The sequence below is a fragment of the Ctenopharyngodon idella genome, chromosome 15 (genome assembly GCF_019924925.1).
Source record: "Ctenopharyngodon idella isolate HZGC_01 chromosome 15, HZGC01, whole genome shotgun sequence".
NCBI lineage: Eukaryota > Metazoa > Chordata > Actinopteri > Cypriniformes > Xenocyprididae > Ctenopharyngodon > Ctenopharyngodon idella.
Genome location: NC_067234.1, coordinates 1,276,094 through 1,420,272, shown reverse-complemented (window position 1 = coordinate 1,420,272; position 144,179 = coordinate 1,276,094). Strand labels below are relative to the sequence as shown.

The 144,179-nt window shown below is 36.8% G+C and overlaps 2 protein-coding genes and 1 long non-coding RNA gene across 8 annotated transcripts; 1 reads left to right on the top strand and 2 right to left on the bottom strand.

The window, feature by feature from the left end:
• The first annotated feature begins 33,159 nt into the window (after positions 1-33,159).
• On the top strand, positions 33,160-98,183 carry LOC127495817 (thymocyte selection-associated high mobility group box protein TOX-like). 6 transcript variants are annotated; one of them, XM_051863146.1, is made up of 11 exons: positions 33,160-33,611; positions 65,742-65,807; positions 68,885-68,917; positions 69,473-69,580; positions 79,017-79,262; positions 86,566-86,817; positions 88,582-88,812; positions 90,852-90,932; positions 92,059-92,403; positions 96,398-96,546; positions 96,642-98,183. In XM_051863146.1, exons 1-11 carry the CDS (start codon positions 33,513-33,515, stop codon positions 96,676-96,678), a joined length of 1,647 nt encoding a protein of 548 aa, XP_051719106.1. In that variant the 5' UTR covers positions 33,160-33,512; the 3' UTR covers positions 96,679-98,183. The 6 variants fall into 6 exon arrangements, with proteins under 6 accessions (XP_051719106.1, XP_051719108.1, XP_051719111.1 ...); XM_051863145.1 differs by having other exon boundaries at positions 33,161-33,611; positions 79,014-79,262; XM_051863148.1 differs by lacking the exon at positions 68,885-68,917.
• Positions 98,184-109,985: 11,802 nt separating this feature from the next.
• On the bottom strand, positions 109,986-113,337 carry LOC127495815 (uncharacterized). Its single transcript, XR_007925188.1, has 2 exons — positions 113,236-113,337; positions 109,986-111,280 (listed from the first exon to the last, which is right to left on the bottom strand). It is a non-coding gene; the product is annotated as an uncharacterized LOC127495815 (long non-coding RNA).
• Positions 113,338-116,633: 3,296 nt separating this feature from the next.
• On the bottom strand, positions 116,634-121,356 carry LOC127496167 (cytochrome P450 7A1-like). The gene is made up of 6 exons (XM_051863852.1): positions 121,211-121,356; positions 120,663-120,903; positions 119,627-120,231; positions 119,250-119,380; positions 118,970-119,148; positions 116,634-118,832 (listed from the first exon to the last, which is right to left on the bottom strand). The coding sequence occupies exons 1-6, from the start codon at positions 121,291-121,293 to the stop codon at positions 118,533-118,535; spliced, it is 1,539 nt and encodes a 512-aa protein (XP_051719812.1). The 5' UTR covers positions 121,294-121,356; the 3' UTR covers positions 116,634-118,532.
• Positions 121,357-144,179: the final 22,823 nt, after the last annotated feature.

The window sequence follows — 144,179 nt, the reverse complement described above, 5'->3', positions numbered from 1 at the left end:
TAGTTGGAATCACAGTCTGAATCCATTAATGTTTTACTGAACAACAAACAGAAGACTGAGTCATAGTCTGAGAACACTAACCATGTGCTGTTAAATAAAACTACTTTTGGTTCTGTGCAGTCAGTAAAGAGAGAGCTCAAGAATAATAGAAAATTAGATTGGCTTATCGTAACAAAGAAATGCACCAGTTTTATTTATTAATTTGCGTTTCATCATTCTAGATAATGCCCTAAATGATCAGTTAATAGGACCATATAAGAGTTGGCAAATAAAACTAGACATTTTGAAATGAATCAGTGACATATGCACATGACCTTTCAGTCTCCTCATTCAGAAACTGCTTAACTATACATTCTACTCATTCTAAGCTGAGCATGCATTATGAATTAAGATACAGAGGGCCTTTTTTCTTGTCCTGTGAAGCTAATTTTACCCTAAATGAAACGATGACACACAATTCCAGTTTTTTGTTTTGAGATGTTTGATCAGAATGAGTCTTGGGGTGGTTTTTCTGATGTTCATGAACTATTGGTGAAATAAAACCATAATGAAACCTGCAAATCTGCAGATTGATGTCTTATGCCACACAATTACACAAAGTACAAACAGCCATTTCAAGGGAATTACCATTGTAACAATATTCTATACAGCGTTTTGCTCCAGAGGGTTTCAAACCATCTAGGGAAAGGTCCAACTTCACAAAAAATAAAGCTTTACATTTTTCAAGTATAAAACCCATACTGTGTGAGAAACAACAGAATATCATAAAGACAACATGTTGTTTGCACAATTAAATAATTGTTTTTAATATTTTATATTATTGTACTGAAGCTAATGCAAAATTATTAAAATAATATCTGGAAAATACTTGTATGAAGTTTGTCTTTTTCCTACCTACACTATCCACTAAGATACATATTTTCAGTTCAATTCAAATTTATTTGTATACTGTTTTTCACAACAGATATTGCTACATAGCAGTTTTCAGTTACTTTTGACAACCCTAAAATATTAATTAAAAAAAATTATTTTAAACTTCAATGTGCAGTTTGAAAAATGGAAGGAGATCCCAATATCTATTCATTATGGTTTTACAGTAGAAAAATAATTGTAGCAATTATGGTAGGCCTATTTTGATAAAAACTGATTTTTCATGTATTATTCGCTTTTTATTGCCAATGTGTAAACAGCTTGTAATGAAACTTAAAAAACCGAGACCTTCCCCAATTTCCTAGTCTGTCTATGTACGCCTGTAGACTGATTTTTATGGGAAGGACACGGAATGTTTTTGCCGGTGTTCTGAAATATTCGGTGTCTGAGATTTTCGGTGACACTGGGCGGAGCTTACATGAATATTCGCAAGTTTCCTGTTTTGTGTTAAAGCGCCACTGAAAATTTTAGTGCACTGTCTTTGGATCACAGAACTGTTTTCGGTAACGTGATTGTGTTTCCGCGTCGAATGAAGTTAAGATTCTTTTTTATTAATAACTGTTTATGTATGCTCAATAGTTTGTAGGTTACATTGTGTCGTTTAGTAGTGATTACAGCCACCGGTGGTCTATCGTTAGGAAATGAGCCAACAGCCATCGAGTTTGTTTGTTTCAGTACAACTGTTTTGATTTGATTTTCTTTTAGTTCATTTGATAAGATAACTTGTATAAATGTATATGTGGTGGCATAATAAAAGTTTCAGTTGTGATTATTTTGTCATTCCCTATTGCTTTCTCAGTTGATAGCCTGCATAACTTTAACCAGACATTATTATTTTTAAAACACATTGAGAGTTAGGTTTATGTTCCGTTTATGTTTTTGACATGCATGAATTAATGCATTTAAACCTTCTTTATCTTTTTCTGCAAAACACACAATGCTCTATATGAATAGAAACATGATGAGACAGTGATATTAGCTTCCCTGCAGCACATTCACAAGGTTTTAGTTTAATTCTACAAGCTTTCCACAACAATTAAAATGTTAAAATTGAATTACAAGTGGTTAAATTGATCAGCTACAAAACTAAAGTTACTAATGCGGGTTTTATTTACAAATATTTATATGAAGAAGACATAATTGTCAAAAGTATGAGGAATATTATTGTTATGTGGATAATCAGACATATATGCACACTGCTGTGATTGTTCTGTCATTTCTTAATTGCTTTGCTCAGTTGGTAAATCATTTCAGAGACTTTATTAAATCCTAAAGTGAAGTGTTATTTTTTTCATATTATTAGGAAACATTCTCAATATTTTTTGCCCACAAAATGATGCATTTCATTGACAAAACATTTTAATATGGAAAAAACATGATGCACTGCGAATCAGGATTCAGTTTAACACAGCGTTGACATGGAACTATATGGAACTAAGTTGTGAAATGAGCAAACCTGCAGTATATTCACAATAAAATGTTTTAGTTCTATTCTACAAGCTTTCCATAACAATTAAAATGTTTAAATTTTAATTATTTTTATTTAGCAGCTAAAATAATAGACCATGTAGTAATTTGCATATCTGTAATATCAAAGATGAAAGTAAATAATGAGAGTAGTTTCATTTTGAATAAAAAAGAGCAACTGATTCTGTGTTGAAATTTTATTCACAACCGAGGAGAAGTCATGACATATATGACATATATAATTAGCAAAACAACTTGTATTTAAACGCACACATTAACACACTTTACACAGGGTCTTGGGATCCCAGACAAATGAAAGTTTGGTCTGCTCATGTGATCCCAGTGATACCAGCCTTTGCTGACACATTCAATCTAAAATATATAATAAAATGACATTACAACAATAATTTTTAATACACTGTGAAAAAGTGAAAAAATGTCTGCTTTGTCTGGTGTACAGGGATATTTACTGGCAAAAGTCATCATCTTTGGGAACGAATCAAAGTTATATTAGCTATAGACATTATACTAGTTATTACATGCATAATTCATCATGGCCTATTTGGATAATCATTCAACTATATTTAAAGTACATTAACATGTTTTCATGCATGTGTGCAATTTTGGAAACATAACATATATAACACTAGAAATTCAAGTCTACCCAGATTAGAAGTGCTTCTGCAAATTAGGAAAGCTTACTGCTGCCTTCACCACAGGAGTTTACAATTAATATTATTATGCTACCATACATTTCGGCAAACTTTTAAAACTGTATGCTTTAAAGACTTAAGGTAAAACAGAAACAACAAAAATAGGCTACTTAAAACGCTATTGGCTCATTTAGCGAATCCTAACGACACCTCTGGCAAATCACTGGCTGTGTTCAAGGGTTAGTTCAGCCAAAAATGAAAATTCTGTCATTTATTACTTACCCTCATGCTGTTCCACACCCGTAAGACCTTCGTTGATCTTCGGAACACAAATTAAGATATTTTAGTTGAAATCCGATAGCTCCGTGAGGCCTTCATAGGGAGCAATGACATTTCCTCTCTCAAGATCCATAAAGGTACTAAAAACATTTAAATCGGTTCATGTGAGTACAGTGGCTCAATATTAATATTATAAAGCGACGAGAATATTTTTGGAGCGCCAAAAAAAAAAAAAAAAAAAAAAAAAAAAAGGGACTTATTTAGTGATGGCCGATTTCAAAACACTGCTTCAGGAAGCATCGGAGCACAATGAATCAGTGTATCGAATCTGCTGTTCGGAGCGCCAAAGTCACGTGATTTCAGCCGTTGGCAGTTTGACACGCGATCTGAATCATGATTCGATACACTGATTCATTATGCTCCGAAGCTTCCTGAAGCAGTGTTTTGAAATCAGCCATCACTAAATAAGTCGTTATTTTGTTTTGTTTTTTGGCGCACCAAAAATATTCTCGTCGCTTTATAATATTAATATTGAACCACTGTATTCACATGAACCGATTTAAATATGTTTTTAGTACCTTTATGGATCTTGAGAGAGGAAATGTCATTGCTCCCTATGAAGGCCTCACGGAGCCATCGGATTTCAACTAAAATATCTTAATTTGTGTTCCGAAGATTCCGAAGGTCTTATGGGTGTGGAACGGCATGAGGGTAAGTAATAAATGACAGAATTTTCATTTTTGGGTGAACTAACCCTTTCATATCAAACATAGCTAACACATGACACAACATAATACAATATAGCTTATATATAAAATATTGTGCATCAATAACAGTTAAAATATAAGCTTGACTTCGTTTAACGCTGAAACATAGGCTAATTACCTTTAATGAAAGCCGAAGAGCATGCACTAACATTTTCAGAGTCACTTTAACACAAAACAGGAAACTCGTGAATATTCATGTAAGCTCCGCCCAGTGTCACCGAAAATCTCAGACACCGAATATTTCAGAACACCGGTAAAATCAAAAGGATGTGAAGTTTACGCGCGCTCCTGAGAGCCTCAGTCCGTTCAATGACACATATGCTTTAATGTTCATAATTCCGAAAGAGCTATTCTGTACTGTAATGTCAACGTGTCATTCACAGAAAGGGATTAATTCAAATTATAGTCTCACATAGCCAGGTCTATAGTCTCAAATTTATAATCAAACTATCATAACAGTGTAATTTTATTACCTCATCTGTCGACATGATGCCGGTGAATTGCAGAGCTCATCCAAATATATCCACATCGCGATCAGATGCTTTCTTACCTGCTGTTTTCTCACCGCTCAGCCGCTTTTGTTGTGTTGTTGAGCAGAAAGCACGCTGCATATTCTACAAACCACTCCGAATGGCGTCTGGATGTTCGTTAGCAGTATATCGCTACAAATATATTTCCAACTTCCTCTTACTTCTAAGCAAAGAACGAAAAAGAACTTTGCCGGGGCCTTGAATCACGTTCAGTCTAATTGTACGTTAAATGTGCACGAGAGCGAGCACTTGGAGAAATAAGTTGCTGTCTGCAGTTCACATAACGGCCACCGGTGTCGCTAATAACAAGGGTTTGTAAATGAAGGCTACATAATGTAATACCTTTAATAATGTAGATGCTGGCATCACTTTGTCTTGCACTTTTGGATATTTGTCAGTGTTCTCTCTCTCTCTCTCTCTCTCTCTCTCTCTCTCTCTCTCTCTCTCTATATATATATATATATATATATTTAGGGATGTTATTGATATAGGATTTCTGCAAAAAAAATCTTTTCACATTCACCCAATTATTGTCTAAAAATGTACTGGATTCAGTAATCAGTGACAGTTTCTGTCTCACTGGTTGCAAACAAGTCACCTTTAGCTGTCTGCTTTGATTCCAGCTAATGCAAAGTAAGCTTGTGCTACAAACACACCCTGCCGTATACAATTACAGGTCTCCATGGCCATAATGTTTCTGTCTACTGTAATAATATCATACGTGTGGCTACTGAAAATGACCATGAGACAAAGCCCTCAAAGCACAACAGCGAATTGAGGACAATTTCACCTGCCTACAAAGTTTCCTCCAAGTCATTTTGAATGACCTTGAGATCAACTGTGAATTATTTCTGTATTTATCTTCATAAAAATTCCTTCACAAATGCGATTACATTCAAATGATAGATAGAGGCAATTTTCTATTAATTATGTTAGAGAGCAGGAAAAAATGCAGAGAGAGATGGTTGCTTTGAGAAGGTTTTTTTCCCTTATAAAACAAGTGTAAACAGAGACTGAATGATGTCTTTGAGTCAAAAGGAAACTGTGCTGCTGGCTCTGGTCCCAGAATTACTGAGAAAGAAAAGAGGAAAATGAAGTCATATATTAATCTTTGGTAATTGCAGGATACAGTGAGGTATATAGGACAGCCTTTGGACATCATTTGAGTTGAACCCAATGGCATGTAAGTAAAGCACCAATTTTGGTTTTGGCAGTGCACTGTGCTATTAAAAATCCTGGAGGAATGTGAAACCACACAGTTTTTCTTTCCCTCTGTTTTAAAAAGAGAAAGAATTAGGATTACAACTCTCTGATTGGAAAGGTACAAGGTACTTGGAAAAACTATGAAGGCCTTTCAACATAAATACAGACCTCAGATATTTCATAATGGTCTGCAGGATGTTTAGGATGTGTTTGGACAGTATATTTCCTCTCCTTCTGTGCTAGAACTTTAGTACTTTGACTATTTGTAAAAAGACAAACTGGGTTATAACTCTTAAAGAAAAAAGGGCTGTTTTTAAATTGTCAACTCAGTCGGAAAAGACTCATTTCTTGGATGACAATAAAAAAAATACATAATAAAAAATATAAATATAACAATTTTCAAAACTTTGACAATAAAAAATATAAATATTTAAGGTGCAATGAAATTTATGTACTCATTCATTCATTCATATACTATATAGTTTATATCATTTATATACTTTATTTCTTCAACAATAGTATAATTTCAGAGCACAGTGAAATGGGGGATATGTTATAAAACAAAAATAAATATTAAAGTGCCCCAATTTTGCTATTTTAAAGGTTCCTAATTTTGTTTTGGAGGTCTCCTACAACAGGTTTACATGCATCAAAGGTCAAAAAACACTTTTGTTTTCCCATAAATATACATTGCACATCACCACAAGATTCTCAAACGATTCGTCCGAAGATTCAGTCTCTCTAAATCCCTCCTTTCCGAGAGCTACTCTGCTCTGATTGGCCAGACGGCCCAGTCTGTTGTGATTGGTCTACCGCTTACAGCGTGTGTCGGAAACGAAACGGCAATTACCATAACTGAATTTCAGCTCAGAAGGCTTCCTAAAACTCAGCAATTGTACACCATAAAGACAGAAATGATGGTATCTATTTTATCATATCAATCCAATATGTCAGTCGAGGACTAACGTGAATTACTGATGTAACATTAAAGTTTGTCAAACAAATCTTGTTCCATCCTTTATCATTACTCAAAGTAGTAATAACAACAGACACAATTTTAGGTAATAATGGCCCACAGTTGATTAGCAGAACTATTTCTGTAAGACAGTAACAACGTGCGTTAGCCGGTTAGCCGGAGACCTACACAATATAAAATACAACTACGTATTTTGAACACCCGGTAAAAAATATATACATCAATAATTAATCACTTACAGGTTGCGATTCTGAGAAACAAGTTGGTCCAAATGTCCTATCTTTAATGGAAAAGCGCTTTGTAAATCCCATTTAGACCTCAGAGATTTGAGAAGCATTCGTCAAAAGGTTGTACTGCTGTGGTAATTTTAACCACTGACTCTTTACATCCTCATCCTTTGGAAGTGTTTACAAAGAGAATTTGCTTTTGCAGAGCAGAAAACAGCGTTTTCGCGACGTACACAACAAGAACCAGCTATACAGTGTTTGAGGGTGGGTCAAAGTAGACGTTGTTCGCGGTCAGCCAATGCAGGCCATAGGCAGGTATTATGCAAATGTATTTCCGTGTTACGTATGCAGGTAACAGAAGTGAGAATAAAATTCCTGATGACTCGTTTAGATGGTTCAGAGTCGATTCTTTCTTTTTGGAGACAATAACCAGTGCTGGGTAGATTACTTACAAATTGTAGTCAGTCACTGATACCATATTACATGACAAAAATTGTAGTTAGTAATGTAATCTAGATTACTCATTTTATGTAATGTATTCTGCCTAACAACCCCTTCAGACGTGACTTATTCACAATACAGCACTAGCCTCGAGTACCTTATTGCTTTTATAAAACGGTTACCACACAATACAAATATTAAAGCCAAAAATATGTATCAATGCAACTTTCATGAAGTAAACTTTCACTAAAGCCTTCCCTCCGCTGGAAAAAATAGTCCCTGACCGTGAACAGCAACAGAAATTGCATTATTACGCCATTAGATGGTGGCAAAGACTGTCTTTATAAGAGTGTCAGTCAGTAGTGAAGACTTTTACATTGAAAAGACTAAACTGTTGTGAACACGGAACAAGACGCAACTGACAAATGCTTTGACTAGCGCTGTCAGTCACGGGAAGATCCTTTAACTGTTAAAAGGACAGGATAATACATCGGACATTTAAACAGATTTTGTATTATGAACATAGGACTGACCTGAAGGAAAATGCTAGCCTAAATCTGAATGCAGGTAATAAACTCGCTCACTCGATCTTTTTCTCACAATACTCTTCTACATAATACAGTAAGCTTCAATGAACAATATAATTTGAGAACATACAGTTTACGTTGCTAAGAGTGGTTGCTAAGGGTGTTGTGTAGTGATACACAGAACTGTTGGGTGAAGCGGTCATAGCCGTGTTTTATCGTGAATAAGACACAGCTATTGACCAATCAGAATCAAGGACAGGAACTAACGGTTTTATAAAGAATAATATTATAAGAATACCAAAAATATGATAAAAATTAAAATTACTATTTATCTAAAACTTGTTAAGTATCTTTTTTTATTGGAGAGGTGCAAAGAAAATGCTTGTACTTATAAAACAATAACATGGCATTATACCATGTCCTATATGATGCGTTTCAAAACATTGCTGTATTAAACAGCTTTACAGACATCGCAGTTGCATTCTTCATCATTGGCATCGCCAACAGATGTTGCTAAAAACTGCTTTGACAACATTAATGTTAAGCTGTGTTTGTATGGGCTTAAAGAGCTAATCTGCACGATGATTGGCAGTAGCATGTGCAGGTTCAATGTGCTGGTGGTTTAACCCTTTGAATGAGGAGTCACAGTACAGGAAGAGGAAAAGCAGAAGTGAGCATGCATCCTCATTACTTCTAAATGCAATTAATTATTTATCAATGCAAATTCTAGCTTCACATGGCCCTTCCTTTTCGAGAGAAAAAAAGCGGAATTTTTATCATATTGAGAGGGCCGTATTAATAAAACATCAACTCTTTGCAATGTAGTCATCTTTATTCCTTACATCTTCCACCAGACTCAGAATATTCTCTTTTAGTGCCACAATGCACTCTAATGAAAAAGAGTGACAGGGAGGATTGCTTTTTTATTCAGAGAACCGGGGTGGAATGCACCTCATTTGAACACACCTGGAGGCTGCACAGGGAGGTTAGCGTCATTGATCAAAGAACAAACCGATTCGTGAATGTGAAATCTCTGACACGTACAGCCAGTGTATCCTATTTCAGGGACAAGGACTGCATTACAGCCGTTCCTCTCCAAAAAACACGACACAACAAACTGAGGAGCCCAAGACTCAGCAAACAATATATATGCACTGATGAAGGTGGATCGTTCAAATAACATCGCCGTCTGGGGTTCAAGCGAACCGACACCCCGCACAGGAAACATCTATCTCAATTTTTTTACCTAAATGTGTTGTCTGAGAGGAAAGAACGAGAAAAAAAAGAGAAAGAATGAGAAACCGAAATTAGCCTGTCGACAACAGGTCGTCTAGATGCGCAGATCCATTCCGCTCCTTCTCTTTTTATTGTTCTCCTTCTCTCTGAATCAAAGTAACAATCACTCAGCGTTGGAATATCACTCTTAATTCTTTGAAGATTTACTGTAGTGAAATGTGTAAGTTGAAAGTGGTGACTTCAGTAAATGAGGGTTAATACGCAGACTAGTTTTAACAGCCATGAAATTTCGCCCAGGGCGTTCAACAATTCAGAGCTCTCTGTAATGACATGACTGCTGCCAACATGAAAATTCAAACCAATTCATTGGTACTGACAGATGGAATAGATTGAGAGGAGGATGAGTTTCACAGTTCATCCTAGCTTCTCTTTTTCGCTTTTTAACGTTTTTTCAACGGATGATCCAGAATAAGGCTAAAAGATAACAGTAGGGTACAGTGGAATAACATTTTTTAAGCTACTGTGAGTGTTTCATAAACATTATTCCTGCATGTTAAACCACAATCAATAAGGCTTCTCAAAGCACAAAACTGTTGCATTATATCTGAATTGTAGATGGTTAATAGCAAATCTGGCCCTTTTTGGATATAGATGGCTGTGGTAGTTGCCAGTTTTGGTCTAAATTGAGAACAGCATTAAGTAGCCAAAAATATGACAGATACTATCAAGGCCACGTCCCTTTAACTGCAAAACATGCAGGAGCCCAGAGAAATTATAAACATGTCCTGTAGCATTTTCAAGAGCTCAGAAAGTTGAAAATAACTCATTGATGTTTACCGGAAGAATTTAAATAGAGAAAAAAAGCCATTTCATGGTTATACACAGCACACCATCAAGACAGAAATCAATTAAAAAGAAAAATACATTGCCAAAATAAATCCTGTTGAAGTAATGAACCGACCATTCGTGAATTTCTCAAATCCAATTTTGTGGTCGAGTTTTGAAGAGGGAATGTGGATGATTGCCATTTGGATTATGGAGAAGCTTCATTCATGTGCTATTGATTACTGCTGATGTTCTTTTTCCTCTTTAAACATATTATATTCACATGAAGTCACCATTCTGATTTCCTTCCTGTCATTTGTTTTCTTTTTAATACAGCCAATATTACTGGCAGATTGAAAATGCTGAAAGTGAAAATGTTTTGAATTAAATGTTTTTATGTGCTGAAAATATCAAAATCAACACACATTAAAAAATAACACGAAAGAGGCCACCAACTGAGATTGACACAGCAGTTTGATTGTAGTATATTTTTTAATCTTTTTTTCCCCCTCCAATAACCTTGATAAAAATTATGGAGCAAAATACCTACCGTTTTTCCGGTCCTAATCCAGTCCCTGTTGGAATGTCTGATTGCGGTATGATTTTTTTTCCACCTCGCTTCTGTTAATTTATTTTGACCTTTGTCGACTACCATAAGTTCAGTACCTCATTTTGGCACACAGATTCTCCAACTGCCTGCTCCACATTCATTATAGACCTTTATGCCATTCGATAAAAAAGCAGCTCAAAATGGCAGCTATAATAGCAATGTAAGGTAAGGATCTAAACCAGGGGTTCTCAACTCTGGCCCACAGGGTTCACTTTCCTGCAGAGTTTAGCTCCAACCTTGATCAAACTCACTTAGTAATCCTGAAGACCTTGATTAGCTTATTCAGGGGTGTTTGATTAGGACCAGAACTCCTTATCTAATCATTAATTAATTATTTCCTTATTTATAAACATAATGTTAATTATTCACACTTACAAGTCTTATTTAAATTTTTGTTTCATCGCCCACCTAATTCAGTACTTTGATTCTGTTTTATTATCCATAAATATATTACATGATGCATGTATTCACATATCCACCTCAATAGCTAATAGCTAGTCCAGTCCAAAAATAAACATTGTTTGCAAAACGAATCCTACCTGAATAGTGCTGAAGACAATAACAACAAACGTTTGTGTTTAGGTACTTGATTAGTTCGAGGCTGCATCCAAAATCGCATGTTTCCCTACTATATAGTAGGTGATAAACAGTATGTGACGAGTAGTTTGACGGAAATATGCGATTTCGGATGCAGAAAGAATTAATTAATTAATTAATGATTATGCGTTTTGGCTGTTCATTTACACGACAACGGCGTTTTTGTGTGGCCTGAAAACGCAAACTTTCGAAAATTGGCTTCAAAGTGTACGTTTTTGAAAACGATACAGTTATCATCGCCGTGTAAACCGCAAAAACGCGAATCTGTGAAAACGGTGACGTCTTGCACATGCGTATTACGTGTTTAGTCTATCCACCTTATTTTTCAGTGCAGAAATAAGGTGTTTTCTGTGAAGGTGCGAAACTCCCTATTTATTAGCCGCTATAGAGAAATAACGAGGAGAATATCAAAGTGCAGTAAACTGTAAAATAAGGTGGATAGACACGTGCGAGGCGAGTGCTCTGTAAAAGAATGCACATGTGCGCAGGCGTGTAGTCTTTCTTTATAAAGTGAAATCGCCAACTACTTGTCTGGCATGCGTAATACAGCGTTTTTAGTTGTTTGCGCGGATTGATGTGAAAAGGGATAGTTTTGAAAACGTTGTCACCCTCAGTGACCCATAATGAGAGTCACATGTTGCCACCTACTGGCATAATACCACTAATGCACCATCACTAGTTCATTAGACTGTAAAGTTACAGTAGAAACTGGTTTAGAGAGAGATGTTATTGTTAACTCATCTCATTTCAAATGCATGTCACAAAGTAAACACAAAAGCTGTTGCGTATCCTGAGGGAAACATTTCTAACTAGATCTGTTAATGATGTAAAATATAGTTCCTGAACTTATTAAAATTTGTGAATGTCATGCATTTCTGTTTTTACACTTCTCTCGGAAATGGTGATATGGTAATTTGAGTGTTTCTGTGGCTTAGTAATGATTTACTTCTGACGCTCTGTTTTGTGGGGGTGCTCTTTGTTTATTTCATTTTTTCTTTTAAAGACATGCAGAACTCTTGACTTATGGGGACATTCTTGCCGACAGGCACTAGTCTATCAGAATGAACAGAAAAAAATGAATATCAGTCTTCTCTTCTCTTCTCTTCTCTTCTCTTCTCTTCTCTTCTCTTCTCTTCTCTTCTCTTCTCTTCTCTTCTCCAATTTACACAATACAACTGCAGTCTGCAGTAATACAGAAGCCTGAAGCTAGACAATTTATACAAGTAGAACTGCCTCTTTTTGTTATGAGAAATATAAATATATATCAACCTCTCTCAATAAAAACAAAGTGCATCACATGAACCTGTGTGTTTGTTTAGATGGTCAATAAAAGTGAGAGCATGTGGCTGCCCTATTGATGAGAAAACAGTTCTCAGCAGACCTCTGCTGCAATTCATCACACTGGCTATTAATGTCCATTTGTTCTGTTACCAGCGACTATGTGACTGCAGCCCCTTGCATGTGTTGACATTTGTTAAAGATTGGTTTCTGCCTACTTTATGTTTTTTTATAAAATAGATTGTTCTGGTCTTGAATGCTGGTGAGTCAGTGTTCCAGTGCTAAAATCCATGATATAGTAACAGCTATGATATGAAACACCTGTTTACCATTGCACAGCTCCCAAAGAATAGCGTTCTGTAATGTCAGGGACTATAGCCTACCTTCTAGCTTAAGGCTGGAATACGCTATATAACTTTTAATTAATTTGCATATAAAAATGTATTTAAAATGTTGCCAGCCACCACCAGCATTTTTGATCATTTTCACAAACATTTAATGGCCCCCAGAATAATTGGTTGTATGAATATGCTAAGATATATCATGCTAAGATATAAGCTTCATGCATTCTTTTTTTTATTAACACTTAAATGTGGGTAAGTTTCATAAAAAAAAATCAACCAAAACTTGAGAAAATCACGTTTTTTGCAAAGACTACAACGTGCATAAGCATTAAGCAATGCTTTTATCACTTGTTTCTGCTCCTTTTTTTCTTGTTTTGATCCGAAGATTCTCTATTCTTTCACAATATGTGTAATAGTGCCCCCTACTGTATAACAGGGAAAAAGAAAATTCTGTCAATGGTGGGTAAAGAGTTAACAATAAAGAAAACGAAAAATTAAATGAATCTCCATTTTACAAGGGCACCACGACACATGCGTGTTGTGTTGACGCGAGAGCAGACGTTGTGTGAACGCGTTAAACCACTGGAGTTACATGGGCTTTGTCTGAAATGGCCTCATAACCTTATATAGGGCACTATTGAGGGGACAGCTATTTGTAATGGCGTCCGAATCCATATAGTGGATGTTATTGAGTGCACTCATTCAATCCCACAATGCACCACAATAATGAGTGTACAACCAATGTACGCTCAACCATAGATATATATACATAAATTCTTTATTAGCAGCAGTTTTTTAAATGAGCCGCTATATGTAAGCTGTCCGCCAGAGCAGTTCATGAATATTCGAGAGCAGGTTGACAGCGTTTCCAACAGTAGTTAGACACATATGAAATTTATATTTAAAATCGACTTCAGCAGATGAAAGGTTATCCCATTTCTTCAGGAATTTAAATCTTGGCGGTTTCACAACCAGAATCTGCTTTATACATGCTACTTTCCATGACAGAGTTCAAGCTAAATCTTTTCATCTTACTACGGGAGCCCGTTTGCTAAGTTTCAAATGATTATTAAACAGAAAGCACAAACTATGCAAAAGCAGCAGCCCTTCTGGCACACACAGTGTCCGAATTCACTCACTTGTTTTCATTCACTCCTTCAAGTGGACTATAAAGTGGAGTAATGTAGGGAATAGTAAATAAGGGTATAGGGGGTGATTTCGAACACAGCCATGGATTACTTTAACGATGCCTTTACTACCTTTCTGGGCTTGAAAGTGGTAGTTGCGTAGGCTGTCAATGGAGGGACAGAAAGCTCTCAGATTTCATTAAAAAAGATCTTCATTTGTGCTCCAAAGATGAACGAATGTCTTACCCTCATGGTGTTCCACACCCGTAAGTAATAAATGGCAGAATTTTCATTTTTGGGTGAACTTAACCTTTAAATCTTAAATTCAATAATATTTTTATTATATGCCTATAGCAACACTCTTTACATTTGACTATTTTCACTATAGCACTGCTACTCATTTCTTATTACTTAAATGTACATTCTGTATTTTTGTTTATGATGTGCTGGCTGATATGGAAGTCATCTTGGATTGGACTTGGTGTGAATTTCTTTTCTTATTGTGTATTTTATTATTTGATGTGAGTGTAGCTATATCATTTTACACATATTTTAAAATGTGCTATTGTGGAATTTATTTATGTAAAATGTATTAATCAGGAAAAAAGTAAGTAAATATGGTTAGTATAGTGAAACATGATTGTATACAAACCTGTGCAGTGAGTTTGTAACACATGAGACATAAAGAACTATTAGCAATAAAATGAATAGTCAGGAGATATAAAGCAGTACTGCAGATATAAAAGCTGCCCTGTAGTGTCTTTGCTGTCTCCAGGACAGGAGGAATAATTTTGCAAGATAGTTAAGAAGATAACCATTTCACAGAAGCATCCTTCACAAGCCATTATGGCTGACAGCCTATTACATTTCAGATTGAGGAGGTGAAATGATTAAGAACATTGTACTATGTTGCCATGACAGCATGCATTTTTTCATCCTAAGAGTGTAATCACTATAGTTTCAATGATGTACAATCAAACCAGATGATAATAAGCAGCAGAGACATGGAGATATTGGGTTTGGAGGGATGTTTCCATGGCAACTGAAATAATAATCCCCATGATTGATGTTTTCTTTTGCGTTTTCCCCTTTGTATGGCTGTAAGATTCAAAGCCTGTGTGTTTTTTTTTTTTTTTTTCTTTTTTCTTTTTTCTTCTCCACAGCAGCTTCATATAGTTTATTAGTCTGTCAGAATAGTTTATGAGATGTTGTTGCAAAGGAAATAACCAAGTTCTCCTGCTTAATAACATGCCACATTTTCTGTTTACATACTCTTTGGGTATAAAACAAACATCAATGGATTCATCTTTCTCAAATACATTTTCCAGTTGCATCCTGGGTAAACAATTTTGCTGTCTATTAGCATCCAGGTCACACATAAATGTCAGTGAGATAGGGCTTTTGGGCAGAAACGAAAATAACAGTCACAGAATGAGTTGCCACTATTTGTTCATGAACGATGTTAAAAGTGTGACACCCAATTACTCTGACAATAATTCAGCAGCCGGTTATTCTTCACAAATAAAATTCCATTCCTCTACATAATGAAAATCTGATCAACTTGAAATAGGGTTACATAGTGAATACGTGCTAGAATTAGTTATTTGTAAGTGTGCTGCTGTAACTTTGTAAGTCTTACAATAATTAGATATGTATTTGTTGTGTGAAGTGTGGGAGCCGAGATGTAAATGAACAGATGGTTCTTTCAGCATTGTGCCAGTATTATACTAACATTATTGTATATCGTCTTGGTTTTAGGAGCAAGACTCACCTCGCATGGAGCAAAAGTGAAAAGACTTTTATCACAGAATGTATTCAGTTTGGGTTGGGTATGAATTTCACATCTAGTGCATAATGCAAGATGCATGTGAGAGCTGAGCATATGCTACACCAATCCACAGCATTTAAAAAACGTAACAGGCACCATAAAGTAGGCCATATGGCACATTCCAAATCTTCTTAAACCAAATGATAGGGTTTTTTTTTTTTTTTTTTTTTTGTGAGGAACAGCAAGAAACTGAAGTTATTTACTGAAAATAGCTCTTTGTTTCATTTAAAAAGATACATTCAAGCTTGGTCATGTGACATGTGAGAGCCAATGCTATATCAATGCATGTACATAATGACAGAATTTCAATTTTCAAGTGAAGTAATGAGTTTTACGTTTTCTTAAGCAAATGTGCCATTTGTAGAGATGAGAATCTACTGTTTCTAGTAATGAGCCAAACAACACCTATGTGTGTTCTGTATACATGTGTTCTATATTTTTATATGTATATTTATATGCAATGCAGAAAATCCAGTGTTTCTGTTGATGTAATTTTTATGGCATATTTTCTTTGCATTGTCGATGGAGCCATATGTACATTTGTGCATTCCATAGACATGAGGCAATTGTTTTTTTTAGGGCTATCATAAAGAGGGAGCGATGAAGCTGAGTTCTTTAAACATTCATGGCAAAATGCAAGAAAAAAAGTGTTAAGACATGCATTGAAAAATAAAAAGCATCTCTAAAATGGATTTGAGAGACACTCAAGAGTCTCCTTCAGCAAAAAGACGCAAAAAGATTCAGACACTGAAAAAATATAAGTTTAAATTTGATTATGTTATACAGCAATGCTCTAAATGTAATTCTTAAACTATCTACTTTTCTTAAAGCTGCAGTCCGTAATTTTGCCTCTTTGTCACCATCTCTGTTTGAAACCTGCAATTGCAGTTGTTTGTGGAATTATTATCTTTACATGGGTTGTGCTTTGGCATGGCTCCTCAGCACGGATGAATCTAATGTTTGCTGTCAATCACCACATCGGTGTGGATACTGTACTTCAGAATCACAGATTGTAGTCTTGAAGTATGACCAAAGTAAGAATTTTTACAGGAAAATGTCATCTGAACAAGTAAGTAACATGTCTGCCACTTTTGTTCTGACTGAGCATTACAATAAATCGCGCTGCCAATGGTGATTAAATCTAACGATCGCTTAGCTCATATCACGTTAAACCATGCAAATTATTATTATTGTTGTACTTTGTTCTCAAATTGTTAATGTTAACAACATCAGCATTGCGTGACTGTGTATTTAGTGTATTAGCGTCACCTGTAGATTTTAATTTCTGTACAGTCTAATCACTAACGTTAATTTGTCATACCATACAATCCACCATCAAAATGATAAGTTTAATTATTTCAGTTGCTGTGAGAAAAGGCTATAAATGATCCGGCTCACATGCGATATAGCCTACTAGATGGGACTCATTCTTTATATATACAGACGTGACGTAATGATGCAAAGACAAACGGCGACATGCTCAAATTTTTTTCCGAAAACCCAACAGTACCACCCGAATTATAAAACATTATTACAAGCTTACCATTGTGAATCGGGCTAAGGTAAGATAGTTTTGAACACTGGCTGGTTATGTACATGCTCAAAAGTTACAGACAGCAGCTTTAAATAAAGTGAATTGATCTTGATAAAGAACTGTGCAGAATAATGACTATATGAGTCATGGTTCTGGATTTAACTAAGATTTTTTTTTAACACCAAGACTTATGCCTGCTACAAACTGTGCGATTTCGGAAATCCTATAAGATTATTACAAATCACACTGTATGACATGGATCTAATAAACTTGGGTACGACGTGTATGTAGACTGTACAATGATGACACCTTTATAATCGTAGGCTATGACGCAAGTTAGTATAGAAGAATAAAACTTTGCCAGCATGCGCTAGTGGTAAACAAATAGAGCAAGATAAATCGCACTTTGGCAATTGTGGTTTTTATGTGCGCTGAAAAAAGGAGGAAGCGAACGAGGAGAATATGGACTTGGTCATGGCTAAATAATATGCCACGAATATGACATCACTAACCCTAAAATTTACATAAATCCTGACCCCCGGAACATGCAATACAGTACGTAACACAAATGCAATAGCATGTCATAAAAGCAAGATGACAACATGACAAGTTATAACCGTAATTAAACTAAACTATACCTGTTCTATCTTCATGCAGCATATATTCTCTGGCTCTGTAGGATCTTACAACAGTTCCCACAGGAGCGATTTATAGATTATCATGACAGAATATGCTAATCAATGACTTTAAGATAGTTAACTCCACATCAGCTACATACATTCATCAACCATTCAGAAACAACCTGTTGCATTCTACATGTTGTCACTTCTTCTTGAGTCCGACTCCGGTTTGAACATAAAAGGCTGAACAGTTTCTGACACTTTCAGTGAGACTGTGTGAGGTAATCGGCGCTGCTAACACAAGCTCTTGAAACCCCGCCTTCTTCTTGAGAGCAGCAGCTCATTTGCATTTAAAGGGACACACACAAAAACTGAGCGTTTTTGCTCACCCTCAAAAAGTGAACTAAAACTTCACATACGCACTCTGGGGACATCAGAGATTTATTTTACATCTTGTAAAAGTGGCATTATACCACCCTTTAAGATTTAGTGCCACATCGTGTTCATCAGTATACGCCATTTCATAGTCGGTAGGACGTAGCATGCAACACTGAGGTGATCATGCTAAATTACTGACACTGTCAGAAAATTATCGAAGGCTATCTTTGGTTGCAAGACCGTGACAATGTCCATCTTTTAACCTCTTTCACTGTATGACCACCATTTAAGCCACGACCACAGAAATCGCCATGATTGGTCATCTTTTATCCTGTAGCCTATAGCCTAAAATGTGTACCAGGCATTAGAAAACACTAAGAATAGAGTATCTAGTATGTTGAAGTATGACTTTATGTTCTTGAATTGAATATATGATTTTTTACTTTATAATTAGGGCCCGAGCACCGATTGGTGTGAGGACCCTATTGTAATTGCTCAGTCAATTATTCTTCTTCTCCGAAATGAATCGCATTTTTGAGGGCCTAAACATGCTCGAAAACTCATGAAACTTTGCACACGCGTCAGAAGTGGTGAAAATTTATGTCTGATATGGGTTTCAGAATTAGGTGTGTCAAAATGGCTCGATAGCGCCACCTACAAAATTTCAACTAAGCACCCTTCGCGCTATGTTTCACGTACAGGTATGAAATTCGGTAGACACATGTAACAGCCCAATCCCTACAAAAAAGTCCCCAGGTGCAAAATCTGAAAACCCAATAGGAAGTGAGATATTTTGAATTTTCTCTGCAAATTTTTTTCATTTCCGGACATTGTACTTTAAGGTCTTTGCAACGTTAAATTGCAAAATTGCGTGTCCGTGGCAGCCTGACTAAGTTTGATGTTTCGCCAGGAAACAGGATACAATAGCATACAATGTCTGATCTGCCTCAAACTTCACATATTTTATTAGAGTCCTGGCCTGAAGACATCTACATGGCAATATTCAGTTACAGTCATAGCGCCACCTGTGGGTAACAGGAAATGACTTGTTTTAAACTGTGATTAACTCCTCATAGAGATTAAACCAGATAAACACCATATGTTGTCAGTCTAATTTTAAGGCCTTAGCGATGTTTAATTGCAACAATCTTGAGTTTTCATTGAAAGGCGTGTCCGTGGCGGACTGACAAAGTCTGATGTTTCGCCATGAAAGAGGAAGCTGTTGTAACTCAGGCATACAATGTCCGATCTGCCCCAAACTTTACATGTGTGATAAGAGTACTGGCCTAAAGACATCTATATGCCAATATTCAGTTAGTCATAGCGCCACCTGCTGGCAACAGGAAATGACATGCTTTACATTGTAATTCACTCCCAGAAACACATTTGAATATGCCACGAAGTACCAAACATACTAGAAACACTTTAAATCATGAAACACTTGGCTAAGTGCTAATGTTTGCGATTAACGCAACAAAACAGGAAGGTGTTGTACAATGTCTGATCTGCTCCAAACTTCACATGTTTGATAACAGTCCTGGCCTAAAGACATCTACACGGCAAAATTCAGTTACAGAAAAAGGGCCACCTGTTGGCATCAGGAAGTGTGGCGTTTTGAAATGACTTTGCCATAATTCTCCTGTATTTACTCGCTTACATGCATGTCGCCCACTGTTCACTGTTTTCCTAAGTGAGCCCGGGTGCGAGGGCCCTTTCATCGCTGCCTGCAGCCTTAATTATATACATATTTTTGGTGGGTAGGAAAAAAGCATGTGTAAGCGATAGCATGCTCACTTAAATTGAAACTGGTTTTATGTTGTCATTATTTCTGGTACTGGCCACACCTGTTTCTTGTTATGCTTTATTACTTTAGTCTTCATGCTGTTTGCCTTATGTGTTATCACTGCATCAGTGAGCCTTTTCTTATTTTAAGCATAATTGCATCTTTGTGTATTTACATTATACATATCTTTCTCCACTTTGTTGCTTTGATTGTGGTCCGTACATTGTATGACATCACATAGTCGAGGATATCGGTCTCAAATAATAAGTGCCTCAGACAAAACTCTTTGAACTTTGAAAACAAATCCAGTGACAAGTTCTTCCTGTTAGGTTCATTGTAGCAATCTGGTAAACACAATTGTTTCCCAGCAGACCTGTGCACTCTGACTTCCAGTGACATTGGACTTTTTAGTGGCAATGAATTTTGAACGGGTGGATTTTCCATCCACATTGTTTGCTGGATTGTCCATGACCCTAGATTCCTATCAATCCACAAGAAAATTTCACATCAAGCTGAACATAGTAGTAAAGAACATGTGGCCCAGACATTCTAGACTCTTTTAAAGGCATCCATCCTTCGTGACCACCCAGATTGTCTTTGGCCTAGAGGCAGGTCTTGTTATGGCGAGAGATTGGCTTCTGGAGCCGGCCCTGGGGTAAATTCAGAAGATTCTCTGGTTTGAGCCCATGAGCTGTATGGTATGATGGTTTCAGGTATTGGTTACAGATGTTCCTTGTTATGTTTAATTAGTTACCTTCTTGTTCTTTGTGAAATCTTGCACGTGTGTATCTTCAAGATTTCCCTTGTTCTAAGTATAATTTATTCTCCATATGCTTACTATTTGCTGTTTCTCAACTGACTTGTGTTTTTGTACATTGTGCTTGGAATTACTATACTTTAATGGACTTATTACCCGTCTTATTGATTCATGGTATTTAGATTATATGAAGTTCCAAACGTAGGTTCGGGAGGAGCCTAAACATTCAGTCCTGTCAATCATCATTATGAGTGTATGTAAGCAGCAGTCACTGCGCTATCCCAGCGACAATTTTTTTGGCATCCCTCTTCCTCCCTGTCTTCTCCTCTATTTCTCTTCTTCCTCCTCTGTGCAGTACCGTTATAGGGGCGTTTAGCTCAGAGCTTGAGCCGAGCCTCGGGTTCGAACCTCCTTCGAGGACAGCAAGCTTGTTTACCATTAACTATTAAGACTGAGGCAGGTGAACTCGTGAAATATGGGTTTGATAAAACAGTGGAATCTGTCACACATATTGTAATTGTTTCAAGACTAGACTGTAACTGTGTGAACATCGATAAACAAATGACATTTTTATTTATACATTTTTTGCATATGTGTGATCACATCATCAGTTATCACAGTTATCATTACCTTATTTCGAATTACCTTATTTTGTATTTTCTGGCAGACTTCAAGCCCCCCCCCCCCCATTGTCCACAACAATATTTGTAAGCCCCCCTCACTTATATATTCTTTATAAAATTAACAAATAATAGTTAGTTGTTTTAGCTTATTTTAATTCATGTTAAGTCATCTTGAGGCCCCTTGGAAGTTTGTTAAGGGCCCCTAGTGGGCCCCGGCCCCCTGGTTGAGAAGAGCGTAACACCAGTAGAGTTTCAGTAGACGATGAACTGACACACATGGTTGCCAATCTAAGAGTCTTCTCTGTCTAGGATTTTAGGCCTCTACATAAGGTTTTGTGGGGTATTTTTTTTTAGATTGTTGAGATGCAGTGAATGATTTATCATTCTTTGGGGTCTTTCACATAATTGGTGCCATCTGTCTCTCTCAAATACATAAGTGTAAAAAAACTTTTACTGACCAACTTTTACTATATGTCAGTGTATACAATAGTCTAAAATATTATTGAACAAGTTCACAACATATATTAGTAAAAAAGAAAAAAGGAGGTTGTGCGTCAAGCCTGTTACCATCATATTTTATGCCTTTTAAAGTGATAAGGTATTCAATATAAATCACTTATCACTTTATCTTTTGCTTTTTTACATTCGTCAGTAGGGGGTAATCTTAAAATGTCAACCCTGTTAACATAATTTTGTGCAGTAAACAAGTGATAATTGAAAAGTATATATTGGTAAAAATGTTGGCAATAAATTCTATGGAGCACCCTGTAGTTTCATGAGGCTTGTAATGTCAAATTTAAAAACTGTTAAACCCTCTTACCATCAACCTTTGTGAAGGCTCTTATTTTAAATTGTGTAAACTTAGCATGAGATAGCACAGTGCAATTGATAAACAATTAAACTCATTATTTTTCTTATAGAATGTTTGAAATCTTACAAAGAAAAATCTATATCAAAGAGGAACAGGCCCATTTCATTGAATGACCTCTTTCTGAATTTTGTGCTCCACTGTGAAGGTTTTCCAGTTGAAGATGAGGAGGAGCACACCGAAAGGACTGGAATGTATTTGGTTTGAGACTGTGAATGATGAAGAGAGGATGCCAGAGAGAATCTATTTTCCATGAGTCCCTGTGACATTATTTAATTTAATGATGATGTGCCCGCTTTAAGAGGCTGAATCAATCTCATTGTGTCATTGTGTTAGAGCGCTCATGCGTTGAGTGAGTATGTGTGTGTGGTGTGTACCATGTTCATTTATTTGTGTGTCTACATGTGTGTAGTACAATAATTTCACACTCTATATGTGTGTGTGTGTGTGTGTGTGTGTGTGTGTGTGTGTGCATGCATGACTATATGAGGTGTGGTCTGATGTTTGTGGTGTAAGTGTGGGTTTGTGTGTGTTATGTTCATTTTATTGTGTATGTGTGTGAGTGTGACAATGGGGTCAAATCAGTCTGTAGAGAATGGAATGAAACCCAGTGGAACAAACTGCTGATGAGGCCACGCTCCCCCTCCCCCTCACCGTATAACTCAAACACTGGCTATAATACATCAATACTAGCAAAAACCCACATCTCATGCATACTTTCATTGTCTTTTCATTGCAAGATATCTTTAGAATAAAAGATAAATCACATCAGGAATACCAAATTAGCTTAGTTATGTCGACATATTCAGGGCTTTTATGAATACACATGAATAAGGACCTACCAGAGAGACAGCGATGGCTGATAATGCTCTCTCTCTAATAAGAACTAATGAACCAATGACGAACTTCAGCTCTAGTTAGAAAGCATAGGGTGCTCTCCTGGGTTCCGGTCTTAATGTGTGAAGCTGCTATACAGCTATTCACAATATTGCTATATGTAAAGAGCACAAACCTCTAACAATGTTTATAATAATGTGTCTTTTGTAGTGTAATATGTCCTGGGTTATATTAATTAAATCTTACTTAATAACATAATATAATATAATATAATATAATATAAAACGGATAGTTCTGGCCCTTGATTCTGATTGGTTGAGCCGCGTTCTAAGCCGTTGTAAAATTCCCGTAAACATACAGCTGACCGCATTACATAAGTATCACTGCGCCATTGAATGTGTATGTTGCTGCGTCTGTCTTCTTAGCAACCACTCTTAGCAACGTAAACATATGTTTGTTCTCTATTGATTTTGTTCATTGAAGCTTACTGCATTATGTAAAAGAGTGTTGTGAGAGAGATATCCAAAGTGACCGAGTGTAGCTATTACCTACATTCAAATTTAGCATTTTCCTTCAGGTCAGTCATATGTTCATAATAAAAAATCTGTTTGAATGTCCGCTGTGATCTTGTCCTTTTAACATTTAATGGGTTTTCCCATGCCCTGTTGACACTGACAGCGCTATTCAAAGCATTTGTCATTTGCGTCTTGTTCCTTGTTCACAACAAGTTTCAATATAAAAGTCTTTGCGTCTGAGTGACTCGCTCATAAAGACAATCTTTGCCGCCATCTAGAGGCATAATAAATGTAACTTCTGTTGCTGTTCACGGTCAAAGACTATTTTTTTCCGGCGGAAGGAAGCCTTTTAATGATTTTACTTCATGAAAGTTGCATTGATACATATTTTTTAGCTTTAATATTTGTATTGTGTGGTAACCATTTTATAAAAGCAATAAGCCCTGTGAAGCCGTGGTTTACAGTGAATTTATAACAGCTAAGGGGCGTTGTTAGGCATGACGTGGAGCAGAGCTGTCAAATTCACTGCAAACCACGGCTTCTTGGGGCTTATTGCTTTAATATGTAAGCAAAAAGGTACGAGAGGCTGTGCTCCGCTTCACATCGTGCCTAACAACGCCCTTCAGCCGTGACTTATTCACAAAACAGCACTAGCCTCGAGTACCTTATTGCTTTTATAAAACGGTTACCACACAATACAAATATTAAAGCCAAAAATATGCAACTTTCATGAAGTAAACTGTCACTAAAAGCCTTCCTTCCCCCGGAAAAAATAGTCTGTGACTGTGAACAGCAACAGAAGTTGCATTATTACGCCATTAGATGGCGGCAAAGACTGTCTTTATAAGTGTGTCAGTCAGTAGCGAAGACTTTTACATTGAAAAGACTGAACTGTTGTGAACACGGAACAAGACGCAACTGACAAATGCTTTGACTAGCGCTGTCAGTCACGGGAAAACCCCTTAACTGTTAAAAGGACAGGATAATACTTCGGACATTCAAACGGATTTTTTATTATGAACATAGGACTGACCTGAAGGAAAATGCTAAACCTGAATGCAGGTAATAAACTCGCTCACTCGATCTCTTTCTCACAATACTCTTCTACATAATACTGTAAGCTTCAATGAACAATATCAATTAAGAACATGCAGTTTACATTGCGAAGAGTGGTTGCTAAGAGTGTTGTGTAGTGATACACAGAATCGTTGGGTGAAGCGGTCATTTGTCGTGTTTTATCGTGAATAAGACACAGCTATTGACCAATCAGAATCAAGGACAGGAACTAACCGTTTTATAAAATATATAATATAATATAATATAATATAATATCAATTGATACTATATAACATTATTTCATATATGTATATTGTTTTGTTTTATATATGTATAAATAAATGTAATATAAATCAATTTTATAATATAATATAATATAAATATAAATATAATATTTTATAATATAATAATAAGTGTTTATTATATTATTTTTTTCTGATACGAGATGTGGAACAAAGATGAGTTGTATATGCACACACAAAAAATACACAGGTTCTTAAGCAGGCACATAAACAGACATGTACACACGCACCCACTCACTTACACACAATGTAGTTTGTGCAGACAGCTGCGCACACATAAGTCAGTCACCAAAAACTGCCAATGACATAATGGCATGGCACAAAATAAGTCTCATGAGCTTTAAAGTGACGTCTGAGCAACATCTATTAATATGAAGGGGAACACAGCAAGAGAAATGCAGTGGAACCTAGCAATAATCACAAAAATAGATTTATAACAGAGAAAATATTACAAACATATGGCGTATTAAAGAGCTGAAGTCAAACTCTTCACGTTCCGCTTCCTTCCTGCTGTTTTTAATTATTTTAGAAAACCATTAACTCTGTATATATTACTCTGTGTTCCAGGCCTCAGGTTTTCAAAAAACAAGAGGACCCCAGAAATGAACTTCCCACTCTAGTGTAAAATAGCAGCCTTGTCAAATTCTTAAGTCTCCAGGCAGTATCTCCAGTCTACACTATGTGACAGGCAAGAGACTTCCCGATCCAAAATCAAAAGCAAAATTGAATTTGATCTGATAGAATCAAAATAATCTGGTTGTCTTGGTGACGGATGTGAAAATCAGAAGCAGGGGAGTCTGAAAGGGTTGATATCAACAGAGAACTGGACAGGCTGTCATTTCTGGCACAATCAGTTTTTATCTGACACTGCACATACAAACGCACACTCCAGCACATATATGTAGTGCTTGAAAAAACACATGGGTGACGTACTGATGTTGATGTCATGGGTTGGAAACAAAAATTAATCATCACAAAAATAATACATCATTTTGTCAGGAATTTCTCCCACGGCCTCAAACACAATGCGTGGCTTATATGCATTTAGCAGGTCTGAATGAGAGAATTGGTGTAGCACTAACAGGATATTCAGCAAGTTAACGAAAGTGTTCAGGAAATGGACCAAATCAAGCTTAGACCAATATGATGTAAATGCGTCTCTGAATTTACGAGAAAATGTACTGGCAACAAATGCATTAAATAATGATGAGATTTATGGAGAAGGAAAATGGAAGAAACCCTGAATGCAGAATGGCCCCTGAGCAATGAAAGTGCAAATGTATTCAATGTACACTACTTGACATTCATCTATTGAAAGACAGACAGATCACCATGCAAGTGTGTGTGTGTGTGAGAGAGAAAGTGTGTGTTTATGTGTGGGTGGTTGAGCAGTGGGGGATGATTACATTTGGTGTTAGATACATTTTTTTGATGTAACAGAGCTCATCAAAAATAGGAAGAGGGTGAAACAGAAGAAAAAGGAAGGAGAGAATAAATTTGAATGTATGATATGATGTATTCAGCCTGATGCAGTGATGATACCTCACCAACAGCCTGCAGGTGAGATGCATACAATGTTTCACTGGATTAAGACGCCGTCAGTGTGAAAACATGACCCTACATAATGTCTCTGCGGCAGCATGCGGGCATTCTGTGATTTCATGGTGAAGTTTCAGCTGTCAGTGATTGAGCGCTAAAATGCTGATCTTGCTAATTCTGCTCAAAGACACTGTAAGAATCCATGAGCAATGCTTAATGCTCACTTTAAAAGTCTGTGGAGTGTACAAAGCATGAATCTGTTCAAATATTCAATGTAAGTGGGACTACTAATGGTAACGTTGCAAAATACATTAATACATTTTGATTGACAGCTGAACTGAATATTATGTTTATATGTAGTGCCTACAGCCTAGTATAATGTTCAAGATTAGCAATGCATGATATACCTGTACCATACTGGTTATTGGACGATTTGAGAGATTTTTTAAATTTAGCAGTGTGGTTATAGACCTCATGCGGCAGAGAAACAAACACGCAGCCATCTTTAGTCTTTGAACTTTCATTTTTGTGGTAGCTCTGTATATTTCTATGGCATCGCTGTCGAATTAGCTGGTGAAGTGGATTTAATTATTGTAGCGTTGACAAAAGTTATCATGAGCATTGTAATGTTTGAAGCAGATGTCATAACTGATGTCAGTAGACCAGGAAGATTTTAAAACGAGCGCTTTGTTTATGAATCCGTAAGATCTTACCTTCATGCTGTGAAAATACAAACCGGAAGACAGAACACAAGTGCAGTGCTGAAAAGGGGCGGGGCTACCTAGGGCCTATATGTTGAAGATATATTGGCGTTTTTCCACTGCATGGTATGACTCGGCTCGGCTCGGCTCGGCTCGCTTTACTTTCGGTTTGCTTTTCCACTGCAGTTTAGTACTGCTTCAAAATAGGTGGGATTATAGACTGATATAGTTGCGCTGCCTGTACTACAGTGGATCCGCTCCTCAGCTACTAATGAGTCTACTGACCACGATACAGCCATTTTTTTTTTCAAGTTGCATGCAACGGTCCTTTAAAGCAAGTCGTTTAAAAAAAGTAGTGCGAACAAATGATACTGCGGTGGCTGTTACTGACTATTTAAATCTAGCGGGTTTGGTGTCTTGTGTTTCAAATCCAATGACGCTGGTAGTGACGATTCTCTCTGACCAATCAGTGATCTGCAGTGTTTACATGTCACATTTAGTCAAAGCCACTGGAAGGCAAGCCTGCAACCTTTAGCCAAAAAAGCATAACGGCTAATGCTAACGCTCCGGCTGTGGCGGTACACAGGGAAGGAGACCAGAGGCCATTACACGATAGGATGAGAGGTGCCGCATGTAATTAAGTTAGCCGTTACGCTTTCTCCAATGGTAAGAGATACAGACCCTCTCATCTCCCTATAATAATAAAATCTCTGATTTAGTATCGGTACGCCATGCTTGGAACCTCAACCGAGGTGGTACTAGAGGGGTTATGCGCAATCTAACTTCCGTATTTTGTAAAACAGTTCAGATCGCTTCTGGTTTAGGTCTTTTGTATGTGGTTCATGAAAAAAATTACCTGTTTTATTCAAGATAACTTAAAAGGAACAAGCAAAGATGAGCTTAACTGATGTCCCCCGCATATGCAGATTGATATTTAAAAGCTTTTTTCATTTTTCTTCTTCTCACTAACGTTTAGATATTTAATAGAATAAAACACCTATGAGCTAGGTAGTTTCGCTGATTACCTTAAAAGTCCATAGATATGCCATCAGTTCATACTGCTCTTAACACTTTCTCTGACAAGCGGATGCAATGACCAATTTTCTGTTTTGGTCATGTGACGTTCAACATATACCCTATTTATGCGAGCCATAACGTTCCGTACCGAGCCGTCCCATGCAGTGGAAAAGCGGCAAAAAGTGAGCCGTACCAAACCGTTCCATGCAGTGGAAAAGCACCATATATAAATTATGTTCAATTACAGTTGATCTTTAAAAATGCTAATAATTTAATAACACTGTTAAATGTCATCTTTAGCAAATCTCAAAATGAATCAAATCTTCTTACTATACATATTGTGATGTTGTGATGCCTAAAGTCACTTGTAGCATTAAAATGTTTGATGTTAGTTTTCTTTTGTGATTCTTTCTTTCTATGGGGTTTCTCTCTTTTTCCAGGCAGCACCAATACATTTTTAATACCTTCTGCATCTCACAAGATAATTTGAAAAATGTCATAAAAAGCATTTGTTGAAAATCAAGTTTCTTGAAATCTAATAGATATGCACAATGTGTGAATGTTTATGATTTATTAAAGAAGAAATATGGGTGAATGTGTGTTTGAAGGATTATATCTTGAAGTTATTATATGTACAGTTTAAGACAGCAGGTACACTAAAAGTGTTTTGTCAAGAAACCTAAAAAATGTGCTTCATGCATTAACATTTAAAGTATTTGAAAAATATTATTTAATATGAATGAATCAACCTGAATACTTGAAAGTGAACCTGAATGAAAGTCATTTTTAAGGATTCGATCAAGTAGAAGTAAAAGTAAAAACTGCACTAATCCACCGGGTGTTTGTGCAGTGTGTGCTAGATATAGATTTGTGACTGTATACATATATTCACACAAATCAAACTGCACAGTGCATGGGGGAGGTTTTACATTTCTATGGGGGAAGGGTGTGTGTGCAAGGGGGTTGTTTGAATGTACTTAATAGGTAATATGGTGGGGGATGGGACGTTAACATTCAGGAGATGCCTGTTTCTGAGGTAAAGTTATGATTCCAAGTATCCAGCACCGGCACATGCTCATGCTCTCTCAAATACACAAGAGACAAAACAATAGGCAATCAGAGTAGCCTTTCCTCATACAATTAGGAACACACACACAACTACCTCTGAACAGACTTGGTTTTGCAATTGTAAAAAAGAATCTGAATCTTTTTTTTTTTCAACCACAGTTCAAACCCAAACTCTGGCACATGGTTTGAACTTAATTCAGAGTGAATGAACTTGATCTTGATGAACATGCACTTTATAAATGACCTGAATAACTGAATTCTGATGAACTTCAGCTGCAAGGAAGTTGGTTTAACACTGGTGGTTATATTTGTAGCTATCAGATGTTTCACATTGTGAAATCCTATTGATTTTTGGTTCTGTGTACATCCGTTGAAATAACATATTGACTAAAATGGAACTTCCCCATGGACACAACCTCCAACCAAACACCCTTCCTAAAAGAAAGCCTCATCCACAAATAGTTTGGCAGTGTTTGGGGAGTAAAACTGAACAAATTCTTCAACTAATATCCTCGTCGTCCTGCTTTGTTCACCTCTTGTTCCACATTTGGTAAATTAACACTGTGTCATCCAACTGAAATAAGTTTATTTACGAGCTCTCTCATGATGTGATAGCTGAGTGTTAGTCTGCCAACACAATGCTTCAAATGCCAGCTGATACTCAAAGGTTAATGGAATAGAAACCTCATTGTACATTTATTCACCCGATGTGGGCACCATATTGTTCTTTAACAAAATGTCAGCATAGCTTAAATGTTAATGATTTCTAAAATTTCTTCAGCTCTGAAATTTTCTGCCACATTTATCAGGCTACCTGTTCACTGTATATACCCAACAGTTGTGTTGTTGTGAAAGTGGCAACTGTTAAAGGGTTAGTTCACCCAAAAATGAAAATTCTGTCATTATTTACTCATCCTCATGTAGTTCCAAACCCGTAAGACCTTCGGGTTCATCTTCGGAACACAAATTAGGATATTTTTGATGAAATCCGAGAGGTGTATGACTTGTCCATAGACAGCAATTTAACCAACACTTTCCAGAAAGGTACTAAAGACATTGTTAAAAGCAGTCGATGTGACTACAGTGGTTCAACATTAATGTTGTGAAGCGTCGAGAATACTTTTTGTGTGCAAAAACAAAAAAATAAGACTGTTTACGTTCAGCACTTCCAGGTTCTACGTCTGAACGCCAACTCATTATTGGCCGCCTCCTGCATCAGCATCTCATGCATGCGTCATGCTGCTTGCGTGAACAGCCTCTGCCAATACTGAGCCGGCATTCTGACGTAGAACCTGGAAGCGCTGAGCGTAAACAGCGTATGAGAATGACACAGAGGAGAAGCTATTGTTGAATAAAGTTGTTATTTTTGTTTTGTTTTTGTGCACAAAAAGTATTCTCATTGCTTTATCAAATTAAGGTTGAACCACTGTAGTCACATTGACTGTTTTAACTATGTCTTTAGTACCTTTCTGCACCTTAAAAGTGGTGGTTAAATTGCTGTCTAATATGGACGAGTCATATACCTCTCAGATTTCATCAAAAATATCTTAATTTGTTTTCCAAAGATGAACGAAGGTCTTGCGGGTTTGGAACGACATGAGGGTGAGTTCTTAATGACAGAATTTTCATTTTTGGGTGAACTAACCCTTTAAACTCAACTTTTGTCTCTTGGAAGCATATGTTAGACTATTAGCCTATCTTTTCAATAATAAAAGATTAAAGTTAGATTTTATGGCTGAGAATGTCATGAAGCCAGAATGGTTTTTTTTTTTTTTTGGCTGCCAGTCACACATTGTTCAGAGATTAACAGCTTTTGAAAAAAATGCTGACATGACTTTGACCACAAAAAAGCGAGCTGTTGTGTGCACTAGCATTCAACGTTCAACGGCCTGTATCCAAACAGAACCAGAGCAGACTTTCTTTTACTGTGGCTTTTGATGCAGAAAGGCCACTGTAATAATACATTCTGCTTTGGTACATTCCAAAAACATCATACCAACAGCAGCAGCACTGTGTATCTCTATCATCATCAACCTCACCATCATCATCATAATCATCTTTGAGAAATGATGAATAATGCCAATTTCTCCAATGTAATTGACAAGAAATAGGACCACCTGCACCTCCTTCATTTCCATTTGTCTGAGGAAACATGGGCTTCTCATTTCCCACCAAAAACATTATGCTCTGTCATAGATGGCATTGTTTTTGTGTTTCTCTCAAGCTTTGATATAGTTCCCAAACAAATGAAAGAGAGAGAAAAAGATGACAGACAGACAGACAGACAGACCCCCCCCAACCCCTGAAATAGCCTTTTTTTTTTTTTTTTTTTCATGTGGTGCAATTTTGCAACATGACCCAGCACACAATGTCTCAAAGAATGCATATCTTGAATTCTAAGAGCAAAAGCAGAATCCGGAAAAGCTCAAGCCCATCTTATGCCTGCGCGCAGAGCTGCTTAATAGACTGTGTGCTGAGGTCTGGAGCGAGTATAGTGAAGCCTGTCAGCTTTCTATTTTAATTCTGTAAAATCAGCTTTGGTTTTAGCTGCTATAAAATGACTAGTTTCATCTTCATTGATTATATATTTGAGATTTCCTGCCATTTGAGATTGTTTCTCCTGATTAGTGGAGCAAATGATTTCAGAAACTATTATTGATAGTCTCTGTTTTCAATCACTATAGCTTTATGCATAAAAAATAAACAAAATAATACTAATAAATACACAGCAGTCACATTTAAAAAGTAAATTGATGTTTTGCTTGATTATTAAGGGAGAATCAACTGCTACATCTATCATAGAAAGCTATATAAGACAACAACAACAAAAACGTTAGAAAAATATATATCCTTGGATGAGCAGTGAAAGACCAAAAGGTTTATCATTTATGGCTAGTGTTTGGTAGATTACTTCTGAAATGTGGCTTATACTGTTTACAAATTAGACAATTAAAATTTAAATTAGTGACCTAATCATTTAGATTTTTTCACTTTTAAAAACATATTCCTCCTAATTTTTTTTTGTGGTCTGACAGGAAGTGAGCTTCCAGACCAGAGTTTGTGTGAGGTACAGAGTGGAGGAGCAGCAATTGGGGAGGGGAAAATGAAAAACCAGGAGTGGACGTTTATATGTCAGTAGATGAAGGAATGGATATCTTAACATACACACTTCCAGTTTCCAGTTTCCTTTATTTAGGATTGCCACTGCTATTAGTAAACAGTAGAACAGTTGTTTCCAGGCTTATTTTCAGCCACCTCATATGAGTGTCAACACATTAATAGTGATTAATTTGATGGTTCCATAACTTTTAAGAACTGCAGAAAGCAGGTTTTAGAGTTTAATTTAATAGTGAATTTTAATTTATTTAAGAAAGACTGTTTTATAACATATTTTAAATAATTTATGTCATTGTCTGTTCAACTTTGGAAGTTAGTTGAGGTCACATAATGGACGCAGGCCCACAGACTGGACTACTGCTGTAGACTCTTGTTTACCATTTCACCATAATATATTCTAATGCGGTGAAAGACACCCCTGTCAAAAAATATGTTCGTTTTGAAGAGCGATACTGGCACAGCTAAACGGAATCTTCCGTCACCATATGTTCAGACAGTATCATACGCAAAGTGATGCAAATCCTGAAGCAGGAGCGCACATCGCAGCGCCCCCTGTGGCCGCTCAGCGGCACAGCCGCGTGTCTTGCGAGTCTTTTGTGTGTGAACATTGGCAAAGCGCTCGCTTCTCTCCATAGAGCAGTTACTCTGAGCCACAGCTGCACCAAGAAGATACACATCTCTACTCACAGCAGTCAACACAGACTCACCAGATGCTCGTGTTCTTTTCAAACCTGAGCACTTTTTTCCGCGGTATCTCTTTATTGTAAGACGACTGAGGTAAAGGTTCATATAAAAGTTTTTGCGAAAACCGCGGAACGGATGTGAGGCGCAATAGAGAGCCTCTTTCAGTCTTCAGTTTGCACCTTCTTATTTGCGTTGCGATATCTGAGTAAGCGTGGAACACGTTTTCTAGTGGGAAAGGCAATAGGGGCCGGTTGATGATTTTACTGAAATGGACGTGAGATTTTATCCACAACCTCCACCACCATCAGCAACAGATCCTTCCCGACTGGGACAGTCACACTATTCGGACTCTCCGTACTGCAATAAGGTAAAGCTTAATTTCATGATGCATGATCTTCGTGAACGTGTTTTGTTTTGAGTTTTGCCTGGCTGAACTTGAATGACGACTGTTGAGGACTTGTTCAAAGTTTGTACTTCACCCGACTGTCACAGTGAGTCGGAGAAAGTAGGAGCTATTGAGCGCGAGACCAAAAATGTTTCCAAACCTGATGACTTTGTTTGTTAATAATAATTATCGTTGTTTCTTTTTTTTTTTCTTAATATAAACGTTCATATATTTAACTGTTAAATACGTACATCAGCATTTTCACGTGCCTTTTTACGTCGCGAACTTAAAAAGCGCCTCTATGGGTTGTCATAGAGACCGCGCGCGGACTGTAAATAATTATGCAAATAATTAGATGGCACTATTTAAGTTGGTAGATAGAAGTAGCGCTCGCTTGCTCAAAAACACCTGCTCTCCATCACAGCCCCAAACTCATGGGCATCAACAAACTGTCCTTTACTCAAACATGCACAAACAACAGATAGTAACCATATGTATGTGTATGTTTATGAATGCTGTTCACATAATATTTGTGTTTTATACTTTGTACCTACGGCATTAATTTATCTTTCAAGTTCCATGAGGAACAACAGAGATATGTGGGGTTTGTATTCCTCTATTTCTCCTAATGATGGTGCTGTTACTGTGTGTGTAGTGCATGTGCACAGGATAAAGAGAGATGGGGTAGAGAGAGAGAGAGAGAGAGAGAGAGAGTGTATGTGTGTGTGTGTGTGTGTGTGTGTGTGTGTGTGAATGAGGAGGGGGTAGGGTTACTGTGGGGTGATAGAGTGGGGGTTGGGGTTGTATTATTCCTTTCAATGCTTCTTGATTCACTGCCATAGGTCTCATATCCATGTCTAAGTGCAGTCACATACGCAGTGAAATGTTTTATGGATTAATCATATTTTTAGTGACAGACCTTATTTTAAAAAATCCTTGAAAGCACAATTTCATTGCATTGTTTCAGTGATTCATTTGTTAGATGTAATTTTGATGTGAAGCAGTAAATTGTTAATATCTTTGCTGAGTTTATAAAACCAGGGAAGAGAGGTTGGCGGGGGTAGGGAGGAAAGGAAGAGGGAGGGAAGGAGGGGAAGGGCTTTCAGATATAATCTATATAGTGTAATTTTACTGCAGAGGCAAGTCAGCCTATATCAACTCCACTCGAGATTTTTCATCTTAGCAATTCAGAAAGAGAGGGAGGAGGGGAGCTGGAGTTAGATGAGTGAGAAAGAGAGAGAGAGAGAGAGAGAAGGGGGGGGGGGGGGGGGGGTGGTTGTGGGGGGACACAGCAGAGCAAACAAGTGAGATTGTGACAGTGGTGTGTGGTATCTCCAGAACAAATAGACAGAAATTGATGGTATGTGGCTAAACGGGGGTCACGGTGCCAGGGGGACTGATTCAGTCTGTGCACATAGACCCCCTTCTGATTACCTTCCTCCCTACCTGCTCTGCTCAGATCCCAGAAGACTGCGGTCCGCACTCTTTCTGTTTGATGTGGACAGAAAGATATAAAAACAAGCACTGTATCTTTATTCATACGCTATGGATTGTAGTTCAGAGCCTTAGAGACATATGTTGGTTTGAAAGCGTTTAGTCGCAGTGCACTTTGTTGTGGATTTTCTGCAGTTCAGCAAAACGTGTAAATGCAGGAAAGTCTGTGTTTGTCTAGCGCAATGCTTTTTGTGCAATGAAAGGAACACGTTTGGAGCCTGAAGTTATTGCTGCGGGGATAAAAAAAATATGAAGGAACTTTGTACGCACTATCTGAACTTAATGCTCCACACTTCCTGGTCTATACATTTTGGTTCTTATCGCCCTGCACTTACCATGCTACCTGCTCAGGCATTTTTGTCACAGGACGCAAAAGAATGTGTTTTCCTGAGCAAATAAATGCAAAAGCAATTAAATCTGAATTTGAAGACCCCGCATACAGAACTCTTTGAATCTGAATCTGCACCTCTGATGTGTGCTTTACATGAGTGCTGCTGTTAAGGAAGTCAAGAGTGGTCTTGAGGGGTACTTTGGAGTGAGAGAGAGAGAGAGAGAGTGTGGCACTATGATTGGATTACTGTCTGTTTGGGATTATGAAAACCGGCAGAGATGCAGCCCCTGACCATTAATGGCCAACAAAACTACTCTGCTGAAACCGACCTATATCAAAGTGAATGATTTATTTCATGCCTAATGACTTTCAGCTGGTGCTCAAGTCGCTGCATTAATGGAGTTTTCAGGCTCGAAGTTATTACAGCCAATGAGATAATGCAAGCAAGCTGTTAACACTACGTATGACTCATTGTCTTGTAAGTCTGTCGTTGATGTGGTTTTAAAAATGGCGAGAGCTCATACGCTTCCAAATTTCACAGGTTTTGCTTGTTTACAGTCTGCAATCTTGTGCGCTGTCAAGTGATGGGATAGCAGAAGTCCGAACTAACTAATTGGGCTGGAGTCATTTTGTACCTACAAGGTTTGAGTGATGTAAAAATAAGTTCCACAGTAAGTCAATAAAATAAATGATGATTGGAGTACATTTTACTTCAAAGTACTATTTTACTTCAAAATTTGACATTTAATTCAATGTGTTACTTGCTGTTTCTTTGTAATTATTTGTGAATTGTACTAGCAGTTTCTCACTGAACATTGTTTAAAAGTAAATTCTACATCACTTTTTAATTCAATGTGTTACTTGCTGTTTCTTTGTAATTATTTGTGAATTTTACTAGCAATTTCTCAGTGAACATTGTTTAAAAGTAAATCCTACATCATTTTTTTTCCTAGTGTATGAGTGATTTGGGTTGATACAAGAGGATTTAATTGCCTGTGCATTTAAAGAAACAGCAAATAACAGAGAGTTTGTGAGAAAGCAGGCCTGTGGTTTTTTAATGACGCACATTTTTTATACCTAGCAAACAGAGGGCTTTTTTTATTAGGTCAATGACGTGACGGGTCATTTTTTGTCCAAAGACCTTAATGATAAAAAAAACAAAGATATGACATCCAAAGTATGTAAGGTAGTACAACTTAATCTCTTTTATTGAATCCAAAAGGTGTTAATTATATTTTGCTACATATAGGTATTTTAAAGATTTTGAAGTGTCAAAAGGTCAATCGGTTTAGACGTCCAAAGGCCAATACAGCCATTTCATTTGTGATCAAATTATCTTAAAATGTAATAAATGTATTTTTTTTTCTTGCATGATTTTATAACATATATAAACATAGTGCAAAATGCTATTAAAATTATGTGTAGAAGTCGTTGCTTTGTTATGAGAAAGAATGTCCGGAAAAATGAGTTTCATTGATGTCGGAGTAATCAATATAAAGGCACCATTTTGGATCAAGTCATGCGGTCAGTGTCATGTGACAGGATATGACAACATTCAGACACCTGCAAAGGACCACACGGTTGTACAGCAAAGTAACTAACTCTATCTTAACTATTTGAAAAATTCATGTTTTCACTTGCTAATACGCATGTCCCGAAATATCAGGTCATTCGGTACAACTACTATAAAACATGGAAAATGTTGTAATATTTTAAAAACTATCTGTCTAACTAGCTAGATATCAGCCTATCAATATCGTCATTTGGTATAACCAAAAGTGTCATTCGGTAAAACTGAAATTTTGGTTAAACCGAATGACTTTTTTGGTGACAAAGTTTGTCCATCTTGTAATAAATGACAAAAATAGTGTTAATTGATTATAAAAACCACATTATCTCAATGTTAACACTTAATAAAACTTCAAAATTAATCATATCTCCATTATATTTTTTGACACTTTTAAAAACCTTATTCATTAATGACCCATTATTATTTTGAATTTTGTCTCGAGACAGACACCTATAAACATTTGTCAGTTGAAAACCTACACAGCATTACAGTTATGGACTATATTGTCCTGAATCTTCTGTCTATGTTTTTTAAGTCTTAGTACATTCCAAATGTGATTCCTGCTCTTAAGGAGATTACATTAAAAACGGATGAGAAATTAGATATCTCAAATATGTATTGCTGCCATGGGCCATGCTCTGTAATATAAAGTCTGCTGTGTGCGTGTCTTAGCCACAGGCATTTTCAATTAAGTAGAAATTACTGAGATCTTTGGTGGTCCTGGATGTCAGAGGGTCCCAGGATGTCGACCCTGACATAATACGTTGTCTTTTGTGTTTGTTAGTCAAGAGCAGTACTCAAACCCCACTCTAAAACTGACCAGCCCCAACCCCCCCCCCCCCTCACTCCAGCTGCAATGATCATTACACGCATGTGCATTTTTAACAAAAGGAACTAACGGACTTATCATCTGAGCACTGAAAGTGGAAGCTGAATTGACTCAGAGAGAAGGAGAGAGGAGCTATAGCTCTGGTAATCTCTGTTTACCAGGTCACTGCTTCTCAGAAAGAGTGATGTGATGACAGGGTGAGACTGAGTGGGCATTTCATTCGTGCCCCCCTCCTGCCTCGGCCTTTACAGCACTGATCAAACCACACTCCTAAATGTGAGAGGAAATCAATGCGTGCAGCAGTCTGTTTGTATTTGATGTTGTATCGTTCACATGATGTCATATGGTAAGTGGTTTGCTGTACAAAAATCCGAAATCTTTATTGTTCTTGGCTCAAATCGAAGCATATAAATATAAATCATGTGGCACTTTCCATGAATATGGTACTCTTTGGTTTTGTTACAAGATCTATTAGATGTGTTTGGCAAACTACCTGTCAATTTGACATCGCATGAAAAGTATAGTTTTAAACACATGAAATTCTGTCTTATTCCTCCATTAAAGGTCTTGAATTAATTTATCTTTATTTATTCATTCATTTTTAAATATTTAATTGTCATTGATTTATTACTAAATCTCACAAATCTGGTTTTAAACTCCAACCCCTGTTTCACAGACAAGGCTTAAGCTAGTCCCGGACTAAAATGCATGTTTGATCTGTTTTAACTGAAAGCATCTTGCACTAAAATAAGTCAATGTCATTGTTTTGTCTCAAGATGCACACCAGTAATGTTTTTTTCTAGGGATGCACGATATATCAGCCACCATATTGGTATCGGCCGATATATGTTCATTTTCAATGTTATTGTTATCGGTATATATTAAAGCTGAAAAATAATGGATTATTTCCTTCAGCTGAGACACTTCAGATGTGCACTCTTCACCATGATGGTTTTGAATTGCTTGAAATATGATTGGAGTCACTTCAAAAAGTCTGTCATATAGGCTACATAAAATTATAATGAGAACATTACTGTGTGCTTGGGATTTGGCTTTTAATGGTGAAGCTTTTGTCTTTGTAATAAGGCTCTCAAAAATTCTATAAAAATTTGGATTTAGATTTATCGGCCAATATATCGGTTATCGGCTTTTCAAATATAAAGAATTATCGGTATCGGCCAAAATGTTCATATCCCTATTTTTTTCTAAGGCATGTTTTAAAAGCTACTTAAATGCCCTAATTGAACCAAGGCCTAATCCTGGCTTAATCTAAGCCCTGTCTGTGAAATCAGACCCAAATGTTGTTAACATGGTTGCAAACATCACAAACCTCATTTGAAATGCACATTAAATAAAAAAAAGTTCATAATGATTAATTTGTTGATCAGCATTTTCTGAAAGATAAGCACATCCTTTAACTGATTTTCAGATTAGAGTTTCAGACCCTATTTGTGAAAGTGCCATGTATTGTTACGAAATATGAAAGTTTTAGAATATGACAGCCAAAACTTGTATGGTTAGAGTTTTGCTGAATTATTAAAAGTAACGTGGATGTCAGTGTGCATAAACAGGTGTCAGTGTTTAGGGCTTTAACACCTCCATGTTTGAATCGTTTTGAAAGCATTGTACAGTAACTCCAAAAATGGCTTGCTCACCCCCTTTAAACAGAGATGTCGTTTCACTGATGGATATCTGGGAGTTTTTCCTATGTCAACAGCATATGTCAACATCACACCGGCTGGCCACACATGGGTGGATTGTCATAAATGTGAGATGTTTACATAGGCTGTGATCTTTGTTCATGTTGTGCCTAGGTCAAGCTCCAAGCACAACAGCACAAAGAAGAGCTGCACATCATTGATGTGACTTTGTTTTCTTGATGCTTTTCCATGCGATGACATCTCCTCACCAAACTAAACTTGTCAGATATCTTTACAAGTGATTGACACTTTTTGATGTGTTAGAATAGTCGGCAGTAGTCACCACAGTGCCCTGTGAGTACAGACATACCATTTAATATTACTAGTAACTTCTTACTGTTATCTTTGCAGCAGATGCTAAACCAATTGTCAGTTAATAAACTAAAATGTACATTTGCTGAAAGAAGAGATCCAATTATAATCTCGTCTCCACAATATCAATATATTCTCATTTAAGGTGAACTTAATTGCATCCAAATTTGGTCTTGCTGGTAACAAAAGCCATTACTGTTTGAGTTCCTGTTCAGTGGCTAGCTGGCACGGTTCACTGGCTACTGTCAAAAAGGATTTGCTTCTGATTGACAGCCTCACTGGAATGTGAATGGAGTTTTTAATTGCATATCATGTGTGCATATCTAAAGAGACAAGCTCTGTGTCTCGGGCTACTGTTCATTACGACTCTACAGGTCAACGTACAGCTCAACAACTATATAATGATAAACACAGACACGCACTCATTATATAGGACCATGACATGTGGGCTTGTTTCTTTGTTTGCTTCGACTTTACGGACATGTCCACATATAATTTTCCCGTATGTGGAAATTAAATACATAATATACTGTCTAAACACGCACACAGGAACTCTAGCAGATCACCAATTTATTTGCACACCATAAATGATGCTCTTTATCAGCGACTGTGAAACTCCTAGCCACATTTCTTTTGGTATCCAATATCTGGATACCAGACATGACTGATCCTGCCAAGCTCCAAAATAAATAAATAAATAACATCATAAGTATTATTAATAAAAAATAAAGTATTATCATATGAGGTGTGTTATGTCATTTGATAGCTTTGTGAGGAACAGACTAAAAGTGAAGTTGTTATTCATAGAAAATCTTCCCTTCCTCTTCATTCTTTATATTCAAACCAGTGTCATGTTTGGTTACAAATTTAACCATGTTTAGCAGTAAACTTTACTTTATTCCTTTTTTTTCCCAATAAAAGGTTTACATGGGTGTTTAGATTTTTTTTAAATTATTGTTGGCCTGAAGATTTTCACTGGATTTTCAGTGTTACTGTTGATACAGGGGTTTACAAATTAGGTTTCGGGGATGCACAGTTTTTTTTATATATATATATATAATATAATTTATTTTAGCTTTAGTACATTGACTATAAAACAAATATTTAATTTTGTTTATATCACACTTCAAATCAAATTAAGTATATAGCTGCCTTCAAATTTTATGAAGTGGGTCCAAATTATATCTGGGGGTCCTTGGCATTAAAATTTTGAAAAAAAGTTTTTTTTTTGTCACAGGCTACATATTTTTTTTCATACATATTTATGTTCTGTTTTCTCTTCCACAGTGAGGTGTACAGTGGGAAAAAAAAGTACTGGATTGTTACTCTGTATCTGGAAAGAAAAAGTGTAATCAGTGCACCTCTAGTCCAGAATGATTGCCAGTCATGATCTCCAAGCCCACAAAAGTGTTGTTAATTATGCTGGAAGAATGATTATTGTTGTCATTGCTCGTTCCACAGACCCAGAAGGCCAAACCTGAAAAACAGAATCGAGGAATATAATGTGGTATCTGCAATCAGTCAAGGTGGTTTGGGAAATCTATCAGTGATGCTATTAAATGCGAAATGACAAAGACCAATCTGCATAAGTGGAGTATGTTGTAAAGAGGTGAAAAGAGCTTGTCGTAGTCAGTCAGAAGAGACCTGTGCTGAAGTGCTAAGGCATCACTTTGTGTCTGGGGATGAAAAGAGGGAATTTTGCTAGCTTGGTATGTTCCATTTTTGTCTTTGTCAGTGTAGAAAATGCAAGGCCATAAACACGAGCATTCCTGTGAGAAAGACTGCGTTCAGTTGCATTTTCTGGCCTTGAATTTTAGTGACATGTTTACGTCGTCTGCGTCTGTGTTTACGATGCTGGTCGTCAGTCCCAGTTCAGCACTTTCCAATCTTTGAGTCTGCCTTGCGTGTAATTCACACAAATGTGACATACCGCTGCAGCCATGTTTGTTACAAAATAAGATTATTTTCTCAATATAATTAGCTTTTATCTCAGCTAGCATATCAGCCAGTGTAGTGTGATGCAGAAAATGCCAAAAGATCAACTCATTAAGTAGCTGAACATAATGATCATAAAATCTGGACATGTGTTCTCTTTATTTTGGCTGGGGGAATGTTTTTTTTTTTGGGCCGCCATGCGCGTCGAGAAAATTCTGGCACAAATCTGTGATTGCGATTCATTGGAGGCATCTAATTTTTTTGGTCCGCTTTGCCCAATGACAGTCTACATATGAATAGCTGATTAGGCTCCCGGTTTGAGGAAACATCCAAACAGATGGCTCTGTGAAAACCAATCCAGAATAGCTTAATTGTTTAGTTTAATCTCACTATGAAACATATTGCAATCATTTTCACATAAAGACTTTTTTTTTTTTTTTTTTCACAGAATGTAATGAAAGTTATGGTGCGGATCCAGAATTTTTGGAGCAGTCTGAAAATGTCCCAAACATCCTCTTTTGCCATCAGTATAATTGCTAATATCTTCATAGGACTCTCACCATAATAATTCATATTCCGTTGTTTGTGGTGTTTGAGTGCTTGTCATCAACAACCAAGGCGTATCTCACAACTGTAACCCTCCGTTTGTTTAATTCACAAACTTTTCTCTATTATTTTATGGCATTTGCACGGTTTCAATGAGTCCAGCATCTGTTAAATACACGTTTGTTTGTTTATTTGTTTGCATGCTTTGAGTGTTATTCTGGCCACAATAATAGTTCCAGCCTCTCCATTGTGTGGTGCTGTTGCATGGAGGGACTTCCAGCAGCACGTCAGGACTGATATGTGCACGGCAGCTTTGTGAGGGAGCACACCATGGTCTTTGTGGGCCCATCTGTAGGTGAACTAATGGCCTGTTGTGTTTCCCCTCATTCAGCTCAGTCTTTGGTGTTTAAGTGGCACCTGTCAGCCTTTTGATGCCTAGCCCTCTGTTCTCCTGCGATCAGGAAGGGCACGTTGTGAGTTCCTGATCGCTGTCTTGTGACAAGTGTGAGATCGTGTTTCAGCAGCACTAGAACAGGTGGGCCCCACACCTTTCTCCTCTGGAACATAATCATCAAAATGGACTCCACGCTCTGAGGCTTATCATTAGCTGTAATCAAAACCTATAAGAGCAAAAAGTAGGGTGGTGCGCAAAACATCAATATTGCACTTCTGATGCCTTGTTTTATATTATTAAATAGAATTGATGCACACTACCATACAAACGTTTGGGGTTAGTACAATTGTTTAGGAAGAATCTAATATTTTTATTCAGCAAGGATGCAATTGATCGAACATGACGGTAAAGCCTACATTATTACAGAAAATTTCTAATAAATGCTGTTCTTTTGAACTTTCAATTCATCAAAGAATCCTGGAAAAAATGTGTCATGGTTTCCACAAACTGTTTTCAACATTGATGAGAAGAAGAAATATTTCTTAAGCACCAAATCCAGCATATTAAAATGATTTCTGAAGGATCATGTGACACTGAAGACTGGAGTAATGATGCTGAAAATTCAGCTTTGCCATCACAGGAATTTAAATTAAATGAGATTTTTCACAATATTACTGCTGTACTTTTTTTTTTTTTTTTTTTGTTTAATATATGCAGCCTTGGTCAGCATAAGAGATTTCTTTTAAAAACATTCAAATATTTTTGTCGGCACCGATAGCCTCGTGGGCAACGCGCTGACATAGCGCCGTTGTGCTTTGGGTGACCCGAGTTCGAGTCCCGGCTCGTGGACCTTTCCCAATCCTGTCCCCCTCTTTCTCTCACTTCGCTTCCTGTCCTATCATAAAAATGACAAAAACAAATCTTTATATATATTTATATAAAAACATTAAAATAATCTTACTGACCCCAAAATCTTGAAAGGTAATAGATGTAATTTAGAAAATCTACATGTGGGTCTTTTTTTTTTTGCTTATTGTAATGAAATATATTGTTTTCTAAATTACTGTCAGGATCTAAGTTGTTATGTGTTGGTGAAAGAATTTTTAAATTGGAAAACATTCTGCAAATTGAGAATTTAAATTCAGTTCCTGAACATGAATTGGCATATAGCAAATAGGATGCAGAATTGCAATTAAAAAAGTAAACTATAAAAGTAATTCAAATAAAAGAAATATATATAACTGTAATCTTTAACTAAACAAGTAAAGTTTGTCAGGACAAGCTTTGAATGTTGGCTGTTTTGAGAGGGATAGATGGATGGACTAGGGTGGAGGAACACTTCATTTCCCAGAATGCATTGCTTATGTTGAATTTCTCTGAATTGCATTTAAGTTAATCCCTCTTCCTGCTTAGGACTTTTCAAAAACCATTAATACATGCTTTTTATGTTCAAATGTAAAAAGTTAGCTTTATGATGTACATGAAAGTCTTTTGGACGTTTCCCCTGCATTTAAAATTTAAGAGCAAGAAGAAAAAGATGTTTTTAACAAACATCTTTTATTTTTATTTTTTTTTGTCTTCACTGCAAGCAGCTGTGTTTGAGGTCAAAATCGACCCAAAATAACAGACTTAAAGTTATAATTGCACGCTTGACTTTCAGAGAAACTCCCCTCCGCGCTTGTTCATGGTCTGGTGAAAAGCTTTGAAGCAAGTCATTTACCCAAGTTATTATTTGAGGGGTTGAGGCTGATCGATGTTCCATATTTTGGGTGTTTACACATTCAGGCTTTTAGAGGATACACTCAGCCAACTCAACTCAACTCATGAGCCTAAAATTAGGCATGAAAATATGCGTTACTCTGACTGTGGTGCACAAGAGAGCAATTAATTTTAGTGCGGCAAGTGCGTACGCCGTTCATAAGCAAAAGAGAAGGTAATTCAAAGAGACTTAAACCTTATCAGGACAGCTACAAGTGAAATGGAAATGAAAGGCTGTGGACAGAGAAAACAAGGAGCTCATTTCAACAGGAAACCAGCAGAAAGTCATACTCAATTTTGTTTTGTATTAGTCATACCTTCTTCACGGTTTCCCGCTGAAAGGATAGAAAATGGAGTCAAAAATGGTTCCAAACCCATTTGTTTTATAGAAGCACTTTGAAAAGTTTTGCGGTTGAGGCTAGCATTAGATTAGTTGGGATATGAGACTGTCTGTCATCAAAACAGCCTTTCACCAACAACCATTATTTTAAACACTAAACATTAAAATTTAAGCTTTAAAGTCATTTCAAACATTCATTTCCGCATAGCTTTCAATTGAAACTTCTTAGCGTCTTGTGGTCCTGATTTAGTAAAATATGATTCTCGCTGCGCAAGACAAAAGGCACAGTGTATTAAAATCTGTCCGGAAGGGCACGTTTCTAGCCTGTTCTGGATAAGAGTGCAAATGAGTCTGTCATCACAAATATTACACCCGATCTATAAAACAATTCATGAATTTTTGAAGCCCCTGGGCATTCAGTTTCATACCTTCCCTCTTCGTGGAAATGTAAAGCAGTATTACACAGGTGTTATATGTTTTAAAAAATGGAAATAGTTCCTTTGTCATTTTAATAACAAGATTTTTTTTTTAACTTTGCGATTCAAACAGTCGAGGCTTATAAGTCGAACAACAAAATCATCCCTGTTTCAGTACCTCTGAGTCCGATAGCGTTGGACACACTGTTTTTGCTCTCTGCAAACAAGGCCCTGAAGAGAGAGATAAAGAGAGAGAGAGAGATATGCATACAAACACACACACACACATACACACATTCAAATATATGACCCCAGTGTAAATGAGGAACAGCTGCACCATTGTAATTAAACATGGGCAAAGAAAACTACACAAACAAATGAACCTCACAGCCGTAGGTCCTGAGGCACATTAAGGGGAGAGAGAGAGGGAGAGAGAGAGAGAGAGTCACAAAGCTTCCTACAGGTGGTTAAAACACAAAATTGCTTCTTGGAAGACAAATGAAGCACCCTTTAAATTTGTCAGATAGGAAGTTAATGCTTTTAGTGCCGTTAACGGAGATCAGGCAACCGCATTCGCATTTGACACGTTTCACTGGGTGGAAACTCACAATGCTCAGCTGTAGTTAGATTAAGCCAAATATTATTTTAAAACATCATCACACTAATATGATGTTATAATGAACATTATACAAAGATAAATAGCAATTAAAGTGTTTCCACTTAGTTTTAAGTGGTGTTATTTGTAATTAACTGATAATTAAATATAAATAAGATTAAAGAGATAGTTCTGCAAAGAAATGAATAACTGTTTTTAATTATTTTCTCATGTTGTTCCAAACCTGTCGCTGTTGTTATTATTATGTTTTTTTTCAGTGGAAAATGAAAGTGGAAATTTTCTAATGTTTAGTTCAAAGTGACCACAACTGTCAAGTTTCAAAAAGGAAAAAAAAAAAAAAAAAAAAAAAGTGTATATATATATATATATATATATATGTATATGTGTGTGTATTTGTGTGTGTGTGTATGTTCTGAACCAATACAATAAATTTATGTAAGAAACTCATACAGCAGATCTAGTCCCCCATTGACTACCATAGTATTTTTTTTCCTACTATGGTAGTAAATGGGGGGCGAGATCTGCTTGGTTACTGACATTCTCCCAAATATCAGCAGAGCAAAGAAATTTATACAGGTTTGCAACAACTTGAGGGTGAGTAAGGAGCCGTTCACACAGAACGCGTTTTTCCTTTCCAGTGTGCTACTTTGCCATTGTTTTTCTATGTAAACACACTAGACGGACGTGCAAAACCGTTGCGCTCACGTCTTGCGTCTTTTGCAGCGTCTCGCGCATGACATGGCGTGCTGAAAAGGCGGCGCTCAAGTTAAGATCAGTTCAACTTTTAAAAAATGCGTCTCGAGAGCTTGCGTTTTTTCCCCGAGCCCTAAATGATGACAGAATTTTTATTTTTGGGTGAACTATCCCTTTAAGTTAAAAAAAAAATCTGGTCTACTTGAAAGATGAAAATCACTTTTGACATTGTTATGGTTCTGATTATAATGCATCAACTATGAATATCATGTCAAAGTTTTTTTTAGTCTTCGTGCCCTCATAAATTCCATGTGTAGCATCACTCTATTTGATTAATATCATTACATGTCATGTTTTTCTAAGGAAACTTCAAAGTAAATTTGCAGCTCAGGTTCACCCGCAATCAATACCGTAATATGATAGAGATATTTTTGTCCTCTTAGCAAATATGCTGGCGATTTGCAGACTACAGTTCGAGAGATAACTTCCAAGGCGCCATTATCCAAGTAAGAGAAGAATGAGGCATAAAGGCAGGTTTTGGTCTCAGGTTTACTCCTTAATCAATACTTATGTTTTTTATGTAAACAAAACTACAATAGTGATGAACTGCAGTAGGTCCTGCTAATAGCAATGCAGGCGCAAGGCACATCTGAGGATGCCATGGAGACCCATGTGATCCTGATCAGGCTGAAACTCATTAGCCAGGCCAAATTTGTGCGATTGCCAAGGATGCCAAAATCTTGAACGAAACGGATCTTGTGGATGCTTGTCATGGCAACAGCATGTATCAATAAAGCAATCTTTATTTCCTGACAGGGAACGAGACCTGCATTCTAATGGAGGGGCTGTTATTGCGTCGTAGCTTGGCACCGTGGCATAAAGGCTGCAGTCAAACTAGCTTTAGTTAACCCATACGTTTTGCTGTTAATGTATCAATACAGACAACCGGCTTAGATGATTGACACATAATGGGATGTTTGTGCCCTGTAGTGTCCGAGCTTGTTTTTCCGTGTATGTTTTTAGCAGCGGCTCATTGGTCAGGCCGCATTAATTCCTATGTGTTTTCCTAGCAGGAGAGGTAATGAACAGGAAGTGATTGTGGTCATGCGTCCAGATAAGAGAGCTTGTGTCCCAGCATCCCTGATGCTTATCACCCACCACACCAGGGCGGCAGCTGCAGAGGAAGTGCATAGCGCCATAGCAACAGCCCAAGAGAGGAGAATTCGCTTTAAAGCTCACAAAAATGTCTCAGGTTCAGCTCCGCACAAAACAGGGCTGTGAATTCACCTGTTTGAATCATTTTCTCTGAGAGTATAAAAAATATATATATATAGTTCTGTCTCTAAATTCTGATGAGTCACATTCAAAGCTTGTTGTAAAATAACTATAAATGCACATCTGTAACTGCAGATAATATTTTAAAATAGCAAGTTAGTATAGTGATAAATATTACATGATAAAAAAAATGTTAAAATATATTACACGTGTGTTATTGTTGAACACTAATGTCTTTTATCATGTTGCAGTTGCTGGCTTTTTTTAAAAACAATAAGTAAGCCACTGATGAAAATCGGTGTAACCAATCTTTTTTTTACTAATATTTGTTATACAGTATTAAAGGGTTAGTTCACCCAAAAATGAAAATTCTGTCATTAATTACTCACCCTCATGTTGTTCCACACCTGTAAGACCTTCATTCATCTTCGGAACACAGATTAAGATATTTTTGATGAAATCCAATGGCTCAGTGAGGCCTGCATTGCCAGCAAGATCATTTTGCTTTTTCAATGCCCAGAAAGCTACTAAAAACATATTTAAAACAGTTCATGTGAGTGCAGTGGTTCAACCTTAATATTATAAAGCGACGAGAATACTTTTTGTGCGCCAAAAAAAAAAAAAAAATAGCATTTATTCCACAATATCCAGTGATGGGCGATTTCAAAACACTACCACATGAAGCTTCGAAGCTTTATGAATCTTTTGTTTTGAATCAGTAGTTCGGAGCACGTATCAAACTGCCAAAGTCATATGAACTATTGAAATTTCGAAACACTTATGACATAACGAAGCCTCGTTTACTGAAATCACATGATTTTGGTGCTCTGAACCATTGATTCGAAACAAAAGATTCGTAAAGCTTCGAAGCTTCATGAAGCAGTGTTTTGAAATCACCCATCACTAGATATTGTGGAATAAAATTTTTTTTTTTTTTTTTGCACACAAAAAATATTCTCGTTGCTTTATAATATTAAGGTTGAACCACTGTAGTGACATGAACTGTTTTAAATATGTCTTTAGTACCTTTCTGGACATTGAAAAAGCAAAATGATCTTGCTGGCAATGCAGGCCTCACTGAGCCATCGGATTTCATCAAAAAATATCTTAATTTGTGTTCTGAAGATGAATGAAGGTCTTACAGGTGTTGAACGACATGAGGGTAAGTAATTAATGACTGAATTTTCATTTTTGGGTGAACTAACCCTTTAAGTATTTTCTTTGTAAAAAAACAGAAAATGGCATGTGGTGGGTTTCTAAAGAATAGCACCCAAAATTCACAGGTAAAATAACTTTTAATGTATTATTTATCACTCAGTTTTTCTTCCTGTTGCTCAAACCTTAGAGAATAGTGCTAGCAATGCCAATGTCCTGCGTTAAAGTATTATTATTTTTATTATTGGTCAAAAAACGTAAATAAAACAATCAGGTAAAGGCTATATTGGTTGATATCTACCTGTCAGACCTGGTACAATCACTGGAACACACTGTCTTTTGTGGCGTATTACTTTATTGACACACACAAACAGAATACAATAGTACAGTGGTATGAATTCAAAGCCGGAGCCATAGATTGAATGGAACAAATGTGGAGGGGATGCTTGGGATTTTTTTTCTGCTGATAGCATTCCTGGTCTCTCGTGTCGTGGCGCTGTAATAGGCCGGGCAGCGCTGGCGAAGTGAAGCACTGCTGTGCTGTTGACTGAAGCTGAGCTGAGGATGAGAACACAGTGGCCCATTGTACTGCGTTCAGATACAGAGCCTGATGTGTGAGTTCGGTCAGCTCCTGCTGGGAGCTTTTGTCAAGCGGAGTAGTCCGCTCAAGGGTGTCGCTTTTTCGCACTAAATACGTACGTTTCTGTGGGAGATTTGGGGAGGGGCCTGTTGTAATGAACATGGCCCTTTTGATTTGCCATCACTGCCCGCGACAAGCCGCACGTCGCCCCTCTGTCAGCATAGTGTCAGGTTAAATGATGAATTAGCGGATTGATTTTCCTGGATATTCTGCTCAATTGTCTTTCGTGTTTTGCAAATTAGCAGGAAAATGACTGAACACGACTCTCTTTGTGGCTTTCCGTGTTTTCACCAGATGGCAAGAGCTCTGCTATTGATTACAAAAGGTGGACTTAAATTAATGTAAACAGCAGTTTATTAAGTTTTCATTTACTAGCTCTTGCAGTTGATAAAAATAGCTTGTTAATTGTGCCCAAATGTACTGAGTTACCTTCTCCATGTCAATCAGGTGTGACGAGGGCACTTCCTAATTTAGAGGAAGGTGGATTCATATTTTAATAAGCCACTGTGCATGGCATTCAGCCATGAGGTAAAAAAAAAAAGAAGACCCAACATCTGAATTAATCGTGTTGGAGGTTAAATTCAATTTCACGTAATGGGACTTGGCACAGTTTTTTTTCCTGCACAATAGCTGAAATTGCAGCCCTTTCAGCTGGCTGCTGGCAGCCGTCCACCCAGGTCATTCTGGCTCCTGCTTCTTGTTGTCTCTTTTTTCTCCCCTCTGTATAAAGATACAGGCAGAAAAATGTTAATCCTTTCAGTGCGTCGCACCTGTTGACATTTTTTGGGGTCTATCGGTTTTGCGATTAGCGTGATTTAATGTAGCTTACCTCCCTGCAACAAGGACGGCAAGAGAGTTCTGGGTGGGGGGGGTTGTGTCCATTTTCCTGATGCACCAGGACAAATTCTTTGAGTCTGTTGAAAGTGATTAGATTTCTCAAGGGTCCTTGTCTCAGAAACACTACCCTACATAAATTACTCATGCTCTTCTCTCATGGGCTTAGGACCGGCTGCCAGCGCTGGAACACATCAGCCATTTGCCTGTTCAAAGGCTGATGAGGTAAATATATATTCATAGTATATGTGTGTATGTTTCTTGAGCACCAAATCAGCATATTAGAATGATTTCTGAAGGATCATGTGACACTGAAGACTGAATAATGATGCTGAAAATTCAGCTTTTCCATTACAGGAATATATATATATATATATATATATATAAAATTAATAATAGAAATTACCCCCAAAAGATAATTTAAAGTCATTATTGTGTTAAAGGGTTAGTTATCCCAAAAATAAAAATTCTGTCATTAATTACCCATTACTCTCATGTCGTTCCAAACCCATAAGACCTTCGTTCATCTTTGGAACACAAATTAAGATATTTAATTAAGATGGCCTCAGATAGACTGCAACACAATTACCACATTCAAGGCCCAGAAAGGTAGTAAAGACATTGTTAAATTAGTCCATGTGACTACAGTGTTATGAAGCGACAAGAATACTTTTTGTGCGCAAAAAACAAACAAAAATAACAGCTTTATTCAACAGTTTGTTCTCCTCCATGTCAGTCTCCTGCACAGTTGACATTGTAAACACAGGGCAGCACAATTCTGTGTCTCTACGTCAGAACAGCAGCTCAATATTGGCTGACACTGGTGTGATGCTGACGCATGCGTGTGATGCTGACGCAGGAGCCGGCGTTCTGATGTAGAACCTGGAAGTGCTGCACTGTGTTTACTACTATCTTAAAATTAACACGTTAAATCATCTTAATATATATGTATGACATTTTTGAATTTTTTTACAGTATGTATATATATATATATATATATATATATATATATATATGTGTATATATATATATATATATATATATATATATATATATATATATACACACACACAATGTAAACTATTTCAGACCGCTCCAATTTTAGTGACTGGTCACATCTACAAAAAATTCTACAAAATGCCTTTTAAACTTTTTACCGGGTCTTAAAGCAAAACTTTGGAGAACAATTTCAGTGCTCAATACTTACCATAACATCTTGAAACATCTTGACAGTGAATATCTGTATCTCTTGGGAACATTTGTTTCGGTCTTCAGCACTGACAGTTTCGGCTCTGTTCTCTCTCTCCCGTGCATCTACATTTGAATTCGCCATACCAACAGTTTTCTTCAGGCACATTTTGAGCATGCGTATACAGGTGTTTTGATGTAGGACTTGTTCAGCCAACACAGATTTTTCACTTCGACTTGATAGATTGACTGAGCACAAATAAATATGTTCGGTGAATATAAATTTTTAATTTAAAGTGAAGAGGTTAAGCTATAATTAGAACAATGCATCTTTTTGCATAAGGATAATTATTTGGGAGTCATTTATTGAGCTAATATGTAATTGTCAGTTTCCACAATTTTTTAAAATTAACATTTTTTACAGTGTATATATTGCCAAAAAAATATTTGGACAAGCACATTTTTCAGTCATTCACAAAATAAAATTTGCCAGGTTGAAGAAATTTTTAAAGTTGAAGCAATAGATACAGTATATTGTTCAAAATGATGACAAAACATCTTAGACTTGTGAAACTTTGTAGAACATGTTTATTATTGATATAATGAAGTACAGCCTGGTTTGATATTTTGTATCCAATTCAGTGAATATTCAGACATTTTACATTAAGTGTGACTTACGTGTCCAGAAGTGTATATATATACTCAATATAATAATGAGGAATGTCCACTACAACATTGTGTATGTGTTGTGTAACCCTCTGTGCTGGTGACAGTGGTCTCATGTGGTTGTTTGTGAGGGGTCACCATGTCATGCAGAAGGTTTCATGTCTTCAACTAGCTGTTCTGTGGTTGAAGTGCATTGTGGGACATTGGTGTAGACATATGTCGGACTGCATCCCAGACACCAAAAGTAGCACACACACACCACTCCTGTTGAGATAAAAATAACGTGACCTACCTTTCAGCTGCAAACATCCTCAAGTGAGCAGATACACTTAAACACTCTCCCACACAAGTTAAACGCTGTTGACCCCGCACAGCTGCACCAAAATCTGCACCATTTATCAAAATACAGAAATGAAACAGACACCGAAGACAAACAAGGAGAATAAATGTTGTCTTTGGGCTTTCGGTGCTGGAAAACACTTGTTCAAACACCCTTATCAAACCAAATTTTCCCCTCAACCAATCGTAAAATAAAGCAATTAAGTGGTCATGTCACCATCTATTGGTCTCCAGTGAAATATGCCTTCATTTACCTCCATCGGGATTCCTGAGGCAGTAAATTATGATACACTGTAATTTTGTCTCACTGTGAAAGGATATTTAACAAGCCACTGGCTGCTCACTCTGAAACTTAATCATTTTTATCCCCCGTCCCCCATCTTTTTTCAGGTCAGCTCTGTTTCAGATGAGATTCGGTCAGTGTTGAAGCATATCTAAGGACTCGGTTAGGGGAAACAAGACATTAAAGTTCACTAATGGTTTAATTTAAGCTAATTGCGCCGACAACAGTGACCAAAAACCATGAGCCGCAAGAACCGATAAATCGCTTCACGGCAACAGTACTGGCCAGGGACATCAGAAGAAAAGGAGAAAAGCAATATGCCATCATTCATGAATCATTAAGCCAAAGAAGTCAAAATGTTTCCCAGAAGCTCGGTTGTCACTTTACAGACTGGACTGCAACAGCAAAGCAGCGTCATCGTGTTATTCCCCCTTATATAAATTGCCATTCTTCACAGATCTATGTCAGGCCATTGTGAAGATAATTGTAACATGGAGGCTGGTTTCACTCTCAGCGTGGTGCTTTCACCAATCAACTGATAGAAATGAATATGTGCATTACATCGCAATATATTCAGAAATAATTCCGCACAACGCCTTGGAGGCAAAGCGCAAAAAGGAAAAGCCCAACTTGGTTTCTCGGCTCGACATGAAATCGTACCAATTCAATAAGAGCCAGCCAGTGATTTATACTTCATCCTCATCTCTGGGCCTAATATCAGAGTGCCTCTATAGGTAGTCATGAAAGTCACTCTAGCTCACTGTAATAAATTACAGTGGTGGAACACGAATGAAGACGCTTTCAGTTCAGCTTCAGGCTCTCAGAAAATTGCCATTTTGAGGAGGGGGGGGAGGGGGGGGGTGGAAAAAGAAATCACTTTGTGCTGTAATGCAGTACAGACAAAGGTTATTCATCAGAGGAATGATTTGAAGTCAAAGATGACTGCCACTCTTGATATTGAATGCTAGGGAGCAAAGAGAGAAACACTCCCCCCTTCTCTCTTTCTCTCCTTTTGCCTCTATTTCTCTCCATGACGACCCTGACCCACTTTTGTGGCTGCTTATTATTCAGGCTACGGTTTATCCATGGAAAGAATGTGTATAATTTGGTTTGACAACAAACCCCAGCATGTTCCTCTCAGAGAAGTGGTTGCTATCGACAGCGACTCTTATAGAGTAATTTTTTATTTCTTTATTTTAATATAAAAGAAATCATAATGTACTCATATCTGGGGAATAAGCTATAATTTTCTGTACGGGAACCATTTGAGTGTGCGTCTCGCGCAGAACTATTGCTGTTAGTAACAGCGTTTGACCTTTAGATTTCAGCTGAAATTAAACCATGAGGAAAGCTCTCCTTGTCGCCCATACTTCCTCCTCTCCACTGCGTGCCATTAAGCTCACATTTTTCTTGCCCTCTCTGTGTTTTATAAACGCTGACATGTTTAGAATGTGAAGTTTCACCAGTGACTAATTACACCAGGGGAAACCAAAGGTGTACATTTGGATGTTGATACTATTCGTTGCTCGAGCATCTGCTGATCAAAAATGAAACGGAGAGTGTTTCTGGCACATCTCCAAGACAGCATTAGCATCTTGCGAGAAGGCAGAGGAATATATTTTATTACCTGACATACTGCTGCTTTTAAGGGTCCACACATGTTGACATAGGGAGGTCGGCAGAAGGTCTGAAAGGCCAGATGTACCTTCAAGTTGATACGGAGCGGCTGATAACAAGATGATGGGATTAATTATTTCCCTCAATCTGCCAACAGTCTCTAATGCAGTCATGTATATACAGCCGGAGCAAAATGTGTTCATATAATATATCATCTCATGTATGTTGTGAAAATGTTGTGAGGAAAGAGTGGAGAGGAACTGAATTTAAACAGAAGTGGGGTTTTGTGTTTGTTTTAGCTTAGAGAAAACAATATATTCAAAGACCACGACTCGACTCAAAACAAAATATAAATTTTTTGTATACATTTGCATTTTTCTCTGCCCTGCCTGTTTTTAGACTTACTTAGACTTAGACTTAGTGTTTTGTAAAATAAAATCTCAAAAAGAAGACATAATTTGGTTGCTTTTTGGTTCAAATAAATGTTCTCCTTTTTTTTTTTTTTTTTTTTTTTTACATTTTGGAGTATTTTTTATATTATTTTTTATGTAAGTGTATTTACATTTACCTGCACTGCTGTATTACCTGTATAAATTAAAAAAATAATTATACTCAATTATTTATTTTTATTTTTTTTTGCATTTTGCCTTTTGGAGTATTTTTAAGCTTATTCACATTTATCTGCATTGCTGCATGAAATAAAACAATTATAATTTTACTATGTGTATATATATATATATATTTTGGAGTATTGTAAAGCTTACTCACATTTACCTGCATTGCCTGCATAACATTTAAAACAATAATTTATTGCAGTTTATTAAAAACAAAATAAAATAATTTAAGTTGTACCATTTATTGTTAACTTATTAATAAAAATCTTAATCTCAACATATCAGATGTTCAAAATAAAATAAAAAACAAGCTGGAGATAAAACAGCTGTGAAGTATTTCATGTTTAAGAAGCACATTAGCATTGAAAAATGCATTATATCCATTTCTGTCAGTTCAAGAGGTTTTATAATAGATATTTTAGGGGGCCCATATATTTCAGCGGCTCCGAGTCCAACATAAAAGAGGACGAAAATGAGCATGGTGCTGAGTAGTGAGTGCATTTAAACCACAGGGTGTGGAAAGAATACACACTCGCAGTTTGATTTTCCCATACTCTGACCTTCCATAAGAAACTGATGAGGAATGAAATTGGTTCCAGTCTCGCGAAAAAAAGCTCTGATTCACATCTGGACATCTGAGGGAGAGAGAGAGAGAGAAATACACACACACGCGCTCAAAATGTCCTAGTTGGTGCAGCAAAAATGGTTCCTTGCTTTCAGACAATGTGAAAAACTGTCGTACTAACAGTCAAGGCCTATGCTGCATTCCTGCCAAACAACTGCATTTAATGACTGAAAGCTGTACCGCACTAAAACATTTGTGAAAAAAAAAACATGATGCCATTCACATCTGCGTCACATGAAATGATGAGTACAGCGCAGCAATAAAGTCTGAGCACAGGTGCAACGCCAGAAATAGGATTCGTTCTATTTGATTACAGTATGTATCACTGAGCAGGAGAGATGTCACTTCTAGACATATCATCCAGTGCCAGAGAAGCAAATGCATAAAGCCAATTTGACAAAGGGGTCAATATACAGCATCCAATAAAAAAGAAATCTACAAGATCTGCCAAGAGCTATAAACATCAAAATAATGGCCCCACTGTTCAACAAATATATTCAATTGGCTCCTCTTTTCTTATTTGTTTCTCGGATCATTTTATATTTTTTGCCATTTACAAAGTCGTAGAAGTCAAACATGATGCATGGCGGTGAAAAGTGTGCCACGTATGAAACGTTAGCCGTGTCTGTACAACAGGCAATCACGAGAGATGATGCGAGGCTCATTGATTGCACGCAAGTTGCATGATTATGTTCGTCGCAAAGCATTCCATTGCACTCATATCTCATTACCCCTCTTCCTGAACGGCGGCCATTTTGATTGGGTGCTGCTACAGCAGAGAGAATTGTTGAAACAAGAGAGTGCCATCAGCCTCCGGTTCCACAGGAAATGCATGATAATCTGTGTACCATCACCAAAAAGGCCTCGAAATGTCCTTTGTTTGTAATCTGTTCTGTCACCAATATGTCTGTGGCATCATGTGTCTCTCCTCGGTTCCCTTCCCCCCTTCTTATGATATCTGTTTATATTGGATCTGTACAATATGAATAATGTAGAGCAACCAATCTCATTACCATGCTGAGATATAGAATACAGATTATTGTATAACATTTGCATAAAATTATGGCTCTCGTTGAGGGAGAGGGAGCGTTTCTTTCACAATTTGATTTATTGGGTTCATTTACGGTGAGAAAGATTAGGTTTGAGTTACATAAAATTGGCTCAAATGTGAAATTTATGATACTTAAGTTGCAATTCAACACCTTAAAATCAGATTTTAATAGCTGGAAATTTTAGACACCTTTCAGTCAGAATGACTTTTCACAAAGACCTTTATCATCATTAGCACTTTTCAAAGTTGTTTCATAATTCCACACATGCATATATTTTGCACCTTCTTTTGCATAATACGCTCATTTACAAACCCTCACGAAGATGTATTTTGCTCATATAACAAATGCAACATTTTATAGCTTTTATTATATTACACGCACTATGCGAACATATCAAATGCAGTTTTGCTACAAATGGAATATTTTGCTGTGATCTAAAAGGCCTTCATTTGCGTCTGTTTTTCAAATTGTCGCTGTGCATAAATCAGTAGCATATTCTGTTGATATTACAGCCCACAATTCTAGTTTTGCAAAAACAGTAGCACACTGTCATCAAATATGGATGTTTGAGGAGTTTTTTTGTGAATGCAGTACAATATAATTAGCTGGAGTGGCCAAGTACTTCGCTCAAGGGCACAGACTGGTCCTAACATAAAACATAAGGGTTTAACATCATCCCAGCTTCACAGCTTGTTTTCATCCCAGAACCTTTCAGAAGTCCGTCCCGGCCTAGCTAAGTGGCAAACACTTAAGATTAGAGGAACAGAAGTTCCTCATATATTTTAATAGAGAGTTGTTCAGAGCTGGTTGAGGTTGGCAGGGTGCCCTGGTACCTTCCTCCTCAATAGCTGGTACTCTTATATAATAGTGTATGCCAGGAAAAAGAGTTTGTCAGGAAGAGGGGGGGAGCTCGGGTTGGGGGTTATATAGGTTTAGCCAGAACGTTTCCATTTTATCTGTGTACACGGTGGGATGATGAGGCCAGGCAGGGGGGCTCTGCAGAAATCCTGCTGACCTCTGTAGAGCTCAGAGAGCAATACACTGATACGAGCTCCTCTCAGACTGCAGGTGCTGAAAGCTATTACTCTCTTGATTACGGATGGGAATCTCAGGATTTAACGATTCTGGTTTCTATTTCGCTTAATGATTCCGGTTTCTTAATACCATTGAGGAAGTACCAGATAATTGATCCTAATTACATTGTCATTCTGTTTGTATATAACTGTTTGTTCATATGACAACGTATAGGTAAAAATAATCTGTGCATAATTAAATGAGTCATTTTGAGTTTGTGATTCATTTTGACATTTATTAAAAAATGTTCATAATAAAAGTCATATAGTATACTGACTATACTATATACACTCTAAAAAATGCTGGGTTAAAAACAACCCAAGTTGGGTTGAAAATGGACAAACCCAGCAATTGGGTTGTTTTAAACCAGTGGTTGGGTTAAATGTTTGCTTAACCTGCTGGGTAGTTTTATTTAACTCAACTATTGTTTAAAACTTACTGTATTGCTTGCTTAAAATAAACTTAAAGTATGTCGGAAATTAACATTTATTTATATGTTTAATAAATGAACATTTAATAAGTTTAATGAATAATAATTAAACAATAAACATTTATTAAATTGCTAATTAATAAATGTTCACCTTTTGATTATTATTGTTGCCTCTAGTAAATATGTGTCTCATTTTTAATTTCCAAACTATTTTGGGTTCATTTTAAGCTAGCCATATAGTAATTTTTAAACAATAATTGGGTTAAATGAAATTGCCCAGTCTGTTGGGCAAACATTTAACCCAACCACTGGGTTAAAACAACCCAATCGCTGGGTTTGTCCATTTTCAACCCAACTTGGGTTGTTTTTTAACCCAGAGTGTAGTGTTGGCAATTGTTTAATTCATACAAAATCATTACCTAAAATAGTTACGTTTTCCTGTGAGACTGGGTTGGACCTATTCACACACTAGAGTTGTCAAAAGTACCGAATTCAGTACCTGTCGGTACTGAAATATTAAAAATGTGACGCTTTGAGCGCTGTTAAGCGGATTCGTAATCACCTCTGATATATGTCTGTGATTGGCTACAATGATCAACACACGGGAGCGTTTGAAAGCACATGGAAGTGTTTGAATTTGAAAGCGTTTTGAAAGCGGGAGCGTTTGAAAGCAGGCGTCTATCAGCGGAATCCGCTCAACAGTGCTCAAAGCGTACATTTTTAAAATTTCAGTACCGACTAGATACCAAAGTCGGTACTTTTGATAACTCTATCACACACGTTAATTGAGGAAGTTTTGAAGCTAGTGTTGGATTAGAATCAAATATAGCTCTCTTAAACACATCGTTCTGATTGACCGTCAATGCCGAGACCCTCCAGTGACACTAATTAGAATAAATTAACAGAAAACCCCTTGTAAGATAAATACAGGCATTAGCGAATGAACACATCCCTGGCCACAGTTCAGTCCCCGCACACACACTTTGGCCCGTAGGCCTCATCGTTCTGAACCAGGGGAGTCATTTAAGGATGAACAGTTTAATTACAGAGCTAATAAGTGTTGCCACAGACTTTCTAATATTATTCTGGGAGAACACTAGCATGTCATTACCCTCCTCCCCCTAAGGAACACTTCCTATTAATCATAATGAGGAATTTGTTAGCATGTGGTCATGTCAGTTGGGATCAATTTCTTTTACCTAAGCTTTCTATGAAGCTGCCAGACGCTCGGGGCGGAGTGTGGAAGGGATCGATTTACAGTCCCGCAGCCATTAGGCCCTGTTTTGTTTTTGTTGTTTTTGTTATTTGATAGCTCATTTGCATCAGCGCGGCAGCTGCTGAACGCACATTGTAGTCGTTTGTTGACCTGCTCGCAGAGATACTTTCTTGCTTTTCGCACTAAAACTTGTTTATTTTAGGATGTAGCTGATGCCTGCGGCCCTGTAGTTTGATGGTGGACTCTTGTGGTGTGTTTTGCTAATCATGCAATAGTTTGTGTAGTGCATGCAGTTGAGCTGTCAGATTTTAGAATGCCAATCTGCTCTAGGTGTGGTTTTATTGGTCATGTAATGGCACCTCAGGCTCTGAAAGAAAAGCTACAGTGACACAAAATGGCTTCCAGCTTGCCACAAGATTGAGAAATGCTAGTTTGCACGAATCAAGAAAAACCTCAGTCATAATCGGCCTGTACAGCTCGCAAAATGGAGTTTGCACATTGCCGGGTTTGCTTCTAAAGTGTAGGTGAGGGAGGGTGTTGGCCAACTGTTGCTGGATGGATTTGGTGTCAGTTTGATGTGTTTAGCTCTGAGGTTTCACTTTTTCAGCTAAGGCCACCTCACACTTTCCACTGGCACATTCATATGCAAATAGTGTCTGATAGGGCAAGAGCTAAGCAGATAGACCAGCGCACAGACACTGAGAGAGACATGTTAAAGGTCATAACAGTGAGAAACCAGAGAGAATCTTTATAAAAATGGATATGGTGTGAACGGCTGCGTCTTGAACCTTCTGTTATAAATAACTAGCTGCCATGTGAGTGGGAGACAGCACTGTTGAAATGAGGAATGAGGTTTTATTAATCAACATAAATGGGAGTAACCATACACAGGCTGTTTTGTGCTGCTGTATTTACTGTCAAAGCTTATTGTTTTAAAAACATATGCTCATTCTATTACTGTTCTATGCCTGTGAGATGTTGGTTCTGTTCTAAAACCTAGTAAGTTTCCTACTTAGGCAGCATTTTAAGGCCTCATTGACACAGTATACCAATGTGAAGGTAAATCTAAATATACAAATTTACATATTTTTTGGCCAAAATCTAAGGCAGCATTGCTTGTATCCTTTGTGAAGAAGGCAGTCCAATAATGCATTGCAAATTTATACAATACCAAAAAGAACCTAAATTTTACCCAAGATTTTACTCCAAAATGGTGCTGTTTTTATGCTTATTAGAGTAAAATCCAATGGCTCATTGAGGCCTGCATTGACAGCAAGTTAATTTACACTTTCAAACACCCAGAAAGGTACTAAACATATTTAAAACAGTTCATGTGATAACAAACTGAAACAACTAAATAGTTTCTAAATAATATTCACACATAATATCCAAAAAACCTTAACAGTCTCTGTTCTTATTTACTGTACTTGGGCATCTGAAAAAAACAAACAAAAACTATAAAGCGCTTTACTTTTTTGTGCCTTTCTTGTAAAACAGTAAAATAAAAAATTATATTGTAGCTTTAGAAATACTGCTGTAAATAGTATGAAGATAGTAATCAAGATAATAAAGAAAAACACAAACTCAGTGTTAACCAACAGGCAAGATAAATGTTCTGCAGGAACACACATTCACTCTGGACACAATTACCTCTTACTGTCATTTCTTTATCCTGTAAATAGGCTATAAGAAACGTCTTACATTTATATTCAATTAGTTCTCCTTTTACAGTTACTACTATCATAAAATGCTTAAATGACATGTTGACTTTTAAATCTAAATTTAACTTTAAACAACAGATATTTCAGCAAAATGAATATTTTTGTGCTGAATATTAATTGTCTCCCTCTCTCCCGCGTCCCGTCTGTCTGACGCGGGTGCGCGCGCCGGAGCTCATTCAGTAAAGTTTGACGTTTAACGCAGACTGTCAGGACGAGCCTTTATGCAAAATGTAAATGCTTGCGTGAATTTGTAACATTTACAGATAAGGATATAGACGTAGAATGAACATTTTTTTAGCGCTGAGGACGCACATGCATCTGTCAAAGCGCCTGACAGGGCAAGACATTATGCTAATGCATTAGCTTGAAGCTTAAAATAAAGAATTCTCATGTTTTGGGCAGTTTGGATCATGTACCTTTCCTGCAGCAGCTCAATCTGTTTCGTCCACTATTTTTAGATGCATTTTGTCCATAGAAATGCATTATTCAGTGCTGTAATTTGACGCGACTGGCGGAAGTCTTCCGTGCATTGTGGGCAGACCCGACTAATCGATAATGAGAATCGTTGTGGATGATTTTCATTATCAATTATTATAGATTTTATCGAATAGTTGTTGCAGTCCTAAAGTCATGTGAAACAAGGCTTAGTTACGTCATAAGTGTTTCGAAATTTCATTGGCTCACATGACTTTGGCAGTTTGATACGCACTCCAAAACAAAAGATTTGTAAAGCTTCGAAGCTTCATGAAGCAGTGTTTTGAAATCGCCCATCACTAGATATTGTTAAATAAAGTCGTTATTTTGTTTTTTTTTGCCAAACAAAAAGTATTCTTGATGCTTCATAACATTAAGGTTGAACCACTGTAGTCACATGGACTGTTTTGAATATGTTTTTAGTACCTTTCTGACCGTTTGAAAGTGTAAATTAACTTGCTGTCAATGGAGGCCTCACTGACACACAATCGGATTTTATCAAAAATATCTTAATTTGTGTTCCGAATATGAACGAAGGTTGTACAGGTGTGGAATGATGTGAGGGTGAGTAATGACAGAATTTTCATTTTTGGGTGAACTAACCCTTTAAATAACACATTTCAAATCAGCAATAAAATCTGACATGAACTATCCCATAAACCCTCAAATAACACTGGTCCTGCCAATGTGCATGTGCAGTCCAAAGTGAAAGTCTCAGGAAAATAATTGTTTCTATGAGATGACTTTACCAATTCTTGATTTGCTCTTTTATCTACAAGGTGGGACTTATTCTGCCATTTTGTGAGTTGCAGTTTCTCCCATTAATAGTAATAGTGAACAGTCTTGGTACATATACAATTTTGACTACACATAAGAAGCTGTCTATGAAGGCAGCTCACTGGGTCCCATTTTAATTAAGCTGCTGCCTATGTAGGAAGTAGATAGAAAATTAGCTCACTAGGTTTTGTAGCGGAGTCATTGTCATGTGTCTAAACCAATAACTGCAGCATAGCTGAAAAATTTGATGCTTTAACATTTTCTCCTTCTTATGAATATAGTTTGGTACACTCATGACTATGTTGTAGTGATGTTTTAAAAACAGCAAATTTCTTAGTTTAAGAATAGCCACATCTTAGATCAGCCTGATCACATTAATCACAATCAATAAGCTAGCATGAAATTAACTGTCATCCGTGTGCAAAAACCAATCAGATCGGCCCATCAACTCACACACTTAAAAGGTCGCAATGTGATAGGCTTTCATTAGGATTATTGCCATTTCATTTCCATAGAATTATCTCGAGCAGGCATAATGAAATGAGATGTGCTGCTTGGATGAACAGAAATACAAACATTCAGCCAGTGACAGGCGTCAGCCACGAGTTTCCTCTCTCACTCGATCTCCTCTTCTTCATGACGCCCTCTCTCATTCTTTCGTAACACTCAAATAAGTGTCATGGATCTGTGTTAGCGACAACCCTGTCAGGCTGAGAAAGCCATTCCCTCACAGCCAACTTAAAACATATCTGATTTCTGCTTTTGATATTAATCAGTCATTTTTTCATGGGTTTTAAAGAAGTGGAGCAGATGTAAATTGGTGTGTATTTGTCAGGAAGGCGTGTCAGCAGAATTTGTGTGTGCATGTGTGTGTTGCTGAGTGGACTGTAGCAGGCAGGCAGTGTGGGCTCCTGTAATTTCCCAGGTGTGTTGCACAGCTGGGTCACAGGCTCATTCTCCTTCATCACACAGTTAACCTGCACTGACTCAGCTGAAGCTGTTTTGAGCATCTTCAGCAGGTGAATGCACAAGCTGCATGTGTACTGTAAAAGACACACTGAGGCTGAACTGATTGATTGCTGTTTGTCATGGAGGTATAGAAGATTTCTTGTTTCTTAAGTTTTCTTATTAAATCTCAAGAAAAAACACTGATTTAGAACTTTAAAGTCAACATGAAATACCATGTGCAACTCATTTTACTTCTGCAATCTGACGCAAGTCTGAGTGAAACAGTATATTTAATGAGAAAAAAGGCTTGATTTCATCCATCTGGAATAAATTGGTGTGCAGATTACATGCCAGAATAGAGCTGGATTGTTGGAATGGAGGGGTTGAAAAAGCGTGAGGGAATACATGACGTCAGCCAAAAAAGGCAAGTTGTTTCAGAGGCGGAACATTTGATTCGATTTTGAAAACAAAAACAAAAAACATGCACAAAAAATCTTTTGTTTTCAAAAATTATTATTATTTTTTTTTATTTATGTTTAATATTTTAAAATTATATTAATATATTTAAAGGGTTAGTTCACCCAAAAATGAAAATTCTGTCATTAATTACTCACCCTCATGTCGTTCCACACCTGTAAGACCTTCGTTCATCTTCAGAACACAAATTAAGATATTTTTGATAAAATCCGATGGATCAGTGAGGCCTCCATTGTCAGCAAATAACACTCCCTTTTTCAAAGCCCAGAAAGCTACTAAAAACATATTTAAAACAGTTCATGTGACTACAGTGGTTCAACCTTAATATTATAAAGCGACAAGAATACTTTTTGTGCGCCAAAAATAACAAAATAGTGACTTTATTCCACAATATCTAGTGATGATCGATTTCAAAACACTGATTCATGAAGCTTCGAAGCTTTATGAATCATTTGTTTCAAATCAGTGGTTCAGAGCACCAAAATCCCATGATTTCAGTAAACGAGGCTTTGTTACGTCAAAAGTGTTTTGAAACTTCAATAGTTCATGTGACTCTGGCAGTTTGATATGCGCTCCGAACCTCTGATTCGAAACAAATGATTCGTTAAGCTTCGAAGCTTCATGAAGCAGTGTTTTAAAAATCGCCCATCACTAGATATTGTTGAATAAAGTTGCTATTTTGTTATTTTTGGCACACAAAAAGTATTCTAGTCGCTTTATAATATTAAGGTTGAACCACTGTAGTCACATGAACTGTTTTAAATATGTTTTTAGTAGCTTTCTGGGCATTGAAAAAGGGAGTGTTATTGCTGGCGATGCAGGCCATCGTATTTTATCAAAAATATCTTAATTTGTGTTCCGAAGATGAATGAAGGTCTTACAGATATGTGGAACGACATGAAGGTGAGTAATTAATGACATAATTTTCATTTTTGGGTGAACTAACCCTTTAATAATATTAATATTAAAATATAATATTAATATTTTAAAAAAGAATAAATAAATGTGATCTTTTAAAAAAAAAAAAATACTGGATAAAAAATTTCTTCGGTTTGGAATAATATGCACCAATGAATCATACAGAACAAGCCCAGAAACATGAATTAAGAAAGTAAATATTTTCAGATTTTATTTCATGTTGACTAAAGGTGAAGCTTTTATTTTCAGTGCCAATAGCAGCATAAGAATTGCAAAATTAACAACTCTAATTTGGTGCTGCCAGTGGCAGAGAAATTACACACTTCATTTTATCCTAATTGTGGTAAACCAATTATAAAATCTTAGTGTAAAAAATGTGTTTTTATTTAATTATCAGCCAATCTTACATTTCATATTGATTTAACAGTCCGTTGATGGTACAATAAGTCAAAATGTCGCTTTAACAGGTTTTTGTAAGTTTATATCTGCTGTGAAACACCTGGACCCTTCCTACAGTCTCAGGTCTATCCTTGTGTGGGCTCATCAAGCTCACACATGACTCCCTCTGTTTTATTCCACTGCGTACATGAAAGCATTTCATTCATCCCCCTCAACCAGCAACTTTAATTACCACTGTACTAATTACATCAAATCACTGACATCTCCATCTGATACGGCAGGGACTTCAAAGACTAATTGTCTTTGAGCCCTGCGTTTTGAGCAGAAAGCACTGAACAGAAATACCAACCGCATGTTCTGTGGCTCTGTCTCATTCTGTTGCTCATATTATGTGTCAAGCAAACATTTCTGACTGTTTATTTATTGTTTTTTTCCCCTCTCTCTGTCTGTTTGCAGTACGACAGTGAAAACATGTTCATGAGTATGCCAGAGCCCAGCCAGGACTTTGTGCCAGGGAACCAGGTGGGTTAATTACTGCTCACTCCTTTTGTTTTAAGTCGTAATTAAACAAATTTAAGCCGGCGCATCACAAATTAGAGCCGCTATCAGTCGCCACCATAATCAGGGGCTATTATAACATGTAAACAAAGCATTTAAAGCTTAATGAAATGAAGCTTTAATGCATATTGTCGCAGGCTTTCATTTCCTCCATTTACACTTTCATTAAAAACGACACACAGTATGGACTGCAAACAAGGCCATGGGTTTATAAAAGGCAGACTGCAGCGTAATTCTCCTCTAGTTATGCCCGTTACTCATCGAAGGGAAGTTTATTTCAGGATACTTGCACTTGTTCAAACATCCAAGATAAAAGGCCGTTTTATCAGTGACTCAAGCTTTGCCGACTAGATAGTGCAGCACATCTTGCTATAAAAAGCACAGCTTGATTAATATTTTAAACTAAAACATGCATTTCGGTGCATTAAGGTCAAGGGTGAACATGCCTGCTTGAGGAGAGCAGGTTGTCTTAGGGGACCTTCTACATGTTTGCCTAATGAATTAAGGCTACAGGTTAATTAACGCCCCTTAGGACACCTGCCACATTCTGCTGTAGGGAAGTGAATGTGACAGGCGGCTGGATGCACTGTAGACGGACTGATCATCTAAAGTAGTACATTTAGAGTCAAACTTTAGGATTTTTTTTCCCCGCAATATTCTCCCTGCTAGTTTTTATCAGCCAGCAGCAGGCTATGTATGATGTTGCTGCTCTATTAAAACATTTCCTTCCTGCTTTTGTCACGAGCTGTTTGGGGTTGGCCTGTTTTTATAGACGCATTGATCTGAACTATGTGCTTGCATTCCATTAAATTTAAGCAAGCTACATTTTGACATTTCAAACTTCGAATACTATACACAATGGGATGCTGAAATATTACTCAAGGTTAAAAACAACTTTTCTGCAAAGCGCCTTGACGCAGTAAACACAATGAAAGCGCTGAATTCAATCTGTTTGTGGATCACAGAGTTTGGCCTTTAATGTAAGACATGTAGAGTGTAATGTGCAATAGCTCCTGCTCTAAAATAACTCCCTCCCTCTCCATCTCACTTGTGTTTTTCTCATTACAAGTTAAAAAAGTGTTATGAATAATTATTCCATTTGCAAAAGTAAATTTAATAATGAAACACATTGTAAGAAAAAACTGTCCATATGGTTTGGCAACCTGCTCAAAACATCTTCTGTCTTTTAGTTTGACATAAGTAACGTTTAACAGGTCTCTGTTCTCCTGAAACGTGTGAAGGTGCAATTCACACCTTTCTCACGCATGTCGAAAATTGTATATTTAAACTTAATCATGAACACATTCACTTGCAGTTTGATAAAGTTGTAGGTCTTTGTGCAATGACAGACATATATTTAAGTTTGCTGCATGCATGGTCAAACATATGGGTTATGATGGTAAATCAGCTGACTAGTTAGGTCAATTAGTTCAACTACATTATAATATAATATCGTATAATATAATATAAGGTCCCACTTTATATTAGGTGGCCTTAACTACTATGTACTTACATTGAAATTAATCATTTGATACAGTACACCTATTGTGTACTTGGGTCAATGACGTATTGGGTAATTTTTTTGTCCAAAGGCCTTAATAATAATAAAGATATGACATCCAAAATATGTAAGGTAGTACAATTTGAATTCTTTTATTGAATCCAAAAGGTTTTAATTATATTTTGCTACATATAATATATTTTAAAGATTTTGAAGTGTCAAAAGGTCATTCGGTTTAACCGTCTAAAGGCCAATACAGCCATTTCATTTGTGATTAAAATATCTTAAAATGTAATAAATGTATATATTTTTTATTCTGGCATGATTTTATAACATCATATATCAACATAGTGCAAAATGGTATTAAAATTATTTGTAGAAGTAGTTGCTTTGTTATGAGAAAGAATGTCCGGAAAAATACATTTCATTGATGCCATTTGGAGTAACCAATACAAAGGGACCATTTTGGATCAAGTCATGCGATTAGTATCATGTGACAGGATGTGACATCATTCAGACACCTGCAAAGGACCACACGGTCATAAAGCAAAGTAACTAACTCTCTCTTAACTATTTAAAAAAAAAAATGTTTTCACTTGCTCATACGCATGTCATGTCCCGAAATATCCGGTCATTTGGTACAACTGCTATAAAACATGGAAAATGTTGTAATATTTTAAAAACTTACTAAATATAAAATGATTGATTGTCTTTTGCTAGCTAGCTAGCAAGTTAACTAGCTAGCTAGCTAGATAGCAGCCTGTTAGTATTGTTTGAAAATATCATCATTCGGTATAACCAAAAGTGTCATTCGGTAAAACCAAAATTTTGGTTAAACCGAATGACATTTTGGTGATAAATTTTGTCCATCTTGTAATAAATGACAAAAGCAGTGTTAATTGATTATAAAAACCACATAATCTCAATGTTAACACTTAATAAAACTTCAAAATTAATTATATCTCCATTATCTTTTGACACTTTTAAAAACCTTATTCGTCAATGACCCACATACATGTTTTTACATTGTACTTATATTTTAAAAAATCCCTGCATGTAATTACATCTGTAATTAGTTTCTGTAATTGCATTTATAATTACACTGTTTATCAATCCCTTACACCTTAACCCACCCTTAAATCTACCCATACCACCAAACCTGTCCCTAACTTTACCCATATCCCACCTCAATAGCAGCAAAAGTGTTTTGCAGTACAATATGACTTAAGTACATAGTAGTTAAGGCCACCTAATACAAAGTGGGACATAATATAATATAATAAGCAACAACAATAAATTAATAATAGTATAATTTAAAAGCAAATTAGTGTTACTGATTTTGTTTTGTTTTTAAAGAAACTTTTCAGTGTAATCGAATCTAATATCAGTGGACAAATATGTTAGTTAATAGTCGACTGAAACTAAATGCTAACAGTTGGCATTCACTGACTTGTCAGAGTTTTAAAATCACATGCCTAATTATGATGTCATGTCGTTACATGCTTTGCTTTGGGTCATGCTTTGCTTTGTGCTTAAAAAGTTATGTTCATGTTCAGCACATGACATATCTTATGTGAGTCCTAAAAGCTCTTCAATAAGCATTCACAGTGCATTGTGATATAGAGAATTAGTGAGAATTACAGTCTAACCTGTGGGCTGTAGAGACTAAGCCCAGTGGTGTTATGGCTCTCAATAGGAAGAGGAAAAATAAATAAATGATATTTGACTCATGTATTATTCAGCGCACTGTAGCAAATGCATTCAGGAGAATGTAAAGGAAAGTGCACTAAATTACAGGTCACTTGTTTGTTTCATAGAGTTTATAATTCTTTAAAATGAAAAAGCTGCATACGGTACTATTGTGCCCCCCATTACGTAGCCTGAAATTGATTTAAAATGTGCATTGTCTGCATTGTACATCCCTGGTCACTGTGTTTAAGGTGCTTATGTTGCATGTTTGCTACAGCTTTAATGTGGGTGGAGATGAAAGATGTATTGAGAATGTAAAGCACACAGAGGCAAAAAATGGATTGAAGAGTGATGAAAGTTGAATGGAGTCTTGCATGTGCTATCGTTTCTTGTTACCCTGCTGTGTCGGTTGACCCCTTGGCCTTGCATCCCACTGTAGTTCCGCGTGCCTGCCAGTCCCAGCCAGACGCAGCACAGCAACAAACAGGCCGGCGGCCACTGGAAAAGAGAGACCCCTACACACACGGACGGCCACCGTCTGACATGGGTAAATAACCCTACACCAACGCCGAGCAGATGCCCATCAATGCAAAATAACATCATCTTACATACTGTGTGTGTCTCATCCATATGGACCCTTTTTACAGATTTGGAAAACGGAAGTGGCTGATTATTATTTATGTACTATAAAAACACTACTTTGTATAAATCATTTAAAAATTAAACACTTTAAATTAAAGTCAATCATTTTAAATGCTACAAGTGAAGTTAGGCATCAAAACAGTATAATGTGCAGTATGAGAAAGAGATAATTATTTTCAGATTTGCTACAGATTACATTTAACAGTTTTATTAAATTATTAGTGTTTTTAAAGATTCATTTAAGTGAGCGTTAGACGAAGCAAATGACATGTAAAAGTGTAAACATAGAGGAAATTAAGTAACAAGTAAATATCAGTTATTGAGTGATAACGGTAAACCTCAAGTCTTTCTAAAAGAGTTAATAGAAAGAAAATGAATATTAATAAATTAATAGCGAGATAGATTACAACAATTTGTTGTAATTGATTTCAAGTTGATTACAGAAACTTCCTGAAACAGTACGTGAAGGCGCTGTAGTATAAGATGGCATATTAGCGTATCAAAATTGCACACAACATGAAAATGAAACAAGCTAGCTATCATGCTAACAAATAAAACAAATCATCACAGTTACTGACTGAAGAGATATAGGGTGAATTCAGGTTGATTGGGACACTTTTTCCCAAAAAGTATCCCAATCACCTTGAATTCACCCTAGCTTCTAAATGAATTTGTACACATCTTTTTCACAATTGAAATGTTATCGATTATCCTGGTCGCTAATGCTAATTTAGAGAATGTTGCGTAGCAATGCCTTAAACTCCTTTGCAGAAGTGCCTTCTAGATTTTTCTTATTAATTCCAGAGTAATATAACACAAAAGGGTACTGCTATTTTAACTTTACATTAAAATATGTATATTAAGAGAGAGAGCAAAGCTAACCTGCTAAATTAAAGTTGAAAATACTTCAAAGTTTGTGAAAAGGGTCCATTGTACTGTATACAGTCTTTAGACGATGTCTGTCCCTGCATTCTGCACTCTATTGTTGTGTAGATCACACATTTATTTGCCATTGAGCTCCACATTGATTTCACATGTATGAATAGGATTGCTGTAATCTTAGAGCTGCTTTGAGTCTAGCACTACTTTTATGTTTCCCTTTGAATCTTAAAACTCCCTTTGTAGATATTACTTCCTTTTGCTTATGAGCTGCAGTCTCTATTTTCTGCTGTTTTCGTGCTTCCTTGCATCTCTCTCTCTCTCTCTTTCTCAACTTCTCTCTTTCCCTCTGTTGGGAACAGGTAATTACTTTTATTGGCAACAACAGTTGAATTCACCTTGACCTCAGTGTGTGGTTTGTAGCCACAAAGCTTTCTCCTGCTTTTAAACACACATTAACCGAATTAGAGAGAAGTGTACCCCTGTGCCTATTTTAAACTTCACACTCAGGAAGCTAAAACTGAATCTGAAAAGCGCCCGCCGCTCCAGCGCTGAAGGCAAAACATGTACTGCAATAGCGTCTTTTAATCTGCTCTATAATACAAACCAAAGGAAACCTGGAAAGCGACCAAGGCCAAGTGTAAGGATTATGGTTATTATATGAATGGTTGGTGAAGTGCTTTTGGTTTGATCTGATAGTTTTTAGGTTTATTTTAAAGATCTAAATTCTGCCGTGGTCTGTGCACTGGTATGAACAACACTGTTACTTTCATAAGCCGGCGATTGGTGAGATCAATGATGTTGAGTGTACCGTTGCAGATGTAATTTATGTGCATTGATACTGAAACTAGAGGTGGCCCTTCACATTGCTGCAGTTGGAATAGCAAAGCATCATGGACCATATCTGCAGGGGTTAAATTGGGACTTTGGAGGTCGAGGAACTTTAAGATCTCGTTATGAAGTTTAAAGCTATTTTGCTCTTACTAAATGGAGCCAAAATGTGTGTAGTGGAGCAAAAACTGGTCTAGATCAAACATATACAAAATGGATAGAAAAATAAACTGATTACTTTTTTTACTTCTTTCAAACTTGTTGAAACAACATTCTGGCGCAATTTTACCCCTGAGTATTTGACAGATCTGAAAAACAAAATATAAATATTATGCTATGGGGGCTAGTTGTCATTTATAAGTCAGTTTCTGTATTGACACATACCTTAAAGTCTCAGTTACAAAAAAAAAAACATCAAAACAAAACTTGATATTGCCCAAAAAAAGACATCATGCTATAGCGAGGTAAGTTGTCACACTATATTGTGTAAGTTGTCACAATGGAATGTACCAATAAATTGGCTTTTCATCCAAATTTAAACAGTAAAACAATTATGAAAAAACAAAAATGTAAAAGGTAACATTCAAAATATGAAATTGTGAATAAGAAATGTTAAATGTTATAAATTTAAATGATGTGACAACATGACATTATGAAAAAACCCTTGTCCTAAGAACATGTATGTGTGTATATATATATATATATATATATATATATATATAAACACACATATTATATTATATTATATTATATAAACACACATATTATATTATATTATATTATAATATATTACATTATATTATAAAGGTACATTCCTATGAGTATCTCTTTTTGAAAGTATTGGCTTTAAATAATGTAAAAGATTTAGTGGTTGGAAATTTAGCTTAAGAACAGAACTTGTGATGAGAGGGACTTTTTATAAAGGAAACGGGCATGTGTTAAAATGACATTTGAAAACTTCTGTTCATCTCTTTGAAATCTGCCTGCCTTTTTGCCATCAAAACATTCCCACTGACTGACAACACTTTTAAAAACCTCGTAGCTGCTTGAGGTGACAAAATGTGATACTGTTATCCATCTGAGCATCTCCTAGACGTGGAGATCCGTTTCTCTCTGAGAGACATAACAATAATAACAGCCCAGAAAAAAAAAAAAAACACGGAATCAATGAAATGTTTAAATACATAGAGCATTCATCGGCTAGACTGCACCTCAGCACTGTCTGTCTACACACAGGTTCTCTCCTATCTTACCATCTCCTCTCTTTCCGCCTTCTTCCAACCCAAACCATGTGTTTCTTGGCCATTAAATAAAAGCCACATTTATTAGCCCAAAATGGCGGAGTGTTGAGCGCATGTCAGCCCACAAGCACTCTGTATCAACGTTTATTTATTTTAAATGCAGCAGCAAGATGAAGTAGCGTGTGCCAGCGATGCTAGATTAAGCCGACTACAGCATACACTCACTGAACACTAAAAATATACACACTTCTCATATTTCTGGACTACGCTCAAAGACACTACTTGTGAAAGTGCTCGCTTTGACTCACAGAGCGAGCAATGTTCGCTTAACAACTCTTGGTTTTTGTTTAAACCTGATTAAGTGTTTAACAGTATTATCAGTCGGGTGAAATGATCTTATCTGTGTTATATAGAAGATGCAATGCGGCATTCAGGAAAGGTATTTGATGTTAATACTATCCCTAACTATAAGAGCAGCACAGACAGATACGATATGTTATTTGTTTGTTTCTTGCACAGAATGTATTTGCCCACTGCAATGGTTTGATATGTATGTAGTCTCTGATGAGGGGGGTTGTCAGATTGCTGTGTGGGTTTATATAGAGTTGCTCGTATCCATCCCCCACCCCCTCCCCCCAGATGTTGCAGAGCTCTTGGGGGACCAGGAGAAAGCTGTGCATTTTAAACATGCATAAACTAACCTTGTGCTCTCTCCTGGGAGTGAAGAGGCCCGTTCTTACATGTGTTTTTTAGTGTATTTCAGACATGTTTAGAAATGTTCTCTTAAGCCAAACTAATGTTACTATACAACATATTTATTAAATATTTCAACAGTATTAGATCTTAAATAGTCACTATAATAATCTAGCAGTTTCTAGCATTGTATTTCTCATAATATGCATTATTCAGAGATATTCATGAATTGCATATTCATGCATGCATGAGCTTTAAGCTGCTCAAAGGCATTGATGCAGCGTGCCGGACAGGGAGTGGACCACGCCTGTATGCTTTGATCCCGTTTGGGGTATAAGACACGCCGGGTGTGATACCGCAGCTCGGGTCAGACGAGGCTTCACACGCTCTCATGTCACCTCCAATAGACAAAGTAAAAAAAGGTGCTTGACCTTAATGCTAGCACAAAACAGACAAGCCCTTCTGCATTTATCCAGAAGCTCTCAACAGTAATCGGCAGCTGAGCGGGTCCGAGGTTGTTTTGGGGGCCCGGCCAAAGAATGTTGCATTCAAATGATCACTGCCCCTGGGTCCCAGAGGTATTCATTACAGGCTGAATTGCTTTCGTTGCCTCTCTCACACAAACCCAGCCTAGATGGCAAATGAAAAGCCAATTGGAAAAAAAATAGGGCACCTTATTAAGTTAAACTACTGTAGCATTTAACCTGACATCTTCATTATTCAAAATTACATTATGAAAAAGCCTCCTCATCTGTAGGCGCAGGTTAGCATTGTTTACGTTTTCCTTTTGCTGTTCTTTGGCAATTTAATTGGTGGAAGGGCATGACAACATGTTGGAGTGCTCCTCGTGCCACATGGAGCTCTAGGTAATGATCCACAGCCAATCCTGGAGTGATCATTTTAAATAGAGTAGGTTTTATTTTCTGAAAGTCAATTTCTGCGAAGGCAAATAAGTGTCGCCTAGAAAAAAACCTTTTGAAAAGTTGCACCTAACGCCCCTTTCACACAGCAATCCCGGTAAATTACTGTAAAATTACTAGAGCGACTTTACCGGTAAATACACAAATATGCTGTTCACACAAGCAGTGGGGTTCAGCACCAAAATACCGGTCTCGAACACGACACGCTGAAAAAGCTGCAAGACATGGCGCAACTGTCAAAGATGTCCATCTAGCACATATTTACATAGAAAAACAAATAAAATGCAGCTGTGCTTACTGTAAATGGCGCGAGTAATCAATCTCAATAAGAACTTTATGATTGGCCTGAAACATTGTGCGTCCTCATACTGGTAATCTTCATTCTTTGTTCACATACAGCATCATACTGGTAATTTTCTGGGAATGGTACAGCTTCTCATACTGGTAAATTGCCAGAACTGATTTATCAATATTCACACATGATATCTTAGCGGTAATTTACACATATTTTAGTAATCATCATAAATTAGGTATCATTTAAAAGCTTAAAACCTCAAAATTCATCATGTGAAAAACGTTTCAAAATCAGACATTGCGCTACAATGGAAACGGTACTTTAAATCTCCCCCTAGTGGGCAGTGTCATGTTTCATATTACAATTTTAGACTAAATTTTTCTTTTAATCTTGACAAAACATATCGTCAGAAACGTCTGAGACTCAAGGTTCCATATTTGGCTACTGTTTTGTGATAGAAGTGATATTGTGACAGAAATGTATTAATTTGTGTCAGGAGAACGCATCACAAAAAAATGGAATATAGCTATCACCCGGTGGCTATTTTTGGTATAGCGCCTAAAGAAAAAGTCTCTGGGAACTTCAATTTTTGTGATATCAACTTCAAATTAGGAACACAACTTGGTTAGACATATGGCTTTTAATTTTATAGCAATTTTAGAATAAAATTTTGTAATATATGTATTTTGTAAAAAAAAAAAAAAAAATACAAAAGGTTTAGTACAGTACATTTGTTTTACAGGAAACTTAAACTTATATAAGCTTTCATTTTTTTGAAGTTCAGTATTCTATCAGTGTCTTACCAACCTGTTATAATTATAACCATCTAGTTTGGAGAGTGAATTTTCACATCTGTGCTCAAAAATTGGGGTGACAGTTAAGGGGTTAATGCCCAGGAAAAGACGACACAGTTCATTTGATACTCACTGACATTTTTGCACCAATACTGGGGAATGTTGTCGGACTCCATGGGGTAAATTGTCACAATGAAAATGCCAGTGTCAATTATAGGAAGTACTACCAAAAACATTAAAACAATTTTTCAAACACTTTTTTTTCACGTTCAGTGAATCTTGTGCCGATACCAGAGTACAATTTTAGAAAATAAAATTCACAAAAATTAATAATAATATTAACTTTTATTATTAAGAAAATTAAGAACAATAAAAAACAAGAATGCATTTATTTTTCTACATTTATTTAAAATGTTTTTATTTTCTTTTTCATATCATTTATCATGTTTCTAAAATTGTATTATTATTAAAATGATTAAAAATTATTATTCAAAATTGAAGTGGGTAGGTGTTTGAAACCAACATACAAAACCACAGCTAGAGGTAAAACATTTGATTTAAACACTGGGATACAGCTTCCCCAGTTGACAACTAGCCTTCAGTCTCACCCATCCTTCTAAATCACATGTCTATCAGAAAGCATCTCCTAAATTTGTTTTAATGCATTTTGTGGCATAATGATGGGGCGTATATCTTATCTCAAAATGCACGTTTTCTCATCCACCTCATATCTCAGTATGTGTGCTCTTTTTTCATAATGACAAGCTGATTTACGCCTGTCAAGATGGAAGGATTATAAACAATCTACATCTCCATTGTGAGGCTGCAGTAATTTAATGCGTAATTTCTGCTGGTGAAGCATTTCTGCCACTCATTCACTATACTATGTTAAAAACACTAGAGCTCTCTTATATCTTTCCTCTCTCTCTCATTTCTTTCCTTATTGTCAGTGTAAACCACATCAGATACATGACTATTCCCCCAGTTTATTCCACTCTTCCCCTCCGCTGTGAAGCTTTGATTGACTGCTGACTGTGAAGTCAGCCATAGACAATGATTCCATACAGCCATCATGACCATCATCAGTAATTGATAGTAGATTTAAATGACTCTCCTGCTCATTTGCCATTCATCTCCCACCAGTCCCATTACCCTTGTGCTATTTGACAGGCAATCACCTCCCTGAGAGATTTGTTGTCCAGTCGAAATGATGTCACACGAAATAGACAAGGACTTGCACATTGTGGATCTCAAAACTTGTCTTTTTTTCTCCTTCCCCTCCTTTGCATGTAATGTGAACGAGGGTTGTTGGGAAACTATGTGTCATCCAAAGTCCTCATTTACACAGAAATGGAAGTTTTTCTTCTATGTTTCATTTATTGCTAAATGAAAGATAGCTTTCAGAGGAAAACCGCACACCTAAATTATGTTAAAATTATACGTAGCGGTCTGAATGTAACCGGATTATGAATAGTAAACACAGAACTGAATGTACAGATATTGTGCGGGTAATTTCCCACGATCCTGACTCAAAATTTAAAAAGTTCATTTAGTTCATTTCAAATGATCTGATTCAGATCGGAACTTTCTGACCCTGGAGGTTTAATCAGATGATACAAAAATATTTCAATTACCAATGACATGACTACAGATTGAAAAAAATGAAGCATGTTTAAACAAGAGGTTGGAATTGGAAAGCACATATTGCTTCAGAAAACACATTTATTCAGATTAGCTGGAACATTTTTGCAGTTTCTAGTTTAATAAGTAGATCTGCATCAGAAGACACCATGTTTTGATATGTTTGTTCGCTCTGCCTCATCTCACGTCTTCTTTTTCACAACAAAAACACACAGATGTGGGAAATGTTTGCAGTGCTCTTAATTTTTGTGCATTTCACTTTTTTTTTCAGAGCCACACACCACAGCACAGGGTTATTTATTTCCTGTGTTCTCTTTCTTGGCTGCCTGTTTATGCATCTCAGTGTTACAAAAAAAGGAAAGTGTAAAAAAAGAAAGACAGGATACTAAGAAACATCATGTACCGTTAGAACACATAAACAATCGCGCCTCGACTCGAGCGGACAAAATGGTCATCCATTCCTGCTCTTGTTTATTTGTATAATTTTTACTTGAATATAATAATTTCTTCTTCTTTTTCTTCTTCTTTCGACAATAAGTACATTTACTTGCATGTATCAACAGCAATGTAAGCCACTGCAAACAGTCGTCTTGTTTTATGTGATTTTGGTTTTTTTTTAATTTGGCAGTAAAATCATTCCTCTAAGGGCCTTACTGTATGAATTATGCCAGCATATTTCCCGCAAACAAACGCAGACATCTGTGAGGCACAACACAATCAAATATGCAAATGAGCATGATACATTGGCTTTTAGAGGCAGAAGTAGGAAGCTCATTAAAACGATTATTGCAATCCTTAAAAGTAACAGTTGGACCGTTATTTGAGTTGAGTTTGAATTTGGAACCAATTTCATACCTAATTGCCTGTAGTTGGCTGTCTGACAGGTTCATTTAGTTTGCTGCAAATAAAAGCTATGTATTAGAGATAATAAAGCAGCAGAAAAGAGGAGCCCCTTTCAAGGTAAAAAAAAAAAAAGAGAGAGAGAGAGAGAGAGGGATCGTTTGAGTCATTTCGAGTCGAATCAGAGACTGAGGCATATTTATGGTTAATGCTTCGTGAAGTGTTCGGTTTTCCAGCTTCCCTTTGGTACAGAAAATATACTTCAGCTCTATGCCTTCTGATAACTGTATATATTTTTCTACAGTATTTTACTCCAAGGGAGTGTTTACCGAATAATTTATGATTTTGCTTGGATTTGTACAGCCTTTCATCTCCTTATCTGCTTTACATCTTTTTCATCACAGTCTAAACTGACAGGGGCTGGAGGAGGCAGCGTGCGGGACGGGCTGTTTTAAGGCAGCCAAAGCAAACTTCACAGCCAAGCGCAAGTGACTGTTCAGCCTCATAAAAGCAGCCTTTTGTTATAGTCTAATGAGATTGATTGACCATTTGCATATAATTTTACTTCCTCAAAGGCTCAAATAGTACGAATGAATCACTGTAATGTGCAGCGCACTTTGATGTACTTTATTCAGCATTTCATTTGCTGCGTATATAGTTGTGATTAGTCTTTTTTCTGTTATTGATACAGTGTGAATCATTGCCATAGCAGGATCGCTTCAGTGGCAGAATATAGAACATCAAAGAATGTTGGTTTTCAACAAGATTTTTCTGTTCTTGCTGTAACCCATTTCATTCTCTTATTTATAAGTATCAAATGGACAGTCTGTCCTTGTTCTAGCCTACGGTTGACCCCCCATTGTGCAGTATTTCAAACTAACTGTTTGGAAAGGCTTTTCATGCTGCCTTTGGAGACTCTCTGACAAGAATGCTCATTGCATTTCACCATCTATTCACTCGCTTTTCCATTTTAAACTTACAATGTCATTTTTATGTTGTGAGATTTACAATGTGAATCAGGTTCCTTTGTATTTACCTCTGAATAAATGATAATAGACATGAAAAGGTATTGTATTCATCATCACTAATGACCAGTCAGTCATAAATGAATCGTCTTTTGAAAAAGATTGTGGTTTTGTAATCGGCCAATCAGTGTTCTGACAGGTCACGAAACCTTTGTCTGCTGTGTCTCTGTTCATTCTAGCAGTCCTACCCAGTGCCCAGTCTTGGGGACGAAGACTTCAACATCCCGCCAATCACTCCCCCCACCCTCCCCGAACACATGCTGGCACACCTGCCCGAGTCTGAGTCCGGAACATACCATCACCTTTGCCCCCCTGTCTCCCAGAACGGACTGCACCCCTTTCACCTGCAAGGAATGGACCTGCCCGGCATGTCGGTCCCCAACATGTTGGGTCAAGATGGCGGTCTGCTCACCAACTCCCTTTCAGTGGTGAGTACTGGCGCTCTTTGTCTAAAACCTGAGGCATATAGAAGCCCACCGAAAAGAGTAATTAATGGATAAAGTATAAAATAAATAGTCACATTGTGAGATTTAAAGCCAGAGTTATGAGATATACCTCCGGTTTCACAGACAAGGCTTAAGGTAGTCCTTGACTAAAATGCATATTTGAGCTGTTTTAACTGAAAGCAACTTACAGTGACATATCTTAAAATATGTTCTTGCCATTGTTTGTCTCAAGATGCATGCCAGTAATGTTTTTTTTCTAGGGTACGTTTATAAAAGCTACTTAAATGCCCTAATTGAACTAAGGCCTAATCCTGGCTTAGTCTAAGCCCTGTCTGTGAAACCAGGCTATAAAGTCGCAATTGCATGATTTAAAATCACATTGCGACATATAAAGTCATATTGTGAGTTATAAAGTGACACAACAGCAATTGTGAAATATACAAGTCGCCGTTGCAAGATATAAAGTCACATTTAGAGATTTTGAGATTAATCACATTGTATTTTATAAAGATTAAATTTACAAAACAAAGTTGCAATTTGTGACATTCTGTATAGTCACCAAATGTAATTTATTACTCGTTACTAGTTACTCCTTTCAAAAGTAATATTTAACTTTATTATTTGACCGAAATCCACATTGGATCGCAGTCAGACGTTATTACAAACATTCAATGGTGATTGATAGTGACTTTTAAATAAAACAGATTATATTTCATGATGTTTTTTATCAAAAGAAATCACAAGTTCTTAAAAAAATGTTTCGTTTTCCAAAAAGATTTTTAATTATAGTAATATAATTTATATCGGGATCAGAGTGATGTGGGTGGGCAAGCCGTGTAATGCCAGAGTAAAGTAACGCCACAACTTACACAATTGTGTTCAGATCATATTTTTTCCTGATAAAATCAATGTAATGGCAATATTTCCATCCACTGAATATAAGCTTTTCTATATTCCAAGCTTGCAGCATTGGTGACTTCATGTACCTGTGCGAGTTGTGAAAATTATGAAAATAAATGTAGGAATTATTGTATTGTTGGATTTCAAATCAGTAGGCACCAAAAGTAACGAGCTGTTTTATGAATGGTAACTATAATATTATTACTGAAATCTTATTAGTAATTAGTTACACTACTAGTTACTGCGAAAAGTAATATAATTACTGTAACTAGTTACTGCCCAACACTGATAGTCACAGTAACACGTTGTTTTAGGGTCTTTTAACTAGTTGCTTATTAGCTTGCATATTATACAATATTGGCTGTTTATTAGTACTTATTAAGCACATATTAATGTCTTATTCTACATGATCTTATTCAACATTCTGAATCCTACCGAATACCTAAACTTAACAACTACCTTACTAACTATTAATAAGCAGTGAATTAGGTGTTTATTGAGGGAAAAGTTGTAGTTAATAGTGAATATGTGTTCCCCATACTAAAGTGTTACTGTAGTCACATTGCAAGATATATATAAAAACAATTGAGAGATTTTTTTTATTTTAATTATTCTAATGTTGAAATGTGCTTACATATAATATAGAATGGAATGTTACCAAAAATACAGTTTCTTTCTGTATGGAGGAAACTTCATTGCAAGATCCACATGCTCTCCTTTGAGATGTCACTAATGCATTTCGCATGACAGAATTATGCAACACCAAAGTCGTTTCAGTGCCCAAACAATGATTTAATTGACACAAATGAAACACCTCAACAGAGATTATAAGAGGTTGGAGCGGCATATAGAATGATTGAGATAGCACCCAGCAAATGAGAGCTAATGTGATTTAACGCACAGTGAAACAATGCCAAATTCCCTGTTGGATTAAGATAATTAAATATAATTTAGCATCAAGGCACTCCTCCTAATGCATTCTGCTTGCCATGTAGCTGTAACTAGATAGTTGTACAGTACAATCGGAAACTGTAAAAAAAATTAACTTTTAAATGAGAATTATATGGTTATTACAATATATTTAATCATTAGAATATCTGTGTGTGACTTTATATATATTATTAGATTTAATATTTGATATAAAGATAGATTACATATGAAAATGTGTTTATTTAGTATTATACTTATGCTTCTCTTGTCTTTTTATTCAATTATATTGATATCAATTACAAATATCTACAAATCGCTGCCACTTCTGCAGAAATGAAACCCAAACCTTAAATTTTGGTTATGTGCAAGAAACCTCATAATGTGATTATGACACATATGAAGTGCTAGTGAGCTGTGACTAACTGTGGTTGAAGATGAATGTGAGATGTACTGGTAATCTAACGCTCGAGTCAAACTGAAACTTCTCCTCTTCATCTCTCACCTATTGTTTTCCACATACTCCATGTTTCGGGGACCAAACCTAAATATTGAGTGTTGTTTTTGTGCATGATAAACCCTCCTCGTTTTGCATTTTTCAATCTTGACCTTTATTTTATTATATTCTCATAATGATTTGACTAATTGATTTATCTTTTATCGGAAATGAGCGCATGAAGATGAAATTACAACTGCCTTAAGAAAAAAAAATGGTACAACCAATATTTTCAATTCCTTTGTTAGTCTTTTGGGAAAATGCACGTTTGTAGTGCCCCTCTTAAACTTACATCAAATAGATTTTTAAGGAATAACATACACATGGGCGGCAAAAAAATACACACAGAGTGACATGCACACTGAAAGATATTGAGATTCACAAAGGCATTTGTTCTTTTCACCTTAATGTTCTCAGTGCTTGGAGAACATCCATTTAGAGCGGCTATGAATTATGGTTGCCAGGCAACGGGACAGAGAGCTTGTAGCTGCAGTGGAGAATGAAAGAGCTAGCTGATGGAATTAATTTTCTCTCAGCATTAGCCTGTTGGAGCTGCCTTCTCTGGTGGAACAGAGAGTGCATTTATGTGCCTCTCACATTTTGCATTCATTGTATAGGTCTCAGAGCTTGCATTGTTTAGCCAGCAGAGATAGCGGAGTGAAATGTGCTTCACCTTAAAAACTATTAGATTAAAAGGAAAATTATCTCATAAGGTTTCACCATCCCTCCTCGTTCCATTAAAAAGAATGAAAGTAAATGCCACGGAATGGCTAAATGGATGCCCTAGTCCCAAGAAAAACGGAAAAGGCTTCTTTTTAAACATATAATGTGAGAGATGAGATCTCATCGGGCCGTTCTGATGAGCTCAGTGATTCGCATAAAACGCGACGAATTTATTGGAAATGCTCAGGTAAGGTTTGCTTTCCAGAAAGCCACATGTCCGCTTAAATAAGCACAAGTTGATGTGTGTAAAATGTGCAAATCTAAACAGAGCTGACAGCGGAGGAGAGAGAGAGGGCGTGAGCGGTAAAAAGCACCGAGATCGTCCATCATCAGCGCAAAAGCCACTAAATCCTCAACCAGCAGTGGCCTAAATAAAAAAAAAGGAACAGTAATGGACATAAATCTCCATTTATTGTAAATTTGCAGCAAAGCCTACAGTTTGCAGCACTTTGCTGCGCACTGCAAAACGTTTGAGACCTTGAAAGTGCAGCGTGACAAGCTACTTCTATTAGACTGCTTTTGCATAGATCATTTACAGTGAAGTTTAATGAGAGACAGGTATTTGCATGCGGTTGTGTAAAATTCGAGTGAAAGCAATTAAACACTGGCATGTCCAAATGACAGATGGCGTAATACGGCTTTAAGCTTTTACACTCCAAATTACCTCACTTCTCATATGTACTCCTGCATGTCATAAATATTGGGTGTTTTCCATCGTGTAGACTTTGACAAGCTATTATTACTAATAAAAAATAACAGCGATTTTGAAACGGATTAACTCGAGAGGAAAGAAATTAATAGCTAAGATTATATTTTAAATTCATTCTAATGATCAAAAGGGTAAACAAAAAGCCAGTGTGTATTTTAGCTTATAAAGATCTACAGTAACACAAGGACATGAAATACACCCTCATTACTCTGCCTGAAAAAGTCCTTATCATTGGGCTGTGGTTTTATTACCCTGAGCAAACAATTGGCTCTGATCTAGTCCAGCACTTAAGCTATTTATACCTTTTTAATGGAAACAGAAGGACATGAAAGTGCCCCTGAAGTGACAGCCGGAGTAAAGTAGACATTATTTTCCTCCCTTTAAAATGTCATTGGACTCCATGGAAAGCTGGGGTTCGCTCGTCCCTTTCATACGTCTCTGTCGCGCACTATAGGAAGATAAGCATGCAAATAGTCTCCTACTGTACGTGTGATTACAATTTGCCCTGTGATTTAAAGGAAATTGATATCAAATGAGTATGACCTCCCTTGCAGCACGGGTCAGTGGATCTGATGAAAAAACAGCCAGCCCAGGCAGCCATTTGTTATTTAAAACTTAAAAAGTGCAGAACAGGCAACCTTTAGGGCTTTTGTCTGTGACCTCGTCACGTGACCTCTATTCATCCCTGGCAAGCCTTTGTCCTCTGTGTAGTGGAGATTAATGGTGAGCTCAGATGATAAATACCATCACAACCTCACTCTGACAAATGCGTTTTGAGGTTTTTTCCGCAGTCGTGTTGATCCTCTTGCCATAAAGTTTTTTTCTCATTGGGAAATTTTACTAGTTATTGCAGAATGATTAAACAATTTTTCACTCTTAGTTACTGTTAGAAAGCTTGTCCTGGCTCTTAAGTTTTGTTTTACCAAGAAAAAGAAAGGTGACCTTTTAATAGCATGCGTGGTTTTCAAGTTGAAGTCTGTTTTCTACCCAAAACTGACCACATTATCTTGTTACCCCACATGAGGTGGGTATTGTCTGGTTAACTAGCAGAAAAAAGTCCCCCTCAAGAAAATACAGATGTTTCACAAGAAATCGAGTGGGAAGAGGTAAAATACTGAAAACACGGAGCGTATTAATGAGGTGTGTATGAAGGTGAACGCGTTTCGCTGAAAAATGAAACTTTCTCCTGTCCATTTACAATGTAATGGTTAAACCCCCTGAAAAGTTGAACAGGTTTCCACTGCGATTTTTTTTTTTTTTTTTTTTTTTTTTTTTTTTTCCCAGCCGTTTCATGAGAACTTGACATTTTCACCAGTGTCAGTTTATGATTAGTCAGTTAACCGCTAAAACCGTACGGATTGGAGGTTTTCCTCCGATTGCTGTGTAATGTCACGTCATTAGTCCTTTGCATCTAAATCAATTGCGTTTGGATACATGCTGAATTCTCGTAAATTAATAGACAGTTTTTCAGATGTTCCATGACATAAAAACACTTTCATGTATTCTAATGATTATTCTAATCAAGTTGAACACATGAAAGTGCCATTGTTGGCTAAAAATTATATATATGCGTGACCCTGGACCACAAAACCAGTCATAAGTCACACGGGTATATTTCTAGCAATAGCCAACAATTCATTGTATGGGTCAAAATTATCGATTTTTCTTTTATGCCAAAAATCATTAGGATATTAAGTAAAGATCATGTTCCATGAAGATATTTTGTAAATTTCCCACAGTAAATATATCAAAAATGTATTTTTGTGAGTGGATATGCTTTGCTAAGGACTTCATTTGGACAACTTTAAAGGCGATTTTCTCAATATTATTTCAATATTTTTTTGCACCCTGAGATTCCAGATTTTCAAATAGTTGTATCTTGGCCAAATATTGTCCTATCCTAACAAACCATATATCAATGGAAAGCTTATTTCAGCTTTCATATGATGTATAAAACTCAATTTCAAAAAATTTACCCTTATGACTGGTTTTGTGGTCCAGGGTCATATATATATATACTTTTACAGTACTGTGCAAAAGTCTTAGGCCACCACCAGCTCTGTTGTTTTATAAATGTTTTAATGACCATCCATATTCTTTATTAAGATACAAATACAGGAATACAGGTACAAATACACAAAATACAGGAAATATGTAAAAAAAAAAAAAAAAAAAAAAAAAATCAGAACAAAATGGCTTCTTTAAGCAAAAATTTGTATTTTGTGTGACCTGGACTTCTTCCAGTTTCTCATTTAGGTTTAAGAGAGCCGGTTCCTGCTATTGCTCAAATGTAAGGGGAGGTCACTATATACTTGCCACTTTCAGCCTATAGAAGCCTTTTTTTCTGATTTTTTGTTTCCTGTTTTTTAATACTGCATACAAATTTCCTGCATTTTCTGGTTATATTCTAATAAAGAGACTGAGAAATAATTATATATGGTCATATACCATTGCTAAAACATCTAATCTAATGGTGGCCTAAGACTTTTGCACAGTACTATATACTGTATATATATATATATATATATATATATATATATATATATATATATATATATATATAATTTCATTTAAATTACTTAAATTTAAAATCCACCCAGAACACCTTGATATCATTAGTAAATTTTGCATGGACAAGCCCCGCTCAAAAATGCATTGTTTTACAACACATGTAGTGCATTTTTAATTATAATACAGTACATTTCCCTATGTTACTGTCAATGTCTGACAGTATGAAATATGTGTGAAATCTTTGAATTAGCATTATTCAGTGCTCTCAAAGGCTCTCTTCGACTGTATTAGAAGGTAATTTCATTATGTTTTGTGTATTGAAGGTTCCATGTGTCTGAAGTGTTTATGTGGGGAGGTAGACACAGAGTCACCTGTCCTTCAGAGAAATGCCCGTGGCCTCTAACCCCAAAGCTCCACCTGTCGGGGGTATTGTGCTGCACACAATGGTGGGCGTGGGGTACATTTCAGGTCACCTGTTGCTTCAGACAGTATCAGGTGACAGACTACCACTACAGGGCTTGTCCTTGTCGGAAGTGATTTATCCCCCAGATACAGTGTACAAAAGCAATGTTTTATACACCCTGATACAGCCTAGCATTCACAGCAGCAGGAAGGTGAAAATATAAGTCATAAGGCATGGATGGAGACATTAGTGCTAGTTAACATTAGGATTATCCTCGTATGTATAGGTAGACCTTTTTGTGAGCTTAGTTTTAACAAGTAATAATAATTTAATTTAACAAGTAATAATATTAAGTAGTGACTTTAACTTGAAGTTTTTAAAGTAATATTTCAGGTTCAGTACAAGTTAATGCAAAGTGCCTCACTGCAACCTCCATTTTTGCCGTTTTTTTAAAAGAAAACAAGGGATTCAAGTCAAAATTATTTTTGTGGTAATCAACATCACACTACAAATGCTGTTGATTTAGATTCACTTGTGTTTTGTTTAGTTATTCGAAAGATTAATTTTGAAATCTGAGGATTTGTGTTTAAAATAAAGTTTTATTTTCATCTTCCAGATGCAGCAAATGGTCAACTCAGACTCGCGTTACGGTGGCCACCCTCAGGTGGATACGCTTAGACCCAGGGTCCAACCTGGAATGGTTCCTCAAGGTCAGCTGACCACAATCAACCAGTCACAACTCAACACTCAGTTGGGTCTGAATGGCAACAATGGCACCCATGGATCCCCATCTCCACCAGAGAGCAAGTCAGCCACACCCTCCCCCTCCAGCTCTGTGCATGAGGACGATGCAGATGATGCTGCCAAGGTGAGAGAAGGAGCTTTACCCATTCTATGATCTCATGAATATAAAAGCTTATCTTCCTCACACACATATCCTTACACACACAGACACGGCCAGGTACTATTTTATGCACTGTGGCAAAGTACAGTGTATTAAAAGGAATGAGTCACTGCTGACCTTTCAGCAAGTTGTACTGCCATGTTTCCTTAAACATAGATTTGCTAAGACACTGATCTGCCTCAAGTCTGTTCTTCACAGCCCAAATACAGCACATTTTCTCCAAAACTCCACATCAATACTGATCCTCTGGAAAGTGTGGCCGTTTATGTGCTCTGCCAAGATATTTTTGTTTTGTTTCCTAACACAGAAGACACAGTTCAGCTTAAAAAAAGTCAAGAAACATACCCCATCACAATTACAAGCTACTCGTATTTATATAAAGTCTCACAGTCATGGAAAACCTAAACATTTCATGAGATTTTAAAATTGTGGTTTCCAGATCAAATCATATCAAGATCAAATCTGATATTTCAGTCACTTATTAATATCAACTTAAAATATCAGGGAAATGTATATAGTTAGGACTGTTACAAGTATGAAGCTTTGGTTGGTGATTAATTGTCATTCAAGTAATTAAATTAAATTAAATGTCTGTTTAGTTTATTAAACAGTTACAGTATTACAGTGTAAACTTAAGAAATCATTTAGTCACACTGAACTTGAAAACATAAAGATGTATGATTTATTTTAAGGCTTTTTAATGAACATATATTGCACAGAAATGAAAGACATAGGCCTGATATTTTAAATAAAATAAATATAAACTAAAATATTTAACCTGTAATTTTTAATTCAAAAAGTACTATTTCTAAGTGAAATATGCATTTATGGTATTTATACATGCAAATAAAATTCCCTTATTTGGATAGGCATATATGACCCTGGACCACAAAACCAGTCATAAGGGTACATTTTTTTAAATTGAACATCTAAAAGCTGAATAAATAAGCTTTCCATTGATGTATGGTTTGTTAGGATAGGACAATATTTGGCCGAGATTAAACTATTTGAAAATCTGGAATCTGAGGGTGCAAAAAAATCAAAATATTGAGAAAATCGCCTTTAAAGTTGTCCAAATGAAGTCCTTAGAAACGCATATCCACTCAAAAAAAAAAATTTTTGATATATTCACGATAGGAAATTTACAAAATATCTTCATGGAACATGATCTTTACTTAATATCCTAATGATTTTTGGCATAAAAGAAAAATCAATAATTTTGACCCATAAAATGTATTGTTGGCTATTTCTACAAATATACCCGTGTGACTTATGACTGGTTTTGTGGTCCAGGGTCACATATATGATTGGCCTTTGAAGTGTACAATAATCAATGAATAGGTTAATAACTGTGAACAGACGATTGTGTAATAATCACAATGCCCTATAGCAAAAATGTATTTTTCTAGTCATGCTAAGTTCTAAAATTAATATTTAATTAGCTCTTTGTCGGTGAATTTTTTATAAAAATAATTTTAAAGTATACTTTATACATTCAGTGATGACAAACAACTGCAAACGTCATGGAAATTCATTGGTAAAAATGCGTGGGAACCCAGTATATACGACTAATAAACGGAAGTCATTAAAATTTAAAAAATAGCTCCAGGCTCTAGTGACAAGGCTCACTAACTAGCTTTAGGAAGATGATTCATTCATAAAGCTGTTAGTATGGCTTAATCTAATTGGATATCTATTGTTTACTATAATGAGCTCCTCTCCTTTCAGATGAATGGGGCAGAGAAGAGAGCAGCCACAGACATGGCCAAGAAGCCCAAAACCCCCAAGAAAAAGAAAAAGAAAGACCCCAACGAGCCTCAGAAGCCAGTGTCAGCCTATGCCCTGTTCTTCAGAGACACACAGGCAGCTATCAAAGGCCAAAATCCTAATGCCACATTTGGAGAGGTTTCCAAAATAGTGGCCTCCATGTGGGACGGTCTCGGCGAGGAACAAAAACAGGTGACTTTCTCTCTTTAATAAACCTTGCTTGTGTGCAAACGTGAAAGTTGCTTTATCTTGCTGCGATCTTGTGGTTGACTCATAAAGACTGAGGTAATGCAGCAGGCATTAGATTACTCTGTGCTTCTATATACACAGCACATGTTTTGTTTATTATCTAAGTTATTTTCTATAATGTATACAATAGTATGTCCGCATAACGATTTGTTATGACAGCAGATGTGGTGACGCACATGTTGGTCAGAACATTTGCTGATTTCCCCTCGTGCAATCACAGAATAACATTGTCTCCACAGTGGTGTTGTGGTCTAACATCAGGGCGGTTGTGCATGTAGGGGAAGTCTTAAAGTCAGGTGTGAAAACAGTTCAATATGTGTGATGTTTTCTTTTTCATTCGAACATAACAGACAAATGTTTTTTTGGGGTCTGTAATCGCTTTATCGAGTTTTGGTACATATTTAACAGGAATACAGTCTACAATGTTGAGTTTTGATTTAATCACCAAATTGCTATTTACAGCATAGTTCACAACAGCATTATAGGTTTCAGCATTTTTTATTTTATTTATTTTTTATTTTATTTTATTTTATGCTTTTGGGAAACGCTGCCCTGGTTGATTCTCAAGTCACTTAAGACTATTTAAAATGAATAATTCCTCTTGTTCTACTTGAAATATTACAAGAAACTAATTAAAAATCTGTCCTAATAAAATGGATAGTTCATCCCAAAAATACAATTTAAAATATATTTATTTCATACTAAGTATACTTTAAATCCATTAACATACTTAGTGACACATCACTTAAGACTTACTGATATAAAATTAGAATTCAACTTTATTTGGAATATTTCTTTATTGCACAATGCACATTTCTTAATATTATGCCTTAAAAGTGTTTTAATATCACTATTAATAAGGATTATATGATCTTTATATAATATCAATCCTTAAATGCATGTTTAAAGTATACCTAAAGTAGACTTACAATTGTTCCACTTCAGCACATATTGAATATATACTTAAGTATAAAATTAGTTATAATTAAGTGCAAAGTTAGTTGTTCCAATTAAGCAGACTTTAAGTATACCAGTTTAGTATACCAAAAGTACAATTGCAGAGTATTTTTATTTAGAACAAAAATATGTAAATGTATTTGTAATATACTTAGCACAAAATAAATGTATTTCAAATACATTTTAGTAAATATTTTGGGTGAATCATGCAGATCATGCAGTCAAATAACAATTACTTTTTATTTGCTGTGCGTTAAAACAAATCAAAGTGTAATGTTGCACCTTATGTAGTACAGTAAATACCCTTGTAAATGTTTAATACCCTCATCAAGGTTTCTTTTAAGATTGAAAGCAGTGACGATGAAAAGGATTAGCGCTTATGTTAACATCTAGACTCTTTTCTAAGGTGTGAATTTAGGTTTTGAAGAATGACATGATTTCCAGAGTTGCTTCTGATTTCAGAATAAACACAACTGAAAGTACACATTTCTCTCACCGAAGCCACCAGACAGCATCTACAGTCATAAAAAGCTAAATAACTCTTTTATTTTTTTTGTTGTCGCTGATTCGCGCTCTTTTTACTATGTAAAACACTCAGCCGGTGAAGCTGATGAAAACACTTAAAAGTACTTTTCCTCAGGAGAGGATGTTTGCCTGATAAAAGAACATCACGTCTCTCTGCTGTTTTTGTCTTTCTCTATCGCTCTCTTTTGCTCTTGTCTTTTTAGTAGAGGTCTATTGGTTGAGGTAATAACAGCACAGATGTATTGATGGGCAAATAATTACACATATGCCCCAACTGAAAGGGGAAATATGGACAGTCCATAAAGGCAGAAGAACAAGCGATGGATAAAGTGGGCTGCACTCAAGCACCATTTCAGCGCTCCAACAACAATTACGCATTATGGCTCATAAATGGACTGCCATTAGATCCCATTTCTAAGAATAATTGTGCACAGGAACATGAAGAACAGCTTTGGCCTCTTAATATATTTTTTCTTTGTTTGTTTGTTTTATCATGGCAGGTGTACAAGAAAAAAACAGAAACCGCAAAGAAGGAGTACCTCAAACAGCTGGCTGCGTACAGAGCGAGCCTCGTGTCTCAGGTAAATGACTCTGGGCTATCGATATGCATACATACGTGCTTTAAAATCATGACGTTTGAGAAGGGACATTTCGAGATGTTCTTGATGGCAGATGTTTTTGAGAGCTTGAGTAGTAAATGAAATAAATGAAAACCTGAATGGAAATATTATGAAGAGAGCTTAAAAAAAACTCACACTGTCGTAGCTCGCAAGAAATCCAATATTATTTAATAAATGTAGCAACATTTAAGGCATACAACCTGAATGGAAATATTAGACTGTAAGTAAGACTGAGCAGATTACAGAGAGAAATCCAATATTAAAATATATAAATATATTTTTTTATAAAATTGATAAATCTATACATTCATACAATGTATAGATTTTATATATTTTGAAATATACATATAAAGTATTTATAAATATATTTAAAATTGATATAAAATTTAGATTTATACATACAGTTCTTAACAAATTTATTAGACCATCTGTCATAATAAAGAGAAAACACAATATATTGTTTAAAACTAAAAAAAAAAAAATAGTGTCATTTATTAGGCAAATAACAAACTGAAACAACTAAATAGTCTTTATTCACACATAATAACCAAACAAAAGGGATTTTTTATTTTGTATGGCCTCCTTTGGCCTTGATAACAGCTTACATTCTTGCTGGCATTGTTTTATGTACATTTCCACAGTCTCTGTTGTTATTGACTTCCAAATAGTGTCTAGTTGTTCCCAACAACTTGCTTTTGATGAAACTTTTGTGCGATCTATCTTTGAATCCATTAAAATCCCAACAATAATTATATTTTAGCCTTTAGAAACACTACTGTGACTAAAGAGCTTACACATACTGGTGTGGATTAACCATTACAGAAACATAAAAAATGATTTTGGTAATCACCAATACTGTTAGTTTAGGGCAGTTGTGGCACAAACTTTACATTGGGTGGTGTTCTAATAAATTTGTTAAGCACTTTACATTTAAAGCATATACGGTATATACATATTTTAAAGCAACATTTAATTCATCAAGCATTTAAAAGCATAATAAATGCTTAAAAATAAAATTGTTTAAAAAAAGAAGCCTCTTTAACATTGATGCAACCAACAGCTAAAATATTTCCATTACTTTCTCTAGAGTTACAATGACCCAGGCGATGTGAAGGCATCACAGGCCTCTCAGATGCTCGGGCCCAAGCCACCAGTTTTCTCTGGGGCAGGCCAGTCTCACCCAGGTCTCTACATGGCTCCTCCGTACCACCAGCAGCCAGGACTCAGTCCCCATCTGCCCCAGATGCAGCCAGGCCTAGCCCGAGGTGGCACATCCCGGCCCAGCGCGCCTATGAGCATGGGCAGCATGGCGGGCTCATCCCCCCCTCCACTGCAGATCAGCCCCCCCTTACACCAGCACCTCAATCTCCACCAGCAACAGCAGCAGCTCAGCAGCCACCCGCTGCCACTGCACTCCCCATCCATGGCCCAGGTGAGACATCATCTACTGATAGTTTTGGCAATGAGTAATGAGTCATTTTTCTTTTTAGATACTTTTAAATTATGAGTAAACATTGTACATTTAAAATAAGTTCACTACTGTTCAAAGATTTGGCGACTTTTCTTCAGCAAATACACATTAAAGTGATCAAAAGTGACAGTAAAGACAATTATAATGTAACAAAAGATGTCTATTTAAATAAATATGTTCTTTTGAACTTTCTATTCATCAAAGAATCGTAACAAAAAGTATGACTGCTTCCAAATATTAATAATATTAAGCAGCTCAACTGTTTTCAACATTGATAATAAATGTTACATGAACACCCAATCAACATATTAGAATGATTTCTGAAGGATCATGTGACACTATAGATGCTGAAAATTCAGCTTTGCCATCACAGGAATAAATTACATTTTAAAATGTATTCAATTACAAATTTAAATTGAATAGCTTTTTATGACTGTACATATATAACATTTTTGTTGCCATAATAGTTAACCACTAGTCCCTAAATCAAAAAACCTAAATATTTAATAAATACTTTCAAACAAATTTAAAGTCAGCATGAAATTGACTTAATTTAATTGAATCTAAATTGACTAAAATGTACTTTTTAAAATGTTGTCTTGGACTTAATGCGAACGATTCATTAGGATTTGGATGTGACCACCTCTAACCACCTCTCACCATCCAGTCAGTTCCCAATGGATAGAATCAAGACCCTCCCTACATTTTTCTTCTTCTTTTGCGAAATCCGTCACATTTAGGAAGTGAAATGGGTTGTGAATTCTATTTCAAGTTGACTTAACCAAGAAAGACATTAGCAGCCTTTTCACTGTTTTTAAGGCAATACTAAAAAGAGGCACAACAGACACCAGGCCGGGCCAATTAAAGGATTTGCTTCTCCGCCAATCTATTTTCCATAAACCTCTTCAAGAACCCGCCTTGTCTGATACTTCTCCAATTTCCATTATACATTATCGTGGAACAGATAGTGGAGCGTATATGTGTGTGTATGAATGTGAGAGTGGAGGAAGTGCTGTTTATGCAGCAGATGCTGCACCGTTTCATTTTTCATCATTTCCGGCCCCTTCAGCCTATCTCTCGCACCGGCGAATGAGGTCAAGAGAAGAACCATTAATATCTGCCAGCTTGTTTTATGTCCACACCGTGCAAAAAAATCCCAGCGTATCACACAGACAGATTTTCAATTTTCTCTCTGTAATAAACAGATGCATTAGGATTTGGATGTGACTTAAGGTTGCACAAAAAAACTCACATTGAGATTGATGAATACATCAGTGTGGAAGACAAAACGCCTCAGCTATCTGATGAAAACAGTTTTTCAGACTGGGCTGAAGGAAATGAAATTAGTTCTCTGCTAAAGTGTATAGGAGGAGAAGGCTGTTTTTTGAGGACGTAGACAACAGCAAAGCAGAGAAAGCAAATAAAGGCTCTACCCATTCAGACAGAAACCAAAAAAAATCTAATTAAAGAGAAAACGACCTCTTTTGAAATAACATTCACTGTGTTTATTGCCTCTCCTGTTTTAACGTGTGAGGAAGAAGAGGGTGTTTCAACTGCAGCCCTACGTTAACACCCAGCCTCATTATTAGCATCAGTGCTAATTAAACCCTCATTCCCCTAATAGAGATCTCAAACAGAGGTGGTTAAGGAGAGGTTTGAATCCTGAATCTCCTTAAACACTCGTGGTGACGGCGAGAACTGCGTTTAGAGTTCTGTGTTGATTCGTTTCATGTCTTAATAGCCCTGAGTTGTGCTGGAACTTCAGTGGGATTGAGATGAGGTTGTAATGAGGTCCTAATGAATAGCACCCTTGTGCCTGGAAGCTCTTTAAGAGATGAGCATCAGCTGGGAGGCAGGACTGACTGGTGCTGGAGAGAAGGAGAGGGCGGAGAATCACATTGTCTTGGGGTAAACAGGGATTAGCTTCATAAAGAGAGATGAATCAGGTGGTCAGGAGAACAGGTGACACGCTATCCAATGACAGCGGTTTGATCTTTCACAGAGGGATGCGCCGCGCCGATATTGAGTGATGAGCTGTTCACGTTTGAATTGTTTTCTTAGTGTGTTTTGATAGGAATCAATTTTTTGATAGAAAACCAAAAAACATATTTCTAATTCAGACTGTTGCCGCGAAAAAGTTCGCCATCCACATTTGAATATGAAAGGCATATTGTTGTAAGTTTCTCTTCCTGTGCCCGCTGGGAATTCTGGGAAACGTTGTATTTAAAAGAGCAACTAGTTGATTGAATTTCATGTGCTTCTTTTTTATCAGTCCTCAGCAGGAAAATTAACTATTGCTGTGGATGATCATCGTCATAAGGCAAAAAAAGTGTCTAATTTTCATGCAGATTATAGTGTGAATTTGTCTGAAGTCCAATTTTAGATTACCACAGGGCTCCTTGTATAGCTCTGTCAATCTTTTGGAGGAGAGTACGAATGCTTAAACTTGGCTTTTCTCTCCTCCGTTTGGGGAGTTCTTAAGCCTGTTCCGCAGATCCTGCCTTTATGGGAGAGTTTTTAAATCCAAAGGGGAGTAATAATCCTCGTTCATTTTTGCATATTTGTGGAGAGCAAACAAAAACGCGCGGTTCAACTTTTTCGGTGAGCCGAGGCGGGCTGGGGGGAGGTGGGGCGGTGTTGGGGGGGGGAGGGACACAAAGGGGCAGATGGAGCCTTTGTGATCGAATGAAGGAGAAGAATTTGAGGAACAATTCATGAATAGGTAGAATCTCTGGAGGGGGAAAAAAACGCAGCCACCTGCTGTCTTGCTCTTTCAGGCAGATTCTCTTGTGTACCACTGAGATTAACTTCCTTTTCACATGCAGTCTTTCCTAGACTAAGAACAGAGAAGAAGTCTTCAAATTAGAATATCTGCTTCGTTTATTTTTTGTCTACCCCCACCGGTCTCGTCGACCACCGAATGCAGTTCCTCATTAATGCTCATTTGAGGCTGCTTGCATTACACTGTCATCATGTCCACTTCAGATCGTGTAGGATGTTTGCTGGAATTACACTTGGACGAGCAGTTTTGTGCTTTGCTTGAGTTTTTCTCAGAAAAACAGGAAGGCTAGTTGAGCATTCTGAATAAATAAATAAAATGTGGGGGTCAGTAAGATGTTTTTCTTTAAAAACAATTTAATACTTTTATTGAGCAAATACGCATTGCATTAATCAAAAGTGACAGTAAAGATAAAAATATATATTTCAAATAAATGCTGTTCTTTTAAACTTCATATTTATCAAAGAATCCTGAACAAAAACTGTATCACGGTTTCTACAAAACATCAAACAGCTCAACTCTTTTCAACATTGGTTATGATAAGAAATATTTCTTGAGCAGCAAATCAGAAGGATCATGTGACACTGAAGACTGGAGTAATGATGCTGAAAATTCTGCTTTGCCATCACAGAAATAAATTATATTTTAAAATATATTCAAATAGAAAACACTTATTTTAAATTGTAATAATATTTCACAATATTACTACTATTTTACTGTATTTTTTATCAAATTGATGCAGTCTGGGAAAAAAACATTTAGAAAATCTTACCAGTAGCATATGATTTGCCAACAACAACATGACTGATCCAAAAAAAAATGTTTTTTTTTTGTTTTTTTTTGGAAATTTTGGATTTTTATTTTTACAAACTTAAACTTCAATTCCCCACACAAAGCCATTGTATGTCTTCAAAACAACTTCTGAACAGTCCCTGGTCACTACGAGCTGCTCTTATATGGCAAAAAGCTGCGTAACCATTCTTTAAAAATGTCTACTTTCGTGTTTTCCATACAAAAATAACAGCACGACATATTGTGCTGAAATCATTTATTCTGGCATATAAATAATTATTATTATATAACAGATCCAGTTTGCTTCTCATACCTCTGCACTGCGTGTAAGATCTAATATGTAATCTGCTATTGTGTTCTGTTTTTTATTTATTGTGTTCTCAGGGTTTCCCCCTTCAGGCAGAGTATCAGAGCATGGTAAATGTCACATCCTCCGCCGGACCTGGCCTGTCCCCTTCAATGGACTACCGTACCGGCTGCAGGAACGGACCGACCCAGGGCCTGGACTGGACCCCTGACTACTGCGGCAACGGGTGAGTGGACTCTAGCACGATCAATCACAATCATTCAGGAAAATAAGCAAATTTCTATGACAGCCATTTTGACTTGTTCATATTTGCCGTTGCAGAGCTCTGCAGAGGGACAAAGCCCTGTACCTGACCTGATCAACATGTTCAGCCTCACGCTCCTTCACGCTCACAGGACCAAGGCAGTTCCTCATCCCAGTACAGCTATTCAGGGCCTGATTGTTCAGGCCTTACTTTAGACTAGACACAAACCACGCATCAGCAAAACAACGTTTGAATGTTTTCTTTCTCATGGCTCACACTTTAGTGCACCCTATCGTGGTGGCTTTGCAATTTCCTTCTAGCTTCTGACATTCAGACCTTTTGGATCTTTAAAATAGAGTTTAAATCATCGAAAGCATGAACATGTAAATTGAATGCTAAAATTTGTTTAAATGCAATCACTTCTCTAATGATATTGACTTTTTACGCCCTACTATTGTTCCGCGTCCTCGTTGCGTACCTATTAAGAGGCCGTGTATGGAAACCCCCTGTAGACGTGTGTTTTATTGGAGATTGTTCACGGTTTTTAAGACGTCGCGTAGGTCAATTTGCCTCGCAGGAAGGTTGTCAATCCATCAGTTTCTAAGCACTTAGCGCTGCGTGTCAGAGACTCCAAGCTCTCACTGACAAACAGCGGAACGAAAACCAAAACAGAACTTCTTTTTTTGTACAAAGAGGAAAAAATCACAATCTGAAAAAAAAAAAGAATGAAAAAAAATGCGGATGATATGACTCCTGCTTTCGCCCCACTCTTTTCCACACTCTTTCTCGTCGTATCATTCTTCCTCTCTGTAATGATCTTTTTTAGTCAACTGCCTTAGAAACAGAGTTCTGTTGTAAGTATAAAACAGTCGCTCATAGGAACGTTATGAACGGCCGGACGGGTTGTTTCAAGCAGCCCTCGTTTCAAGTTGTAAATAGAATCTGTGTTACTCCTAGAGTATAAGAATTCAACTTTTTTTCTAGTAACAATGTGATTTTGAATTGGACCACACCAGTTCGTTTAAAACTCGAAAAAGGATAATTAGCCAAGAGGGGTAGTTTCTTGGCATCGGATGTCGCCATTGATTGGACCGACAAAAGAGGCTAAAGAAGTATTCTTTTCCCAAGTTTAATAAGGTAAAGGTTGATGGCATCAACCAGCGAGGTGGCATGAAATGATTCATTAAGGAAAATACTAAAGAAAAGTTTATTTTGTATTACACAAAATACTTCTTTTGTATCACTTCTGGCATATTGATTAATTTCATCCAAACTATGTGTATGAAACTGTCAGATGCTTATATGGTGTTAATTAGAAGAAACAGTGGCAGATTGGAGAGTTGCTGTATAACCCTGGCATATGGCTGATCATTTACTATTCCTCTACACTGTGTCTATATGAGATCTTTTTATGGTACTTGTTTGCGCCTATTTATGAAGGAAAAAAAAATAACTGTAGGTGTTTTTTGAGTAATTATGTTAGAGTTCCAGGGATGTTTTTCTGTTAATTTGTTTTGACAGAATTGATCCAGGCAACAATGTGAATAATTCTTATTTAGTTTTTATTGTGTTTGAAAATAAATAAAGGCAAACCTGCATTTTTGTGCAGTAATTAATCAGCGAGTGTCACGAGTGTTTCATTACGAGGAATTCAGGGCAAAATATTTGTATTGAATATTATTTGAAACATTTATAACCTCATAATTCCTTTCCGCAGAGAAAGGTCAGGCTTAAGTTTATGTATAATGAACACTAATTCTCTTCCTCACTCATATCTCATAACTGGGTCACAGTGCTGTTGATACAGAATGTAATAACAACAATCCATTTTCCAACCATGAACACAGCAAAAATAAACCTCCCAATGTCAAGAGCACATTCCTATCCTGCCATACAGCTGCAATAGACTGAGTTTACATATTGATCTCACTCTAAATGGTTCTTTAGTGTCTTTTAAATCAGTTTTCCTGAACAAAGTGTATTCATAAAGTATCCATTATGCATAGAAACAACAGTAACTAATTGAACAACTGAATATATGTTCTGAATTTTGTCCTATTTATGTCAATGTTTCCAAAAACGACTGTATATAACATTACTGCTGCATACTACATACTCAACCTAATGCATACTGAAGGGGATAATGAGAGGAGTCAGTATTTTCTCAAGTTGTATCTCTCCTGACAATATCATGTAATTTTTTTTTTTTTTTTTCTGTCTTTCACTGTTAGTTACTCAAATTAACAGACCTGAAATAGTAGGTTCATTATTTAGACTTCTTAAAAGAGTCTGGAAAGTACAAATAATAAAACAATTATGAACAGCTGATCGTGTTTTATTAGTTGTAGTTTGAGGTAAAGCAAGGTCAAAGTTAGGTTCCATAAACAGAAAGGAACTTCCTCTTGACCTAAATCCCTATTTGGACAATGTCCAGCCTTAATGGACTTTGTATAGGAGTCTCACTTGAAGCTAAGACAGATTAATTGACTACCCGTATTTCGAACACCTCGCTGTTTTTGAAAACTATACTTCGTTGTCATGGAGTTCATTTTCAGTGATGGCAAAATATTGCCATCTCGTGGCCAAAGTCAGAATAGCAGCGGGCCAATATTGTGATCTATGGTGTGAGTACAAAGAATCTCACTGCTTGTTATAACAGATAAATGCTAATATTATTCATGTTTTGTTTTTTGTTTTTTTCATTAAATGATGATTCATTTTCCAGGTAAACCTGTTTTTGACAGGTAAATTGTCTCTGTGAGCAACAATTTGATTTACTAAGGTAACAATGAATGTGGAGCGACCAGATGGTGCAATAGGTGACTAATGTTACCCTGTACTGATCCTTATCACTTCATCCAAAACAAAGACCGAAAGACAGAAATCCTCCCCCCTGAAACCACACCCTTTACTTGCTCAATGTCCAAAAACAGTTTATAATAAAGTGTCCAAGGACAAATTTATGCGTTCCCTTTCATTTTTAACCACAATTATCTTGTAATTTCCTTTGATTACTGCTATAATATAAAATATCAATACGAGGCTTTGCTTCTCTCTGAAAAGTCTCACAATCAACACACAAATATTAATGCGTTAACTGTTAACTGAAGAAATGCTGAAATGCGGATAAACGTTAAAACAGTGAGAAGCCAAACCTGCCAAGCTTACAAGTTAAAAAGGCTGAATCTTGATTCACAAGGGCTACTTTCCACTAATTACAAAAACCACATACTGAAATTGAAAAGTATTTTTCAGTATGTATTATGATCATCATGACACCATACCTTTCTGTAACACAAGGTGTTGTGGGCAATATTAGTTTTATATTTTAATATATTTTCAAAGGTAATTTATTCCTGTGATGGCAATTTCAGCATCATTACTCCAGTCTTCAGAAATCATTCTAATGTGCTGATTTCAGGAAACATTTCTTATTACTATCAGTGTTGAATATGGTTATACTGCTTTGTGTGTGTGAATCGTGATTTTTGATGGGGGTTTTTTTAGGATTCTTGGACAAATAGTTTCTTGTTTATTATTTTTTATCCATCTTATTCCATGCCGCTTTGCGCGAATTATGGGTGTAACTTCCGTTAAGCTGTAAACAATCAGTGAAAGGCTCGCTCTATGAACTCAACAATTCGGGTTTTTTTTTACTGGGTACAATGAGATGGCATTATTCTACTCACCCTTCAACCATCGAACATTTAAAAGTGTAAAAGCATCAACAAGGTACTTTCAACAGACCATGAATAACCCCAAAAGCGTGGTTCTTTCCACAGCAATAACGGACGGGTTAAATATCACTGTAGTAATATATATATCTATATATTTTGTAACATACGTTGCCTTAAAGGCACAATATGTAAGATTTTTTGATTAAAATATCCAAAAACCACTAGAAAAAGTACATGTTATATATTTTGTCGACTTGTGTACTTACATTATCCCAGATGTTTCCAATAATGGATTCCTAAATCCAGAGAAATAAGCAATTTTAACCAGGACACTGACCGTGTTCATGCGTCGACTATCAATGACATCATACCTGCTTTTCCAACATATTAACACCGCGTTAATATGTTTTCAAGACGCGTTAATATGTTTTATTAGACAAGGCAACAACTGTTTGGATACATTTATAGACAGAAAACTAATCATTGTTTTATAGCTCAACACGTTTAGTCTTATTGTTTGAATCTTGTCTTCTTGATTTTCCCCAAGTACCATGTTTTTACCATGCCTCAGAGAATTTTGTAAAGTGGCTAACACAACATGCATCTTTATTTTTAGTAACAGTAATACAGCATTTTCTCCATCATACAATATGTTTTAAAATTAATTGCATGTCATTTAGCAACACAAGCCATCCAGCATTTATTAATATGATATTCTAATATCGATCTAGCTTACTGCAGTGTGCAACAAGTGTCTCATAGTAGCCGCCGAGCGAATACTCAGAGCAATATTCTCATTAGCAGTCGCTCCAGCAGCCTCGTTCCACTCCCACAGCACTCAGCCCTGCTCTGCTTCATACTACAGTAATGTTAATAATCTCATCCATGAACATGATTTCTGCCCGAGTCGTGTTAGTTTCTTTTCCACCGGCTGTGAGGTGAAGATCTCCCATGATTCCACGCTCAATCTTGGCATCATCAAGCTACGCCTCTGTTTTGAATAGGCGACCTCTAGCGGCGAAACTTTACATATTGTGCCTTTAATCAAAAATGTTCAATAACTTCAGCATTGCATGACACTATTTCAAATTGATTTACGTCATTTTGACACATAAGCGGACTGACAGATAAGCTTTATTTGTAGGGCAGCCTTATGATTTGAAATGATTCGTTTCAGTCTTTTTGAATGGAAGTTCCCCAAACCGTAAGTGCCATAATTGAAAACGCAGTAGGTGCAGGGATGATGTATTTTTGTAGGCCAAAACCAGGAAATGAGTTATCATTTTAGCACTTTTGGTTCCATCGTCCTGAAGTCAATGGGTGTTTTTGAATTGGTTTTTGGTTAAATTTTTGAAATAAGGTCTAAACACAAGCTCATGATATTTTCACGTTTTATTCTACAACATAGAATACATCAGTAATAACTTTTAAAGTTTTTACTTGTCTTGTAAAAGGCAGTTGCTAACAAGTGCCTAAATAGGACTACAAATAATAAAGGCCTTTTGAAGCGAAGCGATGCGTTTGAGTAAGAAAAATATCCATATTTAACAAGTTATAAAGTAAAATATCTAACTTCCATCGTGTCAGTTACGTTTTTTTCGTAAGTTGAATACAGAAGGCGTAGGACATAGTGTAAGCGTTTTGAACTGCGAGAGTTTTACACTTTCTTCGTAAGTTGAATACGGAAGGTGGGCTGGCAGAAGCTAGATATTTTACTTTGTAACTTATAAAGCTTGGATGTGTCAGGATATATAACTCTGATTGTGTTCATCTGAAAGAAGAAAGTCATATACAGGATGGCTTGAGGGTGAGTAAAGCTTGGAGTAATTTTCATTTTAAAGTGAACTAATCCTTTAATATTGCTGTCAGTTCATATTGTAGTGCTTTATTAGTGATAAGAAAACAACTTTCACCAAGCTTAAAGCACAAATGGTAACATGTTCTGGGAATGAACCAGCAGTGTTTCTGGAAGTGCTGGTGACTCAGCAGCAGAAACAAAACTAGGACATAAAAGATATTCAACTAAGGTCCATCTTATCCTTATTAAAAATACTTTTTCAGTTTATTACTTTTAACAAACAACAAAGTCTGATGTTTAAAGAAACAGACATAAAACCATTGTTCTGACCTTTATTTGACTGGCTTTGCAAGAGATTACTTTTCCCCCCCTTTTTTTGATAGCAACTTGTTTGAGCTCGCGTATATTGTGTAATCCTGTTGCTTTCACCAATCAATTCTGTTGTCACTTCACGGAATAGTGAAAGATGCATGTTAAGTCAGTTATGTCTTGCTTCACCAACTTCCACTATTAGAGATAAAACACTCTGCTAAAACTTTACAGTACCACAATACATTATAACCTTTCCTTTTCATTAGAAAAAGCACATCCGTATGAGTACACAAAATACATGAGCTATACTGTAGAGAAATGTGACTGCACATTCTGTACATTCAAATGATAACTTTCCCTCTGGACTGCATATGTGAGATACAATTAGATGCATATTCTTTATAAAACTACTTGTTTAGTCAATGTTTATATGTAATATAGTGTGTGTGTGTGTGTGTGTGTGCTCCTAACCTCAGGTTGCTGCAGGGGGCCTGTCACTGTAATTAGTGTACTGCAAATCACTTTCGATGAAAGCATCTGCTAAATGACAAGGCAGCTGTTCTGTCCTGGTTATGTTATTGTGTCATATTTTGTTTATTGTTGTATTTAACTTTTGTCTTTGTTAGGTGTTGTAGTATGGTTTATGGGGTGCTGATACATTTCTTAAGTGCTGCCTTCTTGGCCAGGGATCATTTGAAAAAAAGACTATACTCTCAATTTGACTTCCCCTGGTTAAATAAAGGAATTAAATATATATATATATATATATATATATATATATACACACAAAACATTGACACTTTGTGCCCAATTTGGACATTTTCACTTAGGGGTGTACTCACTTTTGTGGCCAGAGGTTTAGACATTAATGGCTGTGTGTTGAGTTATTTTGAGGGGACAGCAAATTTACACTGTTATACAAGCTGTACACTCACTACTTTACATTGTAGCAAAGTGTCATTTCTTCAGTGTCGTCACATGAAAAGATATAATAAAATATTTACAAAAATGTGAGGGGTGTACTCACTTCTGTGAGATACTGTATATATATAAATAGCCTGCATATGGATAGACTATGGCCACAAACATATCACCTGTAATCCAAGACTGGTTGTCCACTGAAGCTAAGCAGGGTTGAGCCTGGTCAGTACCTGGATGGGAGACCTCCTGGGAAAACTAGGTTGCTCCTGGAAGAGGTGTTAGTTAGTTGGCATGATCAAAACATTGTAAGGTCAGATGACAAATCACTCCGTGTGAAAAATATACACCAATGTTCCAAAATCTTTAAGATTAACATTTTTTAAGAATTAATACTTTTATTCATCAAGGGTGGATTAACTTGAAAAGTGACATGAAAAACATGTATAATTACAAAAGATTTCTATTTTAATCTATTTTCATCAAAGAATCCTGTAAAAAATGTATCACAAGTAGAACAACAGTTTTCAACATTGATAAATGTTACTTGAGCACAAAATCCACAAATTAGAATGATTTCTGAAGGATCTGGAAGAAACTGGAAATCCAGCTTTGTTATCACAGGAATAAAGTATACATTTTAAAATATATTAAAATAGAAAACAGTTATTTTAAACTGTAATATTTCATGGTATTAAAATATTTCAAAAATAAGTTAAAAATCTTACCATCCCCAAGACAAACGACAAGGCAGAGGGTTTTCTTTAATAACAGACTATATGAACTGTAATAGTCAGCATAACATTATCCAAATGATTGATATTCTTTGCCATTTTATAACCCACTATTGTTATTAAAACTTTGTCTTCAGGCATTCTAATTTAAACACTTGTTTCCGTTTCATTGTTACAGTACATGGCTATGGCACGCGAAAACAAAAGGACAATATAGTCTGTGCCAGATGAGGCTGATTTTTCTCCTCAAACATTTAAATCCCTTTTTGCAACCCCATTCTACTTCACACAGAGCGCTTCAGTCTCATTTGCATGTTAAATGATTTCTCTGTCTCTTTAGGTATTGAAAAAGTGAGGCGAGTAAATCCATTAAACACTCTGTAAAAACTGCCAGCCTTCAGCTACAGCAGAAACTTTGCTTCTAGATGATTTATTTCCATATCTGAACTCCATATCTGAAGCATTACCCTAAATTACAGTGACCTTGAGATAATCTTTATGAAGCAGTTAAGATAATATAAAACAATGAACTACTTTACTTTTCAATTACACATTTTATATGCGTTTTCTACCAATTAATGATACTTCATCCAAATGCCTATAGCCTAAAAGCCATGTTTACATGCAATATACAAGTTCCAGCATGATTAATAATAACCCACAATATCGTGACAGACATTTCCCCTTTATTGTTTTGCACAAACAACTCCAGCCCTATAAAAAGATAAGGCTATCCAGCTCACAAGCAAACAGCTAATTCAGATGTATTATTTACACTGGCAAACAGCATCTGTCTGCTGGCTGTCATCAGGTTCACTGAAAAAGGCAAAAATTAACCACTCTCATTTATTCCTTACTGAATTGCATAACATCTCTGACATCAGTATCCTGCTTCTTCAGAATTGTGATTTAATACATATTCAGCTATTGCACATCACCTATGAGACTAATGATACTAATCTGAATTATGACATAATGTTATCATAAGACTGATCTTTATGTCAATCATAATGAATTAAATATTGAAGACATTATATGCTGAGTTTAATCTAAACTTCCTATCCTTTAGCAAATTGATCTTTTGTAGTTCGTGTTGGCAGGTTTGTTACGTAATCAGCTCAAGGTCAAAGTGTACAGCAGCGCACACAAGTTCACTCTTCCACGTTGTACCCTGAAGAAAGCTGATGTACCGTAGGCCCGGGTTTACTAACAGTCACTTTAATATTTGCATACCTTGTGCCAAGCTTATCAACAGAAGGCGGTTATGAAGCGTCCTTGACACAATCTATCTGACACAATCAATATGTGTTTATCAACTAAATTTAGGTCTATGTTAGCATTACTTTTGGCTATTTGGCATCCTTACTGCTAACAGATGTTAAGGAAAAGGTCAACAGGTTTTACAAACATTGACTTGCTTAAAAAATTGTGGGCTTTTAAATATTCATTGTGATTGTGTATAATCAATTGGCTAGATTACGTTATTAGTATTATACGTTATATTATTATATCTTTCAATGTCCTTTAAAAACCAGCATATGCTGCTTTGCTGGACTTAACTGGTTTAAGCTGATCTCACAGAATGAAACGCAACAAACAAAAAAAAAAAAAAAATCGGTAACGCTTTAGATTACAGCCCGGAAAGTACTGCATAATTACAATGAATTTACAGCGTAACTTTCGATAATTATAGTGTACCCTTAAAGTAAGTATGTGTAAGTATAGGGAAACAATATGTAAAGTCTTGGGAATAAAGGGCTAACAACCAGGAAAATAACAAATTATTTATACTGTAAATATTTTAGAACTAAGGGGTACTTATACTATTATGATAGACAACAGTCTGTAATGTCTAGTTTTGAGTTTTGTTCATGTTCTAGTTTTCATGTTCATGTTTTCTTGTCTTTTATTTTGTAGTTTGATTTATGTTGCTTGGTTGTGTCATGCTTCCCTTGCTCCTCATGTTCTCCCTTAGTCTGTGTGTCATGTTCTCATTGGTTGTTTATGGTCATGTGTTTCAGTGTTCCGTTCTGTCATTGGTTCCCTTGTTCCTTGAGCCCAAAACACATTGGTTGTCTTAGTTATGTGTTCTCTAAGTTCTTGTATTTAAAGCCATTGTCTTCCCCATGTTACTTTGTCGTGTATTGTTATTGTAACCCTGCTGTTGGTGAGTCTTATGGTCAAGTCTGCTCAAGGTCAAGTCTGCTCCTGTTCACTCCAAGCAAGCAAGGTCAGTGCCTGTTCATGTGATGTCTTCCACGCCACAGACTGTTCACGTCATGCCAGCCCAGCCACGGACTGTTCATGTCACGTCTGTCCGGCCACAGACTGCTCACGCCATGCCTGCTCAACCACAGACTGCCACGCCAAGGCCTGTTCACACCATTCCAGAGCCATGTCCCAAGATGGCTGCCATTCCAGAGCCATGTCCCAAGATGGCTGCCATTCCAGAGCCATGTCCCAAGATGGCTGCCATTCCAGAACCATGTCCCAAGATGGCTGCCATTCCAGAGCCATGTCCCAAGATTGCTGCCATTCCAGAGCCATGTTCCAAGATGGCCGCCGCTCCAGAGTCTCGCCCCAAGATGGCCGCCGCTCCAGAGTCTCGCCCCAAGATGGCCGCCGCTCCAGAGTCTCGCCCCAAGATGGCCGCCGCTCCAGAGTCTCGCCCCAAGATGGCCGCCGCTCCAGAGTCTCGCCCCAAGATGGCCGCCACTCCAGAGTCTCGCCCCAAGATAGCCGCCACTCCAGAGTCTCGCCCCAAGATGGCTGCCATTCCAGAGTCTCCAGAGAATGCAGCACTGACCATTATGGCCACAGCCTTTTTATGTGTGTGGGCGGCACAAACATGGACTCCAGCCCCTGACCAGCGTCCAGAGGGGACTCCAGCCCCTGACCAGCATCCAGAGGGGACTCCAGTCCCTGACCAGCGTCCAGAGGGGACTCCAGTCCCTGACCAGCGTCCAGAGGGTGCTCCAGCCCCTGACCAGCATCTTGAGATGGCTGCCATGCCTGAGCCCTCAGCCAAGATGGCTGCCACGCCTGAGCCCTCAGCCAAGATGGCTGCCACGCCTGAGCCCACAGCCAAGATGGCTGCCATGCCCGAGCATTGTCACGCCATTGCAGCCACGCCAGAGCCTCGTCACGCCACGGCTGCCACGCCAGAGCCCTCTCACGTCATGTCTACCCAAGTTTCCCCTAAATATTTTTTTGGGGGGGGACTATGGGTACCAAGCTCCAGCAGATGCGGAGCTTGGCCCACCACTGCTCCATGGTCCAGGTCCGCCAATGCTCCACAGCCTGCCACTGCACCACGACCCATGTCTGTCACTGCACCATGATCCAGGCCCACCACTGCTCCATGGTCCAAGTCCGCCTACGCTCTACGGACCAAGTCCGCCCACGCTGCACGGCCAAGGTCCGCCCACGCTCCATGGCCCAGGTCCACCCACGCTCCACGGCCCTGGTCCACCTCTGATCCTTGACCAAGGCCCACCATTGCCATGTCCTGTCCCCCTGCACGGGCCTGGCCCTCCATCCCTCCCCCAAGACCGCCTCCGCTCCACCACCCTCCTGGACTGTCCTATTTTGGTTTATGTTGGGCGTCGGGAGCCGCCCTTAGAGGGGGGGATTCTGTAATGTCTAGTTTTGGGTTTTGCTCATGTTCTAGTTTTCATGTTCATGTTTTCTTGTCCTTTATTTTGTAGTTTGATTTATGTTGCTTGGTTGTGTCATGCTTCCCTTGCTCCTCATGTTCTCCCTTAGTCTGTGTCATATTCTCATTGGTTGTTTATGGTCATGTGTTTCTGAGTTCTGTTCTGTCATTGGTTCCCTTGTTCCTTGTGTCACTTCCCCATTTGTTGTCTTAGTCATGTGTTCTCTAAGTTATTGTATTTAAAGCCATTGTATTCCCCATGTTACTTTGTCGTGTATTGTTATTGTAACCCTGCTGTCGGTGAGTCTTATGGTCAAGTCTGTTCAAGGTCAAGTCTGCTCATGGCTCATGTTCATATCAACTGGTTGCTTGGTTTGTTTGTTCACTCTGATACAATAAACTGCACTTGGGTTCATCATCTCGCCTTCAGTCTGGACTAATCGTTACACAGTCTTACGTTTGGGAGCAATTTAGTGAGAACATACACTGATTAAGTTGTTTCAAGGCAAGTAGAAAGAACTATTGCAATCTTTTTTAATACACGGGGAAATATACTTTTGTTTCATGTAGTTACAGGGTAAGTATGACATTGCGGGCCGTAAATTAAAGTGGTGCTTGTTACACTCTTATTTCATGTAGTTACAGGGTAAGTAATAAAAAAAATAAAAAAAAATAAAAAAACGCAAACAATCTGATATCACCGACTATGAAACATTTGAAAAACAACTTAATTAAGAACAGGTCTACAACACTTTTTTTTTTTTTTTTAAATCAACTTTTCATTTCAAATTCTAAAATCCTGACAGAAAGTAACGCGTTTTGTCCTTTTTTGGTTGTTGTTGATGTTGTTGTTTCTCTTGCTTGGCTTCGTCCTCCTCTTGTTTCTCAACTGATGAATCTTAAGAAGGAATCCCATTGCTATTCTGTATTAAAAGAAAATACAGTACACCCAGAAATTTCTTTTAATACAAATGACATGGGATTCCCTCTTAAGATTCATCAGTGGAAAGAAAGAAAAAGAAGAGGAGGAAGCCAAGCAAGAGAAACGAATAAGAAGTGTTGCATCTTTAAATCTGTTTTGAAATAAGTTGTTTTTCAAATAAAGGTTTCAGAGTGATAACAGATTGTTTGAGGTTTTTTTTAATTACTTACCCTGTAACTACATGAAACAAGAGTGTAACAAGCACCACTTTAATTTACGGCCCGTAATGTCATATTTACCCTGTAACTACATGAAACAAAAGCATGTTTCCCCATGTATTAAAAAAGATTGCAATAGTTCTTTCTACTTGCCTTGAAACAACTTAATCAGTGTATGTTCTCACTAAATTGCTCCCAAATGTAAGATTGTTGTCTATCATAATAGTATAAGTACCCCTTAGTTCTAAAATACTTACAGTATAAATAATTTGTTATTTTCCTGGTTGTTACCCCTTTATTCCCAAAACTTTACATATTGTTCCCCTATACTTACATGTACTTACTTTATAGGTACACTATAATTATTTAAAGATATGCTGTAAATTTGTTGTAATTACGCAGTACTTTCTGGGCTGTAATCTAAAGCGTTACCAAAAATTCTTATACCAGCAAACAGACCAACCTGACCAGGTTGGGACACCAACTAAAACCAGCACGATCGTATGCTAGTTTAGGATTTTTTTTTTTTTTTAGCAGGGCTGTTAAAACCTTAATTGAGTTATACCTGTAGGTGTGTGCGATATATAATGTCTATGATAATATCGTAATTGAGATAGGAAGTTTAGAAAAGATCTTAAGCTGACTAGCTGAGGATGTCACTGCAGCTATACCTATTAATAGACAGTACTTCCTTTAAAACAAATTCCAGCACTGCGCTACAACAACCATAATAAAATGACCCTTCACAATAGATAATGCTTTACAACACTGTAAAAAAGAAAAAGTTGAGTTAACTTAAAAAAAAAAAAAAAAATAAGGCAACCAGCTGCAAAGCATTTTTGAGTTTACTCAACTTCAGTGGTCGGAGTTGTGCCAAATCATTTTTTAAAGTTCACTAAACTTATTTTATTAAGTTAATTAAACCTGCCTCAGTAAGTTCACCTAACAACCAGTCCAACTCAAAGAAATGAGTAAGCACAACTACTGAGGGTCCTGAAGTTCAGTAAACTCAAAAAAGCTTTGCAGCTGGTTGCCTTAATTTTTTAAAGTTAACTCAACTTTTTATTTTTTTTAATTAAACTTTCTCCAATTATCCCACCCAGAAACTTGTATAGACCTCCAACTGGGAATCCAAATGCATGGAGTACATACCATACAGTAAAAACAACACAAATACAAAGCAATACTCAACATTATAGAAAATATTTATTGACGCTTGCAAAACGGCACATTTTCTGTCAGCATGAAGTTCTAAAAGATCAAGATGAATTACAAAAAAAAAAACAAAAAAAAAAAAAATCTCGTAATGCTTTTCAAAGTGCTTGCATAATACAACAACACACACTTCTTTTGAAGTGCTGGAGTAAAAAAAAATTTTTCTTAAAGTGCTAACAATCATAAAATGCTGCAGCAATAAACAAGACTTTAAAGTCTTAAAAGGCTTTGTTCACCCAAAAATAAAATAATGTAATTTATTACTTACCCTCATGTCGTTCCACACCCGTAACATCCTTGTTCATTTTCAGAACACAAATTAAGATAATTTTGATGAAATCCAATGGCTCAGTGAGGCCTGCATAGCCAGCAATGTTACTGCACCTCTCAAGATTTCAAAACACTGCTTCATGAAGCTTCAGAACTTTACAAATCTTTTGTTTCGAATTAGTGAGTCGGATTGAGTATCAAACTATTAAACTGCTGAAATCACGTGAACCACTGATTCGATTCGTAAAGCTCCAAAGCAGTGTTTTGATATCGCCCATCACTACATAGTTGAAAAGTTGTTATTTTTGTTTTTTTGGTGCACAAAAAGTATTTGACGCTTTATAACATTACAGTTGAACCACTGTCTTAAATATGTTTTCAGTACCTACAAATACAGACATACAAATATGTCTTGAGAGGTGCAGTAACATTGCTGGCAATAGAGGTCTCACTGAGCCATCAGATTTCATAAAAAATACCTTAATTTGTGTTCTGAAGATGAAAGAAGGTCTTACGGGGGTAGAAACACATGAGGGTGAGAAATTAATGACAGAATGTTAATTTTTTGCTGAACTAACCCTTTAAAAGTTACAACACACCTTGCATTGCATTTTTGAAATTTTGTCTATTACATTTGGTACATCCATGCAACAAACGTGCTGAAGAAATCAAGAATTACAACTGCTAAACCAACACTGGGCCTTACATTACAACTCAAAGGTTTTTTTTTTTTGGACATGTACAGTTAAGGAACAACTGTTACTGAAACAACAGGAACAACTAGAACAACAAATTAGTGGTTTCAAAAGTTTATTTAAGCTCTTTAGGATAGTTCATGTTCAGGCCAAAGAGGAAATCAAAAGAACTGGGAAGAACTCCAGCACAACTAGAGGCACCTTACATTTGGGTTGGAATGGATGCTGGCAACATCATCTTTGACGATGCTTAAGATCCCCATCTTCATCCTCTTTGTGTAACTGTCTTCTGGCTCTGTGTCCTGAAGTAATAAGCAGAATAAAAACATGGTCAAAAGTCATTTTCGATTGATTGAATTCTGCTAGACCATAGTGTTTAACATCTTTCTTACTCTTCCTACACATAACGTCATTTGGAAAGTAAAGGTAGACCAGTTTTGAAGCATGACCCAATTTAGTCATAGTACTAAAAAAAAAAAAAAAAACGATAAAACTGCCTGTATGTCCCAATCCCAAACAGTGCCACACTTGCAACTGTACTGTTAGACAAAATATCAGCATTGATGTGATTATCTGTGGCACTTGTTGACAGCAGAATACACAGCCGTGTTGATCTAACACTTTTATATTGTTTAAAAGTAATGCAAAAAATTCATTGTATTGACAAAAGTCAGGACAGTGTTGTGAAGCAGTAATTTTCCATTGTCTTTGCTTTGGTATAACGCTTGTTGAATTTGTGCTATCAGATCAAATCAGACTGATCATTGAGAAAAGCTAAACTAAGATTATTCGGTAACACTTTACAACAAGGTTTCATTAATTAAAATTAGTTAACTACATTAGTTAACATGAACTAACAATGAACTGCACTTCTTCAGCATTTATTAATCTTTGTTAATATTAATATCAATATTTACTAATACATTATTAAAACCAAAAGTTGGATTTGTTGACAATTAATGAACTGAAGTAACGCTGAACAGTTGTCTTTTATTAAAAAAGTTAGTTCACCCCAAAATGAAAATTCTGTCATTAATTACTCACTCTCATGTTGTTCCAAACTCTTTGATCATCTTCGTTCATCTTCGATCATCTTCGATAAGATCTTTGTTCATCTTCGAACACAAATTAAGATATTTTTGATGAAATCTTAGATAAGTCTGTCCCTCCATCAGCCAACATACGCAGAAACTCAACCGAACGTAAATAACGCACAAGAACAAACCTCTTGCAGAAGCTCAAACGTGCTGCGTTACACACAATAATAAACCTCATTGGTTACACAGCACATTTGAGCTTCTGCAAGAGGTTAATTCTCATCTGTTATTTATGTTCGGTTGAGCTTATGTTCGCGGATCAGTGTTTACATGTGAGTAATAAAAAGCGATCAAGTCTTTTCAGAAAATTTGGACTAAACCACTTGATTCATATGGATTAGTTTTACAATCTCTTTAGAACTTTTTGAAGCGTCAAAGTGGTTGTTGCAAAGGCAGTCAACTGAGGGACAGAAATCTCTGATTGCATCAAAAAGATCTTCATTTGTGTTCTGAAGATGAATGAAAGTCTTATGAGTTTGGAACGACACGATGGTGAGTAATTAATGGCAGAATTTTCATTTTGGGGTGAACTAACCCTTTAACTAACATTAACAAAAAATAACAAATACAGTAACAAATGTATTACTCATGGTTAGTTAATATTAGTTAATACATTAACTTTTGTTAACAAATGAAACCTTATTGTAAAGTGTTAACAATTATTCAATAAACTATTTTTTTCCCCATCACTTTGTCTCCTGCTTTCTGCTCTTTTCCCTGCCTTTTGTCTGATAGAACAGTTAACTGATGTGTTTTGGATAGTGTATATTAAACATTCATTTGTCCCGTTGTCGATAAAATTACTTAATGAGCAACTCCAGTAAGGTGGTTACATAACTGCATGTACTGATGGTAGTGTAAGGTAATATGGGAAAGATGCAGCATGCTTTTAAGGTAATTATGTGTTAAATTAAAATTATTTAATTATTTAATAAAAAGTGTGTTCTTTTTGTAGGTATTCTTCTTAGTATTAGTATTATGTTTTTTTTTTTTTTTGGAGATTAGAGTGATTAATGTGGAATTGATGTATGTATGAAATGTATGTTTGGGTGGGCTGATGTGCAGCAGTTCTCTCATCCAAGACAAATTTCTCCTAAGGGAGACAATAAATGGTACCTTGACCTTGACCTTGATATGCTGATAACAACACATATTCTTACCAGGCAGGTCTTCAGGACGTTTTCTGACTTTTCCCTCATAAACACAGGGAGCCCTTTGAGAGCTGTTGCCTTTCTTTGAGCAAGGATATCTGAAGTCTGAAAGACAGAACAACAAAAAGGACATTTGACTGTCATGTTTCTTCAAATGATTTCTGATATGGTTTAAAAATAAAAACTGAGATGGCTGACAAAAATCTTTAAAATCACATAACTCACATGAAAAAATAAAGTGCTCTTTAACTGCAGCAGTCTGTTTGTGTGCGCTTATTAAATGAGATTTTAACACACCTACGGTTTTGAAAGTGCAGATGCAGTCAGTAACAAGCAAGGCTGCTGCCAGGATCACCCTTAATAGTGGTGAAACCTGTAATGTTTCAAGAGGACCTCTCTGCTAGTATACTGTGGGCAAATTTGCAAAGCTTACACTGCATTCCAAACCTATGAAAAGGAAAAAAAAGAAAAGAAAAAGAAATAATTTGAGAGGTGCAATGTTACATTTCTACAAAATTAACATTAAATGTTTAAAACAGCATAAAATATTAATAAATGATGGTAACAATTTAGACTAATGTTTTATTAGTTAACATTAGTTTACTACTTTAGTTAACATTAACAAAGAATGAACAATACTTCTACAGCATTTATTGATCTTAATGTTAATTTCAACATTTCCTAATACATTATTAAATTCAAATGTTGTATTTGTTAACATTAGTCAATGCACTTAAGTAATTTGAACAGGCGGATTTTTATTAACTAACATTAACAAAGATTAATAAATACTGTAACAAAAGTTTTGCTCGTTGTTTGTTCATGTTATTTAATACATTAACTTATGTTAGTTAATACAAACATAATAAAAAGATAACTAGTTACTAAATTTCACTTAATAGGAAAAAAAGGAACAAAATGTGACACAATAACATTGATCAAAAAAATAGTATGGTTACTCAATCATCCTTACTTGGCCGTGTTTACTTCACATGTAGTCCTACAGAAAAATCAAAGATGACGAACATTAAAGAACAAAATTAACACCGTCTACAACACAAAATCTACTTGATACACTATTTTGTTAACGTTAGCCTTCAGATGTTAGCAGCTAAACTATGAAGATCGCTAATTGAGCTCTTTTGAAGATATAAACACGTGCTATAGAATGAGTTTACTCTTTTATGAACATATCATTGCACTTTATAATCTAGGCGTGCAGTTTATTTAGCTTAATTTCAATAATAACGTTAAAAACTCACCTCGAACAGACGCTGAAATCCATTCCCTTCATCAGCGTGATTGGAGAGGGGAAACCCCGCGCGTTACCGGGAGGACAGATCGCGCATGCGCAATAACAGAAAAGTTAAACGGTCGAACTTAGAAATCAAAATATTAAGTTTTCTCAACTTAATTGTTTATATCCAGTGGACAAAGTAGTAATCAACATGCAGTTAAATAGCTTTTATAAGTAAACTCAACACTGCTCAAAAATTTGTCCACTTGACTTACAGTTTTAAACTCAGCTAACATTTTGCAAGTTGGATTTTTTACAGTGAATAAACTCTGTTAGAGAGCTACATACAGTGGCAATTTATCTGTTCAATAAAATACCGTACTAACCTGTTGAGTAATAAAAACACCATCTCTGCGTCGCTTTTACAACATTTCAAATCAGTTCTCGTCATCTCCAAAAAGCCCATGTTGATTCTTGTTTTATTACAAGCTCTGTCAGTTCTCTTTTTGCCAGCAGGATTTATGTATTGACGCATTATTTTAATAGTTAATTTTGAACAAAAAATGTTACATAGTGTACCTTTAAGCAATCACATAAAGAGTGCCGTTTTTTCAAATATCAGCACAATTGCAAATGTATGGAGCCCTTAAAGGGACATGGTGAAGGGGAAAAAAATTATGAGATGGGAGGAAAAATTATATGTCAATGCTTTTGCGTTCTCTCATTCCGAGAAACTTTGTGTTCACTTACAAATTTTTTTTCGTTGTATGCACGACTTTCCAGTTCCCACTGGATTTCGGCCTCCGCATGTAAGCTTAATAAAGCCTGAACCTCATCATCGCTCGTATTTTTTAAACTCCATTGTTGAGTCGAATAGCAGACAACTCTTAATGCACGGACCGCAACAGACTTTTAAAAATGGTGGTTGACATAAAATGCTGCATGGAGTCAACCAATCAAAATGCTGCATAAACTCAACCAATCAGCATGTTCAGTGCCCAAGTCCCACCCCCGAAAGTTCCTGAACTTTGAAAAAGTACTACCTAGCGAGCGGGGACTTTTTTAGGGGGAAATCTGTACCTGAAACTTCATTTAGACTCTGGTCCCTGCGGTCGAAACACACCGAGTACCACCCCAAAGTCTCTAGTTCTTGGGGAAAGTTCCTGTGGTGGAAACACAGCATTTAAACAGTTTACCAGTTAAATGCCCACATTGTTTGTTACAGGCACTATAATAATGTTAGCATCAACAGAAGAGGACACGTAAAACACTCCAAATCATGTGCATTCAAACTCTTAAAACAAACCAAATGAGAACCAAAAAAAGTAAACAAAATACCAATAAACTCCCTTCAGCTGAGTATCAACAGCACTGCCCACCCCAGACCAGAGCCAATGACTTTGGTCTGAGCTATGAATAAATTAAAAAAAATAAATAAATAAACAATAGAATTCATACTTTCTCTTTTTTTCTTTTTTGACAAAATTTTTCAAATCTTTAGGCTGCTCTACCTCAGTTGTCTAACAGCGATTGACAATGTCAAAATGATCGAGATGGTCAATCAAATCAAAGAAGGCGGGTCTTACTGTCACTGTCACAACGCTAGGGCTGGGTAAAAAATATAGATTTCTCGATTTTAATCGATTCTCATTTTAACGAACCAATATCGATTCTTAAATCCCAAGAATCGATAGTCTAGTCTGTTTTCAGTTGATGAATGAACGGAACATAGTGCACCTCCCATCCAATAAATGGCAATAAGCTTTTTGCTTTGTTACTTTTGATATGAAACAAAGTCTCAGATTTCAAATTATGTCCATTTTATTATGAAATTTGAAAAATAACCGTTTTGGCACTGTTTAACATGGCGTGACAGATCGTTGTAGCGTCTTAGTTCAAGAGAGGCGGCAGAGCAAAGCGCACATGAACTGATCATCTTTGTAATACTAGTTACAGTGCGAAATAAACATGAATTACCGAACAACTTACCGAAATCTGTATCCTGTCTCATGTAATCGGTCAATCAGAGTTTCAACTGTGGAAGGATGTCAATAAAACAGCTTGTAAGCAACATGTCACGTAACATCACATTTACCTCAGATAAACCATATTCAGTGACTATAACTCGTTAGTCAGCTAGAAAAATGAATGAATAAATATATGCACCATATTACATATTAATTATAATTTTTAATGTTCTTCAATATTTAATGCATGTTTGAATAAATCCGTCAAGTATTTATGACAGCCACCATTTCAAATAATGTATTTCAAAAAACGAATTGGATTAGAAATATACTTGTAAAGTTAGTATTTTATCTTTATTGTTATAAAAACTTGAGTCTAATTTAAGTGTTTGTAAACAAATCAGTTTATTTTAACCTTCAATATTATTGTAATATCTGACTCACATGTAGCCTATAGTTTACACAGATTTTTTTTCCTTGAGAAAATTTGCCATGTACTCTTCCTGATTTATATACAAAATATTGAATCAAATGGATATTGAATCGAATCAAATTGAATTGGAATCAAATCGAATTGCAAGCTCGTGAATCGAAATCGAATCGAATTTGTCAATATCCAGTCCTACACAATGCAAAGAGAGTTTGTGGAAAGATAAGTTGTAAGACAACTATTTTACGATAGAAATGTTCCGTGACCAACAGTAATAGACTATCTAGGGATGCAAACTACTCAACTTTTAATGAAATGTCGTCATTTTGAATTGAAAGTATGCGATCTCTGAGCAACACACAGCGGTGTTTCATTACTTTGCTTAACCATTCCATTCTGTGCTGATCCGGTCGCAGGTACGACCAATCGTGAGTTGCAATGTCACTACTGTAATCCTGCAGTGCCGTACCAGGCTTAAGTGGAAATATATCTGAAATCGCTCCGTTCTTTGAACTGTTCGGCCCAACGGTGGTAAAGCGGCTAATTCTCTTATTACTGGTGGTTTTAGTTTCATATATAAAACTGCCCTTATGAACTAAAAATGCCTATAAATGGTAAAAATCAGTTTAAACTTAATGAAAAATTTAATTTTGTCACTGTTGTGGACTAACCACCGCAAAGAATATGAAGAATTTCAAAAACTTTAGGAGCTTTAGGTCCACTGCAGTCCTAAACCTGCTAAGGTACTAGCAAAATATCGAGATATAATTTTTTGCCAATAAACACTGCAGTTTTAACGTAACCATGGTATTTTTACTTGTCAAGCAGAAGCAAATAAAAAATTGGTGACTATTTTCAAAAGGCAGTCCAGCGATGAAAATCTGTAGCGATGTTCCGATCACGTAGAATTTTGGTGTCATTATTTTCCCCTGTAGCCTACTCCTATTCTCTTTAAGATGTTTGGTTATGTACGCCGTTATTGACAGAATCGCGAACTTTTAGCACCCTTCAAACACATACCAACCCGCTCCAAGTTCATATTTGGCACTCATCTATGGACTGTACACTGTGAAATGTGCAAAAACTCCTAAAAAAAAAAACTCTGATTGGCTAGTCTGACCGCGATTCTGACTTTTTAAAATACTATTTACAGAGGCTGTTACAGAGATCGTTGTGATACATCAGGACAGTTATTTCATTGATATCTTTCAAGGGGTAGGATCATCTACATATAATTCCATCTAAAATTACTTACAGAACCTTTAAACGGCGGGTGAATAAGACACACTTTTTTTTTTAGTAAGAAAAAAAAAAATCACTATGTATATTCAAAATAAAATTCACAAAGCACATATCATTTTACAAAAATGGTGAACAGCCGATGAAAGAGGATGTGGGTGATTACATTTTCTAAGCAATGTACAATATCATATTTTGAATACTGCCAGATAGTAGTTTAATAACTGAGAAGAATACTATGAATACACATAGCACAAGTGCAGTAAATGTTACTGAAAATTTTAAAAGGAGAGCTCTAAAGTTCCTTTTAAACTTCCTAAAATCTCTCTCTAATCAAGTTGAATAGAAAGAACACATTTGTCTACTTGGACATGACGCAAAATATACATTATTTACAGTTTAAGTCAACAGTCAATAAATAAGTGTGAGATCCTTAGTGAGATTTGAGTCTATATCGAAAGTCAACATCATAGGTGGGCTGCAAAACACCCAGTCCAGCACGAGACTGGTCCAACGGTGGTTCTTTCACATCAGAGTCCAAAAGTTCCATCTCAAAGTACGCTAGTAAAAGAGACAGAAACTGCTTAATCTCGTGCACAGCAAAGAAACGGCCCGGACACTTGGTCACCCCAGAGCCGAAGGGCATGTAGTAGTAACGAAGTTTGCGTCCATTTCTGTAAAAGCTGGTCTTCTCCTGCCCATTCCCGTCAAGGTATCTATCATACTTGTATGCCTGTTTGTGGCAAAAACATTCATGATGAGAATAAAATTTAAAGATAAAATTTACAAGTTAATTCAAATGTTTGTTTTTTTTTTCAGTTGAAAGCTGCTATTTATCTATTAAACACCAGCAAAGGACATAATACTCACCAGAGGATTGTCATAGATCTCAGGATCAAAGTGGATCATCGGAGGGTACAGAGCAATTACATCATCTTTGCGGATGTGGTAAGACTCTTTGTTGTCCAGGTGAAGAAGGAAATCGCTCTTGGCCATTCTCACATTCAGGGACGCGCTGGACAGTCTCATCGCCTCTTTAATGATACTGTCTAAAAATTGCAGAGAAGCTTTAGTCCACATGACCTTTTGGTAGGCTATGTTAAGAATGTTGAATACATAAATGTTTAAATATTTTCAAAGTGCTTCCCACCTAGAACTGGCATGTTGTCCAACTGTTCCCTTGTTAGTACAAGTCGAGAATTCGTTGGATCGATTTTCTGATAAGAACTTTCAAACGTTCGCCTTACTTCCTCGCTAGCAGCTTTCATGGCCGCAGGGCACCTGAAAACAAGCAAAAGTTTTGTCATCAACCTAACAAGTACATTATTGAACTGTTCTCTGTTGCATACAATATTATAGATTAGTTTCACAGTTTAACGCTTCCATATGCAGGTACAGTAAAAGTCTTTTCCAAGAACACTCTAATGCTTATCTCTACAACTACAATTAACACATTTATCTATGCTGGTTTATAACTCTGGGGAGTGACTACTGTGCAGTTTTATGCTGGCTGAGTATGAGTTGTACCTGATCATATAGAACAGGGTCCAGAAGGTTGCAGGCAAAGTGTTGGCTTGTGAAGCCCACAGTATGGCCACATGGGTCCTGGCTTTGCTCAGCTCATTGAAGGTAGATAATGTGTCATTCAAGAGCATGCGCAAGGATACGAGGTCAGACACATTGGTACGTTTGCTGAGGTTCTCGTGGAGCATAGTCTTGGCGAGGTTCTCGCGAGCACTGTAGGCACTCTTAAAAACGTGAATGGGGAGGCCAGCGATCAGAGCAGGAAAGATCTTATCAAATTCTTTAAAGTTCTCCAGAGCATTGAGCACCAGAGCTTTTTGGGCTTGCAGGCGTGCAATGCTCTGGTCCCCATCCAATTCTTTTCCAAAGAGGGTCAGGTAGCCTGCTTCAAACATGACCTTGTAGCAGAAGGCAAAAATACCATCGCTCTGCCACTTGGAAGTTTCAGCCTTCAGCATGCCTGACTGCAGCATGGTGCTCTGAAGGTTTTCCATCATGGTCTCAATAAGAGAAGACAAGGCATCTCCTTGCAGAGTCTTTAGGAATGTCTGATGCAGATTTTCAGTGGTGTAACCATGGCTGGGATCCATGCTCTCATGACCAAATGCCTGCAAGAAAACATGCACGTCATCACATGCCAATTTAAGTGGTTAATTTTGTACACAGTAAAATCCCCAGAGTTAAATCAGCTCTGCTCAGAGTACATATGGTCCCTCTCTAAATAGTGTTAAAGTAACACTAAAGCAGAGTTAAAGTTAATAAGATAATTAAGCAATTAATAAGGCTGTGACTGAAGTAAGTTGTAGTTCTTGTGTTTGTCTTTTCTTCAGTGATTCTGCTTGTTAACAGCAGGTGTTCATCACTAATGTGCAATCATTAATTAATTGCTTAATTATCTCACTCATCCAACTTTAACTCTGTTTCAGTTATTTTAACACTATTTAGAGAGGGACCATATGTACTCTAAGTAGAGTTGATTTAACTCTGGATATTTTTCTGTGTAGTTAGATTGCTGAAGTCTAAATGTAATTCCCTGTACCTTTGCAGAGGCATCAAAGTGAAATTTCTTCCAGTCAAGATGCCTTCCTTGGCGGATGACGGCATGGTAGGAGAATGGATCACAAAGGAAATGGACATACTGCCCAGCAATTTTGCATGTAAAAATGTGACCATATTTCTTCTGTCTGCTGCGAAGAAACTCCAAAGGGTTTGCGCCAAACTGAAGAGCACAGCCAAGGTAAGGGATCCATCCATTTTCTACTGGAGGCTCCCCAGGCTGTCTGAAACACCCAAAACGCCAATCAATTACAAAACAGCTCATAAATGTAGGATTTAAGAACATTAAACAAGTTCTATCATGAAGTTTAGTTCTTAGAGAACTTAAAAGAACTTGATTCTATTCAATGCCATGCAAAACAAAAAAGTTGTTTGGAAAACTAACTAAAAAAATCATTTAAAATCTCACACCTTAGCATTAGAGATTTTAACATTATGTATCATCAGTTGTCAAACAGATATGAATCCTACCATCCCCATTATATTCTCAAGATCAGTGAAGTTTTTAGTCACAAATCTGTGGGTATTTACCTTCTGCGTATTCCTGTGATAAGCCAAAGACAACAACAGAGCCCAACTACTATGGCCCAAATGAGGGCAATGCTTAGGATCATGACTGCTGGGGAGACAAAACCTGGTGGAACTAGAGTGTGGCTGTAATCCTTAAAGATGCACTCATACACTCTTAGAACTGTTTTTATATGATTCACCTCAAGCCACAGCCTCTGACGTAACTCCTCAACTAATGACTCCCTCCAACACTTTTTTTTTTTCTGAAAACATGCCAGATGCCTTTAGGGAAAAAAAAAACTTGATAGGTGTATATGCGTTTGTGTGTGTGTCCTTGAACGGAGTCCATGGACACCTCCACCTGAGGGCCAGTAGACTGTACTTTGATAGTATTGCAAAGTTGGGAAACACATTCAAGGTCTTTGATTTATTTTGTTTTGTTTTTTTCTCTGAAACTCATTTTAAACACTTGAACATGTTGATTAAGTCATGCTTTGTTCTTTGTAGATTTTTTATGCTAATATCATGCTATTACATATTACGCAAATTCATTTCAGTGGATGTATTACATACAGACACCCGTATTTCACAACCACGGGTCTTTCACACAACGTCTCAAAACAAAACTGGTCTTCAACAATGAAAGCACACACCTACAAACTATTTCCTTGTGACACAAAATCTATCGATGACTAAAAGGTTGAGGTTGCATCAGTGTCACATTTTAAAAAAAATCCATCATTAGATTTATTATATTTAAACAAAAAGCATTATACCACTCTTATGCTACACCTTGTGTCTAAAATTTATGTTCCTTTTTTGCAGCATGATTGTCTCAGATGAGCAAGTGTAGCAAATGATTAGTCATATTTTCAGCAAAGGTTTTCTGAGTATTTCCCTGTCCTGGTGATGAGGAGAGGTCAAAAAGCTGTATGAATTGGCAGAGTGTTTATTTGCTAAGACAAGAAGTTTATACTATTTTAACCTTAATTTGACAGGTCACTTCTGGATAAACGGTCATTGATCGTTGGTAACTGGTGCTCTGCCCAAAAACCTAAAAGCATCAGTGAGTTCAGTCAGTTTAGCCCCACTGTTACAAAACTCACTGACATGAGCTGGTAAGTAAAATTTTCATAACGGCTTTGTTCAGGCTGGTTTAACATAATTACACACATCAGACAAATAATCCAAATGAATGAGTATGAACATGATTTTAGGAATGGAACCTTGTTTTATTACCTTTGGGCATTTGTTCTATTACACCTGCATGCAGCAGTCTGAGAATTAGGATTAAAATTAAGATTTTTAAAATTAATGAAACATTCTTCTCAGATATTTTTGGCAACTGAATGGATCGTTAATACTTTACAATAAGGTTTCATTTGTTAACATTATTAGCTACATAAGTTAACATGAAGTAACAATGAAAAATATTTCTAAAGCATTTATTAATCCTAGTTCGTGTTAATTTCAACATTCCATAATACATTATTAAAATCAAAAGTATCTGTTAATATTATTTAATGGAACTAAGTTAATGTTACCAACATATCAATAATCAGCTTTAAGTTCTAATATATTGATGATCTTATCAAAAGCACCATTTGAATCTCAATACGTGTGACGTGTCTCACTAAAATGGGTTAACTTTTTTGATAAGGTCCAGATGAAGGCCATGTTCATCAACTTTAATTATTAACACTGTGATGGCCAGGCATTCATTTGACCTTGAAACTGCAGATAAACCAAACAATCTGCTGCAATCAAATCATTATATACTGTATCCTCGGAGAGCCTCTTTCCCCATAGTTTGTTCAGCTCACAAACTGTTACAACATGTTTGAAAAGTGAAATGTAGGATCATAGTATGTACATACAAATTAAAAGTGTGAGGGGGCTCACCTATAGCATGAAGGTATTCATAAAGCTTTATGGCTGCTGTAACTTCTCACGTGCATTTAAAGACTGAATTGAACTGAAAATCGTTTTTTATTAAACATTAGCCATAACCCCAAATTGTGAAGACTTGCAAATACAATATATAATACCATCAAGTCTGTGTTGCTGTAACAGTAACAGTAAAAATAGGGATAATTCAGGTCGATTGGGACACTTTTTCCAATTCATCTCAATTGCAAAATTGTCCCAATCACCCTGAATTCATCCCTACATAAAAAAGACATTTAAAATTTTTAGATAAATTCTCCATATTAATAAAAATATGTATACTTAAAAAAACATAATAAATTTTAATTTACTTCTTGAATATATGGTCACCGTGATTTTGCTGGGTTGTTACAGGATCAACAAAGATGTTAATCCAAGTACACATCATACTTAGTGAAATCACATTCGCCATAGTGATCTGACAGGCTAAAAATGGTAAAATACAGGAAAGAATATGTTCAATATAGTGCCCATCCAACATGACAAATCCTGGCTATTTACACAAACTTTGTATGCAGGGTAAATTTTTCTGAAAAGAAAACTCTTGCTTGTTAAGCTGAGCAAAGATTCCAGGCCTGAACTATTTGTTAAATAAGAGAATGTTTGAAATCCTCTGGTTTAGCTAAATTTAAATATACAAATATAAAATAAAAAGAATATAAAAAGAATATAACAGAAAAAAAAGTTATTTTGAAGAAATTAAATTTCATGTCTAATTTATAATTTGATTTGTGATCATGTTAATGAATGTTAGAATGTATATAATCTAAATCAGCAGAGCACCTTGTTTAATTTGTTATATAACATCTAAAAGCTTTTTACCTACATGTTAAAAAAAGACTTGTCATTGGGGAGGGTCGTAACACAACTTTTGACTGATTATACAACACATAGTGGACTGTTGTAACACAGGATGAGTTGTTACATCGTTTAACCAATTAGAAATGAGCTACAGGGGTGAAATCTATATCATACACACAACCCTCCGGGAGTGTCAGCTGTCAGACTTTGTTTGAAAATAAAAAGGATTTACCCCAAAGGCTGATGGAAGCCTTCCCCTGGAATAAAACATTTATTAAATTGTAGTATCTTTTAATACAAGTCTGTATACCCACAGCTGACTTAAAACTAGCTCTGGGATCACATTGATGAAAATAATACGTCAGAGCACATTCCACTGGATTTTATCCCAACTTAAGTTGGCATCGACAGTGTTGGTGGTTGCTGCATTTGATACAAGCAAGTACAGCATAAGACTGCTACTTAACATCACACATATACAGTAGGTGTGCTCAAATAATCACGTATATACATTAAGTTATATGTGCAGAATATGACTTGAACAAAATCTCTGTAGTATGAAGCATCATACCTCCTAGTTTTGCCCTGCATTGGTTCACCGACTTATAATAAGCATGCCCTGTCAAATGGTCATGAGCAAGTGTCTGCTGTTTGATGAGAGATAGCCAGACAAACTCTCCATTGCGTTCAACAGTCACTTTGGATGGATGACTGCCAGGGAAGGTTGTAAAATGAAAGAGAACCTGTTCTTAAAGAAAAGAAAAGAAAAGAAAAGAAATAAAGAAAAGAAAAGAGCTGGATGAATTGCAATGCAAGTTCACAAGAACAACTGAATAGGAAAGACATTTTATCAAAATATTTGTTGTTTAAGCTTTTGCTAACTTCATCAGACATTTATAAATCAGTGAACTAATTTAAAACCATATGCTGTGCATTATTTGCAGTGTCTTATATGTCCTACTTTGCATTTAAGCTATAAATTTTTTCAATTCATTGATTACCAGGGAATCATACACATGACCTTGGAATTGCTAGTGTCATGCTCTAATGTTTGAGCTACAGGAAGGACCTATAATGCAAGAACTGAACTAATCTACAACCAAAGGCTATAAACAAAGGCACTATAATAACTATAACTATAAATATATATATAATATAATATTATAAATACTGTACATAATAAAAATTTTTCTCTCTTTTCCTTTCTAACTTGTGTAATCTACCTCGTACTTGAAACTTGCATTGTAATGACTCTTATGATGAACTGCTTCTGCTTTATGTCGCTTTGAATAATAGCATCTGCTGGATGAAAAACCATTAATGTACCACAGCGTTCATGTCTGTGTCAGCATACATCCACACATGCACTATGACCCTCACAGAGCCATAAAAGGAAAAACATCAGGAGATTAAAACTACAGTATAACTAACCTTGAAGTTGGAATGGTAATGTAGAGATAAAAGGACATTTGTTACCTTTAATGTACAATCAATACAAATTTAAGCTGTTTACGGTCAGTTTGCTTTTTATGTCAGTGCACTCTGTGACATGCTACATTAGAAAAAAAAGTTGGAGAGTTTCTGCACAAGCATTGATTATTCCTGGCCAATGTTGTATGTTGAATTCATGATCCAGTAAATACGTCAGAGTACTGTTATCTGTTTGAACTATGAAATGAGGCAGATAGGTGAAGGTAAACCCTGACCTCTTCAAAAATACTCAACTTCAAAAGCTCAAAATTCAGAGCTTCGGTTTCTTGTCCTATTCTGACAATTACTAAAGAAAAATTCCAAGTCTGTTATCAAAATTGCAAGATTTTTGCTATTTCTCATGCCACATGCAACAAATTCTCCGAAACAGGAACTTGGTTAAAATTTTGCATTTCCTTCTTGGTTTGGCTAGCTTTCACAAGGCAACATTTCAAAGCATACCAAAATGTGTGTATGCATGTCACAATGTGAGTACTGGTCTCTTATTGGTCTCCTCTGAGTGACTGCGACATCCAAAAATTCGCTCTGCATGCTATTGTGGCTTTATCCGTAGCTGTCCTGACCACTGATCTATATCATTTATATAGCTAGATCAGTGTTCGTCAAACAACTATAGGCTATATATAACTATATCTATATACAGTGGGTACGGAAAGTATTCAGACCCCCTTAAATTTTTCACTCTTTGTTATATTGCAGCCATTTGCTAAAATCATTTAAGTTCATTTTTTTCCCTCATTAATGTACACACAGCACCCCATATTGACAGAAAAACACAGAATTGTTGACATTTTTGCAGATTTATTAAAAAAGAAAAACTGAAATATCACTTGGTCCTAAGTATTCAGACCCTTTGCTGTGACACTCATATATTTAACTCAGGTGCTGTCCATTTCTTCTGATCATCCTTGAGATGGTTCTACACCTTCATTTGAGTCCAGCTGTGTTTGATTATACTGATTGGACTTGATTAGGAAAGCCACACACCTGTCTATATAAGACCTTACAGCTCACAGTGCATGTCAGAGCAAATGAGAATCATGAGGTCAAAGGAACTGCCTGAAGAGCTCAGAGACAGAATTGTGGCAAGGCACAGATCTGGCCAAGGTTACAAAAAAATTTCTGCTGCACTTAAGGTTCCTAAGAGCACAGTGGCCTCCATAATCCTTAAATGGAAGACGTTTGGGACGACCAGAACCCTTCCTAGAGCTGGCCGTCCGGCCAAACTGAGCTATCGGGGGAGAAGAGCCTTGGTGAGAGAGGTAAAGAAGAACCCAAAGATCACTGTGGCTGAGCTCCAGAGATGCAGTCGGGAGATGGGAGAAAGTTGTAGAAAGTCAACCATCACTGCAGCCCTCCACCAGTCGGGGCTTTATGGCAGAGTGGCCCGACGGAAGCCTCTCCTCAGTGCAAGACACATGAAAAAACACCTGAAGGACTCAAAGATGGTGAGAAACAAGATTCTCTGGTCTGATGAGACCAAGATAGAACTTTTTGGCCTTAATTCTAAGCGGTATGTGTGGAGAAAACCAGGCACTGCTCATCACCTGTCCAATACAGTCCCAACAGTAAAGCATGGTGGTGGCAGCATCATGCTGTGGGGGTGTTTTTCAGCTGCAGGGACAGGACGACTGGTTGCAATCGAGGGAAAGATGAATGCGGCCAAGTACAGGGATATCCTGGACGAAAACCTTCTCCAGAGTGCTCAGGACCTCAGACTGGGCTGAAGGTTTACCCAACAAGACAATGACCCTAAGCACACAGCTAAAATAACGAAGGAGTGGCTTCACAACAACTCCGTGACTGTTCTTGAATGGCCCAGCCAGAGCCCTGACTTAAACCCAATTGAGCATCTCTGGAGAGACCTAAAAATGGCTGTCCACCAACGTTTACCATCCAACCTGACAGAACTGGAGAGGATCTGCAAGGAGGAATGGCAGAGGATCCCCAAATCCAGGTGTGAAAAACTTGTTGCATCTTTCCCAAAAAGACGCATGGCTGTATTAGATCAAAAGGGTGCTTCTACTAAATACTGAGCAAAGGGTCTGAACACTTAGGACCATGTGATATTTCAGTTTTTCTTTTTTAATAAATCTGCAAAAATGTCTACAATTCAGTGTTTTTCTGTCAATATGGGGTGCTGTGTGTACATTAATGAGGGAAAAAAATGAACTTAAATGATTTTAGCAAATGGCTGCAATATAACAAAGAGTGCAACATTTAAGGGGGTCTGAATACTTTCCGTACCCACTGTATATGGTTTTTGCTTTTGCTTTGTTTTTACTATGCTGCTTTTTATAGCCTATAACACATTTCCCGTTGTGAATTATGGTACTGCTTGGTTTGTTGAGTCTGCTGGGTTGGATTGTTTTTTCACCTCAACCGAACCTCCCGAGAGTTCATTTTCAATCGGGTCAAGACAACTTCGTTCAGGCGATCTCGGAGCGATTGTTCATATATGCCTAAACCAAACTAAGGGAGAAAACGCATCAGGTTCCAAAACAAACCCTCTAAACGCCTTCAGATTGTAGTTAATAATCTTTTGTAAATTTTCTTGACTAGACAAAATCAAGCTGGAACCTGTCATGATAATGCAGACAACTCTACTGACATTGGCAATCTCACATTGAAGCTCAAAGTTTCAGAACTCATATTATGCCTTTGGGTCTGTATGACTGTCAAGTTGTTCGATCTTTTATGAATTAACCCCTAATGACACAATTTACTGTAATCACGAGCTGAGATCCAGCTCCAGTCAGTGTGCAGATCAGAGGTAAAGTGCATCTGCACTCAAAAATAGTTTTTTGTTTTTTTTTGTTTTAAGATTTAGGCCTATGCATTTCATTTAATAGTAAAATTCCATCAAATTGAATTGAATAATCATTATGTAAAAATATGCACGGATCATTCAATTACGCAATTAAAATATGTAAGGATTATTCAATTCATTTTAATGGAATTTTACTATTAATTAAAAATTTGGGGGAAAAAAGGCTTTTTTTGGAGTGTCTCAGGTGCAGTTTTCAGATTTAAGAGGCAGAAGCAGATGCTTCTGAGTGTACCATTATTTTCTTAGACACTCATGACAGTAGCGTCTCTGATTTTACAATCCAACTTTGGCAAAAAAGATCATGAATGCATTTCTTGGGCACTAAATAGAGGAGTATTAAAGCAAAGTTATTTGATTTATTTGAGAAAAAAAAAGAAAAGATTTTTATGTCATCCTTCACAGTGGTGATTCAAAATTTAAAAACAGTTAATCTGCTCCATAGCTGCTCTGTTTTGTATTATTTTTATTGCTAGCAACAGTATTATCAGTCAACAGACTTAAGTGCATCTGTTACTTTAGGTCAAGGCTAGACCCTAATAAATTGTGCATATAGTATCAATATATTCTGTAGGACATTTCAGGAGGACCGTGCACTATAACATTGGGAATAGAAATAATTCTAAGGGGATCCACAACAATTCCATTATGCTGTAGGATCCAGTACTATTCATTCAGTGTTTGTTATGTTACTTTGAAATTAAGCCTAATAGATTAAACATACATACAATAGTTTTTACTGTACTATACTTTATATTTCATTTACTGAGCCATGTTAATTCATCTAAAATAGTAATGAATATGATAAAATAACTAAAAAAATAAACAAAACACAAAAAATAAATAAAAACATCAAAAAACACAAAATTAAAGGGATCGTTCACCCTAAAATGTAAATTGTATCATCATGTATTCATGATGTATTCTTCTGCAGAATACACAAAAAAGTTTTTGAATCCCCCCATACAGTGAAAGTCACTGGGGTCCAGTGTTGTTTGAACCCCCCTTAGCTTTGAAATATCTTCTTTTGTGTTTCACAGGGGATAAAAATAAAGAAAATATAGAGGTCTGAAATAATGGTGAGTAAATGATGACAGACCCCCATATCTATGGAACTGGACCAAATAGGGCCTTGAAAATGAAGATTTCAAAAGAAAAGTTTGTTAAGAAACAGAATCTAAAATCATATTGAAATATCTTTATTACTTTTTGAGTGACATGCACGCAAACTTTGGGGAAAAAAAATATGGCACTCAGTATGTTCGATGCAATTATGTTGATAGAAAAAAAAAAAAAATGAGATACATTTCTAGTTTCAACATTATTTGTTGTTCAGATATTCCTCTTTAAAAGAAAAAAGTATCAGCTGTTTGAAAAGTGACCCACATTTGGACCCAATTTATTCATGGAGCTGCATTAAGATCTCCATATCTCTGGGATTGAACCACATATAGGGCCTTTAAAATGAAGATACCAAAAGAAAAGTGTTTTTTTTATTCAGCTTGACTACTGTCATATCATCATTACTGATGAGTCTTTTCCGGAACTCACCTGGTTTTATGATACAGAGGTTCTGAATGACTTCCTTTTTAGTGTAATTACTTTTTTTTAGTCTCTCCTCAATCTGTTTACACAGTTTGCTGACTGTCATCCACCAGTCCCTCATGTATTTCCAATCCTCTGCCTTTCAAGAAAGTCAAGTCCCTCGGGAGAACACAATGTCTGCTCTAGCACTCGTTGAGCCCTCGATGCTAAATGGAAGAGATGTGTCAGTATGTGCTGTTGTAGGAGCAGATTTGCCTAATGTGGGAACAGTGTGTCATTTTATCTGTAAGCCTTCCTAGCAGAACAATCTTCAAGATAAACAACAAAAGAAACACTGTCTTGGCTAACTTTGAATTTTGGCTTGACAAAGCCTTGTATGAAAGTTAGTTTGAAGTCTGAAGGTTATTTAGGCTCTGTGTACTTCTAATACTTTGGAAGATTGCAGAGATATTTGAAGTTTGAAGGTTATAAGTCTTGCATATTGTGAATACTCTGGCCATTTAAAGAGATATACAAAGTTTGAAGAGATTTAGACTTTGCTAAGAGGCTGCTAAGGTGCTTTGAGTGGTTATCCATAGGCAGTTGTTTGGATTGTATTGGTCTTTGGTCTAGCTTGTTTGAAAGCTCTAGTTTGAAATCTCTAGGAAATTAGTTAACCCTTACACTGTCAGAAAAAAATGTGCAAAATTTGTACCTTTAGGGGTCCAACGGCTTGTCACTGGGGCAGTACCCTCAAGGGTACACCTGTTGTACCCTTTATAATGGGTATATATTGGTACCCTTACAGTTTGTACCTTTCATAGGCAAATATGTACCTTTGGTGACCAAATTGTACCATAATGTACCCCTAAAAATGGTACAAATTTGTCCTTTTTAGGGTACTACCCCAGTGACAAGCCCTTTGTACCTCATGATGGCACATTTGTACCCCACACAACATATTAAAAAGGCCATAATGCTGTTTTACCACATTTATTAAATAACATTAAAAATATTACAATCTCACAATTTCATGCACATATTTCAAAGAAAAAACATTTCAAACATTGTATCACAATGCGTCATCAATATTGCAGGATGCATTTACATATTGATCAATTTCACATTTCCAAAAACAGTACACACATTACCTGTAACTCTTTAAAACATTAAACAGTACTACGCATTTCATTTTAACTGTACATTTTAAACATTCTTGTGAATCACAATTTATCATAGACTTGTTTCAAGGGTCCGAAAGTCCATCTTTTGCCCTGGTTAAATTATACTCCATTCATGTATGCATGGAAGTGTGAAGAATAAGACATTGGGTTTAAAAGCTCACCACACAGAAGCCAAAAGAGTTTGAAAACCAAGGTGTTTGGTTGCATCTAATAAATATATCCATTCACATATCCATTCACATCAATCGAGGATGCATCCTGACCAACGACTGCAAACTCCTGTTGGAGAAAATTAAAAATTAGTACAACCTCAAATGCGCAATTACATTTTTTTAACCTTCCATTTCTGTAAGCACAATAGAATAAAAATTTAAATCAAGGCTAATTGGGTGAGGGTTGGCCAGGACAGTTTGTAGCAAAACAGTGTTGAAGGGATAGTTCACCCAAAAATGAAAATTCTGTCATTTACTCACAGACATGTTGTTCCAAACCCATAAGACTTTCGTTCATCTTTATATATTGAAAATATTTTTAATGAAATCTAAGCAATTTCTGTCCCTCCATAGACAGCTACAGAATTAAAAAAGTTCATAAAGAGATTGTAAATCTATTCCATATTAATTGAGCGGTTTAGTCCAAATTTACTGAAGAGACTCAATTGATGATGTACAGATTTTATTTAGGCTTTTAATTATATAAACATTGATCAGCAAACATAAACAACCTCAAACGAACCTGCTTGACGCGTGAGAACAAACATCTTGCTGAAGCTTAAACTTGATGTGTAACACACAAGAATGAACGTCATTGGTTCTCGCACGTCAAACAAACATGCTTGAGCTTCCGTTTAACACAACTGATGTGTGTGTTGATGAGTGTTTATATGTGAATAAAAGCCTAAATTAAATCTATTCATCATATAAAGTGATCAAGTCTCTTCAGAAAATTTGGACTAAACTGCTAGATTCATATGGATTATTTTTACGATCTCTTTATGAACATTTTGAAGCATCAAAGTGGTAGTTGCATAGCTGTCAATGGAGGGACAGAAATCACTCAAATTAAAAATATCTACATTTGTGTTACGAAGATATACAGGTTTGGAACAACATGACTGAGTAATTAATGACATTCATTTTTGGGTGAACTAACCCTTTAAACTATAAGAATACACACCTGTGACAGGCTCCTGGAGTTTCTTTAGACAGCCTCGCTCCCCTTGCTCTTCCAAGCTCCATTGAGTTTATGTTTGAGGGACTGGTGCCAAGATTGCAAACACAGAGGGTAAAAACAAATCAGATCAAAAGGTAAACCTCCCTTCTTCTTTTTTTTAATGTATATAAACAGGATCCATCAACTTCTGTTCATTAGAACTTATGAGATGTCCTCTATACACTGATCTGGACTTTTTACATAATATAAAGTCTGTACAAGTAACTTACATTGTCATCTTCCAGATCCTTATGGAAAGGGTATCTGAAAGGATAAAAGGAAAGGATACCTGAAAGTTGAATGAAAACAGTTGGCCCTAAGAAACTCCTGAGGTGTAAAACAAAATATTTAATTTACTTTTATTACTTATAAAGCACCATAAATACTTTAAATGTACTGTATATAGGTGAAGCAGTGGTGAACAGTTTCACATTCCGTACCAGCAGGTGGCAGTAGCTGAACAGCCAATCAGAATGATCAGATGGCCAGACTGACCGACGAGCTCCGACGCCGATTCAACATGTCGAATCGGCCGAAAAAAAGCCAACGAGGACCAACTTCAGCTGACGGTGCGGAACATACTTAGAAAACTTAGTCGGCTGACGAACAAAAACTGCCCAACGGCCGACAGTTGGCTTGGTGTGTTCCGGGCTTAAGGCTATGTTCAGGCTGCAGGAAAATCTGTCCCCCCCCCCCCCCCCCAAACCAGATCTTTTCAGGCAGACTGTCCGCATTATTAATTACAGGTGATTATATAAGATTTGTGTGTCCAGACATAACCAACCTATCCGCATGGGTTGCTTTGGTAATGACGTAGGCGTATCCACGTATGTGTCGAGGCTTTTATAGTAATCTATACAGTGAAAAGGCTATGTGTATTGGCATTGCATTATACATATACTTTATCCTTATAAAATACAGAGATGACTTATTATTACCCCTATGAGTCTCACTTTCTGCACGAGGGCGCCCTCTGGCGTCGAGTATGAATGAAACAAATTAAGTGAGAGTTTAGCATTCCATAATGCTCACATCGCCCTATTTTGGGCAAAAATAGAAAAAAGAATACTGCTCTCTATATTTGAAGTAAACATACGATAATCTATAAGTTTTTATTCAAATGAGCACACTTTTGGACTAAAAGCCCTGAGAGATGTAAATACAATAAAATACAGAAAGGCGTCAGCAGTTGACAGTTTAATGTAACATTTCCCCTTTCAGGGCAATAAAATAACTGCAACTTACTTTTTGTACAGTGGCCAAATCTGCCCAAGTGTGGGTATCTGCAGGTCGGAGTAATGGGCGTGTCGAAAGGTAGGGTTGTGGAGAAAGGTCTTTATCAGTAGTCGTGAAAGCTGTCTGTCAGGGTGTAGGGTAGGGTTAGGGGTTAGTTTCTTTTGTACCAGTTCACCTTTTGGCACGCCTCCTTTTAGCACGGCTATTACTTCGACCTGCAGCTGTCCCGGGGTGATTCTCATTTCTTATTTGTGCATCCTCGTTTAATTTCCTCGCTTCCTTTCCTTGCATCTTAGCTCCACCCCCTTATGATGCAAAGGAAGGACACACCTGGGTATCCTCGCTCATGACTCCTCAGGAAGCTTCCTTATTCCTCCCCTTCTCAAGGTGCAATTGGAGAATTGAGATGTTCGTCATGATGGCTGAATTAGATTGGTTTCCGGGTCACGGGCTGGAGGATGGAGGAGCGAGGAAATGAGGAAGCATCAATATGAGTATTGAGATATGAGTATTGGCCTGAGTTTTTGTTGCCACCACCTTCAACTCAACCTTGCAAAGACATAACTGCTTGTGATCTCGGCCAACCCAACTCTTAATCACAACTTCTCCATTCAGTTAGGTTTGTCATCTATAACTCCTTCCAGGATAGCCAGGAACCTCAGAGTTGTGATTGATGATCAGTTAAACTTCAGAGACCACATTGCTAGAACTGCCTTGTCCTGCAGATTTGCCTTACAACATTAGAAAGATCAGACCCTTCTTATCAAAGCATGCTACACAACTCCTTGTCCAAGCTCGTGTTCTATCCAGACTGGACTATTGTAATGCTCTTTTGGCAGGCCTTTAACGAGCCGAAGAGAGCACATGTCACACCTCTCTTCATCCATTTGTACTGGCTGCCAATAGACGCAAAGGGGTTCAAGCCTTTCGGCACGCCTCCTTTCAGCACGGCCATTACTTCGACCTGCAGCTGTCCGGGGATGATTCTCATTTCTTATTTGTGCATCCTCATTTAATTTACTCGCTTCCTTTCCTTGCATCTTAGCTCCACCCCCTTATGATGCAAAGGAAGTATACACCTGGGTATCCTCGCTCATGATTCCTCAGGAAGCTTCCTTGTTCCTCCCCTCCTCAAGGTGCAATTGGAGAATTGATATGTCCTTCATTATGGCTGAATTAGATTGGTTTCCGGGTCACGGGCTGGAGGATGGTTCCAGGTTGATACATTGCTCTGATTGACACTGATATCAACAATAGCAAATGTGAAAACACCTGTCGACTAACTCTAACAAAGTTTTATGTTATATTGAATGGCAGATATAACCTAGTTATTAGCGTATCTAGGTGATGCTGTTCATCTGAAGTGTTATTCAGGCTAAAAGGCAGTGCTGTTATATAGATATATATATAGATATATTTTCAGTATGCATTATTCTATATGTATTTAATACTTGGCAGGTCTACAACAGCATATTTGTCAAAATATGCCATAAACAACAGAACACATGCTACACTGTATACCTCAATGCAGTGCACTTGACTTGACATTCCAGTTTGAACATGACAAATTAACCAGAAGTAATATCAGTTGAAATTTTTCTTGGATTAAGAATTCTAGCAGTCATGTATTAAAGGATCAGTTCACTTTCAAATGAAAATTACTCCAAGCTTTACTCACCCTTAAGCCATCCTAGGTTTATATGACTTTCTTCTTTCTAATGAACACAATCTGAGAAATATTAATAAATATCCTGACGCATCAGAGCTTTATAATGGCAGTGAACTGGGTTCACAAGTATGAGCTGAAGAAAGTGCTTCCATCCTTCAATATTTATCTGATTGTTTTCATCAGAAAGAAGAAAGTCATATACACCTAGGATGGCTTGAGGGTGAGTAAAGCTTGGAGTAATTTTCATTTAAAAGTGAACTAATCCTTAAAGCATGCTCTGATGATGTCATGTGACAACAATGAAGCATACTACTGTTAATACTACTGTAATAATAATATTTATTATTGCATAATTCACTCTGTTTTACATACTTTAAGAACTGTATGCTGTCTTTAGTAAGCTAGTATTTCTTTGTGAACATAGCCAAAACATACAGCATGTGTTTTTAAGATCATCTCATTGTGTACGCTGCCCCCTTGAGGCCCTGTGTGTAATGATTTGAATGCACTAACAAACTGTCGGAACTGTTTTTGCATTTTGTTCTCATATGGGAATGCATTTTAAAATATTAAACACAGTATAAAAATACTGGAGTTTAGTAATGTGAAATTAGATTTAAAAAAAGGCTTTTCTATTTATAATCTCACCCATGTAGGAAGCAGAAAGCACCACTAGGGGCCAGTCTGAGTTCGCCATGTGCAGTTATTGTTCAGGCTGCTCTGGATGCTCTGACGATCCAGATAAGGTTTCTGTTCCTTCTTTGTGTGCCAAGAGTTTGATGCAGAACTGGGAACTGAAATAAAAGCTTTTTAGGTCAATTATAGTCCTGCGTGACTGACCTTCCATCCTCGGTGCTGTGACCACAAACCTACTTGTGCATTGTGTCCCTGAGACGTAAAGCGTCTATATGGAACTGTATGACTTATAGACCTAGATACATTACATTTTGTTTCGTATCGATATTTCAGAGTGGATTCTGTGAAATGGATCGGTTTCACTGAAGGTCACTGAAAAAAACAGACAACTGGCTAATATCAGGCATAGAGATACATATAGCAAGAAAAAGTAGCCTATATTTATTACGGAAACATTCATGTTCAAACATGTGTAAATGCGTATGGCTTATCATTATTCAAAATAGGCTACTGTACATACACTACCATTCAACAGTTTGGGGTCAGTCATTTTTTTTGAAAGAAGTCTCTTATGTTTACCAAGGCTGCATTTGATCAAAAATACTGTAAAAAGTAATATTTTGATACTTTTTTTTATAACATTTTTTAAAAACATTTTCTATTTGAATATATTTTAAAATGTAATTTATTTCTGTAATGGCAAAGCTGAATTTTCAGCATCAATACTCCAGTCTTCAGTGTCACATGATCCTCACATGATGATTATCAATATTGAAAACAGTTGTGCTGCTTAGCATTGAACAAACTGAACAAATGAACAAATTATGTTTGTTACCACAGTCGCCCAAGACAAGAAGGGTTACACACACTGTCCTTAAAGTGCCCCTATTATGGATTTTTGAAAATTACCTTTCATGTAGTGTGTAACATAGGTCTAAGTGAATGAAAACATCCTGCAAAGTTTTAAATCTGAAAGTGCACCGTATAAAGTTATTGTCTCTCAAAAGTAAAAGTCGACTCTGAGTCAATTAAACGAGTAGGTTGTAAAACAAGCCGTTTCGTTGTGACTTCACAATGAAACATCAGCATATTGCCCGCCCTTTTATTGTGCGCGCAGACGCCAGGGAAAATTCATTTTTTCAACAATACCACAGCAGTACAATTTTTGGTTGTGTTCCCGTCATTTTACTGACGACTGCTTCTCAAACCTCAGGGAGTTTAACGCAGGATTCACAAAACGCTTGGTCTTGAAATATGGATCAATGCCCAGTTTATTTGGACCAGCTTGCTCCTCTGAATCTCGAACTGTAAGTATGATTAAAAATTGATGTTTATGTTTTCTAGTGATCGTTCAAAATTCGTAGTTTTGTATGTTATGTTGTGTAACATACACCCTAGTCTGTATGTCTCCTGCTAACCGGCTAACTCACGTTTCTGTAGTTCTGCTATTCAGATGTGGGTCCAATATTGTCTAAAAATGTGTCGATTAATGCAGCTTGTCTGTCTTATTACTTGAAGTAATGATCAAGGATGGACCACGACTTTTGTTTACAAAGTGTAATGCATTATCAGCTATTCACATTTGTGCTCGGCTAATGTGGGAGTTTACAACATAACTGTGGGCCCGGTTCACTTACATAACTGTAAAACAAACTGTTTTTTTCCTCTGCGTTTTTATTATTACAGTAGAGTGGAGCTCTATCTTATTGTAATATGGATGTTAAATTGCTAGTCCATGCTAACTAGTTGAAGTATGCTCTCTGTAAACAGTAAACACCCCTTGTAATGTCAAAATGATATAGCCATTTTTCTTTGTTAACAGTTATGACGAAAAAGTCTCTGTACACATCTGGCCTAAATGTTATCTCATGTTAGAGGTTTTCAGCTTCGCTTGGCATTCTGATACAGTTCCCACAGGTGCACCTACACAAAGTATAACAGTGATGCTGCTATCACGTCTTATAAATAACACAAACTAAGGTGACACTTACCATATAGAAATGTCGTACTCCAGTCGTGATTGCGAATCAGTTTCTGGTTGATTGGCCACTTCAGACATTTCATCGTCGGACTCGGGCTCGAACTGATACGGTAAAATTGATGCTATCTTTTCTGTCCATACATTGTATACAACTTGGCTGTCATTCAGTTGTGGAAATGGGTGCGCAGTGCGAGTATGAGGTCTCTGCGGAACAAAAGTGGGCGTTTCTGTATTTGTGGGTGTTTTCAAACTGGTGGGTGTTTATATATCATGCAATGAAAATGATCCCCTTTACCCGACCCCACCCCTAAACCCTACCCACACTCTGACATGGGCAAATCAGGTAACGCTCTCAAAAACGCCCCTCTGTTTATGGCCTCGCCCATCAATCATTAATGTCCTGCAGAGACCTGAGCCGTTTCTCAATATGCGTACTTGTCTGTACTTGTGTTCATGTGGACTTGTGAAACGTCATCAGTCGCTGTCCAAGTACTGTTCCAATTCAAAGTTCGCATCTAGCCAAGTACAGTTAAAATCCCCGGATGTGTTCTTGATCCACCCCTTTTATCGAGGATGCATCGAGAGGTGACTTCTGCAAACTTGAGACAGCCAGGTATCCCAGAATGCATCTCGCACTAACCAGCAAGCGTCAATAGTAAAGGAAGAAAACCCGCGTAATTTAAACATATTACTGTTATTATGTCATGATATGCAATTTTAAGAGTTTTTCAGGCGAGAATGTACTGGTTTAAAGCTCAAATTTGTGGTTTATTGACAAAGATAGCGCCTTTCTGACAATTTGATCTGATGTTGTCGGAGTTGTGAGATCCAGGCGATCACCGGACGCTCAGCGCTCATGGACCCAGCCAAGAACAGCCTTACCTCGGCTAGTCCTTCTGACGTTTGCCGCTGGCTCCGTTTTGGCTGAGGGCAACGTGACGTTTCATAACTTTATATATGGCTATTTAACTTTTGCATCCTACTAAAGCGCTGATTTTGTACGCTTGACTGAATTGTTTGCTTTATTTCTTATTGTATATTCTTATACCTTTTTATAATGGCTATTGATCATTAAAACGGACATTTAACAAAAAGAGACAGGGTTGTGTTTTATGTTATATTTAATTTCATTACAGTGAAGATAATCAGAGTATGCACAAATATTACTATGTTTAATATTTTTGAAATGTAAACGAAAAGAGGCAGGGTTGTTTAATATTTCGTTTTGTTATAAATATATGCAGACATTGCAGATAATCAATCACTCGTTGCCTGAGGCTATTAATATGTTTTTGTTAATTTATTTGTTTTTGAGAAACGAATCTGTACTTGCACAGTGCGCGCAGTAGACCAATAACAAAGGATTGGGCCATCTGACCAATCAGAGCAGTGTAGGCTCACGGAAAGGAGGGGTTTAGAGAGACCGATTCTTTGAACTGCTTCTAACGAATCGTTTACAAAACATAGAGAACTGAGGTGAAATTAAATGTATATTATGAGAAAACGAAAGTGTTTTTTTTTTTTTTTGACCTTGCATGCATGTAAACCTGTTGTAGGAGACTCCCAAAACAATATTTATGAACCTTAAAAAAAGGCATAATAGGGGCACTTTAACACACGGCCCAAGTAGAAGCTTTATTTAATCTCCATTTCATACTGTATGCGGGCACTATGTGCATCACACTAATAACCACATCTGCATGCCATCTCAGGATCATGCCCATAAAAGATATTTAGAAATGGATGGCTTATACATTTCTCATCATAAGAATAAAAAAAGCACTTTAATCAGGTGATTATGGTTGTTGGTCATACTCAGTTGAGGGGTGGATGTTAGGATAATCTGCTAGAAATCAAGCTAAAAAAACACTTTAAACAGACTGATTTAAAAGACACAAGAATCTACACTGTTTAAATATACAAGCCTAATTTATGTTTTATAATTCAGATTTCCCCTCTTTTAAGCATCTTTAGTTTGAGGCTAGAGAGGAATCTTAGAGCAGCTGATGATGGTTAGCTGTGGGCTGCCATTTGAATTTCAATTTCAGGAGCATTCATTGCACACAGAGCCCCCTTACTCTCCTGACTGAACACAAGTGAATGCAGGTTGTTGACAAAGCTTTTACCAAGCTACTGGAATTTTAACGATGGGTCCCCACATGCTTTCTAATGATATTTTGCTCTGACGGACTGCTTGTATTGTTCAAATACTTGACAAGGTAAAACCTGATTAACAGCTGTTGACAAAGGTAGCAGAAAGCTGAAGTCCTACAAAAGTAAGCCCTAAACCACCATGATGTGACATTTAAATAAGGTAGTAATTTTACACTTGGCACTCATGATATAAAGTTAAAAAATATAAGAAAATCATTCCAATGTCTTATCACATTCCATTCCAGCATTCTTATTCATCCTTAGCCTTACCTTTAGGTTTTGGCCCTAGCGTTTTCCTTGATTTTTGTGATAATACTCAAAGAGACTGAATAAAGGTCAGGCTTCTTAGCAAAATTCCAGTATTATATTATATTATATTATATTATATTATATTATATTATCTCACAAAAGTGAGTACACCCTTCACATTTCAGCAACCATTTTAGTATGTCTTCTCAAGGGACAATACTATAGAAATGAAACTTGGATATATTTTAGAGTAGTCAATGTGCTGCTTGTATAGCAGTACAGATTGAATGTCCTCTGAAAATAACTCAACATACAGCCATTATTGTCAAAATAGCTGGCAACAAAAGTGAGTACAACCTAAGTGATAGCAGTTGTATGTTGTTTAACAATGCAAAGCCACATGTCCTATTTATCATGTTCATGTTTTTGTCTGCTTGACAGGACCATACAAATGTGTGGACATTGTATTAGAGCAGTTAAAATTTGGTGTTTTGAGTACAGTTCTCTCATACTGATCATTGGATGTTCTACATGGCACCTCATGGCAAAGAACTCTCTGAGGATTTGAGAATTAGAATTGTTGCTCTCCACAAAGATGGCCTAGGCTATAAGAAGATTGGTAACACCATGAAACTGAGTTACAGTACAGTGGCCAGGGTCATACAGAGGTTTTCCAAGACGGGTTCTACTCGGAAAAGGCCAAAGAAGTTGAATCAAAGAAGTTGAGTCCTCGTGCTGTGCGCCAGGTGCAGAAGCTGGCTTCAAAAAACAGATGCATGAGTGCTGCCAGCATTGCTTTAGAGGTTGCAGAAGCAGGTCAGCTTGTCAGTGCTCAGACCATATGCCGCACACTGCAACAAGTCGGTTTGCGTGGCCGCAGTCCAAGAAGGAAGTCTCTTCTGAACCTGGCTCAATAGAAAGACCGCAAACAGTTTGCTGAAGACAACCTCTCCAAGAGCATGAATTACTGGAACCATGTCCTGTGGTCTGATGAGACTAAGATAAACTTGTTTGGCTCAGATGGTGTCCAGCATGTGTGGCGACGCCCTGGTAAGGAGTACCAAGAAGATTGTGTCTTGTCTACAGTCAAGCATGGTGGTGGTAGCATCATGATCTGGGGCTGCATGATTGCTGCTGGTACTGGGGAGCTCTGCTTCATTGAGGGAAACATGAATTCCTACATGTACTGTGACATTCTGAAGCAGAACATGATGCCCTCCCTTCAGATACCGGGCTGAACGGCATGATAATGACCCCAAACACACCGCCAAGATGACAACTGCCTTGCTGAGGAAGCTGAAGGTAAAGGTGATGGAGTGGCCAAGTATGTCTCCAGACCTGAACCCTATTGAGCATCTGTGGGACATCCTCAAGCGGAAGGTGGAAAAGCGCCATTTGTCTAACATCCAGCAGCTCCGTGATGTCATTATGGAGAAGTGGAAGAGGATCCCAGCAACAACCTGTGCAGCTCTGGTGAATTCCATGCCCAGGAGGATTAAGGCAGTGCTAGATAACAATGGTGCTCACACAAAATATTGACACTTTGGACACAGTTTTGACATGTTCACTTAGGGTGTACTCACTTTTGTTGCCAGTTATTTAGACAATAATGGCTGTATGTTGAGTTATTTTCAGAAGACAGTAAATCTGTACTGCTATACAAGCTGCACATTGTCTACTCTAAAGTATATACAGTTTTCATTTCTATAGTATTGTCCCTTGAGAACATATAAAATGGTTGCTGAAATGTGAGGGGTGTACTCACTTATGTGAGATACTGTATATTATATAAAAAGGTTAGTTCCTGTCCTTGATTCTGATTGGTCAATAGCTGTGTTTTATTCACGATAAAACACGGCTATGACTATAAGTCCCGCCTTCTAAATAAGAGCCAATCGGTAATTGGTAAAGTCATCGCGTCACTGCAGCGGCCGTTAAAAGCTCCGGTTCCTATAGAAACAGTCAGACGCGCGCCCCCAAAATAAGATGCAAGAGACTGCGCATTTAGGACTGTGCATGCGCATTAGCACGATCCAGCCTGAAAAATACAGTTTTTTTGTCATTTAGAACAAAATTTATGAGACAGTTGTTGTCAGATTTCATTGGTGATTTCAAATATGAAATTTAATCGAAAGCTTGGCAAACAGCTTTGGAGAATTTGATGTTTCCCCATTCAAAGAGATAGGAGCTGCACTTGCATGCCTGAGAGGCGTTTCAAAGATGGCCGCCGAGTGAAATGACTTGTCTGAGTGAAGGGACTTTGGTATCACTACACAACACCCTTAGCAACCACTCTTAGCAACGTAAACTGTATGTTCTCAATTGATATTGTTCATTGAAGCTTACTATATTATGTAGAAGAGTGTTGTGAGAAAGAGATCGAGTGAGCGAGTTTATTACCTGCATTCAGATTTAGCATTTTCCTTCAGGTCAGTCCTATGTTCATAATAAAAAATCTGTTAAAATGTCCGATGTATCACCTTGTCCTTTTAACATTTAAGAGACAGCGCTAGTTAAAGCATTTGTCAAATGCGTCTTGTTCCGTTTTCATAATTCAGTCTTTTCAAAATAAAAGTCTTCGCTACTGACTGACACACTCATAAAGACAGTCTTTGCCGCCATCTAACGGCCTGAAAATGTTACTTTTGTTGCTGTTCACGGTCAGGGACAATTTTTTTTAGAAAAAGTTTACTTCATGAAAGTTGCATTGATACATATTTCTGGCTTTAATATTTGTATTGTGTGGTAACCGTTTCATAAAAGCATTAAGGTACTGGAGGCTAGTGCTGTGTCGTGAATAACCGTGCGTTCACACTGCCGCCGGCGAAAGCGTCAAAGTGACAGGAAGTCATTCATTTTCAATGAAGGACGGCGATGAGCTCCGGCGAGAGCGGCGCGTTTTGGATGGTGAGAGCGTCGAGGAGAGTTGAAGTCAGGTCAACTTTATGGTAATGAGCTATGACGCGGTTCAATCAAAATGTAGAGGTCCTCGCTTGAGAGGATTCCGATTGGTTGCCACAACTTTTGTGGTCATTTACTTTAACCCTCCCAGTAAGTTCCGCTTCGCGTCGTGCCAAACAACACCCTTCAGCCATGACTTATTCACGATACAGCACATCCTCTTGTACCTTATTGCTTATATATTATATTATTTTATATTATAATTTGCTTGGTTCACTAGAATTATTTATTTGGCAGCCATTGCACCAGTCTTCAGTGTCACATGATCCTTCAGAAAACACTCTAATATGCTGATTTGCTGCTCAAGAAACATTAGCAGTGTTGAAAACATTTTGCACTACTTAATGAACAAATTAAACAAACTAACAAATTATAATTATTGTTACCACAATTGCCCCAGACAAGAAGGGTTACACACACATTAAGGACAGTGTAACACATAAAATCAAAAGTCCGGTATTATCAGTCTTATAATGTTATTTACTTGCAATTTACTTATTTACTATTTAATCAAGCAAAATTGCAACTGAACTTAACAGATCAGCATGCATTTCCATTGTTTTTTACCTGCAATAATCATGCAACTTATACAAACAGTACAATTTTTGTTTAATTTTTTTGAAGTTGCATTCAAAATACACTTGCTTTAAAAAAAAAAAAAAAAATGAACACGAAACTAAACTAAACTAACTAAAAACTGACCAAGTGCCATAAGGAAAATCCTCCATTTCAATACTGATATAAGGAGATATAATGATGAAGAAATCCCTGGTTATTTCTGCTGCAGCGCCACAGAAAAAACAATAGCAAAACAAACAAAAGTGGGACAACGAGGACACACTTAGCCTGTTATGACACCACATGATGACTGTGAGCCTCTGGCCTGAGAGACGTGGCAATCGGTGGTAAATGTCATGTTAGCTCACAGCTGTAGCCAAGCGCTGGGCTTAAACCGCTGCATTAGAAAAGCATGAATCAAAGGGATGAAGAAACTTGCAGCCTTTGTGTTGTGGAGGAAGGCGTGCAGGGGGAATGATTACAGCCAATGAACCCCAAACAACCATGTCGCAGCATCCCTCCAGCAGAGAGAGAGACAGAGCTCAAACATGGCTTGCTTT

Coding starts and splice junctions, on each gene's coding strand:
- LOC127495817 (XM_051863145.1), top strand. CDS start 33,513: ATGGACGTGAGATTTTATCCACAACCTCCACCACCATCAGCAACAGAT. Junction 65,808..68,884: donor ACTTTGTGCCAGGGAACCAG/GTGGGTTAATTA, acceptor GTGCTTAAAAAG/TTATGTTCATGTTCAGCACA. Junction 86,818..88,581: donor ATGCAGATGATGCTGCCAAG/GTGAGAGAAGGA, acceptor CTCTCCTTTCAG/ATGAATGGGGCAGAGAAGAG.
- LOC127496167 (XM_051863852.1), bottom strand. CDS start 121,293: ATGATCCTAAGCATTGCCCTCATTTGGGCCATAGTAGTTGGGCTCTGT. Junction 119,149..119,249: donor GGACAACATGCCAGTTCTAG/GTGGGAAGCACT, acceptor TGCAATTTTTAG/ACAGTATCATTAAAGAGGCG. Junction 118,833..118,969: donor AGATCTATGACAATCCTCTG/GTGAGTATTATG, acceptor TGCCACAAACAG/GCATACAAGTATGATAGATA.